The 129,177-nt window shown below is 47.8% G+C and overlaps 1 protein-coding gene and 2 long non-coding RNA genes across 5 annotated transcripts; 1 reads left to right on the top strand and 2 right to left on the bottom strand.

The window, feature by feature from the left end:
* Positions 1-9,699: 9,699 nt before the first annotated feature.
* On the bottom strand, positions 9,700-45,526 carry SYT13 (synaptotagmin 13). Of its 2 annotated transcripts, none has more exons than XM_066360522.1 (6): positions 45,189-45,526; positions 21,812-22,037; positions 18,712-18,846; positions 16,795-17,096; positions 13,072-13,201; positions 9,700-10,201 (listed from the first exon to the last, which is right to left on the bottom strand). In XM_066360522.1, exons 1-6 carry the CDS (start codon positions 45,369-45,371, stop codon positions 9,897-9,899), a joined length of 1,281 nt encoding a protein of 426 aa, XP_066216619.1. In that variant the 5' UTR covers positions 45,372-45,526; the 3' UTR covers positions 9,700-9,896. The 2 variants fall into 2 exon arrangements, with proteins under 2 accessions (XP_066216619.1, XP_066216620.1); XM_066360523.1 differs by lacking the exon at positions 45,189-45,526 and adding an exon at positions 22,135-22,255.
* Positions 45,527-47,333: 1,807 nt separating this feature from the next.
* Positions 47,334-60,577, bottom strand: LOC136388704 (uncharacterized). Of its 2 annotated transcripts, XR_010748201.1 has the most exons (4): positions 60,424-60,577; positions 53,991-54,154; positions 53,492-53,626; positions 47,334-49,718 (listed from the first exon to the last, which is right to left on the bottom strand). It is a non-coding gene; the product is annotated as an uncharacterized lncRNA (long non-coding RNA). The 2 variants fall into 2 exon arrangements; XR_010748202.1 differs by lacking the exon at positions 53,991-54,154.
* Positions 60,578-60,728: 151 nt separating this feature from the next.
* On the top strand, positions 60,729-79,050 carry LOC136388703 (uncharacterized). The gene is made up of 3 exons (XR_010748200.1): positions 60,729-60,812; positions 72,218-72,351; positions 78,734-79,050. It is a non-coding gene; the product is annotated as an uncharacterized lncRNA (long non-coding RNA).
* The last annotated feature ends 50,127 nt before the right edge of the window (positions 79,051-129,177 follow it).

Here is a 129,177-nt window from a genome sequence, read left to right as displayed (position 1 = left end):
CAGAAGCAGGGCTCTGGCCCCGCCCACTTTGCACAGCTGCTGCTGCTGGCTGTACTCAGGACAAGGCTCTTCCCTCTCCTGCACGGAGGCCCACTGACCCCTCACCTCACCGCCACCGTAACAGGCAGGTTTAGTTCACATACACTGTTCCGATTCTGTGACTCGAGGCAGAGGCTGAGCCGGAAGCCCCATGACGGAGGCCTGTGCAGCCCTGCTGACGGAGTCAGAAGCCCATTTTGCTTCCAGGTTTCTCTCTGTAGTTTCTTTCCCCCCGGAGGTGGGGTAGGAGGGGTTGATGGGGTTGCAGATGAAGAGAGACAGAGGACAGCTGTGTCCTCTGTTCTCCAGACCAGCTCTCCCATCACCGAGCTGCCTCTGACCCCCTGTCCCGCTCTTCCCCACCATCCTACCAACGGACCTCAGTCTCCTGCAGACCAAAGCCTGGACCTACAGTCCGGGGCGGGTCTGTTCTGCCAATGCCCACCTCCCCTCCCTCCAAGTCTGCCTGGGTCTCCTTGAGCCACAGCTAGCTGCCAATCGGGCTTTGGAATACCCTCCAGGGCCTGGCTCAAGAGAGGCCAGGCCAGGCCCGGCCCGAGCCTTCCTCTCGCTGCGGGCCATGGATCAGACCCACGGCCAGGGGATGGGCACCCCTGGGTAGCAGTCCCACAATGCACTGTACCTCAGAGAGAGAGCAGCCGCCACCGGGCAACAAGGGCACCAGACCCTCTGTCCGAGGGTGGCCGGCTACAGTACTGCTCACAAAAAGACAAGGGCCAGGCTGCCCTCAGCACCCCTCGGTCTTCACTTCGTCTCTCCGGAAGAGCCGGCAGTCTGATTCAGTCTTCTTCAGCCCCTGTCTCTCTCCTTCCCTCCACCCCCACGCTGCTGAACCATTTCATTTCAACCATAAAGGAAAAATAGAGTGGGGGTGGGGGGAAATACCTAGGAGTCTATTATCACATACGTATTAATGTGTTAATACTTTCTTTCTTAAAAAAAGGAAAAAAAAACCTTGATGTTATTATTTTGCAGACTACGCTTTATAGTACCTGTGTGACGGGACCTAGAACACTGGATACAAATAGAGCTATGTTGGTTTCTCAGAATATGTACGCAGAAACTTTCCTTTGTCATATTATCCTTGTAATGTAAGGAGATTGTTAATAAAAGCATTTAAATTTACTCACCAAGGTTGACTCTGCCTGCTTGCCTCTCCCCCAGGCCTGTGCTCAGGGCAGTTCAGAATGGGGTCCACCTCAAGGCCTTCGGGGTCAGGATGGGAGCCTGCACGCTACTGGGTTAGAAGGAACTAACTAGAGGAGCCCCCGAATGCATTTATCCCACAAGACTCTCTGAGGAAACTGCACAGATGCGTGGCAGATAAAAGGCTATGCTAATTCTCCTCCCACTGCCTGACTCTCTACCCACAGGCCAGGTCCCTCGGGCAGGGTGGGGTCTTTCCCCAGTGGTTTGCTAGTGGTGATAAGTGATGTCTTACCCCCCAAGTCGTTTTAGAAAGAAGACGGGCATAAATTTAATGAAGACACAGATGTGCGTTTTATTTTTCCTCCTGGATGCTAAATACCACCCCACCCCCGACTCTGCCAGGCCAGCTTCCTTTCCCTGGCCTTCCCTTGCCCCTTTCCGTAACCTCTGCCTTCTCAGTGCCTGCCACCTCCCTCCTAGCCCTGTCCTTGCAGCCCCCATAGTCGATCACTCAGAGGCTTCCTCTTGTGAACGCCACCCACACCTTGGTCCCCAGGGAATGTTCTGGCTCTCCTCTTTTCCCAGAGGAGAAGGAGCAGGGGAGGAAGGAGCAAGGGGCATAGCTGTCCCTGTCTAACCAGCCCCGGTGAACCAGGGAGCCCCACCCACATGCTGGCCGTCTGCACGTGACCCACGCTCACAGCCATATCTGGAAGGTGCTAGCGATTTCATCACAGGAAAGCTCCCCCACGGGCACATGGCAGGCTGATCTCCCAAAAGAAATCGGGGCTCACAGGATGTGGTCAGGGCCTGAGGGCTAGTCTGTGCCCTTCCCTCCCTTTTCTCCCAGCTGCTCTCTGCTTCCCTCTCCCAGGTTCAAAGAACAAGTTGAGTTCACTTTGGAGAGAAGACTTGGGAGAGGGGCTACTTCCTGAAGACCTGAAGGGGCTGCTATGTGACAATTTCTAGAGTGGTCTTTCGAAAACAAAAGCCCAGTCATGGCACCCTCTCGGCTTAAAACCCTGCAGTGGTTTCCCATTGTCCTTAGGCTTCAATTCAGAGTCGTGATCATGATGGTCAGCCTGTGTGACCCAGCTCCTGCCTGTCTTCCCGCCTCCTCTGTGACCTCTGCCCGCAGCCCTGGCCACGCCCTTTTCTGCCCCAGGGCCTCCCAGCACCCTGTGCTGTCTACCCCGGCCAGTGTCCCCTGCCATAGTTGCATGGTTGAGTTCACCTCACCTTTTAGGCATGTCAGCTAAAATGCCGCTTCTCAGAGAGGTCTCCTAACCACTCTCTAAATAGCCACCCTCAGGACACTGTTCATTGTTCTTCCTGCGATTTCCGTTCATACCACTGTCTCAATCATAACACTGTCTCAGTTTGCAACTGTCGTGTGTGTGTGTGTGTGTGTGTGTTTGTGTGTGTGTGTGGAGGAGTGTTCTATGTCTGGTCTTCCCCCTTTAGGTTGTTGTGCCCACAAGGAGAAACAGAGATTTTTTTTTAACACCACTGTGTGCAGTTTCTTTCACACAGTAGGCACTTAATGTCTAGTGAAGGGATGAAGGGAAATGACTGTAAGCAGCACCTGCCCCGCCCCAGCAGTGCTGTGTTGGTCAATGCAGATGTTCAGGATCTTCTGTTTAACTTGTCCCTGTCTTGGTTTGTTCATTTGATCGGAATGACCCTGCACCTGACCCTGGCTCCATCTGACCTTGACCCCACCCCTTCCCTATACAAAGCTGCAGGTTGCCCCTGGGGTGCTTCCTTGAGTTCTCCTCCCCTCCAACTTGCTCTGGTCCCTTGAATAATGCCCCCCCAAACCAAGCCAGGCAGGCACCCCCTCACTCCCCCAGGGAAGAACACTTTTCCAGCTTTTTCCAGCTCAGGGAGTCTCATCAGTGGTTCCAGGTAGCATTTTGAAGCTACTGCCTTTGCATCTATTATCTTTCCAAGAAAGACTTTTGGCCACTGGCTATATGTCAGAGCCTGCGCTTGAGGGTTGGAGCTATGCTGGATTCAACACAGCCCCCACCCCCCACTCTGCTGCTTACAGATGGTGCGATTGTGGACAAGTCGCTTATCTGAGTCTGTGTCTCCAATGCTGAGTACAGAGCGGCAGTTAATGCCTGCTGACTCTTTCTCATTATTATCATATTGTTGCCTCTCAGATCAAGATGAAGTGGGTACTAGGAAGCGACGGGGCTCCCTCCTTTCACCCAGAATTCCTGGGGCTGCCCTGAATGAGGGGTTGCCTGCGAATGGTAATACAGAGCCACTAACACCTATTTGGACGGCCGGCATGGACACCTCTGTCTGCATGGAGATCATCTTTTTCTTCTCAGCCTAGAGAGAGAGGCTCAGACACCATTTTCTGCTTCAACAGCTCATCTCACCTGGCCCAGGAGGGAAAAAGGACTGCATAGACGTTTTGTTGATTTGTTTTTGGCTGGAAAAACAAATTTCTCCTCGTTTGTCCCTGGTTTGTATCCTTGGGTTTCTGAAATAAGATTTCTGCTGTCACCTGCTTGCCCACGGGCTGCCCTGAAACACCAAGAAAGAGCGCTGGGAACCTGGGAAGGGAACCATGCTTCAGCTGGGGCTGTATTGAGAGGAGCCCACACCCGGCTGAGGATGAGCCTTCTCAGGGCCCTGATCACATGGTGGCCACCAGTAGACCTGTTTCCATGGCAATGTTTGGCTTCCAGCCTGCAACACTGGCTTCCTCCAACCTCCTCCCAGGTAGACACCTGCCTCCATCTTTTGCTTGGGGGAAGCAGCTGGTGGTCCCATCACAGACCATCTGTGCTGGTTCGCCTGCAGGAGTCGGAGGAGACGAGCATACGGGCAGTTCTCCAACACTCACACCAAGAAGATGCCCAGCCCCCTACATCCAGCCACAGCCCCACCCTGTAACTCTCTCCTTGCTAGGTGCCTGCCCTGGGCGGGAGACAGAACAGACGCCAGGGAGCCGAGCTCCTGCAATGGCAGTGCTTCCAACTGGCTCCTGAAAAATAGAAACTCTTGGGTGAAAAATCACCACCAGCCTCATTAGCAATTAAGAAAATGAGAAGAGGGCCCTGGCCAGTTGGCTCAGTGGTAGAGCGTTGGCCTGGCGTGCGGAAGTCCCGGGTTTGATTCCCAGTCAGGGCACACAGGAGAAGCGCCCATCTGCTTCTCCATCCCTCCCCCTCTCCTTCCTCTCTGTCTCTCTCTTCTCCTCCCGCAGCCGAGGCTCCACTGGAGCAAAGATGGCCCGGGCGCTGGGGATGGCTCTGTGGCCTCTGCCTCAGGCGCTAGAATGGCTCTGGTCGCAACAGAGAGACGCTCCGGATGGGCAGAGCATCGCCCCCTGGTAGGTGTGCCGGGTGGATCCCGGTCAGGGTGCATGCAGGAGTCTGACTGCCTCCCCGTTTCCAACTTCAGAAAAATACAAAAAAAAAAAAAAAAAAAAAAAGAAAGAAAGAAAGAAAATGAGAAGAGACTGACTCGAGCCTCAGGTGACGTTGCATATTGTCTGGGGGAGTGGGCGGCTCTCAGGAAGACTCTTGGAAGATGCCAGGGAGTAGTACCAACATGGGGCAGGGAGAGCAGGTACCCAAGAACATGGATTTAGTTTGTGTTATGCACGAGGTCGCAGGCTAAACTCTGTCTGAAAAGTGCATTGTGGTCAGCCTAGATTACAGAACCACAGAATATTAAAACTGAAATCTAGAAGTGACCTTAGTGATCATGTGGTTCAAATTTATTTTACAAATGCGGAAACTGACATCCAGAGACAAGTGACTTGCCCAGGACCAGAAGGCGGCCTGTGACAAAGCCGAGCTGAGTTGCAGGTTCTCAGCTCCTACATACGGTGCTCTAGACTTGGTTTATGTGCAGGAGTGGAGTTTATCTAAGACAATAATTCAGTGCAAAGCCTTGTATAAAGTGATTAATGAACTTTTCTTCCCTCACCCATTTTTATTTTATATAAATCCAGACTCTCAAATATTAGTTTTGGGTTCTGATGAGCTATATGCATAGTTACCTATGAAACATAGTTTATATAATATTTGGCTATGCAGAATAAAACCTAATTCTCCTACATTATTATAAAAATCCTGGTTGTCATTAAAATATAATGGGCATGTAATAGGAAATAAGAAATTATAAGCGCAGACTTGGAAAGCGAAGACATGTCAGGCTTCCTTTATGGATCCTTCATAAGAACCTTTGGTTTTAATTCCATGTGATCTGGCTAATTTACTGCTGGTCTTAAAATTTAGTCCCTGCCCTAGCTTAATGCCAGAGCCTCTTCCTCCAGACACCAGGGCTGTAGCAGCCACTGGCTACAAGTCCGCTGTGGGCTGTAGGTCCACTGTAGAGGACCTAGGTGACAGGCTTCCAGGAGTCCCCTTGTCCCTGCCCACCATCTGGAGTGCGGGGTACCACCAGTTGCCGCCCCGACTTTTCCAGAGGTCCTGTTTTTGGAGATATTAGAGAAAGAGGAGGAGTCTCTGGTTCCCAACTGATTTTTCTTCTCAACAGTGGAGTTCAAGTCCCCAGAGCACTTGCATCTTTCATCCTTATTTGTATGTAGCACCTTTGATTCAGTGCTCAAGCGAGACCATCAAGATGCATGCATGCACACAGAGCAATCTACAACCCAGCAATTCCACACACTCCTGATAGCTCAGCAGAACTTGCATACGTGCCCAAGGAGACATGCACAAGAATGTTCATAGCAGTTCTGTAACAGCAAGAAAAATAAAAAAATTAAATAAAAATTTTAAAAAAAAGGAAAGAAAGGAAAGGAAAGATCTAAATGTATATCAGCAATGGACTGGGATTGTGGTATATCCATACAATGGAATAGCACACTGCAACAAAAATTAAATGAACTGGAGCTATATGTGTCTGCATGGATAGAGCTCAAAATTTTCATGTGGAGCAAGATAGTGTGATAACATTTAAATAAAGTTTTAAAATGCAAAACGTTACTCTGTGGTGCCTAGGGTCTCCGTATAGATGCAGTAAAGGGAGAAAGGAATGCTTGGGGTGAGAAATCTCAAATTCAAGATGGTGGTCTCCTTGGGAAAAGGTCGAGGGAACTGCAACTGTATCTGTCAAGTTTTACAAAACTTGACAGCAGTTCATGACTGTTTATCAAATTATTGTTTCTGCATTTCATATGTCTAAAAGGTTAAGAAGAAAACACCAGGCAGTGAACACAGTTGGAAATTATTTATTTACTTCTGAAAGGTTTTTGCTCCAAAGTGTGACACCAGACATATGATGACCATGTCTCATGCGTCTTTTTGTGCTTCGGTTCATAGATGCAAACAAACACACACTTAGCACTGACAACAGGAAACACAGGAGGCAGAAACAAATCACATGGACGACATCTCTCTTTTCATTGTCCTCACCTCAATTTGGCTTAACCTATAGTCATTTGTGCCCCAGGGCTCCTCACCTCCCAAAGGAATTGCCCTCAAGGAACTGTCCTTCCACCTTGCTCTCTACATGGTGTTGTTGTTTGGTGTGATTTGTCACTCAGTCCACACCAAGAGTCATACCTCAAATTGAAATAGACAGATGCATGCAAGGCCTTGATCAATAGGCACTCAACAAATAGATACTGATTTGATGTGGGAAGTGGAGTCACAAATTAATGAGGATGGACTCCCAAATTCTTAACCACATCATCGTATCAGTGAAAGAACAGGATCACTGTGGGCAACAGTCTGAGATGGTTTCTTACTTTATGTTCACCTCTGCTTCATGCCCATCTTAGAAAACACTCCCTGGCAAAGGACAAGGTGTTTCTTTCAAAAAGATCAGATGGGCTCACACAGACCCAGTGACTAATCTGGTAAGAAATTGCCAATGTATCTGATACAAGATAAGCTGCTTCAAAGATCACTGAAGTTTTTTGATTTGGCGGTCTAATATCTTTGGGTAATGTAAAATTCACCAAGACGAACGCTGGATGAGAAAGCACAGTGATTATATTCTCTTCAATCATTAGTGACATTTACACAGGGAGCTACAAATTGTCATTAGGTGAATGGTCATACTCGATGTCATGGATTTCTAGGCCAACTGCGATTTCTAATGCCTTTACCATAGAGAAATCAGCTAGGACTCTGGTGTTTATGCCAGTTGCAGTGCCCTTTTCTGTCTACTCCCCTACCCACCCTTTCTCCATTAATTCATTCAACAAATATTTTATTGAGGGCCCAGGAGCCAGCTTTACTCTAGGTGCTCGGAACATACCAATGAACACAACAGACAAAAACCTATCTCATTTCAGTTCATGCCTGCTAAGAAGGTGACAGCTGACACCTGAGATGTTTTGTGGTGGCATCTGACTCTTATCAGGGGAAAACTGTAGTCTATAGATTCTGGAAAACTGAACCTCTGAGATTCAAAGGCATCCATCATGATGCCTCATAGTGGAATGACCATGGGTGGAGTTGATATTTCTGGGATCAGGGACCCTATCCAGCCCACCTCAAACACGCTTTGGTGTAAGGCAGGTGCATAGATTTATAAGAAAGTGGAATCATGTTTCCTGATCTTAACCCTAGAATCCAGCCTTTTCTAGATTGAAGCAGCAGATGTCACCGAGGAGACAGTACTGCTCAGCTTACATAAGGGATGTTTGTTCTCCTTCAGCCATGTCAATCAAAAAAGGGAGACCAGGACCAGAGTGACGGTGGGGGAGGCAGGGTTCCAAAACATGATATAGGAAATCACTAATAAATGCTTTGCCTAAATCAAACAAACAAAAAAATCTTGGCAGGAGGTGGCCACCTTAGTGATCAAGATTTCCAATCATTTGAAAGACTTTCTCATTAAGGAGAGATTGGGTATTTTTTTCTATTTATTCAGAGGGTGGGGTAGAAGTTGTTAATGCTTTTCTACTTTCTGTACAGAAGGGAAACATAATAACTAAGGGTGAAAAGGTCCCTGCTCAGATCCTCAGGGAGAGGCCAAGAGTCACTGGACTTGCCACAGGTTGAAGGCGAGCCCTTACCCACCGCATCTAGGAATTCTCTTTTAAATCAGGGCCGGGGTGACATCAGAAGGCCCAGAGTTCGGGTGTCAGTATAAAGGAGTCCAGATACAGAATTCATGGTTCTGGAAATGCCTAGGGATAGTTCTGGCACTTTACAGGCATTGTCAGCTGCCAACTTAAAGCTTACAGATGTCTGTGAAGGCCTCCGAGTTTGCCTTTAGCCAGGGAGCGCCTCCAGCATTTGAGTACTCTCACCTGTCACACACTCACACAGAGAGCTGCTGTGTTATTAGTCCTGCTTATCAGGTGGCCAACCGCAGAGCCCAGGAGTCCTGCTTCACGGGCAAATATTATATCCACTCCGCAAGGCTCATAGTTTCATTAATACTGTGGACAGCTATTTGGAATAATAAGGTAGAAATCTGAATCCTGGTTGCTGGTTATTTACTCGTTTTAGTGACAGGCCCTGAAAACTGAAGTGGGAGGCACACTTGTGAAAATCTTTGTTTCCTAACGTTGTCCTCCTCCACCGCCTCCATGTAGCCAGATGTCACAGACAAATTAATATGTGCCCCAAATGGAATTCTTCCTGGAGCTGCTAGAGGGATGGGCCTGTCTCAGAGGGTCACTTTGGTGATGCTGGCAGATGTGACAACTAGCGTGCAATGACTAACAGGGGGATCCCCCTGAACTTTGTCCAGGAAGGTCCCCCTAATAGAATAGATGCTGATTCTGAGATAAAACAACGAAGTCATTCAATAAAAAGTACAAATTCAATCCAAGAGCAAGATCTAAAAGGCACAAATAAAAATATTAAATACTAAAATAACTAAATTGGAAAAAAAACTAGAGGCTTCCACATTTCACACTGATGGTTGAGCTGTCCAGCATTGGAACTGACTGCCCTCGGGTGCTAGAGCCTCAACCAGGACTGTGGAAACCTGGCTGGAATGTTGTAGAAGGGATTTCTCCAAGTGCAGTGCTCCAACCTCTGCATCCAAACCACTGAGTGCTGGTTAAAGAGGCAGGCTCCTGGGATCTGGCTGGGAGCACCGGTTTGCACCGTCTACAGGTAGGTCTGGGAATCGCTAACGGTTTCTTCACACACTGAGGCCAAGAACTGCTGGGCTCGTGCTGCCTTGGGTTGGGAGCGTGACCTCCTGACGGCTGAGATTTCATCCCACCCGGACAATCCCTGATCCTGGGAGTTGATCCAGGATTCTTTTATTGTCTTCATTTTTGAGACGCTTGTTTTTTTTTTAAAGACCACATATTTTGCATCCATTATTCCCCAAATCCAGCTTTCTCTGCATCTGGACTGACCCCCTTCAAACCTGCACATGGGCTGTATTTGATAAGTGTCCCTTCAATGGCACAGATGAGCAAAATGCATTCCTCAGTGTGACCCAAATGTGCATGCCCCGCCCTGCCCCGCCCTGCCCCGCCCTGCCCCGCCCCGCCCCGCCCTGCCCCGCCCTGCCCCGCCCTGCCCCGCCCTGCCCCGCCCTGCTCATTTTTTAGAGATGAAGTGTGATGAGAGAGAAATAAGGTCCTGGCCTCTGCAAACACGTCTGTCTTCTGGGTGTCAGATGAGGATATGGCACACAAAGAGCAGGTCGCAGAGGGCCGCTGGGACCGAAGGGTCAGGGCTGTGCCCGAGACGGGTGGCGGCCCGGGAAGCTGCCTATGGGTGCAGCTGGTGCCACATGGCAATCTGCCGGCGCGGGTTTTTGAGCATCTCCTCCCAGTGGCTGCGCTCGGAGCCCGAGGCGTGCAAGCCCAGGCTGCAGTGGCCCAGCGGGCAGCTCCGCCCCTCCTGCTCCTGGCCCAGCACCTCCAGCTCCACGCTGGAGGCCCGCAGCAGGTCATCGGGCAGCTCGAACATGATCATCTCATTCCACACGGGGTTGATCTTGTGCTTGGCTCGCTTGGTCTGCTTCTTCTTCAGCTTCTGAGCTTGGTGCTTTAAGGTCACCTTGACAGAGACATCTGGGAAGGGACAGAGGAAAAAGAGAGACAGAGAGAAGGGTTAAGAGTGCGCCTCTGGGGTGTGGGAGGCCTGGGGTCATGCTCTCTTTTAGGGATGGAGAGCAAGGGTCTTTGGCTCCAGGTCTGCACAGAGACCCCTCGCTATGGACCTCCCCCTCTCCACCATGGACCACATATTAACTCCATAATTATTCACTCCCCCCACCCATATGCCAGACACTAGTCTAGACATTGGGATACAGCAAAAGTTCCTGCCTCATAGAATGTACACTCAAGTCTGGAGAACAGCCAATGGCATGCTATATAAGCTGCTCACTGGGCGGCCCATGATTGTGTCACGCTAGAGGACGGCCAGGGAACCACCCTTTGCCGTGAGCCTTTCCAAGTGCCTTTATGTCCTGCCATCAAGCCAGGCCCAGGACAATGGCTCAGACATCCTACAGCTTGATCTTAAATCCAGTCCAGAAAAGCTAAGCTTCCCGTGTCTTCACGCCCTTGTTTTCCCGTCCAAGCCTTTCTGTCTGTTATTAAGAGAGTAGGCCTCTGGCTGGCTGGGTGCATTCTTCTCCTCTCTCCTTCTGTAGATTCACATGAGGACCCCAACTACATGTGGAGGGAGAGGGCAGGCTGCCTGGGCCCTCCATGGGCACTGCACAGATAGAGCCGCCCCCCCCCCCAAGGAAATCCACCCCCCACAGGGAAACAGGTCACCAGACAAGCTTTCCCTTTCAGTACATCACCAGTCTCGGGGCTCAGATTAAGTGTTCATTATGGAGCTTCCCAAAGCTAATGTGAGAATAAGTGTTACTCAGTATTTATTGGTGTGATTATCACCCCCGGGTGGTTAGATTGTTATTTCAGCAGATATTTGGGAGACAAAGCATTATGCTGTGATTGTCCTGATAGCAGCTATAAAAATAAAGAGCAGGAGGCAAAGAATTGTCTGGAGAGAATGAGGGTAAGCATTGAATTCTGACCTTTGGCTCAGGAATCGGTCAACAGGGCCAACTCTTCTGACTTCATTCACCTAAGAGCTTTTGCACAAAGAGTCTGAGCACAGTGGCGATGTTTTATTTGTATCCGGCTATAAATATCCATTTATTTATATCCTACCATGAGCACTTGGCTCCGGGTCCAGGTACCATACGGCTAACCAGTGATGCTTTCCTGATCTGACAAACGAACCCATTTGGCCCCCAGACTTTGCGGCCTGGCCTGAGGAACCCAGAAGGCAATACCGAGGCTTCCAGAATGTTGAAGAGATGTTTATTTGGGTCTATGGGGCCCAGACACCTCAAGCTTTGGGCAGCCTGAGCCCGGGAACCCACACACCTTCTGCCATCACCCACACTCAGCTGGTGGAAGGGTGGCCGATTGGCAAAGGCGGAGGACAGAGGAGAGATCGGGGCGGGTGTGGGGAGCAGAGGGAGGGCTAGCTGGGCCCAGAGAGGGGGGAACCTGGCCTTCTCGACACCTGCCGTGAGGTGGGCCCGGCCAGGTCTGGGTGACAGGGCCTGAGCCAGGTTTCCTCGGAAGCCCAGATACTCCATGCCATGGCTCCAGCCTGACCCTGGGCTTCCTAGGACCCGGGGTAAGACTGGTTCTTCTCATGGGGGATCTCCAAGGTGGGGAGTCCCCGGTAGATAGGAGCTCATACCTTGGCCTCGATGGATGGGACTGGCCAAGGAGTAAATGGCCATGAACTTGAAGTGAGTGTGTCCTTGAAAATTAATTCGTGAGCTTGGGGTGGAGGATGCAGCTGAGGCTCACTCTACAAATGTACTCTTGTCCCAGCTCCCTGCTTACCTGTCCCCACCGTCTTCCAGGTGCCACCTCCTTCGGCACACATTCCCAGAGGCCAGAGGGGCCCTGGCTCTCTGCTGTCACCCCTCACTCACCCTTCCCCAGGAGCAGGAGCCCCTTGGACTGGTTCGAGTGCAGCCTCACTCACCCTTCCCCAGGAGCCCCTTGGACTGGTTCGAGTGCAGCCTCACTCCCCTTCCCCACGAGCCCCTTGGACTGGTTAGAGGAGTGCAGCCTCACTCCCCTTCCCCAGGAGCCCCTTGGACTGGTTAGAGTGCAGCCTCACTCCCCTTCCCCAGGAGCCCCTTGGACTGGTTCGAGTGCAGCCTCACTCCCCTTCCCCAGGAGCCCCTTGGACTGGTTAGAGGAGTGCAGCCTCACTCCCCTTCCCCAGGAGCCCCTTGGACTGGTTAGAGGGGTGCAGCCTCACTCCCCTTCCCCAGGAGCCCCTTGGACTGGTTAGAGGGGTGCAGCCTCACTCCCCTTCCCCAGGAGCCCCTTGGACTGGTTAGAGGGGTGCAGCCTCACTCCCCTTCCCCAGGAGCCCCTTGGACTGGTTAGAGGGGTGCAGCCTCACTCACCCTTCCCCAGGAGCCCCTTGGACTGGTTAGAGGAGTGCAGCCTCACTCCCCTTCCCCAGGAGCCCCTTGGACTGGTTCGAGTCCAACCTCACTCACCCTTCCCCAGGAGCTCCTTGGACTGGTTAGAGGAGTGCAGCCTCACTCCCCTTCCCCAGGAGCCCCTTGGACTGGTTAGAGGAGTGCAGCCTCACTCCCCTTCCCCAGGAGCCCCTTGGACTGGTTAGAGGGGTGCAGCCTCACTCACCCTTCCCCAGGAGCTCCTTGGACTGGTTAGAGGAGTGCAGCCTCACTCCCCTTCCCCAGGAGCCCCTTGGACTGGTTAGAGGAGTGCAGCCTCACTCCCCTTCCCCAGGAGCCCCTTGGACTGGTTAGAGGAGTGCAGCCTCACTCACCCTTCCCCAGGAGCCCCTTGGACTGGTTCGAGTGCAGCCTCACTCACCCTTCCCCAGGAGCCCCTTGGACTGGTTTGAGTCCAACCTCACTCACCCTTCCCCAGGAGCTCCTTGGACTGGTTAGAGTGCAGGTTCTTGGCCTTAATAAGCACCACCAGGAGGCGGTTGGCAGCCGGGAGGTAGCTGATGGAGAGGAGGACCTCTCCAGTTCCCGCAGAAGGCTCCTGAAACAGAAGGGAAAGGTAAGAGACGGCTTCCTTTGAGGGTGGCTTCTGCCCCATCGGCTAAAGCGGAGGCCAGGGTCACCCTGCTTGGACCCAGCAGGCATCCTAGAGACCGCTGACCCACAGTGCTGCTTTCTCCACCCTTGCAGCAGGGAGGAGGGCACAAAAGCATTATATGTGGCATCTGTTGTCGCGAGAGTTTGTTTCTTTTGCCACAAAATGTGATTTTCCAAATACTTTATATTCAAACCCAACATATAAAACAGATCAGAGAGACGCCACTCAGGTTGTGGCAGGGGCAGAGGTCCAGGACTCCCTCCTGCCCTTCGCTCCCCTCGCCCCAAGCTCCTGCCGACTCTTACAGAATGCTAGCGTTCTAGGGAACCCAGCTGGGGAACCACCGCATTGACCCATCCGGTTCCCGGAGCAGTGGGGAGCTGTGATTTATTACTCTGTTTGAAAAGATAATTCCTTCCAACCCCTACAGTGCTGAGAGAGTCAATAATGTCATGTACGAATGCTGAGCAGGGCCTTGCTTAGTCAATGGAATGTCCAACTATGTCAACAAAAAGCCAGGCACACAGTGTGAGGTAATAGAGCAGAGACTGTGGGCAGAAACTGTGTTCTGCGGAAGTGTGGGGGGGCCTCCGAGCGCCGTCCAACAAAAGAATCCCCACCTGCACCTTTACAGAGTGTCTCCAGGGAAATCCCTACAAGGAGTTGTTGGGAATTTCAACAAATCCACTGAGGGACAAAAATGACCCGAAGAGCCGCCACAGGAGGCAGACGTCTGGCACAGGACCAAGGGAGTGCTGGGAGAATAGGCTCTAGAACCAGACTCTCTGGGTCTGAGTTCCAATCCTACCAGTTATCAGCCACGTGACCTCGGGCAAGTTATTGAACTTTCTCAACCTTCTATTTCCTCACCTGTAAAACAGGAATAATGATGTCAACCAATGGGGTTATTAAAGTTGAATGAGTTAATATTTAATGGCTTAGAACAGTGCCTGTCACACTGTGGAACTGCTTGCTTTGTGACCATGGGTTATTAAGGAAGGACAATCACTCCTTCTTGAGATGAAGTGGAAACATTGTTTCTGGATGAATGGGGGCCAGTTGGGGCTTGAGCGTGAGGCTGGATGGAGGGAACAGCTGGTGGGCCCTCTGCCTGAGTCACACCTTTCGTCCAGGAGGAAGCGTCCTTCAATGTGACTGCAATGATTCAACTAGCTGTAGGTGACTAGTCATAGGATGAAATGATCTGGGAGCTTCCAGGTATAATTACAGACCTATCACACCAGGCCGTAAGCTCCACAGAGCCATCCCCAGCACCCGGCACGCACAGTAAATATTTGTGAGAAAGAAGGGTGAGACCTCCCATTTAATCTTGGCAACAACCCTAAGGACAATACTGATTTTATTACCATTTTAAGCGTAAGACATGCTCAGAAAGGGCACATCATGGCTTGAGGTCATGTAGCCAGCAAGCGGCAACACGGAGCCTTGAACAGAGGTCTGGTCGAACAGCAAAGCCCAAGTTGCAGGCCCGTTGCTCTCCAGTGTCTTTGGAGTCTGCTCAGACTCACTCCACAGCGAAGGAACCGATGCCCAGGGATTTGTCCGGGCACCCACAGGGGTGGCAGCAGACCCGGATGGGCACCAGCCTCCAGATTCAAGGGCACTTATTGGAGGTCTATGGTTGGCCTGGGCTGTAGCCACAGAGAGACCAGACTTGAGCACCCCACTGCCCCCTAGACCAGTGAAAGGAGCCTGGACCAGTCAGCCCGTTAAGGGCTCGTCACCTTCGTGTAGGCGGTGCCGAGAGTCCAGACAAGCCCAGCTGGCTGCACCAGAGCCGGAGGGTTCACAGCACCTGCCCTCTGCTCCTTTAAGTGCCTGCCGACCAAAATGCAGGCACACCATGGGAGATATCGCAAGCTCGGTTCCAGATCACTGCAGGGAAGTGAGTATTGCAATAAAGCGAGTCGTAATCTTTTTGCAGGTGGAAGGTCTTGCCTTCAATTCGTTAAACATGCAACATCTGCGGAGTACAATCAAACGAGGCATGCCTATAACCTTCTTTCTTTCTCCACCCTCTCCCTGATTTGTCCTGTCATCCCTCCCCCCATTCTTTCTCTTGAGCTTTCAATGAATCATTCAAGCTGCCCTTGGAGTGGGTCGCTGTACCGTGCCTGGTGACGCACATGCCACTTTTGGCTGAGTGTCTTCCGGTGAGAAGTGGGGCACCGCTGGCACCTTGGTTAACCCATTCTGGGCTGCAGGGACTGAAGGCTCCTGTTCATTTGGGCCCGAACCCTCCAGCTGGGACCAGGACTCTCTCCTGCCACATACATTGAGATCTACCTCCTACCTCCGACTCCAGGCTGCCCTCTGAGATAGCTCACATTTGTGGGAAACAGGCCAGCGGTCCAAGCGGATGTGAGAGTATATTTGTGCGATGGCAACAGTTACGTGTGTGATAATTACTAAGGTGGGTGAGCCACACAGGCAAGGCTTTGCCTTAACTGTTGCTCTGTCCCCAGCTCCTGGCATGGTGCCTGGCACATGGTAGACACCTGGCAAGGTATTTGTGGAATGAATAAATGATTTTCACTCCTGTAGGGGGAAAGATAGACGTGGGTTTAGGAACTGAGACGTCTGCCTATAGAGGCTGGCATTCAGCCCTGGGGTGCCCCCAAAGTCCCCAGAGCCCTAGGGGAGCCCCTCCATCTCTGGAGAAAGCTGGGTTACCGTATGAATAAACCCGAGTGCTAGTTCTCCTTCCCAGGGCCCCCACTGACGATTCCACACGAATCCCACACCACACACTAACTAGAGAATGTGCTTTGGAACAGCCTCGTTCCGGTTGAGAGTGGTTGTCAATGTTTATCAATTTTCTGAGCCTTGGAAAATAAAGAAAAAGAAGGCAAGAAAGGATTGGAGTAAAAAGGGGAGGAGGTGGGGAGTGAAAGTGTTCTACCCCCTCCTGCAGCGTCCAGCCGGAAAAGCGCCTGCTGATGGCGCCTCACAGTCAGGCACTCACATGGCTGGTGGCGAGGAGACAGCACGGATTTACAGCCAGACCAGCCTGGCCTGAGGGCAGAGCTTGCCGTGTCCCAGGTGGGCGACCCTGCACGGGCGACTGTACTGGTCTAAGCCTCACTCCCTTTGTCCACACCACCTGGTGCACATCTACATCGTGGTGCCTCGCACATAGTACGTAGGTGCGTAGGAATAAGACATGAATTTAAATGAGGATAATACTGCTAGCTCCAGAGCCAATGTACTCATGTGATGGCAGGGGAGGTCTTTGCGTGGCAAGCCAGAAGCAAACTAGACAGCAGGAATCCCAATCCCGGGCTATGGGTCTGCTCCAGCCCTCCACCCTGTTCAAGACTGCAGCCTTCCTTATGCATGCACACACATGTGCCTGTGCCTGTGCATGCACACACACACACACACACACACACACACACACACACACATCTCTGAGCAGGGAAGTTCTCTAAAGCCTGTCCGTGAGTGTTGGCCCTGTCCCGCCGTCCCATGCTCTGCTAACACACTGGACCTTTCCCAGAGAGAGGTAACCCTACCTTAGCTGACGTCTTCAGCTCCCCCCATTGGGCAGCCCCCAGAGGCACAGACACCCCATCCAGGCCCAGGCAAAGCTCCCCAGCCACACTGTGGCGGGAGAAGCGGTCACAGGTCCTCAGGGTCAGTGTCAGGGTGGCTGTGGGGAGCTCCTCCTCCGCCAGGGGGAGCACCAGGCCTTCCTCCCAGGCGGTGTGCAGCTCCCGCTTCTTCAGGGCCGTCTGGGCCTCCACCGAGCCTGTCCTGTTGGCCACGCTGCCTTGGACATAGCAGTCACAGCCTCCGTCGTAGTCACTGGTCACAGCTGCAGCCAAGGACAAAACGACACAGACAGGGAACTTCTTGAGAACCCAGGGAGAGGACAAACATGGCCCCGCTTTGAGCTGCAGCACCTGGCGTAAGGGTCATGACCTTGGGCGAGTGGAAAAACTCCAGAGCTGACCGTGGGTTTAGTAAGTGAGACGTCTGCCTATACAGGCTGGCATTCAGCCCTGTTGGGGGGTGCCACCCCAACAGAAGCACCTTGGCTTTGCAGAATCACCGTTCGGAAAGACATTGAGAGATGACTCTCTTATTGGAGGGGCCGATCTCAGCACATGCTGGTCCTCCTTGGAGAACAGGGACAAGACTTGGTGTGTCCCAGAGCCCTTCCCACCTCATGACTCACAGATTTCCCCAAGGTGTCAGAGCCCAGAAACTGCTGATGACTTTTATTAGTGTTGCTGCTGACATGGTAATTTAGATATTTAGCACACAACCACGATGTGACTCCCTGGGCCACTGCCTCATGGAGGTCATCTCGTATCCTGAACCTTGGTGTTCTCAGTGCTCCGCGATGCTGAAATGTGCACCTGTGGTGGTTTGACAACTGGTTCCTGAATGACAATGTGAGATGGTGTCGCTGGTGTTCCCCAGGAGGAGGCCTGAGGCCATGTGTCCTGATAGAAAGGACCCTCCACGGAGCTTCAAGGGAGTTAAGCAGAGTCCTGGCTCTGGCACCAATTGGTTGGAGTGACCTTAGACAAGTCACCTGGTGTTGCCAGAGCTCAATTTCCTAATTTGCAAAATGGGACCATGGTGAAGACCAAATGTAATAAAGTATATAAAAATCCTTTAAAAAAAAGTCTTTAAAAGTAAAAAGAAAAGACGCTCCCTCAAAAAAATTAAATAAAATACAAAAGTCCAGTTTATCCTACCCAGACTTTCCAGCTTCCAGGAGCCATGGCCGAGCCCATGACTGGCCCTGGTTCCTTTGCAAAGTCTTAGCTTTGTTGGCTGATGGTACCATGAATTGTCAGAGACAGCGAGACCAGGGGTAGTCTGACCCCCGCGGAAAGACTACCTGGTTCCAGGAATGCTGACCATTCAGAAACCCCTCTGGCCCGACACAGAGCCCTGTCCAGTGTCAGCGGCCACTGCGGTAGAGGTGACTGCCTAGTTACCAACACCTCATTTCCTCTTTTCTGCGGGGGGCGCTTGCTGGGCCGCATTTCCCGGCCTCATTTGCAGCCAGTGGCCATGTGACTGAATTCCAGACCACGGGATGTGATGTATACCATGTGTAAGTTGTTTATAAGGAGCAGTTGTGCCTCCTTCTCCCTGTTTGGTCCCTCCTCCACATGCAGGCTATAGATGACAAGGAAGTCTCAGAGGATTATGGAGCCACAGATGGAAGGAGCCTAGTCCCTGGATCATCATTTGGAGGAAAGATGTCTGCCCACCAGGAATCTCCACTTTGGACTGTGACATGAGAGAGAGAAGAAAACCCTGCATGTCCGATCATCACCGTGTCAGGGTCTGTTTGTTACGGAGTGCTAATCTAGCACCCATCTGCCAGCTGTGATACTCCCCTCCCAGGGCACAGCTCTTCCAGGGGACACAGACACATAGAAGTCCCTGGAAGTCACCTGAGAGCATACCTTCCAAGCGAGTCACAAACAGTTCTGCCTTCCGCTGGTCATACTCCAGGCAGTAGTGGAGCTTGGGGGCTTGGTTCCAGCTGGCAGCCTTCTCCGGGTTCCAGGTCTCCATGACACAGACATCCTCCACCACACCTGTTAAGAAGGTAAGGCTGTCACTGCCACCCACTCTGGGGTCCCGTTTTGCAGATCACACCTTTCCCAACTCTGCCATCTATGCCAAAACCCAAACCCAAAGCTTCCTAGGCAGGTGCAAAACCATGGTGGCAACACCTGCGGTCCTGGGCCTTACCTTTTAAGAGACCATCACTGCCCAGGGATCAAAACATGGGCTTTGATGTCAGATATGAGCTGTAACCTAATAGTTGTGTGACCTTGAACAATTTACTCTATTTCTTTGAACCTCAGTTTCCTCATCCGTACAATGGGAATGACCACAGTTCCTTCTTTCTAGAATTACTGTGAGCATTAAATAAGAGTGGGAAAAGTACTTAACCCGAGGCCTGGCCCACAGTGAACTTGCAGTAAGAAAGACTGTTCTAACCTGTGTGGTCTGGTCATCATGTTTCAGATAAACCATCCCCAACCCATCTCCAGCTCCCCCCCCCCCCAGAGCCCAGTCCCTGCTCCCCGGCAGTTCAGAGCTAGAGACAAATGTCAAAGAATGAGGCAGAGAAGATGCTGGGGACAAGGTCAGGGATAGCGGATTTTATTTTTGTGCATGTTCAATAAATACCTGCTGAATGAATGAATGAATGACCTTATCTTTAATTCAGAGGCTCCTAAAATCAGAAATACTTCTCATTCAGCCCCTCACTTGAACAGATGCCAAACATCTGGAAGACTTTCATTGTCCAAATATAATTCAAGAATTAAAGAAGCTAGCAGCTGCAGCAGACTCCACTTAAAGTAAATTGGAATTTAAAATTTTTTGATTTTCAGAACTAAATTAGAGGGCAGAAATATAAAGGAGCATTTCATTTCCACAATGGTTCATTATTGGGTTCTTGCAAGTAGTGAAAAATGTCCTCGATGCACCTAAACAAGGGACAGATTGCTGGGATGTGAGCAATGTGTAAAAAGAGAAGCACATGCACACAGGACCCGTGTGGCTTCCAAGGTCACCACAGGGACATCCGCAGCAAGGTCAGTGTCAGAAGGGACTGTTGGGCAACCAGAGCTCTTAGCCCTTAGGCCGCCTCAGCCTTCAAAATCAAACCAGGCCAAAGATGGCACCACGAATTGGGACTCCAAACTGCATACCTCAAACCAATGCAAAATAACTTTTTTTTTGCGCGCGCGCATTTTTCTGAAGCTGGAAACAGAGAGAGACAGTCAGACAGACTCCCGCATGCGCCCGACCGGGATCCACCTGGCACGCCCACCAGGGGGCGACGCTCTGCCCACCAGGGGGCGATGCTCTGCCCCTCCGGGGCGTCGCTCTGTTGCGACCAGAGCCACTCTAGTGCCTGGGGCAGAGGCCAAGGAGCCATCCCCAGCGCCCGGGCCATCTTTGCTCCAATGGAGCCTCGCTGCGGGAGGGGAAGAGAGAGACAGAGGAAGGAGAGGGGGAGGGGTGGAGAAGCAGATGGGTGCCTCTTCTGTGTGCCCTGGCCGGGAATTGAAGCCGGGACTTCTGCACACCAGGCCGACGCTCTACCACTGAGCCAGCCGGCCAGGGCCGCAAAATAATTTTTTTAAAAAAGGAACTTTGAGCTCTTCAAGAAGCTGCTGAGGACTGTTGCTTGTGGGAGCAGACCAAGTTCAACACGTCACAGGCACAGTGTGTGATGGATCAGGCATCATGTCCTGTGCTCCCTGACTTCTAGGTCAATGCTTGGTGAACCAACCAACTCTTGATAGACTTCTGTGGAATCACAACTTGGTTTTTGCCTTGTGGGATGACGAAAGGAATGAGGAAACGCAGGAAGGAGAAGACGAACTAATGTGTTCTGAATTCTTCAGAGTTCCAGACTCTGGCTCGCTCTCCTAGGTGGACAGTGTCCAGCCCTGGCTTCATCTAAGCTTTGAGACACCTGGGGCTCCCAAGAAAAGGGGGCCCTTCCTGATTATGATCATAATTAGCATCCCCAAGGGTCCTCAAGCAAACTGCTTCCCCCCCTAACCTTAAGCTCTCAAGTCTTCAGAATGTGTATTTTAAATCTATTTAAAATGTGAGCTGGCAAAACTGGAGGCTAAAGGCCAACCAGGATTCACTCATGCCATAGGCACTGTGTGAATTTGTTCTTGAAGAGATGCCAAGTTAATCACCGTGGCGCTGAGCCAGGTTGGAGGGGCCCTTGTTTACTGGCCGGAGTCGGGTACAGTTGAACCCAGGCCAGGACATGTGTCAGGAGTGGCGTCAGTGTCAAAGCCGGTTATGCTGTTTCTGCTTCCGCTATCCCCGCCTCCAGCCACACAGAACAAAATCCCAAACCACACAGTCCATTCTTCCAACTGTAGTTCTACCTCCTTGCAGAAGCCTGCATGCTCCTTTGGGTTATGGTCTCCGCATCACATATCTGCCCCAGTGCCCAGCACAGCACTGCCCACCTAAAGGAGCTGCATTCTTACTGCTGATGCAGATGAGAGCAGAAACAATAATAGTAGCTGTGTATTTTGATGACCTCCTACAATGCCTGGTCCTGAGCTAAGCACTTTACATGCATTATTTTATTTACATTTTACAACAACTTTACCAAGCAGGTAATAGTATGCGCCCATTTTATAGATGAGAAAACTGAGGCCCAAAGAAGCTAGCAACACGACCAAGGCCACACAACAAGTATATAAAAGGGCAGAGAATTTAACCCGACTCTGAACCCATAGTTTGAACCATGACTCTTTATCCCCACTCAATCGTTGTACACGTGACTTGAAAGGGACTCTGATTCTTAGTGAAAATCTAGGGGCCTCGGGGAGAAGCAATGTGGCAATATGTTAGCAAGAATACAGGACTGTAATCCTGAGGTCCTGTGCCCACCTGCTTGCCCAGTGTCAAATGCCACAGACACTGGGGCTGGCCATGTCCAGAATCTACAGACACCAATAAACTTCCTGAGTGTTGTTCACGGAAGAGTGAGGGGAAGGAGACCCCTACCATTCTGAGGAAGGATGAACAGTTCCTCTGTGACCTGCCTCTTGAGGCGGCTGTCATTCGGGGCCTGGGGGCTGGCCGATGCAGCGGGCTCCTCTGTGGTCTTCAGCGTGTAGTCTGTATAGTTGATGACCTCCGGGGCTGTCACAGCTGGCCTGGGTCCATAGATGTCTGGGAACTTGAGGAGGGCTCGGGGCTGGACGGGCTCCGTGGATTTTTTAACGTTGAACTGCAAATCAAGCACTGTGGTTAGTCTTTCAGTCTTCCAGAGGACCTCCTGTCACCCCCAACCCCACCCCCACAGAAGGGCATCATGATGACCCGACCTTTCACGGCAGACAGAGGGAGGGCTGGAGTTCCCCTCTGCTCTGAGGAGCATGACCTGGAAAGGCAAAATGTCATCCCCACATCCACTACTGGACAGGAAGCATGTGGCCCCATCCTGTGACTGAGTCAGTCTTGGGACACAGCTGAAGGTGTAGTCAGCAGGGTGAGAGACAGAAAGAAAATGTGTCACTGATGACGGTGTCATTAAAGCCACTGAATCAACCCAGCCCCAAATCTGTCCAACCTCTGCTCTTAAAGTTACATGAGTCATATTATTCTTACTGTTTAAGCTGGTTTGAATTGGAGTTTCTTTGTGACTTGCAGCCAAGAGTTCCCCAAATGAATGCACTGCATTTTTAACAGGCATCAGAGGAGAGCAGGACCCTGATGTAGGGAAATTCTGCCTAGAGTCAGATACCAAGCCCCAGCCCGTCTCCCCTCGGCATCCAGCCAAGGCCTCCGCACTTGCTGGTCATCCTTGCCCGGTGTTGTAAGATCCTAGGAGCAGTAACTGCCCTCAGTGGAGGGTGATTTATAGCCCTTGTCCGGGCTGTGAGCAGACTGATGACTGCTACATGAGCCTCTTCAGGTACCGAAAGCAGCCACTGATTACTGATCTTGTTCTCTGTTCAATTTTATTCATTGAGTTTCAAAACCCTTGTTCTACCACATCATTCAAATGCATCTGTGTTTCCATGTAAACAGCTTAAACTTCACTGCCCAAGAAGCAGAGAGGAGGTTTGGGAGTTGGGGGGTCGGGGGGGGGGAAGCTTGGGAAAGGATTATAGGTGAAGAACAAGAACTCCTGGGAGGGAGGAGGCGGGCAGGGCGGCAGACCCCTGCAGAAAGACCCGTGCTCACGCCTAACAGGGATATAGCGTGGCAGGACTTGCAAGGGGGGATTCTCTCTCTAAATGTTCCATGAACCCGGGGAAGAGAGCTTGGAAACAGACACAGGATGGGTCAGGGCAGGTTTCCAGACATTCGACAATTAGGGATGGCCAGCTGTATCTAGCACTGCAGGCACGGGGACAGGAGAAGCACCTGTGGGGGGTGCATCGGACCCTCCGATGTGTCTCCATGGGTCCGCCTGCCTCACGGGTCTCTGGGGCCTTGGAACACTTCTTCTCCCCCACCACGTCCTGTTCTGCATGGACTTCCACCAGCTTCAAGAGGGCACAGCCTCACTGCCACACCCCATGCTCCTACCCTGGGGCTTCTCAGCGGCTGCTGAGGAGTGAGACCCGCGGAGACACTGAGGCAACCCAGGGGTATTACGAGTTAAAACTCCATTGGGGCGGGGGTGGGGGGACTTGACCATTTCAAGCTGAAAGACAAACACTGCCCTCTTTCCCCTTCCTCCTCACTAGTCCTCCCAAGAGTGTCTTCAGCGGCCTTTTGGAAGATGACACCTCAAGATCCAGCAGTTGCCCTTGACACCAACTGGTGATCAGCTCAGTACTGTGACCTGTGGCCCTCCCCCCTCCCCTCCCTCCTGCACCCTGGGATAGCTCTTCCTGGTGCAGAGTGGCACGGAGGCCTCCGACAGGCTCAGCTGTCTCACGATCCGATCCGGGCTGAGACAGGTGGCATTGGGGCGGGCGTGGGGTGGGGACGGACAAACCTTCATTTGATGGACAAATATTTATTGAGCCTTACCACAGGCCAGGTCCTGTGCCAAATGTTAGGAACATAGAAGTGACAAGACAGGTGCTATCTCTCCCTACGAGGCTTCTGCTGGGAAGGGAAATGAATTATGTAATTAATGATCTGTAAACAAGCACTTAACCTTAACCTTACCAGAGATGTTAGGTGACCTCTTTGGTGACACAATTAATTTTTTCACCTAAGGACCGTTTATTGATTTGAGTTTTCAAACTGGGGCCTCCGTTTTAAAACATCACCGCACCCAGGAAGTCACAGGAAGGGAAGGCAGATTTGGCTCGAAAAGGAGACGGGGGGGGGGCTTTGCCCCTTGAACCTTAAAAAAGAGTAGGGGAGAGACTGACATAAAGTATTCAAATGATGCCAAACATGGGCCCCTGCAGCTGGGGTCTTCAGCTGAGCACGGGGAAGCCCCTCGGACGGGAGCTGGGCCAGGGAAGAAGCTCCCGCCACCTCTGTCCTTCTGCACTCTGCTGCTGATGAGTATACATACTAACGTGTGTACAAGACTTTGAAATACAGCCTGGTGGTCGGTGTTCAAGCTCTAAAGCAAGGTAGCTCGGTTGGAGTCCAATTAGTTGCTACATAATCTTGGGTTTGATTAGTCTCTCTGTGGCCCCAGTTTCTTCCTCTGTAAAATGAAGATGCTCTCTCCAGGGAACAAGAAGTCTTTTGCAGCAGTTGGGGATCTTTCTTGATATTTCCAGTTCTATCTTAAAATTCATGTGACTTTTTGCATTTGACTCCATATGATTGTTTTAGTATGAAACGTTTCCCTTGTTTTTTTTGTGACTTGGGATATTTCGCAGGACACTGGCCAGCACCGTGGCCACTCTGTTCTCCACCCTACCCCCACTCTCCCTTAGTGGAGAAGCAGGATTCTTTCTCCCTGGGTTGGCCAATATGCAGTAAGTCCAGCTAGAAGTTAATGGAGAAAAACAGTCATTTTGCCTTCAGGGAAAGACCAACTCCCAGAAACTGAAGCTGAGTCTGGGTGGGATTAGCCCTCTGTCCAAGTTTTCCTTCCAACTATATCAATAATGTCTAGAGGGAATTTGGGGTGCAGCCACAGAAGCTCTTAATCAACCCAAAGACTTGATTCCCTCTGCCCATCCTCTCTGTAGAGCATCCTCACTCATACCACAACGGCTTGAATCCTCACAGCCAGCAAGTCACTTGTTAACAGCCTTGTATCAGTCAGGGAAAGCCAATGCCATGTAACAAACAATCCCCAAACCTCAGTGCCTGAATACAATAAGAGCAGATTTCTCACAGTCTGAAGGGTCTGCGGGCTCTTCTTCAAACTTGGAGTGCCAGCCTCTTTTACCTTGTGGTTCTGCACACCTGTGCCCTGCATTGTTCCGATATAAACTCACTGAATCTTCATAAAAATCCTTATCAGGAAGTGCTACTATGATCAATCCCATTTTACAGATGAGGACCCATGGCCAGCTTGTAAGCAGTAGGGGCTTGATTCAAACCCAGGCTGGCTCACTTCAGAGCCCCGTGTTTATCCACTCTGTTGTGCTTTTAACCCCTTTACCCACCTCCTCACATTTCTAGTCATATTTCACTGCTCACCTGTGTTTTTGTACCTCTTAGACTGATGCCTGGGCCACTGCCTGGCTCAACACCTCTTTTATTTATTTATTTATTTATTTATTTATTTATTTATTTATTTTTAAGATTTTTAAATCCATTTTAGAGGAGAGAGAGAGGGAGAGAGAGAGAGAGAAGGGGGAGGAGCAGGAAGCATCAACTCCCATATGTGCCTTGACCGGGCAAGCCCAGGGTTTTGAACTGGTGACTCTCAGCATTCCAGATTGACGCTTTATCCACTACGCCACCACAGGTCAGGCCCAACACCTCTTATTCTGCTTCTGCAGGTCCTTCAACAGGGGAACAGGCTTGTAAGGGCTGATTCCCACATTTGATGTCATAAGTTTCACTTGAGGAAATGTAAAATTCAGGTTCCCAGAGCAACCCCTCAAGGGGTGTGATTCAGAGGTCCTAGGTGGAGCCTGAGGTATCCGCATGTCTAAGAAGCTCCCCCAGGGTGACCGTGATGTGGGCGCTCCCTGAGGCTAACCTGAGAGTGCCTGGTTTGGGGAGGGCCCCAGAAATCTAGGTCGAGCAGATGTAGAAACGTCCTCACGTCCTCGTGCATGGTGAGCTGCTCACAGGCACAGCGTCCCCCTCTCTCAGTCAAGTTCTCTCAGCTCCTCACAAGCACTCGCCTGGTAGACCTCCAGCTCCCGGGGAGCTGCTGGGACCACGGTCTCTGCTTCCTGGCTGCTTATCTGCCCATCCACAGGGTCAGGTCCCAGGGGGAGAGCATATTTCAAGCTGCAAAGTTGAAATTCGCTTTGAAGAAGCAGCTTATCTTCCGGTCCAGGCACCAAGCAGTGTTTCTATGGCAACCCAGCCACCACACCATCTTTTGTTATCCCTTTTAACACCTCCCCTTCTGTTTATTACAAGTCTGTGTCCCAATCCCTTCTCAAATCCCCTTCCCTGGGGACTCGCCTTCTGCTAGTCTCTCTGCCCTCTGTGGCTATTTTGAAATCTAAAAGGGCTAGTTTGTGGTTGACCCACCACACTCCTTGTCCCCCCACCTGGTACTTTGTGGGGGGTTAGCCCTGCTGTCAGCCAGGTAAATGCAGCACTCCCTACCAGGCAGGGATGAGACACGGCTGGGAATAAGAGCCGGGCCCAGTGCAAAGCTTTCTCTGCTGGTAGTCATTCATGGAATCTTTTGTTCAGCACTTATTAAATCTCTAAGATGCCGGCCAGCCGCAGAAACAACACTGCCCAATCATTTTCCGCACAGAGTGAGCATGGCTAGTGAGGTGGGGAGCATGAAACCAGTAGATTCAAAAAGGCAATCTCAGGTAGAAGTACCGTCAAGACAGAGACAGATGGGAATGGGGGAGGCGTTGGTAGGGAGAGTTGTGTCCACTAAGAATTTGAGGGCCAGGAAAGCCTTCTTAACCTCAGATTTGCAGGAAAAATCATATTTGGCATTAATCATGTGTCAGATACAGATATCACCATCTTACCCGGAGGGCTCCACTTAAACATCACAACCTCATGAGGGTGTGGTTACTGTTACCCCACTTTATGGAGAACCCTGAGGCACAGAGGACGTCCATTTGAAGTCACACAGTTAACTAGACACAGAGCTGGGATTTGAATCAGGCACGTGACTGTGGAGCCTGCACACTTTCCAGCTCACCCATGAACTTCCCTGCCTGACTGAGACCAAGGAACCAAAAATTCGATGATCTGTCTATTATCTTTCTAAGGTCTTAGGTAGATTAATGAAAAGCCTGCTGAGGCTTGGGGAAGATGTCTCTCTTCCATTCTCCTGCCCTGGCTATCCATTCATTTGTTCCATCAGTCATCATTCAACATTGAGAACCTTTAATGGGATGGGGGCCACGAAAGACACTAGTCACTGTCCTCACACCCCCTATGGGTGGACAGAGTGGGCAGAGGGGGGGTTAGTATAATAATCACTAAGATGAAGATCAGCAAAATAGATGTAGATTACATAGGAACACATTAAACTTTGCCTGGGGAGGGCTGCAGGGTAGGGCGTGTGTGCTGGGAGGAGAGTTTAAGGAAGATTCAGAGGCTCTGACTTTTGGTAGGGTGCCACGCCAAAGCCCAGGAAGCAGTTTGAAAGGTGGAGAGGTGGTAGAAGGCACTCTGGGCCCTGGCAGCGGTTTGACAGTCTGTAGTGTGTTCAGAGATCAGCAGGTACAACTAAAAGTTAAAGACTGTGAGAAGAGGAGGGAAAATGGGTATTGCCATTATCCCTACACTTCCGGAGGAAACAATTAAACAAACAAAACTTCGAGGAACGGAAAACCACAAAACGGCAAGATCCCGCCCAGAGATACACTTCTCATAGGTGATCCCTGCATTGGCTTCACCAGTTACGTCACAGAGGCAATATGGCTGCCCTCTCTTGACTACTCCCTATGTATCGGATACTCTTGGAAGTGCTACAAACTTTATCGTATTTAATCCTCACACAACCCTATCAATGAATACCTAATAATTTCTTATTCTATACCCCCATTTAAATAAATAAAAATTACCTAATTATTGTCTCTACAGAGGAGGAAATTAAGGCTCAGAGAGTTTAAAACTTGTCCAAGATCTTGCAGCTAATGAATGACAGCTCAGGGCCCTGAACTCAACTCATCTCAACACCAGTGCTGCTAACCACACACGTGGTCCCAGGGGCTACGTCTCTGGATACCAACCACAAACAGGTAAAGACAAAAATGTCCAGGTCATTGTTTTAGATCAGTGGGAATGTGCCACATCATTAGATTGGTGAACCCATCCAGTTGTCAGCGCTTTTTAATGAGCTGCCTGGATGTTTGGGCATAGCTTTGCTACGGTTCTCAGCTCTGAATCTGGGCTTGACATCCTTTGTGCAGAAATGCATTTCACTTGTGACGTGAGCCGAGAACATTAACATTATGTTATAACCTCATTAATTCTCATCACAAGCATTCTTTCAAAGTTAGGGTTTTTAAAGGTCACAGAAAACCCCTTTGATCAATAATCTGGGGCTCAAACACAGCCTTCACCTCATCTACCCCATCCTTACTTTACCATCTCCAGCCATCTTGACCGAGCAAAGCCTCCCGGGCTGACTTTAACATCCACATTTTCCACTTGCTCTCCTTGCCTCGCTGTATTGCTTTACTAGGAACTTAAATGTCTTTCTGTTCAATTGAATCCATAGATCTGAGGGAAATCTCAGTCCTGCATCATCAATAACTCTGTCAGATGGGAACACACATGTTTAATATTGGTCTCTGTGGTCTTAACCAACAGTGTTCATTTGAATACTTTCAACATTTTTTCTCAATTTCATACTTGTGGGGGGGGGTGCATTTTGTTTGTTTGTTTTTAATTTATTTTTTAGAGAGGAGAGAGAGAGAGAGAGAGAGAGAGAGAGAAGGGGGGAGGAGCAGGAAGCATCAACTCCCATATGTACTTTGACCAGGCAAGCCCAGGGCTTCAAACTGGCAACCTCAGCATTCCAGGTCGACACTTTTATCCACTGCACCACCATAGGTCAAGCAGGGGGCTGTGTTTTTTATGTGGAAAAGTCATTTTGGGACCAAAGGCTGAAATAGCTGATTATATGCCAGTTTCCTTCACACAGAATTCAGGATCTTCTTCAAGAGCCCGCTATAGGATTTTTTAATTCTATGATGCGTGGCTAATTGATGAAACCATTGACAAAAGCAACAATTTTTAACTTTGGTCTTATGCCAACATTTAATAAATACTAGCTAATGTACTGAAATGTATTAGTTTTTTACCCACTTAAAAACTGGTTAGGGCACATTCAGGGTTATTCTTATAACAATACTTCTTTTGCACGTTTGCATTCTGACAAGTTTTCCTTAATGGGAGAGAAAGGAGGTGATCACCGAAGAACACGCTGAGTGTGTGAACACCATCCTTTAAAGGCGATCACGGCAGAAAATAAGCCCAGAGAACCACTAACCGAACACATCCATCCACTTAGGTGCAGACATCAATTTCTAACCAGGCAGTTCAAAAACCAACCAGATAGGACAATGACTATTTTATTAGATTCTTCTTATATCTTGGTTTTATGCCGACATCCTCCAATTATGTAACCCTTCAGATTCCTAGCCAAACAGAAATTGGCACACACTGTTGCTAACTATGAATTCACCCACCCTATAGACCATGGAAGATACATAAAAAAGACCTTGTCTTCAGGAAGTCTACCATCCAATGATGGACACCATCCCATAAACCGGAACGATGCTACAACTTACGCTACAGCTCTCCCACCCTATGCCCATGGCAGACATGACTAATCGATTAATGCATTCTTTCCTGCTGTGCTCAGTTGTAGCCCGTTGAGCTTAGGGCTCCAGGAAGCCACGACCAATGAATAAGAACTGATAAGCAAGATATAAGCTATATGCTCTTCCTGATGCATACTTATAAAAAGATAAATAACTATAGAAGGCAGTCTTAAAAGGCCATATGTCTGGACTGTGTGCTACAGAAGACCTAAAAAGGAGCTTGTCATCCTCAGTGAGATCAGAGAAAGCTTCCTGGAGGAGGGGGTTCAGCCCAACATTCAAAGATAACTATGGATAAGAGAGGAGGAGATACCTCAAATGGAGAGAATGACAGCAACATGCATACAGGGAGCACACTGAGGGCATCGTGTGTCTGGCAAACCAGTCGTAGAGAAAGGTTGGAGAGGTTGGAGGAATGGACTTGCAAAGGAATGATGAGACCAGGCCAAGAATGGCCTCAAATGCCCAGCAGATTTTTAACTCTACCTTATAAACATCAGAGAGACCTGACAGTTCGGGAAAAGGAGAACAACATGAGCAAAACAGTATTTTTAGTAAATCAAACCAGCAGGTGCATGCAGGAGGGACTGAAGTAGAGGAAACTGGTGGTGAGCAGACCACCCAGACATGGTGGGAGTCACCCAGGTGAGAGGAAGCAAGGAACCAGGACAGGAAGTACCTGTCAACATGATCAAGGGAAAGCAGCAATGGCCGAGACTCCTCCAAGGAAGCTTTGACAGGGATTGCGGGGGGTGGTGGGGAGCGATGTGTAGGAGAGGCTGGAATAAGAGAGAGCTGCATCCAAAAAAAAAAAAAGAAGCACTTCCATGATCACCTCTCATGTCTCCTTTTCTGAAAAAGCATAATCTCTGAGCATCATTGAATGCCTACATTCAATGTCTGGTTAACAGACTGGGTCTTCTGGGTGACTTTTGTGAGCAGTCAGCAGGATTTCAGGGGACGGCCACGAAGGGCTGCTTCTAACAGTCTCCTCCCAGCTGTCCCTTTGGCAAACTCAAAGCCTGGTGAGTATCATCCCTAGATGTAGCTGCCCCTTCTTCTAAACTGATGCAAACCGATCGGAGTTCCCTTCTGCATCATATGAGTCAACATTCCAACAGTTTACAAATGTCACAAAAATGTGATTTGATCACAGAGCATCAGTAATATCAAAGTATTTGGTTCCAAGTTACTATAAATGTCAAATATTTTTCCTCAGCTCATTTCAAGCTTTTTTGACATGAGAATAATCACCGAAACATCTTATCAGCATGTGTGTCTGTTTGGCAAGCACTCATCAAAAGCTGCAAGATGTGTGGAGCAACACACAAGGGGCTGCACCGAATGGAAAAACAAAGGCGTTTTTGAACCTTCGAGCCTTGTGCAGAGACTGAGCTTTACCATTGTGGGCACTGACCTCACCAATTGGTATCCGTCTCTCTGATACACAGACTCTCCCTTTATTACTATTAATTATTAGGGTTTATAATAATAGCTAACATTGATTGAGCACCCTACCAAGATGAGTTTTGGAAGAGAAGATGGTACATTCAGAGTGGGTTATTGAAGGACGTTTCATAAAGCAGGGGGTTCAGTAAAACAACAGGAGCGGAGAGGACCCTGGAGCCAGGAGTCGCTGGGCACTGCTCGCACCCCTAGACCTGGCCGAAGAAGGGGTGGGTTTGGGGTAGAAAGTGGTTCTGCATGCAAAGGGCACTGCCTTACCTGGAGTATCTGATTTAATCCCCACAATAATTCAGTGACAATGACACAGTGAACAGATGGCCACACCAGAGGGCAGAAAGCTGAAGTCACTAGTTCTTCATCACAGCGCAAGAAGGGGGCAGATTGAAACTGGAACCCAAAGCCCAAGTGCACCATCTCTTCCATTCATCTCGGACACGAAGTCAAATCATTTTATAGTAGTTGTTTAATGACAAGTGAATCATTAATACTATTCAGTAATCCAATAATCATTTCCTGTACAGTCTTGCCACAGGCCGCCCATGGGAGTCATAGGAGCTTGGTTTCTTCCCAGTGGTGGCAGTAGCCAGAGCTGCCCCTTGTCCTTTGCTCCTGTGGAGGCCCAGGGCCCTGATGTGCCTCCACTGGGGACAATCTGTGCACTGTGGATGTTGCCTGGATTTCAGACCGTGGCCCAGGAAACTGAAAACACACCAGCGGTGTCAACCCAGCCTTCCAGATGCTAAGCGACCATGACAGCCAGGCTCGTGGCAAGCGCCCTCCCTGGGTCTCCTGTGGGCTTCAGAAGTCACAGCTTCAAGGAACCGCTACCTTAGAGTCTCGTGTTTTCCTAAAATAAAGAACCCAGAAACACTCTGTGGCATATGACTGCTGACTTAATTGGCTGATGACTCATCTTAATAATACCAACTGTGAGTCCATCAATTAATTGTTCTTTCCAGCACTGTACCCTCACTCCAATCACTACCTACCTTGTGCAGGAACTCAAGGATGGTCTGAGACTCTGACCTTGGTAGACGTGTTGTCCTCAGGGCACCCATGGCCACAGCCCCCTCCTCCCAGCTGGCTGACCGAGCTCTCCACAGTGGTTCTTCCCCTTGAAAAAGCCTTCAGGCCAGGGAGCCCTCCATTCTTTCTCCCCATTCTTTACTTTTCAACTTTCTTGAGTCCATTCCACGGTCCATCAACAACACCTCTGTAGAGTCTAAAGCCCCTGTGTCTCCCTATCCCTTCCCTAATGCTAAGTGGTGAACCCCAACATTGGGTGGACCCTGTTCCATTATGATCCTGCATCCAACAGTACTGCATAGTGGGAGAGTCACTCAACAGGGCAGATGGTTGCATGAGGAATCTATGGTCATCAACCCCAAATAGGCTCTCAGTCCCTCCTAGCAATCACTGCTTCCTTAACTCCTCCCTCAAGCTCACATTTGGCATTTCCCTGGCTCCTCAGACTTCTACAAAGAATAAAGGGAAGTCAAGAGAATCATGGTCATTTAGCATCTTGCTAACAGATGCTCCTTCGTCTGAATAGATGCTATGGCCCTTCTCTTCCCACCGTCACACTGCAGGAGGAGGGTCCCTTCCTCCCTCCGTCCAAGACCAGTTCTTCCATCTGAGTCTTACTCTTCATCCCCTTCATGGGAACCTTACACTAGTTGTTGTCCGTTTCCCTCTTTTTCTCTCTTGAATGTTCATCAATATGCTCAGTATTCCTTTGACTTCCTGTCCTACTCAGCCGCTGCCCTAACCCTCTCCACCACTCTGCAGCCACAGATCTCAGAAGAATTGCCTATGCCTGTCGCTGTCTTCATTTCCTCCCTGCCACCCACTCCATAACCCAAAGGGCCCCACAGCCCATTGAAGGTCATTATTAGTCTCCAAGGTCACCAATGAGCTTCATAGTCCAATCCCTATGGATTTTTGCCAGTCTCGTCTTACTTGACTTTTTTGGTGGGCTTCCCAGCTGATGATTCCCTTCCTCTTAAAAGGCTTTTTCAATATTATTATTATTATTTTCACATTTCATTCCCTTAGTTTTTCTCCCTTCTCCCCGGGCACTTCCTGCTGTTTCATTAAATGCGGGTGTCCATCAGGAACCTCGTCCCTCTCATTTGTCTCTCTTCCCGGGACAGATCTGTGCTGTCACCACAGATGACTACCTTGTGACATCCCCCGTGTACATCTCCAGGTCCCAAATATACATCACAGGCGTACTGTGAACCCTGGACCTGCTGAGCAACTGGCCCTACTGATACCTTCATGGAAATGGCTCAGAGATCCCTCACACTCTCCCTGCAGAAAAATGAACTAACTCATGATTTAAAATCTATGATCTAATCTTTTCTGAGTGTTCCCTGTTTCACTAATTGCTACCATCATCCAATTGTATAAGTGAAAACTCAGGCATCATCCCTAACTCTTCCCTCTTTTCAAAGCCCACACTCAACTCATAGGCAAAGCTAGTCAATTTGTTTCCTAAATATCTGTCCAAACCACTGCCACCATCATATACAATGCACATGATACATTAGTAGAGTATATATATATATAAAATACATACACATATAAATTTATAAGTATATAATGTTTTACAAAGAATTAACTATATATGTATAATGGGTGTATACACACAAATGGGTATAAACTCACAAATTTTTGCTGAAAGGAGTCTCCAAAAATGTTGAAGATCAGAGAATTAATCAATTATTATTTCTTGGGAGGCCCACTGAACTACTTTATACACCTACCATAGTTGTAGATTTATACTCATTTATGACTGTGTGAGAACACCTCGACCCCTAGAATATGAATTGCAGCACGTCAGGCATGCTGTCCGCCTGGTCACTGCAATGTCCTCAGGACTAATTCAGTGCCTTGCACATAGTAGGTGACCGAGAAGTAAGTTTCACATGAGTGAATATTCAAGAAGTGGAATGTTCGTGCTCCCCTCCCCACACTAACAGAAACCTTTCATTTTTCACGTCTGGGATACATTGAATGAACTCTCTTTCCTACATAGGGAACATACAGTCAAGTCATTGCTTTGGCAAAAGATAAATAAGGAAATGATTCAGAGGTACCTAAAATAAACTCTGATTAATAGGCAGGTGTTGAGTGTGCCCGGTGCTTCAAAAGTGTAGCCTTTAACGTTACCTTAGACTCTAAGGCTTAGAGAACCTTATTACGATCATCTCTGTTTTACTAATGAGAAAAGTGGGGTTCAGAATGGTCAAGGTCACTTAGCGAGAAAGAAGTGGAGGCTGAATTCAAGTTCAGGTTTGGGGTCTAAGTTTAATTTGTTTCCTATTATATCTCAGTAGCTTGATCATAAAATGGACATTTTTATTTTAAGAGGCAACTTCCTCTTTTGAGTAGTCTCAAAAAACAAGATTTGTATGACCTAGAACTAATTCTAGCAGATATCCAAAATCAAATTCAAGTCTACCATGCTGTGGATACGAATGGGTTACCTAATCTCGTGTTCATTTCTTCTTTTCTGGCTTTGTCTCTGCATGTTTTGTTTTGAGGCTCTCTACAAAGAATGACATCGTGTTGCCACTAAAGTATCTGTTCCACTTGCATAGTAAGAGACGGGCTCACCAGATGACGGGTTTGCAAGAAATGTGCCGAAAGCCCTCCAGATCATGCCGATATTTTCCTACGGAGTTTCGTCTTGCCTTATCATCACCGCTTTCACCTCAGGTCTCTCTGATAGCCTTTCCCTTTCTCCTGTGTGAAGTGACTTGCTGGAAATGAGAATGCATTTGAAGATGCTCTGGGTGCACTGGAGGGGGGGGGGGGTTGACACACACAACGAGCTTCGAGCTAACTGAAGTTATTCCACACGTGCAGCTCTGTCCAACTCTTCTAGTTGCCCAGCCAAGTACGCTTTTCCAAGTCAAATGTAGTCTTCAGGCATTATCTCACGGGCTTTGCATCTGAAGAGTTTTAAAACTATCTCCAGTATTAGCCAAGTGACGGGAGATTCAAAAGGAGGGGATTGGAGAGAAGGTGAAGCTGCCACGCCCTCCAGGCTTCGCTTGGTTCCCTGAGGTGCCGCTGGAGGCAGGCGCGGAGGTGCTTCAGTGAGCTCAGTCCTTCCCCTGCGCTCTCGTCCTTGAGACTTCTGTTCCGGCTGCAAGCAGAGGCGGTGGCCGCACGTCTCCCCTCCTCCCCACTCATCTACCTATCCATCCACTGACTCCTGCGGTCACTCAACATTCTCCTTCTCTTACTATCTGCCAAGCTCAGTTTTCCCATGAAGAAAAAGTATGTCTTGGACTTAATAAGTGGAGGGCAGGGAGTCAATGAAATATGTCAAAATACCTTGCAGCTGAAAGGTCTATGCCAGATGCACTAAAACTCAATTTCACAGAATTCCCATAGGATGCCCTTCTCCTTCTCCTTGTTCATATTCATATACACAACTATCCCTCATTATTTGACTCTTATCTGTTCATGGAAACATACTGGCTAGCAAATTTCAGACAGCATTCACTGTATTCTATTATTTTTAGTGGGGAAAAAATATAATACATCTCAAGTCCACCCCCAAGATCCCAATCAGCTTCTTAAAATATCACTATATCACCCTGAAATGCCATGTAAAAATATCCTGGGAATTTTTATAATATAAATCAATTAAAACACCTTTCACTGAATTAGCACTCAGGGAACTGCTTAGTGGGAAGGTTTGAGTGTGTGTGCAGAGAGCTGACACCAGAGGGGACAGGGCTCCTTCCAGCACAGTACTGGCCCGGTAATGCCAGTCCAGGAGAAAATGATGTTGAAGAGATAGTAAGTATCACCTCAATGGGACCCGGGAGTAGGTACCTGGGGGAAGCACATTGGGACCCATGAGGGGCTAAAGCTTAGGGAAAAAAGTGGGAAAGTCGACAGTGATACCACGCCGCATGTTTAAAGGATGAAGCAGCAGGAGCAAAGGTGCTAGGAGAACAGGGAAGCCGGGTCTGCCACCCACTCCACTCCTCTCCTGAGACTCATGAACAATGAGGTGTTTGCACGGGTGTGCCCACGTGGATTCACTGTAACGGGCATTCAACCAAAACAGAGAGCAAGTGTTCGTTAAAAACTGGCCAGATACCAATGAATATTTAAAAAATGAGAGTTTGGATTTTTTTTTTAAATTAAAAGCTTAGAAAACACCATCATGAGTTACCCCTTCACACCCATTAGGATGGCTATCATAAAAAAGGAGAAGAAAAATAACAACTGCTAGCAGGATGTGAAGAAACTGGAGCCCTCCTGCACGGCCAGGGGGATGTCCAATGGCTGTGCAGAAAGCAGTCCGGCAGGGCCTCCAACAGTTCAACAGAGTTACAATATAACCAGGCAGTTCCACTCCGGGGTGTATACTTTAATGAACTGAGAACAGGTAAACAAATACTTGGATAGGAACACACACAGCAGCACTGCCCACAATAACCAAAAGGTAGACTCACCCTGATGTCCATCAACTGATGAATGGACAAGCACAATGAGGTAGAGACACAGAATGGGATATCCTTCAGCTATAACAAGAAAATCCTAATACATACAATACTACAACAAGGGTGAATCTTGAAAACATTATACTAAGTAAAAAAAAAAGCCAGACACAAAAGGTTACATATTTTATAATTCCAATAATATGAAATGTCCAGAATAGGCCAAAAAAAAAAAAAAAAGACTGGAAACAGATTGAAGATGAAAGACAGAAACCAGAGGGGTGGCCGCCAGGGCCGGGGGAAGAGAGAGGAGACAGAGGAAGAGAAGAGGAAGAGAGTGTCTGCTTAGTGGGTATAGAGGTGTCTCTAGCGGAGGGGGGGTGCGGGGGGGGGACATGATTTAGCCTAGATGGAGGTGGTGGCGGCACACTGAATGCCACTGATTGTACACATTAAAATAGTTAATTTTATGTGCATTTTATAGTTAATTTTATGTGCATTTTACCCATCTTTTTTTTTTAAAAAAGCTTTGAAAATAATAATAACTTTAACATTATCAGCACATAGGTGAGTGCTCCCTCCTCTATTTGCATGTATGTGCCATTGAGTAGGCTCTGATTCCTGGCGAGCCCACGAATGAGTGATGTCCACACTGTCCTGTCCTCAACAGTCCTACCCAGCTCCTATAGACTTGTGTCTATGGCTTCTTTCATGGAGTCAAGCTCTCTCATATTTGGTCTCCTCTTTTCCTGTTGCCTTCTATTTTTTCCAACCTTACGGTCTTGTCCTAAGAATCCTGCCTTCTCATGATGTGCTTGAAGTATTAATGCCCCTCACACAGGCATTAATAAATTTTTGATAAATGAATGAATGAACTGATACACAGTCTACAATATCCTGCCTGCTCAGGCCCCTGACTACCTTCTCAGCCATACATTAAGCTTCCCCTGTTCTCTGCTCTTCAGATACATGGGCCTTTCCCTAGACACTCTTCAGTGTTAGTTTTTATCCTGCCACTGGACCTTTGCACGGACTCATTCCTCTCTCTAGAGTCCCTTACACTCCAGCCCACTGACCTGGTTAACTTCTCCTCCAACGCCTGCTCTAGCGTGGCCATCACTCTCTCTGGGAAGACATCCCCTGTCCCACCCCCATCTGGGTCAGTTCCGTCTTACTCTCTCAGAGCCCCAGAATTTTTCCTATCAGGTCATTTACCATTATCACACATCCTTCTACTAACTCAGGTCACCCCCACTATACCACAACTTTCATGAGGACTAAGAATGGGTTACTGTGTCATTGAGGAGGGGGCAGTTATCACTGTATTCCCCACCCCCGCCCCCGTCTCTGTGAAGCTATTCTCCTCCATCCTCCAAGCAGGGTTCCCCAAAGTTTGTTAGCAAGAAATAAGCTCCGTAGGTAGTGAATACAGTAACACTAAGGTAGAAGTAAGAGACGCACCGTTATTGGCTACTGGGAGAGTGTCGGTCAAATAGCGTGGACAGTCAGAGATCAGCACTATTTCCTGTGACCCTTCCTGCTGGTCTCAGACTCTAGATGGTCACCCATTCAGAGTCCAGCTCTTCATTTGTCTCCTCTGTCTCCTGGATCCGCTGTTTCCCCAGCTTCCTGGCTTCTCTCTTTCCTTCTGGCATTGCCTTGAGCCCCTCTGATGTCTCTTTCAGATGTCTCTTCCACTGCGGTCTGATGGCCTCTCTGTTCCTGCATGCATGCAGGTACTTGATGGTAACCTAGGTCAGTATCTGAAAATATGAACATTTCCCATGAAGCAGCAATGTTTTCTGGAGTTAACCAAGGGCGTTAGGTGAGCCATCAATCCCATGAAGAGAAGAGCCCTCTGCCTGAATTATCTACATGCTGTACCAGAGGAGAAACTCGGAAAGGAAAAAGATGTGACAGGTCTGAGACCTGCCACTAGAAAGGGACTGATGGACCCAGACATAGGGTCTCCGTTGTAAGTATTTCCAAGAGCCTTGTGTTTCCAGCCAGTGTGTGCTCATCTCCCTGAAATAATCTATGCTAATTTATTGATAAAATATTTATACTGTCTTCCATGTTGCTAAGCAACCGCTCAAACATGTCTACTGTGTAAATCTCTCTGGAGGGCCCTTGGCTGCACCCAGTGCCTGAAGCCTGGTGGACATAAGAGGCAGCAAAGCAATCCAAAGCTTTGGGAAAGGTTTCTGAAGCCCACGAGGATAAAATGAATATGGTTAAAGTGCCTAGAACAGTGCCTGGCACATATGAAGAACTCGGTACATGTTAGCTGAACCATCACTATAACTTATTAGACTATGGAAATGGCATCTGTTTTCTGTTTCTTTGTTTATACAAACAGGAGACAACCATCCAGGAGATCAGCTGAGAATTGAATCCTTTTAGGAATCCATGGAGGTCAGACCTTATAGCGGCCCAGAGCCAAATCAGTTCCAGGAGTGGTGTTAGGAATTCATGGAGCCTCCTGTGCTAACTGAGGTAGAGGGGAGACTTCCGCAGAGCAGCCAACCAGAACTGGAGAAAGTTCCGCTTTGGGCTGAAGGTGGGATGCCCATCCTTGGGGTTTCACACAGTCCTCGTACCTCCCCCATCGTGGTAGAACCACAACACGCTTCCTGACAATTGCTGGCTCCACTGTCTGTCTCCCCACTTAGCAGAAAGAACATATGCCTGTCTTTTCATTGCTGTATCCCAGTGCCTATCATTAACCCTTAATGCTCATTAATCTTTAATGAATGAACTTACTATTAGCTAATGAAATGCAGCATCTGGGCTCTGTTCCATCCTCACTCTGACAGGTATGAATTCACACCAGTGATCTGAATGGAAGAAGAGAACAGGCAGGAGGATGGACAGGGCCACACTGATGGTCTTGAGGCCCCAGTCCCAAGGGTGGCCACAGGAGTAGCAGCAGAAAGCCGGCCGGACCAGAGAGGTAGTATGCACCTGACCACAACAAGGAGGGCCACATCTCCTGATTATGGCCCTAAAGTCCTCCTGATAATAAAAATACTGGCTGACACTAAATTAAGGTTCACAATATTATGACACAATATGGAAATTTTTAACAAAAGCTTTACTAAAGTATAGCCCCCTTGAGAAAAGTACACAAATCATAAATATAGAGCTGGATACATTTGTTTTTCACAAAGTGAACACAATTGTGTAACCAGTACCCAAGGTAAGAAGCTGAACTTACAAACAAAAGCTCAGAAGCACTCCACCAGCCCGTCATTAGCTGCCCCCAACAATGACACCATAAACAAATTGGGCTTGATTTCAAATCTTGTGGAAATGGAAACTTAACAATATGCACTCTTTTGGCCTGACTAGTAGTGGTTCAGTAGATAGAGTGTTGACCTGGGACGCTGAGGTCCCAGGTTCAAAACCCTAAGGTTTCTGGCCTGAGTGTGGCCTCATCTGACTTGAGTGCAGGCTCACGAGCTTGAGCATGGGGTCACCAGCTTGAGCGTGGGATCATCAGCTTGACCCCATGGCCTCTGGCTTGAGCCCAAAGGTCACTGACTTGAAGCCCAAGGTCGCTGGTTTGAACCCAAGGTTGCTGGCTTGAGCAAGGGGTCACTGACTTGGCTTGAGCTCCCCCTACCCCCAATTAAGGCACATATGAGAAACAATCAGTGAACAACTAAAGTGTCTTTCCTCCCTTATTTGGTATGTCACAATATGGTGATGACTTAATTCAAACACATTGAGGAATTATCACGTGCCCAGTATCACACTAGATATTGTCAGGAATACAAGGAAAATGAAAGATATATTCCCCAGTTGGGAGGGAAAGACTCCACTGTACAGAGAACAGTGTTGAATACAAATCTAACACTTATTGATACTATCTAAAAAAACAACCTTAAAATCAATCTGTTAGTATTTGCTACAGTTTGAATGTTTGTGTAACCCAACCCCACCACCAAATTTATATGTTGAAATCTAACCTCCATGTGATGGGATTAGGAGGTGGGCCCTTTAGGAGGCAATTAGGTTATGAGGATGAAGTCCTCATAAACGGGATCAGTGCCCTCATGAAAGCAGCTCGAGAGAGCTCCCTTGCCCCTTCCGCTCTGTGAGGTTACAACAAAAATTCCAGAAAGCAGGCTCTCACCAGACACTTGATCTTAGAGCTCTCAGGGTCCAGAGCTGTGAAAAGTTTATTCTGCTGCTTATAAGCCGCCCAGTCCATGGTCTTGTGGTATAGCATCCCAAATGAACTAAGTCCATCAAAAGCAACTTGGTTTTTCTCTATTCTGCTGGAAGGAGGGGAGGACTTTTACAGTTTGGTAGTAAGCAGCAGTGGGGGGGGGGGGGGTGGAGGTTGATAGAAGAGGCCTAGGGACTGCTGAGGGGCCAAGCAGCCTGAATACAACCTTTGACCACATGTTAGCGTCAGTGTGACAGCACCAGGGTCACCCTGGGGTCTTCTGAGACACATTTGAGAAGATTCACTTAAGGGTACAAAAAGCTAGGCGTCATGCTGGGAGAAACAGTGGATGCTGAAACTGAAGCTTTCTGAAAAAAGGACCCCAGCTCCTGCTGAGTGAGGGGTGTCAAGGGCAAGGCATGGTGGGAAGGAGCAGTTCTCCCTGCTCGCTCTTTAGTGACTCAGGTCAGCCAAGATGAGGGCTTCCTCTGGACAGTCCCAGAAAGGCGTGAGTGCAGAGAAGCGAGGAAGGAAATGCAGGGAGACGGAACCAATGAGTCTGGCTGCCTTGCTAACAGATTCAGAAGCAGCAGAGAAGGGAAGGTGATCACACACACACACACACACACACACACACACACACACACACACACTGTTCTGCCTCTTTGCTCTGTCTCCTTGCTCAAGCTGACCCATCACATCACTGCATAATAACCAACTTCCAAGAAGAGCTGGGCTGAAAATAGTGAGGCGTTCTCAGGTGATCCTGCCAGACCAGACCGTGAGTGGGTGTCTAGTGAGACTGAATTCCTTGTGTGCCTCGACAGGATGCACGTGGGTGAGGATGGAGGACTTATCTAAGGAGGCAGAATCAAGGGTCCAGAATGTGTATTTCAGAAAAACAAAGAACTACTGAAGCCTGCTCCAGGCCTGCGAGGCAAAGTCTGGCCGAGGGTTTCCAGCATCTCCCATTTAGCAGAGAATTCCAGACCTTTTCGGTTCTCGGATTCCTTTAGCCATCTAGATAAGCCTATGAATGCTTCCTCCAAATGTTTGAAAAAGCTGAAAATAAAAGACATGAGACTACAAGGAACATCTAGTAACATCAATTTGTTAAATAGTTCTATGTGTACGTCCTTATTCATCCATTAAATAATAGGATCTAGCGGGAGATTTAATAAGTACCATGATTTAGAATTAGAGTTGAGCAGCCATGATATTGTGAAGTATCTGTAACAGCTGCAGTGTGCTCTGAAACTGTCTGTGATCTCCCTTGGGGACAAAGTCACTAACATTGTTAATGCTCCTGCGATACATTGTTTATATTCCCACTTATAGGAAATGCTAGCTTTCAGCTAGAGTTTAGTGAAAATAATGATGTAAGTTTTTCCTCTCCAAAACTGTGAGTCCTTTAAATTCTATCCAAAGACCCCTTGGGGTGGGAACAGGAGAAGGAAGGTCTATGGACCTCAGGTTAAGAATCCCTGGGAAAACCTCAAATTCTTTTCAAAATCATTATAAACTTCAACTTCATCCAACCGTTCCGGGCCAGAAATCAGATTTCCAGGCATAGTCTGCAATTCCAAGGAAATTTTCCAGCAACCACAACCAGTGACTTTTGGAGACACAGGCTGTCACCCTGTATCCTACAGACATCCCAGTTCTCAGTGACCGGTGACCAAAGGAATCTAGAACCTTGTTCCTAGCCCACATGCTATCTCTTCAAAGAACAGCACCAAAGAGCCTTCCCCAACTCTTCCCGCCCCTTGTCAACATGTGCGTGTCCACCACCCTGCTGTCCCTTGCCACCTCTAATATCACCTCCTTTATTTTCTTTGCAATGTCACTTGTATTGTCTTTTCTCTATTTACTCTAGCTGGATCATGGCCGAATCACTGTGAGTACAACGGTAGGCAAACCAACACTGAAATTTCAGCTTCACCACATTCACATCTGCGGATTCAGCCCCAGGTTGCCCAAATCCTGGTCACCGTGTGAGGAAAACAAGTGAAGGAATGTGGATGGACAGGTCTCACGTAACCACAGTCGTCTATTGTGCCCCTGCTGAGCTAGCACTGGGCAGCAAAGGCCGGTGCGTGCATGCGCACGTGAAGAAATCACTCAGACAATAATCCCACAGGACTGGACGCTGGGATACCTTTATTTGTCAACCATGTCCTGTTGGGCATCTACTGGCTTCCAGGTACTGAGTGGGTGCTGGACATAAATATACAAGTAAACAGATATGCAAGAAAACATCCAGTTCTCACAAGTGCTATAAAAGAATTTGGAAGAGACATATGGAATAGAGTACTGGGGAAGGGGTGTTTTGTTACATGTGGCACTAGGTAAAACCCTCCCTGAGAAGGTGAAATTTAAACAGAAAGAGACCTAAAGGATAAGATGGAGCCATCTGTGTGAAAAGCCAAAGAAAACGGGAGGGGTTGGTATCTTTAAGAGGGATCATGAATCCAGAGAGGAACTGGCCAGAGTTTGGCTGGAGAGGTAGCTGCTGGATCAAGCTGAAGGCATGGAGTGGAATGCTAATAGCATTCAGAATCAGACCAGCTTGGCTAGAATCTGCTTCTAAAACTTCTCTAGCTGTGTGACCTTGGGGAAGTCACTTACCCTCTCTGAGCCACAGCTTTTTATCTTTAACTTGGGATCAGCAAATATGTCCTTCATCGAATTGCTAAATGCATTACGTGTAAATCTCTTAGAAATGTGCCTAGTGAGTGCACAGTACCTGCCCTGTAAGGGTTTGCTATGGCTTGTTCCGCACTCAGTGAGAAGTTGTGGATGATTATAAGGTGGGAGAGGCAGGACCTGTTTGTCCTGAACAGATTATTGCCATTGTGTGGGTCACCAATACGACAAAGAGTTGGAAGAGACCCCAGGGCTCGTTCACACCAACACCTTCCCTAGTGGTTCTCTCTGGGAAGGGGACAGGACAGCGCCTGAAGAGCCACCATTTATAAAGGCAGAAGAGTAACTGTCCCTTAAGTGCACTGGGCTGGGGAGAAGATTGAGAGACAGCAGATCCTAAGTTCTAGAGAAGGGTACATCAACTCCTCCCCCACCCCTCAGTAGGGAGCTTGATACTCCATTTCCAGACAATTCCAGGCCCCATATCCTGCTGTCCAACTGGCTTCTATTCCTGCCAGTGTCAATGTCACTGTTCTTGGATTGTAAATGCCTCAAGGACAGCAGCCATTTCCTTCTCCCACTACACAGTGACTGACACAGGCTCCACGCAACTGAGCTTTTGAATAATTGATTGAAGAAGGAAAAGTGGATTTATAGCATTTTAATGCTACTCCCGGGACTCTCTAAGGAATCCAGAGGGCCTTGGGAAGTCCTTAAGTCATGCCCCTGCCCAGGGCCAGCCTTCCTCAAACACTCCAGCCAGACTCTCCTCCTCAGGTTCTCCAGAGGACATATTTCTCTCCCCACCTTGGGCATGCATCCTGGAGTTCACAGCCTATGCAGGGAGCTCCTTCCAAACCTCTTCCCAGGGCCCTTCTGCTGCTGTTTAATGGGGACTCCACCCACCATCCATTTCTTCCCCAAGGGGGCTCTGGAGAAAAACCAATTGCACAGCATAGGCTAAAAGCCGCGCTGTCTCCAGGGACATCTTCAGAGACATGTTGGGGGCGGCCACAGCAAGCCCCTCTGGCCGCGGGAGCTGAGGGCGGCTGGGAGGGGGCAGTCTCCTCAGTCCTCTCTCCATGCACCTGCCCCTGCCGACCCAGGCGCTCGCTGTCCAGCTGTCCCCTCTCCAGCTCCGGGTGCAGCAGCGCCTCCCTTCTGGTGTTGGGTAGATCTTCCCTACTCAGCTCTGTCAGTGCCTCCCCTACACCATCCCCTGACCCCTCCTTCCCCACCTCCTCTCCCCTGCCACTGCCCCCTCTCTCCTCCCCCCAATTCTGCAAGCATCTCCTTCTCCACGTTTCCGCTCCATCTCCCCAGCTCCCTCACAGCCCCTTTCCATATTCTCCTCGGGCCTCGGAGCCCACCAGCCGCCCCCCCACTCCTCCCAGCCCCCCACTCCTCCCAGCCCCCCCCACTCCCCTTCCAACCCCCCACACCCCACTCCCAGCACTAATTCCTTATCCAAGCCCCCTTCCCCATTCCCTCCCAAACCCTCCTCTTTAGCCTTCTCTATCCCCTTTCCTCTCCAGTCCCCCAAATCTCCCCTCGCCTGATGACAGCCCCCTCGCCGACCCCCACCCCGGCGCTCCGGGCCCCTCGGCGAGGTCCTCCCGCGCGTCCGCGGTCCCCGTTCCCCGCCACGCTCCTGGGTGCAAAGCAGAGCCGCGACGGCTCCCCCAGCCGCCCCGCGCTCCCGCCGCGGCAGTCTGGGGGACCCCACCTCTCCCGGGAGGCCGCGGCGCCGCCCCGCTCACCTGTTGGGCGGGCCCGAGCACTCCGGGCCTCGCCTTCTCCGGGTCGGGGTCCCGCTCCCTTTTCAGCAGCCCCTTCTTGGGGTGCATGTGCCGGCACAGGCAGGTGACCCCGCACAGCGCGAGGATGCTGGTGGCTGTGCCCAGCGTGGCGCCCAGCGCGATCACCGGCACCGACAGCACCATGGTGCCCGCCGCCCGCTCGGGGCTCGGTCCCGCTCGGCGCACGTCTCCCGGCCGGGCCCGCCGCCAGGCAGCTCCGGACTCCGGGCGCGCCCGCAGCTCTCCCGCCGCCGGAGGGGCAGGGAGGGGGGCGGCTGCGAGGACGTCAGAGGAGGGGCCGGGCCGAGCCGGCTGGGGCGCCCGCACTCGGCACCGCGACAACGAGCACCCCTCCCCGCCAGCACGTGACCGGACCCCCCACCCGGCAGGAGCCTGATCCTTCCAAGTGGTAGGAACCTTAGGGTGGTCTCAGCCCTTCCCGCAGGCTTTCTGTATGGAGACACTAGGCTCAAGGCGGGCAGGAGGCCACACTGTTGTAGGGGGCAAAGCAGGGCTCGAACCCACGTCTTGGCTCTTCCGGGTAGGTAGGGGTCACTTTACCACACTACTGACCCTTTGTTCACCCTCTCTGGCGGAGGAGGCTGTAACATTGGTTCCTCCAGGAGCTCTGCAAACACAAGCACAGAAAGCTGGAGATTTCCCATCTCCTGTACTTGAACCTGCCAGGTGCTCACTGTGGGGGGTGGGGTGGGGTGGGTAGAGGTGGCTGGTGGGATAGAGGAAATCGGGTGAGGCTGTACTGCGTCCTGGAGAAGATGGCAATGATTCCGTTTATACCTGCACCCCCTTCAGCATTGACCCGGTAGTTCACCTTCATTACCCATCCTCATGTCCATTTACTGATGAGAAAGCTGAGGCTCAGAGGGAATGTGGAGCCGCTAGACAAAGCTAGTCATCCTGAACCCAAATTCAGGCTTGCACGCTCAGGTCCACACCTACACTCAGGAAAAGGACTTAGAACAAAGGGTATCAAATACAGCAGCCAGGGGTCCACACTTGATTCAGAGGTGGGGCAGACAACAAAAGAAGCATGCTTAGAAGGGAAAGTACAATTGCAGGCATGAGGATTGTCTTAGATCAGACACCAGTGATGTTTGGTGTTTTTCTTTACGTGGAGTGTTCAGTTCAGCAATCGTTAGCGGTGAGTCAGCTGTGCTCTAGGCGTGCTGGGCATATGTGAGAAAGTGACTCTGTCCCCAACAGGGCTTTCAGTTTTCCACAACGCTGATGGCTCCCACATCTATGATGGCTCTAGCCAGACCTTTTCTGCTTAGCTGCAGAAGTGACCATCACCTGGTACCTCCTAGTGTTCAGTTACACCCCACCCCCACCTAATAAACCACTGCCTGTTAGAGGTGCTGACCTCCCACCCCCTCGCATGTTCAAAATACTCAAATGATTTTTGACTCTCTGAAACCTAACTATTTACTGAGAGCCTACTGTTGACTGGAAGCCTTACTATTCACATAAACAATCAGCACATATTTTGGGTTTTTTTTTTCTTTTTTCTTTTTCTGTATACAGAGAGAGAGAGAGAGAGAGAGAGAGAGAGAGAGAGAGAGAGAGGGAAAGATAAGAACAGACAGACAGGAATGGAGAGAGATGAGAAGCATCAGTCCTCAGTTTTTCATTGAGACACCTTAGTTGTTCATTGATTGCTTTCTCATATGTACCTTGACTGCGGGTCTTCAGCAGACTGAGTAACCCTGTGCTCAAGCCAGCAACCTTGGGTCTAAGCTGGTGAGCTTTTGCTCAAACCAGATGAGTCTGCGCTCAAGCTGGCGACCTCGGGGTCTCGAACCTGGGTCCTCCGCATCCCAGTCCGACGCTTTATTCACTGTGCCACTGCCTGGTCAGGCTCAATTAGCACATATTTTGTATATTATGTGCATTATGTACTACATACATTCTTACAATAAAATAAACTAGAGAAAATAAAATGTTAAGAAAATCGTAAGGAAGAGAAAATACATTTATTGAAAAAAAATACACATGTAAGTGGACCCACACAGTTCAAATTCATGTTATTCAAGGGGCCACTGTAATTTGTTTCTTCTCATGATTTTGTGGGCTGACTGGGTTCAGCTGGGTGGTTTTCCTGCTCAACATGATGTCTTATGGGACTGCAGTCCGCTGAGCTGGAACGTCTAAGATGGCGTACCACAGGGCAAGCAGTTGGTGCTGGCTGCCCACCGGAGCACAGTGGGCTGTCATCTGGTACACTCTGGCTCTCCCCCATGTGGCTGGACCGCCTCACAGCATGGCAGCCAGGTTCCAAATGGAAGAAAGCAGAAGCAGCAAGTTCTTTTGAGGCTTGTGTTCAAAATTCTAGAACATAATTTTTCTGGTCAAAGCAATAGTCTCCCTTTAGTCCTTTCCCTACAGAACATCTAAAAAGAATGTTTCTGAAATGCAGAGCTGATACTGTCATTCACCTGTGTAAAAGCCTTCAGAGATTCCCCAGAGATAAACCCAAGAACCTCCAGTTAGATCAAAGCCCTTCCTGATGGGGTCCCTGCTAATCCTTTCAGACTCCCTTCCCAACATGTCCTTGAGCCCCACCCACTCCAGGGACTAGAGTTTCATTCAGTGAGTTAGTATCTTTAGAGCCACCCATGGGTGCATGCAGCAGGCACTCAATAACTGCTGAAAGGGTGAATGACTCACATCATCATCTCATGCAAGACTTCCAGTAACTTGAAAGGAATCTCATTTGCTACATGAGCTCCATTTGATTAAATTGACTCTTCCAAATATTTATTTTGTGCCTTCTGTATGCTCAGCACATTTTCCTGTGGAGTTCCATTTGCTGCCAACCGTGGAGCCAAAGCCCCTTAGTCCCTGGTGGTAGACTTAGCATTCTCTCTCATAAGAGCTTCCCTGGGAGCTTTTCTTGGCTCCTGGGCCTGGCAATGAAAAATGTGCTGAGGGAATAAGAGGTTTAATTAACGCTGTCAGTTCAGAGCTCCCATACCTGAGCTGCTCCCCTGGGAGACCTCAATGCCATGTAGCAAGACAGGGTGGGGGTGAGGGGAAGGATGAAGAGCACTTTCATATCAGATATTGTCTGATGAGGATCAGACACCTGTCATGTGGTCCATTGTTACCATGGTTACTGGGATGACAGCGGCTGCAGTGCCCTTCATCTTTAACAGGAGGAGGACCCCAGCCCAAGAAGAACAGCTTGCCTTTTGCCTCCTTCACATACAGAGATCCCATGGTAGGGACAGGGCTAGGGGTAGACCTCAGGAGATTTGAAACCCAGTTAAGTCATCAGTATTCTAGGTCACCTTGGCTACACCTCATCAAAGATGCGACTTTGGCTTCTTGGTTATTAATATCCGGGCAGTAGCCTTTAATGGACAACTCTCTAAGAAAAGGCATTAAGGATGCCTTTGAAAAATGAGATTGTCTTTACTGACAAAGGTGGTTGACAAAGTCAGCTAAGTGGAACAGTTGAAACAGTCTAAGGATGAGGCTTAAAAATAACTGGAAATGCTGGGGCCGCCAGGCTGTCAAGGGCAGATGGAGCAGGGAGCTTGGGGGAACTTCTGGAAGGCTGAGGGCCTCTGAAGGGTCCCCAGCCTCTTGATAAAATGTCACCATTGGTATTTTGATCGATATTTTACTCGTTGGCTGAATAAATAATCTGAGTAACCATTCTAAATTACTGAGGTATTAGAATGCTCTTATCTGGGGAAAGTCTTTCAAATATAGAAGGTTCCCTTTTTAAGCAAACATTTATGGTATCTGCATATCGTTGTAGGGAGGAAGGAGGAATATATACAAGCAGAACAGAATTTTAACATAGGGAGGATTTCAGAGGGCACTTTGTGGAATCCTTTCATTTTACCGATAGGGAACGGAGGCCCAGAGAGATTGTGGCTGGCCAAAGGGTAGAAGGAATGAATGGTAGAGCTGGGAAGGTCTCGTAGGTCAGGGTAGACTATGGTCTGCCGCAGTAACAACCTCAATATCTCAGGGATTAACTCAATGAAAGTATTCTTGTTCCCGTCATAGTTTAAGGAGGATCAGGTGACTCATGGGGGCATCTCATCTCCAATCAGTGGCTCAGGAATCTGGGCTTTTCCTGTCTTGTGTCCCCCTCTGCTCCCCGCCATGCAGATGGAGAAGAGAGAGCACACTGCAGATCACTTGTGACATTTCAGAGGCCATGGCTGGAGACAGAGTACATAGTTTCTACCCCATCGCACTGGTCAGAATTTGGTAACATAACAAATCTAACAACAAAAGACACTGGAAAATCTCAAGGAGAACCGTGAGCAAAAGCAGTCTCTGCCACAGAAGCCAAAGCTTAGGACTCCTTGTCTGGTGCATGTTTCTCTCACTCATTTATTAATTCAACAAGTTCTTTGAGTTTCTACCATGAATAAGACACCGTGCTGAGTGATGAAGCAAAGACGGTGAGCAAAACTGGGCATGATCCATCTCATCATGCAGTTTACATTCCTATGAGAAAGATGGACAGTAATCATTCATCACATCAATACATATGAAATTACAACTGGGATACAAGCCAAGAAGAACAGGCTCAGGGTTGGCATTTGACTTGTTCTGACACCAAGGAAGTCTTCCAAGAGGAGGTAGCCATTGGACTGAGGTCGAAAAGAGTAACGCTAACTCAACAAAGAAGGAAGAAAGAGTGTTTCAGACGAAGAAACAGCGTGTGCAAGGACCCTGTGGTGGAACTACACGGTGGCATGGCAACAGCGGGAGGGTCAACCAGCTCTGTGCGGGGAAAGGGGGAGGGCAATTGATTTTAGTATTTGTTTTCTCTGGTGTAAATAAATTGACACCATGGTCAATTCTCAGCTACCAGCAAATTCCTGAATATTATTAACCAGTTGGCTCTGTGAGTTGGTGGGAGCCAGCTCCAGCACACAACTGGGAGAAACTCTGTGAGATGAGCCTGAAGGGAGAGGCAGGAGGCAAACCACAGGGCCTGTGGGCCATGATGGAAGGCCATTGGCTGTTTCTAGACAGGGTGCATGATATGATCAGATTTGTGTTTTGAAAAGACACCCCCCCCCCTCCGGCTGCAGTATTGAGAACAGATTCGAGAGGGACAATGGGGGCTCTGGTGAACTAGACTGGTCAGGGCAGGCATCCTGGAGGGGGATGCCAGGCTTCCCTTAGGACAGGCAGAGCCGTACGACAAGCTGAGATTGTTGATGGCATGAGGAGAAGGCAGGGGTGTTGGGCAAGTCACTTTCTTTTTCTGCTGACCCCCACTTTCCAGCTCTGCACTGTTACTATCTTATTTGATGCCTCTGTGATTCTCCAGTCTGGACCACTGTTAACTGGAGGCTCCCTAGGTCCTGGGCCTTGTCAAAGGCAGGATGTGCAGAAGGAAGCTGCCTGGGAGAAGGAGGTAGAAATCCTGGGCCCTCAGCAGAGCGAAGCAGACTCAGGAAAGCTGAGACACTGGCGGCAGGGCCAGCACCTCACAGGAGGCCCAGGAGTGAGGCCCCACCCAGGACTCCTGCCGCTGGCTCTGGGCCATTCTGGATCCACATCTTAAGGCAGAAAGGAGAAAGGGGTTGAGTCTAGGGCCCCTGATACAGAAGTGCAAGTCTGTAAAAAGTAGAAAAATATTCTCGAATTGGAGCAAACTCTATAGCATTGCTTATTGATGGCTGCTGGTCGCCACTTGCCCTGGTAGGTCATTTTCAATAACCCAGTAATCTTTCAATCCCTGACTCTATCTCATTCACTCTCAGCACAAGATGAAGCAACACATTCTGATTCTCAGTGACAGAGCACCTCAATTCCATCCAATTTCTCTTAGAGCTAGTCTAAAAGCTCCCTTTATTCCTAGGTTTCTGGACCATATGAGGATTATGGGACTTTGTCTGCAGGGTTTTACCTGCCAGGCTGGGAGGAAGATCAACACTTGTGCAGATGCAATGCTTAACTCTGTGTGTGTGTGTGTGTGTGTGTGTGTGTGTGTGTGTGTGTGTAGCGGGGAGGGGAAAGAATATAGATTCTTCTGAGTGAGAAGTGAAAAAAACTATTTCTGTTTCAGAAGTTTGAAAACAAGACATATGAAATTTTGTAGTTACACCCGAATTGTTCAAGGACCACGTGATGACGTGATCCTAGAAGTTCATGGATCACAGATAAGAAGTCTTTAGCGTAACCAAAAGAATATGTTCAAATCCATTGTCTTTATATGCATAAGGCTGCATGAGCCATTGGCAGGTAATCTTAATTTTTCTGAGCCTTAATTTCCTTATCTGTGAAATGGGGATAATCATCTCTACTTTATGGAGCTGCTATGAGGATGACATAAAGCGTCGTGTTGCATAAATAGTGAAAGGTGTTCAATAATGTTAATTTAAGAATTATAATGATCCCAGCCCTGGCCTTGTAGCTCAGTTGGTTAGAGCATAGTCCTGATACTCCAAGGTTGTGAGTTCAATCCCCAATCAAGGCACAAACAGGAATCAATCAATGAATACATGAATGAATAGAACAACAAGTTGACATCTTTCTCTCTCTCTCTCTTTCTCCCTTTTTCTCTCTAAGATAAAATTATAAAAAGAATTATAATGATCCCATTTGCTCCAAACCCTTCAATTTCTTAGTACAGCAGCATCGTCTAGTGAAAAAGTAAGTATCCGAATCCCGCAGGTACGTGTAGTTCCAGCTCTGTTGCATATTAGCTGAGAGATTCTAGATACATTAGTCAGCTTAACTTGTTGGGGCTTTTAGTTTCTTCATTTGTAAGAAAGGGTGTGCTTTACTATTTGTAAAGATGGCTGCAATTATCCCCTTCCAGTGCCCATATGCTTTGCAATGTTATAACTTTGCAAAGAAGTGGGAGTCTATTGTGTCACCCCTTAATCTGGCCTGGTCTTGTAATTTGATTTGGCTAATAGAATGAGGTGGAAGTGACATTTTACTAACTGTAAACCTAGGCCCGAAGAGACCTTACATGCTTCCACTCTCTGTAATGGAATCCTGCCCAAACACCATGTGGAGAGGGCCAGGCTGGCCTGATGGAGGACCAGAGATCACGTGGCCCATGGTCTCCATCACCCCAGCCCACAGCTACCCATTCCCAGAAGCAGAGCTGCATAGCTGACTGTCAGCGCATCACAGTCATGTGACTGAGCCCAGCCGAGAGTAGAACCCCCAAAAGGCCAACCGCAGAATTATGAACGAAGTCAAAATCATGAGTCATTGTAAACCACTACATTTTGGAATGTTGGGTCCACATGGAGAGCTCACTGACTGACGGATTTAAACGCATAACAATAGTGAGCCCGCACAGGATTGCTGCTAGTGTCTGTAGCGCACCTAGCATGGGGCCTGGTACACAACAAACGGCTTTGATTATTATTCTGAGTTCCCAAAGGCAGCCTTAGCAAGCATTTCCAGTAATGCCTGATGGGTATACCAGTTCATTAGTAACTGTATAAGAATATAAGAATCAATCTTAGGCCCTGCCGGTTGGCTCAGCGGTAGAGCGTCGGCCTGGCATGCAGGGGACCCGGGTTCGATTCCCGGCCAGGGCACATAGGAGAAGCGCCCATTTGCTTCTCCACCCACCCTCCTCCTTCCTCTCTGTCTCTCTCTTCCCCTCCCGCAGCCAAGGCTCCAATGGAGCAAAGATGGCCCAGGTGCTGGGGATGGCTCCTTGGCCTCTGCCCCAGGTGCTAGAGTGGCTCTGGTTGCGGCAGAGCGACGCCCCGGAGGGGCAGAGCATCGCCCCCTGGTGGGTAGAGCCTCGCCCCTGGTGGGCGTGCCGGGTGGATCTCGGTCGGGCACATGCGGGAGTCTGTCTGTCTCTCCCCGTTTCCAGCTTCAGAAAAATTCCAAAAAAAAAAAAAAAAAAAAAGAAAAAGAAAAAGAATCAATCTTGGGGACCCCAACGCCGAAGAAGAATACTGTAGTATCTCTCCGACCCAGTCTCCATGGAAGCAGCTTTCCAGACGGGCCCACGCTCTCCACTCCTGAGGACGTGCTGCAGATGCCCGCCCCCTGTGGAAGCCTCGTGGCCAGCAGGCCCCCCTCCAGTTGCTCTCAGCTCTTCTCCCTTCCAGTTAAGTTGTGTGCTCACTTAAGGCTAGTTGTGTATGTCTCCAAATCTCCTTACACCAGGAAATTTCATTATTGAGTTGTGTATTTTAATGAACTTATGTGTCAACCAATGAAACAGGATCACCATGGAGAGTTAGTTCTATAAAAACTAAGGTGAGGACTTTGGAAAGACCCACCAAGGTAATTTGCCGTTAGAACTTCTGTTGAAAATAGGTCTGAGCAAGTCATCTGTGAAGGGTTTGGAGAGAAACATGAAATTCTAGGATTCTTCCATCAGATTGCTAGGCAGGTGTCTCTGAGTTCTTCCTCCACTATAAAGAAAGCGAGACTGGGTGTCACAGATGACGCAGTGTGGTGTGTGTAGAAGGGACAACATTTGTGAAGTGCTTCCTACATGTCAGGCAGGGCTCTGAGCATTTTGTCTGGGCTGATGTGTTTAATAAACTTTAAGAAAGATGGAACAGAATTCTAGTCAGCAAGAGGTGGGCAAATAATGACAACTGTGATTTAGAGTAAAAGAAAATTCTTAAGGTGTGTGTGTCACTTTAAACTTTTTATTGAAATCTAGCACACAGATCAAAGGTACGACAAATCATAACTAGACCTAGTGGATTTTCACAGAGTGAACACACCTGTCTATCCAGCACCCAGATCAAGAAACAGAACAATACTCACACCCCAGAAATTCTCCATGCATTGTTTTCTAGGAGTCCGGGCTTTAACCAGAATGTTTGCATGGGCTGGGTAGCCCTGGTTTCCATAGCGTCAGACCGACCCGAGCGAGCTTCCCTGGTGATGCACCTCTAGAGCTGGGAAGTGGAGCCCCTTGTGTTGCCGCCCTGCAAACAGGAGAATGCTGCCACCTAGAGGATATAGGGGGAAATGGACCCTCCCCTCCACGTCTTTACTTCCAGCATCATGTTCTTGCTCCATGGGGCCTTCTCTGCTCACCTTATCTAAAATGACCCGCCCTCTGCCTTTCATTCCATCACTGTTTCCCTCTCTTGCCTTACTTTTAACATTACTTAATCGTTCGTATAATTTTCCTTACTTGATTTTTTTGTCCTGTTGGTGGCCTGAGATTCCTTTTTGGAATATAGGTCACCAGGAAGGCAGGAATATGGGTCTGTGTCATCCACTGATGTGTCCCCAGCCCTAGAACAGTGACTAGCACATAACAGCACCTCAGTAAGTATGTCGAGTGCACAGACAGGAGCCCTGACTCTGTCCATGGCCCTGCCTTGTGAAGGCCTTCACCCAGGCTTAAGGCTTTGCTGTACCCTCATGCAGCTTACGGGGGGTGCACAACAACCACTGGCACTGCTTAAACTGCTGCAAGGTTGGCGAGGGGGGAGAAGCTGTGGCTGGAACCCCTGCGCACCCTGGTCTGTGTCATAACGTGGGCTGGTAGCCATGCAAGCTGGAAAGTAGTTCTGTGCAGTGGTCACCAGAGCGTGGTGACACCAGCCTACCTGGAGTAAATCCGAGTCTTACCAGGGCACTGGTCAGATGGCTCGTGACAAAGGAGTTTAATCTTGGGGAAGCTCAGTGTTGCCATCCATCAATGGACAGAATTAATATAGTGGTATGAAGTGCTCAGCTGAATGCTAGTAGGTGGTAAGGGCTGGATTGTTGCAAATTACTACCATTCTTTTGAAATGATAGGGCTGAAAGGAAAACTAGAGATCAGAGGGTCCGAGAGAAGCATTTTTTACGGCTTTTATTGAAAAACATCTCCCTCTGGTCTTATGTGGAAATTTGACTTGTAAACAAAAGACAAGCTGCTCTGGTGGGAGGGGGAGTGGAGGAAAGAGTCACCCAGGGGTCCCCTCGTCACTAAGCCCCCCCATCCACCTCACACACTGTGCACCTCAAAGGAGCTTCAAAGCCACTCCTAAGCCTCCATGAAGCCACTGATGGTGGCTGACACCCTCATTTTAAAGTCAGGGACAATGAGGTCCAGGGAGGAGGAGGCCCTTGCCCAGGTCCCACCAAGGCTGGGACCAGCTGGGCTGAGCTCCCAGACCATCTCTCGGCTACCACTGAGGCATTTCACAGGCTTAGCTCTCGGCTGGTTAGTGAAGGCCCTCAGGAGTCCTCATGAGGGGGGTCTTCTTCCTCCTCACTCAAATCCTGGTGCACTTCCAGGTGGAGGAAGGGGAGTGGGGAGGTTTTAAAGGAGATAATAGCACACTGCAGAAGTCTCAGAGCCAAAGTCATGTTGGTGAATTTCAAGTGCTCTTTTAGGCAAAGCCAGGCCAAGCTGGTGTCACAGAGCAAAGACCCCAGAGGGGGTTTGGGAAATTACTGAGAGAACTGAATCGAATAATCTGTCAAAGTATTTTGAAGATCATAAGTGCCAGCTGAATGACAAGGTGTTGTCATCAATATTATAATTGCACTTTATATTTAATCATCAGGCTTGACAATGATTCTGATTAGGAGAAGAATTAACTCTATAAATAAAACACCATGAATAAAAATTTCAAAATGTCAGTTTCTGTGCCCCACCTCTAAAGAAGTTGATTAAAGTCACTGGTTCAGGTCTTAGCCACTTATTTTATAGTGTAGCTAGTTGCTTAACTTCTCTTAAGTTCAGTTTCCTCGTCTATAATATGGGGCAAGGACAGTTAACATTGGAGTTGTCATGTAAGGAATAAAAGAATGTTAATGGCAACAAAATAATGTCAGCCTTGGTTAGCTGGGTCCTGAGGGCAGACACTGGAACCCAGAGCTCGTCTGAAACCCTTCCTGTGGTGAGCCTCGTGTTAAATGTTTTGTTAGGGTTGTGTGTGTATATGTGTGGATGTGTGTCCCCTAGTTAGTGGTTCTCATCTGGGGATAATTTCGCCGTGCAGGGGACATTTGGCAATGTCTGTAGACTTTTTGGTTGACACAGTTGGGAGAGGGGAAGTTGCTACTAGCATCTACCTGGTAAAGGATGGAAATGCTGCTAATGACTGCACAGTGCCTCCATTCTCCAACAACAACTTACCCAGCCTCAAAGGTCAAGTGTGCTGAGGTTAAGAACCCTTGTTCTGGTTGGTATATGGCTCCATAGGGGCCGCGGCTGCTTCTGCTGTTCACTGCTGTATCCCAGACCACAGCAGAGTGCTGGGGCCACCATAAATACTGAATGAATGATTGAGAGGAATGAATGACAATCAAGGTTCTCAGAAGACAGAGATGTCTGTGGAGCTGGGTGAACATGTGTTTCGGCTACAGACCTGTTCCTTTTCCTGTGGAGTCACCAAACCCCGCAGAAAGGGCCCCAAGCCTGGGCGGGGTTAGGGGAGGTGGGTTAGGGAGCGCTCCTGGAGGCAGGGTCTCTCTGGGGGTGGGATCATGAATCCCAGGTTCAGGAAGTCTGCAGCGGGTACACCATTCCAGGAAAGCCACCAGAAAGCTCTTCTGCAGCAGCCATCAAGGGCAGAGACTCCCCTTGGTGTCCCCTGGAGGCAGGGGCCCCGGGAGCCCTCTTGACTACAGACGCCAGGCCGACCTCAGCCAGGTTATTTTGTCATCAGCACTCTGAGCTGTCCTGGAGGGGACTGTGGGTGGGGTTGGGGCTGCTTTGCAAAGCACTTGGGTCAGAGCCTCTACAATCTGCTGATTCAGCAGTTACTCTTTATATTTAAAAAAGTGATTACTTTCGGCCCTGGAAAGTGTACCTCCCAGCATTTCTGCAGTTTTGAGAAGGAGAGAATCTACATCAGCATACTCCAGCAAGCCTCTGACTGGGCCGGCTCCCTTTCCTGGAACCAAGCAGGCAGGGGCCTGGGGCCTCCCAGCCCCAGTGCCTTTCTTTTCTTATTCCTGACCCTCCCGCAGAGCTGTAAAACCCTGTACCCTTGCAGGTGCAAGGCAGACATGGGGGGTTGGCCCTGGAAACCACACTTCCACCAGCCTCCTCACAAGTCCATATCACAGCGGCTGATAGAAACCTTGCAAGTGAGGCCCAGATTATCGTTCAGCCAAGTCATGTCTGGGGGATTGTCATGCTGGCGTGGGGTCTCACAGGTGTGAGCTGGTACCTCTAGGCTTTGGGAAGTGCAAAATAAGCTTTGAGATCAAGATGTGCCCACAGTTGGAAAATGTTTAAAGTACTAAATTTAATTTTACTTGAATTTAACAGAAGGAAAAGAAATTGAGGCTATGCTCAATGAATTTTTGAACTTCAGATAAATGCACTTCTCTATAAGATATTAATTTTTAAAATTTTAAGATAAAAAATGAGAATGTGGAAAAATTAGTCATTATAGTTTTAATTAACTGCATGCTTTATTTGATGCAGAACAGATGAATGCCCTTCTAACAGAGAGGAGGAAATTAGCACCATTAATAATATTCCCACCTTCCTTCCCCTCCTCTGGATAGTAGAATTATTATTTACTTTGTCCAAGTTTATATAAAGCATTGACATTCTGTTCTGATCGCAGAAAACCTCTTGTGATAGCTGCTTACCAAGCACACAGTTGAACTATTGATGCATACACGCCCAGTCTCCTTTGTGATCTGACGGACCTGTGCTCTGGATGATGGCCCATGAGCAGAAGTGGTTTGTGACACTTAGCCTGGCTTGTGGAAACCACAGCGAGTTATCTCTCTCCTTCCCATCCCCTTGGCTGATGCATGAGAACCCAGCACACCTGGATGCTGGGCCTGAACACTATGGGGCCACAAGATGACATATTCCTGGACCCCTGAGTCACCAGCGATAGGGGGGCTACCTCCAATCAAGAAACAACTATTTCAGAATGTATGTGACCCAAAAATAAACTTCTATTGTGTTTGACTCCTTGTTTATCTTGGGTGTGTTTGTTAAGGTAGTTAACACGACCTTAACTAGTACCTTTGTTCTCTGATTAAATGCACCCCATAATCACTATAATATTTCCAGTGTGAGGTGTTTTAGTTTGTTTGCTTTTGATTGGTTGGTTGGTTGGTTTTATTCACAAGTAGATTCTTTCAGAAAAGCCCATAATAATAATAACTAATGGCTGAAATTTCTGAGCTCTTTTTGTGTAAGACATTGTGTAAATTATATGTATTAATTTATGTAACGTTTACAACAATCCTATAAAATATTAATGTCATCCCCATTGTACAGATGAGTAAACTGAGGCACAGAGCGGTTAGGTACAATCACATAGCTGATAAGTTCCAGAGCTGAATTCCACAAGTTCAGGCAGTCTGGCTCTGAGCTTATTTTTTTTCTCCTCTACATTAAACCTTTCAGAGGTCTTCTATTCCTTAAGTTCTTGTAGGGTTCATTGCCTTATTTTATGATGTACTGATTACTTATAATACTCTTTTATGTGGTACCAGATTCTCTGAATTTATATAATCCCTGAAATCTCTATTTTTCTACATCTACTTTTATAGCTGGAATCCTGGAACTTCCTTTAAGCTCTCTCACAGATCATGTGCCACACTTTTTTCTTTCTTTGTTTCATCCAAGAAATAGAACTTTATTTGATGGGGAACATCCTCAAGTAACTTCCTCAGAAATGTGTGTGGGAGACAAAAGTAAATCTGGCACTTGGCCTGGTTTGTGGCGACCACAGTGAGTTATCTCCCTCCTTCCCTTCCCATCCCATTGGCTGATGCATGAGAACCCAGCACACCTGGATGCAGATTTCATTCCCCTTGCTACAGTAGGCATTTGATCCAATGAGACTCAACTCTGGGGCTTCCACTGGAACCAAAGGGGAAAGGGACCTTTTCCTACTGGGATTAGTTGCTTTAAGAATTATTCAAATATGTACTTAACAGAGACCACCATGAGGACGGGGTCTGCCTGAGACATAAGTCCACAGAGGAAAGCAGGACCCAGAGAGGAAGGGAAACATCAGTCCTGGACTCAGCTATGCTTGGAGTGATTCCAGCCTTTGGTTGCAGGAGCCACCACATTTTCTTTTCTTTGTCTTATCCATTTTGAAAAATATTTCTATTACTTTCAATCAAAAGAGTCTAGAATATCGTAACTAACCAGTTACCTACTGACTCAACAAGTCTCTCCCCCTCTGGAACGTCAGTTTCTTTATCTATATGAATGTGATGATTTCTGCCTCCCCCCAGGGTGGTGATGAGAGAAAGTCAAGTGAGAGGCTGTGTGTGGCCACCCTTTAGAAAACTATAAAATTTTCTCTTTTTCTTTCTTTCCTTTTTTTTTTTTAAATTCATTGTAAGGGGGGAAAAAAGAGCTAATTCTTTCTTTCTTTGGGAAATAAAACCTAACTAACTACTAAACCTAACCAACCTGCCTCAGGCCTCCGGCCCTCACTGTGAGGAAGAAGGCTTGGGTTCCCTCCCGGAAGGTGGTAGAACTTTCTGACTTCATGTTTGTTCAGTGCTTTGGGCCTATGAAGGGCCATGGAGTCTCTAACTGAATTTAATTGTTACTGTTGTTTAGTGAGCCATTAAACCTGATTTCCTGCCTGCACCCCCAGCTATAAAATAACAGTTTGCTGCAGCCTGTAAACACCTCTTGGTCACCAGCCCCACTCCCTCCTGGTGCCTGTGGGGCTGGCTGGGTAATGACCATAAAGCCATCCCCCCAACCTGGTTCCTGTGACTCGCTCCCCCGCCCCCCCCCCCCGTTGTGGTCTTGACAAGCCTGGTTTTCCCACTGAGCCATGGCCAGAGTGGCAGCCTTGCCCTAAGGACGGGCCAGGGCTCTGCATAGGAGCCGGTAGTCTCAAGAGCTCAAGGGCTCAGTGTGCCTGGTTTGAAAGAAAAATATCAACCCCTCTCCTCCCTACACAAAGCTCAAGTGGGCTCATCTCAGGGCAAGGGGACAGCAGGAGCCACTGAGCCCCATAAAGCCTGTTGACTATGCTTGCTCAGACTGCACTGCTTGGCCTCACTCCACGAAGGCCCATTGGGATGAATGATCTCTGAAGTCTGGTCCTCATCTTTACCTTGTCTCTCAGAGCCCCTGCCTCCTGTGCCAGACCCTGGGGCTACATCCTCCCTGCACACATTCCCCTCTACCCTTCCATAGCATCCGGTGGACTTAATCCAATTTTGTGTTTTCCCACCAGGTGGGATGTGCTAGCTGTCTACCTCAAGAGAGAGTACTGTCCTGGGTGCTCTTGTGGCTTACCTGCCTTCTTCTGCTGGGCTGAGTGCACCTTCCGGGAATCCAGCTTGTCTTGTGCATCCCTACACCTCCAGGCACCTAACACAGTGCCAGACCCGGTCCAGGAGCTCAGCGCCTTTCCGAAGATGAAAGATGGAGAGACCAAAAAAGGACAAAGGAGGAGCAGAAGCAAGGAAGAGCCTGAGCCAGCTAGAACCCACTGGGTTGCTACAACAGACAGATGTCTTGGATATTGTTTATTTCCTGGCATATATTCTCTGGAGCTACAACAGAGAGGCAGTTTGGTGTGCAGTGGAGGGCACACTGACCGGCAGTCGGCTGTCTCTAGGTGACCTCAGCCAAGCCACTCTTTCCTTAGGGCCTCAGTTTAACACCTATAAAGGAGGAAGCTGGTGAGTTTCTCTCTTGAGTCTTCTTTGTCCAACATTGTTAGAATGAATAAAAGGTGGTCAATGAGAGTAATCTTTATTTGCTCACGTTTTGAGATTTTTTGTGGTGCTTTTGGTACGCAAACAAAATGACCTTTGATGTTAAGATAGTTAAATGTATTGTGTTCTTCTTTCGGGGCTTGCACGTGTTGTATTTTAAGAACACCTTTCTTACTCTGAAGTAATCAAGACATTCTCCTATATTTTATTCTTGAAGTTCTAAACTTTTTTTTTCACATATAAATCATTAATCTGCCTGGAATTAATGTATGTGTTTGGGTGGAAGTAGGGATCTAATTTTATTTATTTATTTTTATTAAGATAATCTATTAAGGCCCTAGTCGGTTGGCTCCGTGGTAGAGTGTCAGTCCAGCATGTGGATGTCCCAGGTTCGAGTCCCGGTCAGGGCACACAGGAGAAGTGCCCATCTGCTTCTCCACCCCTTCCCAGCTTGATTTTCTCTCTCTCTTTAGCTCTCTCTCTCTATTTCCTCCTCCTCCTCCTCCTCCTCCCCTCCTGCAGCCCAAGCTTGATTAGAGCAAGTTGGCCCCAGGTGCTGAGGATGGCTCCATGGCCTCCACCGCAGGTGCTAAAAAACCTGGGCTCCAGTTGCAATGGAGCAAGGGCCTTAGATGGGCAGAGCATTGCCCCCTAGCGGGCTTGTGGGGCGGATCCTGGTCGGGGCACATGGGGAGTCTGTCCCTGCCTCCCCTCCTCTCACTAAAAAAAAAAAAAAAGAATTAATTGGCCAAGCCCATCCTTTTCATATTGATTTGCAGTGCAGCCCTCTGGCAAGTTTCCGTGTGTGGAAGGAAATATAAAGCCTCCACGTACATTTCTGAGTTTGCTGCTCTGCCCTATTGATCTTTGTTTCTCTCCTTAAATCCACACACTATCTTAACTGTGTTGGCTTTGTTTGAACTGTTAACATCTGTCAGGACAAACTCCACTGACCTCAGAATTGCCTTGGTTATTCTTGCTCTTCCATATGTATTTTTAGGATCCATTTTTCAAGTACAATGAACAACCTTTTGAAGATTGTGATCGAAATTGAATTGAATTCAGAAATTAGTATGGAGGAAATTGACATATTTATGATGTCAAACCTTACCAGCAATGAATATAGCTTATCTCTTTGTTACTGTGGCATTCTTGAATGTTTTTTAATAATGTCTTATTGGTTGCAACATAAAGCAACGTGTAAATCTTTTGCTAAGATTTTTTTTTTGCTTACTTATTTTTTGTTGCTGTTATGAATGGAATCTTTTTAAAATTACTTTTTCTGGCTCTAGGGTGGTAGGATATAGAAATGCTTTTTATTTTGCTTATTGATCTCATATGCAACAATCATGGCCAGACTCTCAGTTCTAATAATCTGTCTGTAGATTCTCCTGGGTTTCTACATAGCTAATTTCATTTCTTCCTGTCACATCTTTATTTTATTATTTTTTCTTTTATTACAGTGTGACTCGACCTTCCAATTCAATATTAAGTGAAGATACAGCTAATGGATAGTCCACTCTGCCAATGGAATTTATCTTTAGGTTATAACCATAAAGAGTCTATTTTGATTTTCCATTCTTTGTTTTCTTTCTTTATGTTTTATTTTACACATTTTTTCTTATAATTAGTAGGTGTTACACTTATTTTCCTTAGAAAAAAGTCAAGCTTGTAGGAAAGTTAAAAAGATAACTCAATGAGTACCCACGTAGCTTCTCACCTAGACTCACCCCATGTTAACATTTTGCACACTGGTTCCCTGTCTGTGGATATATATATATATGCACTCACTTCCCATTTACTGAACCATTCAATAGTAAGCAGCAAGCATCATGGTATTCACCCCTAAAAACTTCAACAGTCATCACTATTACCACACTTAAGAATATCAATAATAATTCAATAACTTCATCCAACATAGAGCCCATACTCGAACTTCTCCAATTATCCTCAAAACATGTTATGTAGCTTTTTTTTAAAGTTTTTATTTTTATTTATTTATTACAGAGACAGAGAGAGAGAGTCAGAGAGAGGGATGGACAGGGACAGACAGACAGGAACGGAGAGATGAGAAGCATCAATCACTAGTTTTTCATTGCACACATTGCGACACCTTAGTTGTTCATTGATTGCTTTCTCATATGTGCCTTGACTGAGGGCCTTCAGCAGACTGAGTAACCCCTTACTGGAGCCAGCGATCTTGGGTCCAAGCTGGTGAGCTTTTGCTCAAACCAGATGAGCCTGCACTCAAGCTGGTGACCTCGGGGTCTCGAACCTGGGTCCTTGGCATCCCAGTCCGACGCTCTACCACTGTGCCACCGCCTGGCCAGGCTGTTGTGTAGCTTTTTAAGAAATCTGAAATATAATCAAGTTTCACTCCTGCATTTGGCCATCCTGTCTCTTTAGTCTCCCCCAGTCTGGAACAGTTTCCCCGTCCTCCTCAGTCCTGATTTGGTTGGTTTCCATGAGCATCATGTTGTGAACGTCATCAATGCTGTTGCTTGTAGTGAGAGTGCTCATCTATTCTTTCCTCAGTGTGGTAGTCCATAGTGTGTGAATTCTCTGCAATTTATTTACCTATTTTAATGGCAGGCATTTGGGTAATTTTCAGTATTTTGTTCTTATTAATAGTGTTGCTAATTATATCCATGTCTGTTGGTCAAACATATACATATTCCTAAGAAGGGAACTATGGTTCTTGGGATAGATAGGTGTTCAGCTCTAATAGATACTGCCAAACAATTTTCCAAAGGAGTTTTGCCAATTTATTCTCCCACTAATGATTTATACATGTTTGAGTCTCTTCAGTGGATATTGTCTTTTTAATTCTGGTCATTCCATTGGTTAAGTGAGTTATGTTTTCTTATTGTGATTTTATTTGCATTCCCTGATCACATTGAAGTGGACCACCTTCTCTCTCACATGTCTATGAATCAAGTTGGGAAAAATTGACATCTTTGCAATATTTGCATCTTTTTTCATTTATTTCAATAATATTCTGGTTTTCAATGGGAAGTTCTTGTATGCCTTTTATTAAATTTGTTCCTAGATATTTGCTGCTTTGTGGTACTTCTGTAATAGGTTTCACTTTAATATTTTTGTTTTCCATGTTGCTGGCACATAGAAATCTAATTGAGTTTTTATTTTGGCTTTGAATCCAGAGATCTTTAATATATCTATCTAGGTGGTCATATGTTTTTTTTTTCTTTTGATCTGTCAGTCTGGTGAATTACATTGACCAACTGTTAGATGTTAATAAAACCTTGCATAACTGGAGTCAACTTCTCTTGTCTATGATGTCTTGTCTTTTTTATATATTGCTGTATTTAACTTTTACTATTTTAAGATTTATATATCTATGTTTATGAAAAAAATTATCTGTAGTTGACTTTTTTTATAACATCCCTTTTAGGTTTGGTATCCAAGTTTTTCTGGTGTCATAAAATGAGTTGGGAAGTATCCCCTCTGATTCTATTATCTAAAAGAATGTACGTAAGATTGCTCTTATTTTTTTCTTCAATATATGAAAGAATTCTCCCATGAAGCCATTTGAGCTCAGAGTGTTCTTTCTGGAAATATTTTTAATAACAGATTCAATTTATTTAACAAATATAGAACAACTCAAGTTTTCTATTTGTTACTTTGGTCATTTGGAGTGTTTGTATTTTTACAATTTATTTATTTTTTTACATTTTATTTATTCATCTTTTTAGAGAGAGGAGACACAGAGAGAGAAAGGGACAGAGAGAGGAAAGAGATAGAAAGAACAGAGGGAGGAGCAGGAAGCATCAACTCCCATATGTGCCTTGACCAGGCAAGCCTGGGGTTTCGAACTGGCGACCTCAGCATTCCAGGTCGATGCTTTTACCCACTGCGCCACCACAGGTCATTGGAGTGTTTGTATTTTTAAAAGAAACTTGTATATTTTACCAAATTTTAAAGAATAGATGCAAATAAAATTGTTTATAATGTTTTCTTTATATATATAATTTTTTTTTGTATTTTTCCAAAGCTGGAAACGGGGGTGCAGTCAGACAGACTCCCGCATGCGCCTGACCAGAATCCACCCGGCATGCCCACCAGGGGGCGATGCTCTGCCCATCTTGGAGCGTCGCTCTGCTGCAATCAGAGCCATTCTAGTGCCTGAGGCAGAGGCCACAGAGCCATCCTCAGCCCCCGGGCCAACTTTGCTCCAGTGGAGCCTTGGCTGTGGGAGGGGAAGAGAGAGACAGAGAGGAAGGAGAGGAGGAGGGGTGGAGAAGCAGATGGGCGCCTCTCCTGTGTGCCCTGGCCGGGAATCAAACCCTGGACACCAGCCCGACGCTCTACCACTGAGCCAACCGGCCAGGGCCTCTTTATATATTTTTAAGGTATGTAAAATCTGTAATGGTGTCCTGCTTTTTTGCATCTGATATTAGTCATTTGTGTTTCTCCCTTTGTTCTTGGTCAGTTTTGCTTGGGCTTCATACATTGTATTATTCTTTTCAAAGAAACAATTTTAAGCTTGGCTGATTTTTCTCTACAGTGTGTTTACTTTCTAGTGCATTGATTTCTAATTTTGTCTTTATTATTTCCTTCCTATTTTCGAGTTTAATTAGCTTTTTGCCAATCTTATTGAGATAGGAGCTTCAAATATAAATTTTATTCTTATTTTGAATATATGTAGTGGAGGCTATAAATTTTCCTATAAGAATTTCTTTGGCTTTCCCTCACACATTTTATATGCCTTATCTTTATTTCCATGGTATTAATCAGGGTTCTTCAGAGTAACAGGACCAATAGAGTGTGTGTGTGTGTGTGTGTGTGTGTGTGTGAGAGAGAGAGAGAGAGAGAGAGAGAGAGAGAGAGAGAGAGAGAGAGAGATTTGTTTTAAAGAATTGGTTCATGTGATTATGGAGACCTAGGAAAGAGCTGATGATACAGTTCAAGTTGGAAAGCCATCTGCCAGCAGAAATCCATCTTGCTTGGGGAGGTCAGTCTTCGGTCTACTTAGCCCTTCAACTGATTGAATGAGGTACACCCACATTATGGAGGGAAATCTCAAAGTCCACCAACTCAAATGGAAATCTCATCCAAAGAAAACCTTTACAAAAAACATTCAGAATGATGTTAAGTCAAATATTTTGGCACCATGGCCCTGTGTGATGGGCTGTGCCTCCTTTTTCTAAGGATCTGTGAATATAAAAAAATTCTTCCCTCATCATAGTCATTTCTATGTCTCGGTGCCTTACCATACCTGATTAAAACAAATCCTGGGTACATTTTAAAACACCTGCCCATGTTGGCCTTCTCTTAGTGGTGGGCTTCTGCCAAGGACATGCTCTTTGTGACCTTCCAGCATGCTTCTTTTTTTCTGTCCATGAGAGGCCCCCTCCTGGGAGACTCTGCAACCAGGCAACTCAATCCCAACACCCAGGAGCTCCTGAAGATGCGAGTCACAAAGAGAGTGGATTTCCTGATTTGGGGGAAGAAAGAGAAAGGGTAAGACCACGTCCTGAAACACTGTGTTCAGATTCTAGACTGAATTCTGCAGCTATCCTAGAGGCACTTGCCGATGTGCTGGACAGCAGAGTCCCTCTGGAGGAACAAGGGTGAACCAGAGAAGCTCCATGTCCTCAACAGCCTCAAACCCCAAGACCTTGAGGGACCATTTGCAGCAGAAATGGCCCTGCTCACTGATGTCTCCTCTTTCTGTACAGCGAATCCCTGATGGCTTCTGTTCTGACTTCCAGTAGCAGCACCCCACTAGAATCTTCTTTGATACTTGCAGCCCAATTTCACACTAAAAGATCTTTAGCCCTAGCCTCTGCCCTACCTTAAGGCCCAGCTCCAATTCCAGCTTGGCTTTAGGCCCAAGGCCATCTTAGGGCCACCTTCAAGCCTCACTCTAACTCAGGGGTCCCCAAACTACAGCCCACGGGCCACATGCGGCCCCCTGAGGCCATTTATCCGGACCCCACCACACTTCCGGAAGGGGCACCTCTTTCATTGGTGGTCAGTGAGAGGAGCATAGTTCCCATTGAAATACTGGTCAGTTTGTTGATTTAAATTTACTTGTTCTTTATTTTAAATGTTATATTTGTTCCCGTTTTGTTTTTTTACTTTAAAATAAGATATGTGCAGTGTGCATAGGGATTTGTTCATAGGTTTTTTTTTTTATAGTCCGACCCTCCAATGGTCTGAGGGACAGTGAAGTGGCCCCCTGTGTAAAAAGTTTGGGGACCCCTGCTCTAACTCCTATGGCCATCTCCTTTATCCCAGATTCAGGGAAGTGGGGTAGACTTATCTGAGATTCCAGAATAAAGGACAGCCTCTCACTTGAACTGAAATGCAACACCTGCAATGGCACTGGCTGGAGAAGCAGCTGGAAAGTTTGTCGGGTTCACCTTCTATGGTCCTAAGAGCTCAGCAAACCCAGAATCCTCCCGTTCCCAGCCTCCCCCAGTGCTGCCTGGCCTCTGCCTGTGAAAGGTGTTTCTTCTACTCACCCAGAACATCATCCTCCACCCCCTCCAAGGGGAAAAGTTTCCAAGTGTCAGTTCCCTTAGAGAAAATCTCTTAGTTTCATACTAAGCACATGCCCTGAGGAAGGTGGTCTCTATTTCTCAGAATGAAGGATATTTCTTAAATATACAGTTGTTAGGAGAATGGCATCTTCTACCCCTGCCTTGTTTGGGATATAGACTTATAGTATTCCAGAAGCTTGGGCCTGGAGATGTTGGGGGCTTAACTTCAGCTCTTATGAGTGCTGCTTTGGCTTCTAAAATAGCCAAGGTCATGGAAGGAGCTTACCCTGGGTTTCTTCATTTGCACCTGATTATATGTCTTGTTTTTAAAATACTTTATTTTTTTCGTAATACAGTCATGGAAAAACAGACCAAAGGAAAAAAACTAATATAAAACCACCCATGGGCTTGTCAAAATGAGAAAATCGAGTAGACGCAACCCCAAGACTGGCTCAGCCAGTCTGTCCTCTCGGAAACTTTGTACAGCTGTAGGGGTGGGTAGGGTTGCACAAGAAAAAGATGAAGAACACTTTGTGGGTAATGATTAATTTAGGGTATGCAATACATCTTGGAATTCAATGTTCATAATACCAAGTTGACACAAAAGTTAATGAATTTATTTAACTTGGATGTAGTTTTGAAACCAATATGCTTTTGTTTCAAAGTCAAATCATTCCTCTACTGACATGAACCAGTCATGTCAATGTGGATGCATATATTAAAGGAAAGTATTTTTAAGTACTTGATTCAGTTATTGGAAAACTCTTCTTGCTGGTGAAATAAATGTAACAAAATTTACCATTTTAAAGTACACAGTTTAGTGGCATTAAGGACATTCACAACGTAGTACCACCATCACAACTACCTCGTTCCAGAACTTTTACTTTTCCCTAAGAGGTAGCCATACTCACTTCTGATTCCTCCCATCCCCCTTCACTCAGTATCAGACACCCACTAACCCGCCTTTTGTCTCTATGGGTTTTCCTATTCTGGATCTTTTATATAAATGAAATCATACAATCTGTGGCTTTTGGTGTTCAGCTTCTTTCACTTAGGTAATGTTTTTGAGGTTTATCCATGTTGTAGCTCTTATCTGTATTTCGTTCCTTTTTATGGCTAAGTAATTTTCCATGGAATGGATATTCTATATTTATTTTACCCAGTCACCAGTTGATGGTTACTTGGGTTGTTTCAACCTAATATGTAAGTAGTGCTGCTATGAAAGTTGTGTAGATTTTGTTTGAATATCTGTTACCAGTTCTTTTGGGTGTATTCTTAGGAGTGGGATTGCTGAGTCATAAGATAATTTTATGTTGAACTTATTGAGGAACCACTAAACTGTTTTCCACAGTGGTTGTGCCATTTTATAATCCAACTGCAATGCACTAGTGTTCTGATTCACCGTAGCCTCTCCAATACCTAGTATTTTCTGTTTTCTTGTTTTTAACTATGCTAGTGGGTGTGAAGTGGTTCTCATTATGGTTTTGATTTGCATTTCTCAGGTGACTGATGGCATTGTGCATCTTTTTCTGTGTTTATTGGCCTTTTGTATATCTCCTTTAGAGAAATGTCTGTTCAAGTCCTCTGCTCATTTCTTGGTTGGGTTATCCTTTTTTGTTGAGTTGTAAGAGTTCTGAATGCTGGATTTTCAGATATATAATTTGTAAATATTTTTCCCATTCTGGGGATTGTTTTTCTCACTCTCTTGATGTCTTTTGATGCACAAAAGTTTTTTAATTTCTATGAAGTTTAATTTATCTATTATTTTCTTTTGTTACTTGTTCTTTTGACGCCATATCCATGAAACCATTGCAAAGTCAAAAGTTATGAAGATGCTACTGCTATATTTTCTTCTAAGAGATATATAGTTTTAGGTCTTATAGTTAGGTTTGATCCTTTTTGGGTTTGTTTTGGTATATGATGTGAAGTAAGAGTTCAATTTTATTGTGTTGCATATGGATATCCAGTTGTGACAACACCATTTGTTGAAAAGAATATCCCCCCCCCCCATTAAATAGTCTTGGCACCCTTGTGGAAAATCAATTCACCACACATGTATTATTTTATTTCTAGGTTCAATTATATTCCATTACTCTATATATCTATCGTTTAGTTGGTATCTTTAAGTCTTTATTATTGTAGCTTTGTAGTGTTTTAAAATCAGAAAGTTTGAGTCTTCCAACTTTGTTCTGTTCAAAATTGATTGACTATTTTGGGGCCTTTGAAATTCCTTATGAATATTAGAATAAGTTCTTCCATTTTGATAATAAAAGCACTAGGGATTTTGATAGAAATTGATTGCACTGAATCTGTAGGTCACTTGGGATTGGTACCATTGAAAACAATAATAAGTCTTCCAATTCATGAATACAAACATCTTTCCATTTATTTAAATCTTCTTCAATAGCTTTCAACAATGTTTTTTTTATTTTCTATACACAAGTTTTTCCTCCCAAAAAATCAAAGAGGAGGGACTCTCTTTAATTTTAATTACGTGAGGCCAACATTATCTTGACAGCAAAGCCAGACAAAGACATTACAAGGAAAGAAAGTACAGGTCAATATAGATGCAAAAATTCTCAACAAAATAGTAGCAAACTGAACAGAGTAGCATATTGAAAGGACTATACAACATAACCAAAGGGGATTTACCCTCACAATTCAAGGATGGTTCAACACATGACAATCAATTAATATAATACTCCACATTATGAAGTAATGTGAAAATCCACAGCTAACATCACATACAATGGTGAAAGACTAAGAGCTTTCTCCTTCAGATGAGGTACAAGACAAGGATGCCCAGTTTATGCCTGCTATTCAATATTGCACTAGAACAGGGGTCCCCAAACTTTTTACACAGGGGGCCAGTTCACTGTCCCTTAGACCGTTGGAGAGCTGGACTATAAAAAAAACTATGAATAAATCCCTATGCACACTGCACATAACTTATTTTAAAGTAAAAAAAACAAAACGGGAACAAATACAATATTTAAAATAAAGAACAAGTAAATTTAAATCAACAAACTGACCAGTATTTCAATGGGAACTATGGGCCTCCTTTTGGCTAATGAGATGGTCAATGTGTTCCTCTCACTGACCACCAATGAAAGAGGTGCCCCTTCCGGAAGTGCGGTGGGGGCCGGATAAATGGCCTCAGGGGGCCGCATGCAGCCCGCGGGCCATAGTTTGGGGACCCCTGCACTAGAAATTCTAGCCAGAGTGATTCTGCAATAAAAAGAAATAAAAGGCATCCAAATTAGAAAGGTGGAAGTAAGACTAGCTTTATTAGTAGCGAGTATTCATTTATGTGGGTTTTTTTGCTTTGTGTTTGAAAGATCATTTTACCAGCTGTAGAATTCTGGTTGACAGTTGTTTATTCTTAGCATTTTCAAGATGCTATACTACTGTCTTCTACTTCAATTAGGGTTATAGACAGGTTAGATGTCAGTGTAATGGCCTTTCCTGGGTAAAGATCTTCATTCTCCCCCATTGTTGTAAGATGTTCAATTTGTGTTTGGCATTCTGCAGGTTCACTGCCAGAGATCTAAGGGGTGGCCGTGAGGGAGATCTGTGTTTCTCAACTTTCAGAGAAAATAATCATACAAGGGCAAGTGAACCATTTTCCAAAAAAAGGGAATAACCACAGCCATTCTGTACTCATGGAACAAAAGAGAGTTGTTAAAATGATACTTGCTATTTCACTCAAGATTCTCGCTTCGGCCAGGTGAGCAAACAACTTCCTCTAAAATGAAGATCTGTTGAGGATGAGGTTGGCCTCAGGGGCTTGAGGGTCCTGGAAACTGGTATAGTAAGGAGAGGGGTGTGGGCTTTCCTCTCCATTGTACAGTTTTGTGCAGAGCTGGGAAATACTGGATAAATGTTTTCCCTTCCACCCCCCCCCCCCCGTTCATTTGAGAGAGAGAGAAGCATCAACTCATTGTTCCAGTCAGTTGTTCCACTTAGTTGCGCACTCATTGGTTGCTTCTCATACGTGCCCTGACCCCGATTGAATCTGCAACCTCAGCGTGCCGGGAGGACACTCTATCCACTAAGCAACCCGGCCAGGGCCCTGGATAAATGTTCTTCATCACAGGGTAACCACCCAGCTCCGACAGTCTAGGGACAATGGCATTGAGTAGTGATGCCATGATGTGAATGAATGAATGACACTTCTGGCAAGGTCCTCAACCACTAGTTCTATTTTTAGGAAACCTCTTAAGGGTACAAATAGTGTCCCATAACAGACATGAAATATTACTCTTCTGATGTTACCTCCAGTCCTCAAATTGGTTCTGGGACAGAAGGAGCTTTCAGGGCCGAAGACCCAGCCCTCTCAGCTGGCAGACGCCTCCTCTGTACTTTCTGTGTCCTGTGAGGGCGCCCCTTCCGCTTCATCTCCATCCTGGACTCAGACAGGTCCAACTCAAGAGCTCGGGTCCTTCTACTGTCCGGAACTGAATCAGTCACCCCCAAATTGCTTCCATCCCCCATTACTCTTTGTTCTGGTAGTGGTGGTAATAACAATAGGTGCCCTTTACCACGTTTAGCACAACACTGGGTGCCTAAGGCATATTTCCTGCTATGATCCCCTTCTGACAGCTGAGAACACAGAGGCTCTGAGTAGTCACATGGCCCATAAAGGCCGGAACCCTGTAGCTGTCCATTCTCTTCCCACCACAACGCAGCAGAGTCGGGCTCCTGGACTCCCCTCCCTGGGCCGCCCCTCCCTCCTCAGGCCCAAGCATTCTTTTTTGTTCTATTCTTCCTTCAGCCAGATGCATCCCTGACACTTGTACACACCCCACCTGTCTCAGCCACAGAACTGACTCTCGCAGTGAAAGTAGTCTCGTTTCTTTTCAGAGAAAGACGACCTTGACCTTTCAACTTGATGCCCCCGCGTTACCCGTTGAGGCCGAGCTGGCTTTGGCCTGAGACCAAACAAGATGAGGACCCATCAAGCCTGCCTTTGCCACCGTGTCTCCCCATCGTGCCGGGTGCGCTGTTCTGTAACTCGCTCTGCTCAGCCTCTGACCAGTGGTCACCTTGAGCTTAATTTTAGTGAAGCAAAATGCAGACTTTGCCACAACTGGTGGTTTCTGCAAAAAGCCTGTTTAGAACTAGGGAAATCTCGAAGCTGAAGCAAGTTTGGTCATGTTGGGAAAAGCAGTGTGGCAAGTCGGGCGCCAGCCCAGAGGCCTGAGGGAGAGGGTGGCCCATCTTTCCACACTTGGGTTTCTGTTCTCATGTCAAACAAGTCTTCACAACTAGTTTAAATTCAGACACAACCTCTAGATGCACGACAGTAACAGTGCCTAGCAACTGAGCACTTACAACGTCCCCGGCTCCGTGCTGATCACGTTACATTCATTCGTTATTTGCTTGTAGTGGGATCAATGATGCCCCCAAAAGACTTGCCCAAGTCCTAGTCCCTGGAGATGAACTGTGAATATGACCGATTCAGGGGGGAAAAATCTTTGCCAATGTAATTCAGGTGGGAGAGGGGGGTGAAGGGTCTCCAGAGCATCCTGGATTGTCCAGGTGAGCCCTGTATAAAGATACCAAGAGTCCTTATAAAATACAAACAGGAAAGAGACACCTGGTGGAACGCATGCAAAGATGAGGCAGAAATTGGGGTGATGCAGCTGCAAGCCAAGGAACACCTGGAACCACCAGAGGCTGCTAGCAGCCTGCACTGCCTCTGCCTGGCCAGACTGCTAGAATGCAAAATAAATCGGCGTTCCTACCCCATTTTGCAGATGGGGGAAATGAGGCAACTGCGGAGGCATTTTCTGGGAAAAAACTTGGATGGTACATTTTCACTTACAAGCCGTTCCTGTGCATGTTATTTTGCAACACACTCACAGCCAGCTGGAATGGTAGTTGTCAGGGTGCCCCTGTCCCAGATGCAAACGTCGAATGGTAGCTCTTGCAGGGTAGGGCCTGTTCACAGCTGCTGCCTTGAGCCAGCCCTGGGCCTGGCTGAGAGTAGCTCAGAGAGGCGTGATCACATGCCCAAGGTCACACATCCTGCCTCTGTGGGACCAGGGGCTCAAGTCTGGGTTTTCTAACTCCAAATGCTGTGTTTTTGTCCTGTTGAGCAAATGCTAAGCTCTGTTGTGCAGATTATAAGAGTGAATGAGAGGAGGGCAGGGAGACACGGTGAGCACTGGAGAAACTGTTGATGGCAGCTTTGGGATGGTGGGGCTGTGCCCTGAGGGTTGGAAGAGTTTAAGCAGGTGGAGAGGAGGCAGAAGAGATGAACTGGCTGGCTCCTGTGTACTGTTGCTGGGTCCCCGGGGCAGGATGGAGGCTGGAAACCAAGCAGGGGAGGAGACCCAGATCTGCTCTGCCCCTTCCTTCCTATTTAACACCTCCCACAACTGTCACCACCACAGGCCTGAGCTGTCAGGGACATGCCCTGCAGTTCCAGGACCTTCTTCATTCATCAGGAGTTAGAAGGTAACTCTACAGGGTCGTTGTGTTACTGGGGTAGTTTCCACCAGTGCACACAAGTCCATACATTTTCCAGGGGCCCTGGGATGTCAGCTCAGTTTCGAGAGCCAGACACTGACTCCTTCCGGCTCGGAGGCAGTGGTCAGGAGCATGAGGTATCTCGCCTCTGGTTCTCAGGAGGATGTCTTTATGGTCAGAGAGCTATATGTTCTCGTGAGGGCTATTTTTGAAAGGGGACAGTTGTTGATGCAAGTTTGGGGACTCATCTTCCTGGGGTTTGATAATCTCTTTCTAGAAAACTTTCCCGTTCTATTGCTTAACTTCTACTTTCACCCTCCCCACCCATATCCAAGAGCCGACAGTGAAAGAATACTTTCCTGTAAGACAAGGGGACGAGGACATTGTGGCCAGGGTCCTGGCCAGGAGACAGGACCTCAGAATTCTAGTCTTTGTTCTGCCTTTGTTTGGGATAGTGAGAACCAGCCTGAGTCCTAGAGTCAGACAGACCCTGAGTCAAATCCCAGCTAAGCCCCTTCTGGGTTTTATAGCCTTGGCCAAGTGGCTTAACACTACTGAGGCTATACAATAGGGGCAATAATAGTGTGCAGGTCATAGATTTGTGGTGGTGATGCAGTGAGATGATGTACCTAAAGCAGCGCTTGGTGCCTAGTGCGTATGTATCATTATCCTATCATCGAGCGGTCACCTCTCCTTCCTTCTGATCATTTAGTTAGTTCCATTACTTCTCATTGCCCATGTGCTTCATTCACTAGACTAGCAGCTCCATGCTAGCAGGGACCACGTTTTCCCCGCCCACTGTTGTACCTCTGCCACCTGTGCACTGATTGTGTAGTAATATGTGCAACCCACTTGAATAGTGAGTATTCAAGTAATATTTTTTTGACAATGATTCCTGAACCTTCTGTCATTCCAACTTTTTCCAACAGAAAAACGAGGATGTTGCAATAAAGGCTGAAACATATTCTTCCCCAAGTTTCCCATAAACTTGTGAATGAATTAAATTTAACCAGAGAGACAAAGCAATGAGCCACTTCGTAAACATGGCCTCTTGCTGCTTTCTAGTGGCCAACGTGATGAATGGCGCCTCAGCCTTTCTCCTAGTCTGTTTCCAGCTCTGCACAGAACCAGTAATAAGCAGTTCACTTTAGCAGAATAAAACTTTAGAAAGAAAAAGAAATGTCTTTATGTGCTCTTCCAGGGTTTCCCTGCATGCCTTCAGTGGCCAGAGGAAAGGGGTCATGTCTTGTTCATCAGGGTACACCTAGCACTGAGCCCTGGAGCTTGGGAAGAGGTGAGATGTGGCAGGGAGGGCTGGGTGGGACTCACGCCCATGTACTCCTGGGGTGAACTTGGGCATGGTGCAGCACTCTGAGAGCCTCCATTTCCACATCGGTAAAATGGACATACTGATGTCTACCTCACACTTGTAAGATTAAATAATGCAAAGGAACTGGCATGTACTAGGTCTTCAATAGAAGTTAGTGCCTCCTTAGCTCTAGATATATTTTGTGTGAATGAAATGCAATCACATACATGCAGGAGAATGTCTCAGCATAGAAGAATCATAAATGGTGTGCAAATGAGCAGGAAGCAGCATTGTAACCTGAAAAGAATCCTGGCTTTGGAGTCAAGATCTTTGGGATCTAAATGTATTAACCCTGACACAACTTAGCTGTGTGTCACCTCTCTGGACCTCAGCTTTGCTATCTGAGAAATGGAAGGTTAGATAACAAAATTACCTAGAAGACCCTTGGCATCCAGTAGCTGAAAACCCAAGGACAGTGACAATTCAAGAGCCACCTCTGGCTTGCCTCCTGTTCTCGTGCAGCCCTATGGTCTAAGAACAAAGCATACAGATTAAATAGATAAAAAATTTTAAAATTTCTTCTTAATATTTCCTGACATGAGAAAATTATACAGAAATTCAAATTTTAGTGCCCATAAAAGGCTCTACTGGACCCCAGCCACGCTCGTCCATTTATGTATTGTCTGTGACTGCTTTCATGCCAGTCACAGAGATGAGTGTCTGGGCTTGGAAAGCTGAAAATATTTGCTTTCTAACCTTTTACAGAAAAAGTTTGCTGATCTCTGACTGAACTGATAAAAATCTTTAATTATCTCACCTAAGAAGCTCAAAATGACAGGGCTCTGGGTCTATATCCTTGCAGTTTCTTGGCCTTTCTTCCTGGTCACAAGATGGCAGCCTCAGTTCCACAAGTCACCATCTGCATTTATGACAGGAAGTGCCCTGGCCTGTTGGCTCAGCGGTAGAGCGTCGGCCTGGTGTGCAGGAGCCCCGGGTTCGATTCCTGGCCGGGGCACACAGGAGAAGCGCCCATCTGCTTCTCCACCCTTCCCCCTCTCCTTCCTCTCTGTCTCTCTCTTCCCCTCCTGCAGCCAGGGCTCCATTGGAGCAAAGATGGCCCAGGCGCTGAGGATGGCTCTGTGGCCTCTGACTCAGGTGCTAGAATGGCTCTGGATGCAACAGAACAACACCCCAGATGGGCAGAGCATTGCCCGTGGTGAGCATGCCGGGTGGATCCCGGTTGGGCGCATGCAGGAGTCTGTCTGACTACCTCCCCATTTCCAGCTTCGGAAAAATGAAAAAAAAAAAAAAAAAGAAGACAGGAAGTAAGGAGCAGGGAAGACAGACTTTCTCCTGACATGGTGCTTTTATCCAGGTGGAAAAGATTTCCCAGACATCCTACAGGAAGATTGCCCTATCCATTGGCCAGAGTTAGATCACATGACAAACCCCAGACCAATCAATGAGATGGGATCAAACTGACCACCTTAACCCAATGGGGCTGCTATGGACCCAGCTTTCCTGAAGATGAAGGTATATGAGCCATTTATACAAACAAAACCAGGGTTCTGTTAGCAGAGAAAAAAGGAGGCACAGGGCATTGTGTCCCCCAGATCACTAAGGCCCCTTGCACGACTAGCATCTCTAGTTTTCAGATGCATGATCCATTTTAGAACTTAAACTTAAATGCTCCTTTTTACTTGAATCCACTCATTGGAACTCAGGATGTATTTGCGAGTGATTTCTTTCATTGAGAATGTTTTTTATCTTCCCTACTGTGAGTTTTGCTTGATTTGAGGTATTGCTGTTAATGATGGTCTCAATGTCAGTCCTTACTTTGGGCCCTGCCTCTGCCTCCATCTATGTGTGAGAAGGATGAAGAGTAGACAGGAGACAGGAGAACTTCCCAGGCCTCTGTCACAGCCAAGCCTGCTCATGGCTGAGTCAAGACAGATTAAGAGTCCAGGATATTTAAACTGAAGTTCTGCTTGGCCTCTGAGAGAAGGGGCCGCCACTCACTAGAATTAGAAGAAGAGGAAAGATAACTTCAAGAATGGGAACAATTTTGTAAGTGAGTCGAAAAACAATATCATAAGCACTTCAATCTGAAATCATAGCCTCCTTGTTGCCAGAAAGATAAAGAGTTTTGTTGCAGACACAACGGAAAATATCATAAAAATGGAAGGGAAGCCAGAAGAACTCACACAGTAAATAATAAATGGGTCAGAGGTCCCAAGAGATTAACAAAATCCTAATATACATCCTCTATCGAGAAAGTGGATGGTGACTTAGAGAGAAAATGCAGAAGAGATGGCAGGCTACAGTGCTCCTGAGATGGAGGAACATCCTTGAATTATGACATCTTCTTGATTTGGGGTGGGTTTTCTGATGGAGGATGCTTTTTGAACATTCTGTACCCAGGTCTTTTATAGGCTAGAAACAAGGAGACAAACTCAGGTTCCTGCAAGTAGAAGTGGAGCTTGTTCCCAACCAGCAAGATTCAAAGAGAATCAAAACATGTCATTCCTCTGCACCTCAGTTTCTTCATCTAAACTATGAAAAGGTTAGTACTCATGTGACTGACTCAGCACCTATACTGATTCCTTTCTGGACCACCTTCCTGCACTGTCAAAGCCAGAATGCTGGAAGCCCAATTCCTCAGACTCCTTTGCAGCTAGGGTGCAGGCACGTGGTCTGGTTTCCACTGATCCACCGCACTCACTCAGGACTCAGATGTGGAAGTGAGCAATGCAAGAGGTGACCGCAGGCTAGGAGGCCGGAAAACACAGAGGCAGAGGTGTTGAATCTTCTGAGGAAAGGGGGAGAATTTTGCACAGTTTCAAACACCGTGGATGTTGATTGGCAAGTGTTAACAGAAGAGTCTTACTGTGAGTGGAGGGATTTTTAGAGCTACGTCAACCCCAGGGTTGCCCAGTATTGTCCTGAGTAGCATTCAAGCTTGATTCTTTGGTTTTGTTACAGTGTCCATAAGTTACCTAATAAATAACTTTAATAGACGTCTTTTAGCGTGAATTTGCTAATCTGGATTCTGTTGTCTGCAACTAAAGACCCTGACCTAGACCACATGCACAATGTTAGAGCAGTGCCTGGCACGTGGCAAATCCTCATCATACATTAGCTAACATTCTGAGTGACTTGAATATTCTATGAAGAGAATGACGTGCTCTTCCCTTGTTGAGCAAGCATCCATTTTAGATGCCATCGATTTCTCGCCAGAGGAACTGAACCCTCACCTCTCTCCCCTGGGAGTGGAAACTTAATCTTGCTAATCGAAGTAAACAATCAAACTCAGGTTTTCTCAAACTCAATCAGTCACAGCTTCTTCCCTGTCCTTTCTGACATGCTCTCTTAGCATCAGTGGCCGGGCGGCGGGCAGTGCACCAATTTCTCCAAATTTGTTTGTATCTGATTTCAGCGTCTAGGCTGATCAGCCGTTTATTCTAACTACGATAAAGAAAAGCAGGGCAGGGCAGAGAACTCCTCGCTCGCCCTTCTTTTGATCACTCTAAATGTAAAGCGCTTAGCAAAGTTCTGGCAATAATAATCATAATTTTTTTTTTATTATTAACACGCAGGAACCAGGCAGGCTACGGCGGAAGATGCAAGTTGGGAGGGAACTGATTTACACCGGCTGCCAAGCTGTCTCAAATAACCGACAGGAGAGGAGCAAGCAGAGCGAGTGTGTAAGTCTCGCTGTTTCTCTTCACTTGTCATACCATTGTAGTCAGAGTGAAAACTTAGCAGGGAAAAGAACAGACGTCTGCCCGTGTCCTTCTAGATTTACGTTCTTCTCACTTATTGGAAAAGGAAAAGAATAAGACCTGATGTAGAATGCATAAAGAAAATGAAAAGGCAAAAAGTATCAGGGGAAAAATCAGACTGGCAGCTCTGTGGAAATTTAAAAATGCAAAGAACAAGGTGCCTGTTTCAATGATCTGACATCCCTGTGCTGGAATTGATTGCTGCTGTTGGGAGGAGGAAAAGGGATGAGAAAAATCAGCAGTGCGTCATCCTCAAAGCCTTGGAGGGAAATTCAGCCACAAGCACAAACTGAGCCTGTGGGGAGGGCTGCATAGTGGAGAATATGGGAACCTGCCTTTGGAGGGAAAGAAAGGCTGGCAAGCATTCATGCATGTAGGGTTGATGTCCCTGTAATAACAATGAACCACCTCTAGGGGGCGATCGAGTCCCTTCACCGGGAAGATATGGCTACAGGGCAGGTGGGCCAAGTGAAACGCTCTAGGCTGGACCCACACAGAGGATGGAGAGCAGACCAGCAACCCCTAAGAAGGACAGCTCAGACGGCCCCAGCAGTGCTCTCTCCACTCACAGGGACTTGAGCAAGGCCTTCTGGAGGGAAAGAACAAGCCATGAAAGCGTAATCACACAAAAGTAAAAGAAGATGGCCTGTGGAGACAGACTTTGACACACTTTGACTCAAAGACTTTAGAAGTCAGTCATTGTTGTCATTGTTTCCCGGGAGAATTGCTTTTCTGGGAATAACAAGCCATTAAGGAGGGAATGGAGATGATGCCCTAAATCGGGGGTAGGCCAGCTTTTCTGGCCTACCACTAGTAACTAGTTTCGGTTTGTAGACCTGGCTGTTGCACACTGTCGCAACTGTGCTGCTATAGTGTGAAATTAGTAGACAGTGAGTCAACACATGAGCGTGTCTGTGTTCCAATAAAAGCTTTTTATGGATGCTAAAATTGGAATTTCACTGTCAAGAGAATGAAAAGACAAGCCACAGACCGGGGGTGGGGCAAGAATATTTGCAAATACATCTGATGGAGGAATTGGTATTCAGAATATGTAAAAAGCTCTTAAAAATTCAACAATAGGAAACAGACAATTCAATTAAAAAATGAACAAAACATTTGGACAGGCACCTCACCACCAAAGAAGATAACAGATGTAAGGTAAGCATAGGTTAAGATGCTCAGCATCGTATGTCATCAGGGAATTTCACATCTGAACAACAAGACACAACCATACACCTGCTAGAAATGGCTAAACTTCAAAAAGCTGACAACACCAAATACTGGGAAGGATGCGGAGCAACAGGAGCTCTTGATGATTGCTGATGGGAATGCAAAGTGGCACAAGTCACTTCGGAAGAGTTCAACAATTTCTAACAAAACTGAACATACTCTTACCATTTGGTCCAGCAAATGCATTCCCTGGTATTTAGCCAAATGAGTTGAAAATTTATGACCACAATAAACCTGTACACAAATATTTATGGCAACCTTATTCATAATTGCACAAACTTGGAAACAACCAATATGTTCTTCAGTAGGTGAGTGAATGAACAAGCAGCGGTTCATCCAGAAAATGGAATATTATTCAGTGATAAAAAGAGATGAGCTAAAAAAAAATCATGCAAATGCATGAAGAAAACTTGCATGCATATTACTAAGTGAGTGAAGCCAATCTGAAAAGGCTCCCTATGGCCCCATCGCAACTATGTGACATTCTAGAAAAGGCAAAACAAGGGAGACATAAAAGGATCAGTGGATGTCAGTGATTTGGGGGAAAGGAGACAGGAGTGAATAGATGGAGCCTGTCACTCAGGCAAAGCATTTTTAAGTCAGTGCAACTACTTTGTACAACACTAAACGGCAGATGCATGTCATTAGACAGTTTTCAAATCCCATAGAATGTATACTACCACGAGTGAAGCCTAATATAAATTATAGTTTTTAGTGAATAATTAAGTATCAACATTGCTTTATCCATAATAACAAATGTACTTCAGTAATGCAAAATAATAATAATAAGAGAAACTAGAGCAATGGTTGAAGGGGATATATGGAAACTCTACAGTCTGCTCGCTTTTTTTTTTTTTTGTAAACTTAAAACTGATCCAAAAAAGGTAAAGTCTATTTTAAAAAGAAGAAGAATTGAATCTCATGTAATTTTTATGTGTCAAAAATACTATTCTTCTTTTGATTATTCTCCAACCATTCAAAAATGTAAAAGCCCTTTTTAGCTTGTGGGGCATACAGAAATAGGTCATGGATGGATTTGGCTCGCAGAAGGTATTTTGCCCACTCCTGCCCTATATAACCATATAGATGAAGGTAGACCTCCCCTGAGAACTTCAGGATAGACGGAGGGCAGGGGAGGGGCTGCCTCTCGACAACCTACTTTATGCCTGTTCTTTCTTCCACGGTCACAGCCAACCTGCAGGCTGCAGGCTGGGAGTGCTTCCCTCACACTCACACAGGGGTGTTGCTGAATCAGAGTGGCCTCGAGAGGCCAGGAGTAGAACGGGTGTGAGCAGGGTTTCCAGAGCCAGGTTGCCTGGGTTGCAGCTCCAGCTCTGCCACTTGCTGCCTCTGTAGCCTCACGCTGGTGACTTAATCTCCCTGTGCAGTATTTGCACATCTGTAGACCTCAGAGGACGGTGATACAATCCATTACATGGAGTTGTTGTGAAGACCATATGGGCTAAACATGTGTTATAGTATCTCTAGCCCTGACATAGGTCCTGGTACATTGCTGCTGCTCAACTATTTTTGGAAGGAAAGGAGAAAGAAAGAGAAGAAGGAACTGGATAAGTCAGCTATTTCTCCCACAGCGCTGCATAACAACCACCCCAAAACTCAGTGGCTTAAAACGAAAATCCTCTATTCTCATACTCATGGTCAGTGGGTCATCTGTAAGTCAGCTGGGCTGGGCTGGACTCCAGGTTCTAGTTTGTTTGGGTTGCAGGTTGGGTTCAGATCAGTTCCATCTTACTTAGTTACTTAATGTGGGTGGTCTACACTACATGTCTCACCTTGGTGCCTGGGTGAATGGATGGTGGCCACTTGGGGCATGTCTCCTTGTGACAATCACTGGAGCCAAAAGAAGACAGCCCCAATGCACAAACACAGTTCAAGAATGTGATCATGCCATGTCCATTAATTAGTGTCGTGTCATATCCATGGACCAAAGCAAGTCTGTGTGGGTGTGGCCAGGCCCAAAGTCATGTTGCCCTGTAGGTGATGGAGTGCCATGATTTCATATTCCAGAGTTGGTGTCTGTGTGCACTTCATGCTCAGAGTGCTGACGGTTCAGGGACTCTTTCATCTTGGATTCTGCCTAGTGGACGTTTCCTAAGGGCAGCATCGGACACCAAGGTGCCACACCTGTGGCAGGAGGAAGAGCAAACTCGGGCTTGTCTGACCAGTGTTGAGCTGGCTGTTCCATCATTTGCACTGAGAAAGAAGAAGGCTGAGGCTTTCTGGAGCCAGGAAATGAAGCTAGGGGCAGGGCCAGGTGAGAGAGGACAGAGGGTCACAGCAGAGCAGAGTGGCTTCATGAGCACGGACTGTCCAGCAGAGCGCGTCCTTCCTGCATAGCCTGCCGCCCTGCAGCCACCCATGGGGAGACTCTCCCGTTTATTTTTCACTAAAAATTACTTGTATGGGATGTCCTGATTTCAAAAGCATCACCCAGTCTCTGGAGAAAAGTTAGAAAATTCAGGTAAGCAAAGCAAAGGAAAGAAAATAAGAATACACCCTATGATAACCATTCTTTACAATTGCTCAGTAAATATCCGGCTTTTTTCCTGCAAGTGCACTATATTCATAAATTCATTTGCAAAAATTCAATCATATACCACATCCTCACTATTACCTCCCCCTCCACACACACATGGCAATATATAATTAATGTCCTTTCATGTCAATAATCTACAATCTCATTCTTAATGGCTACATAACATCCCACTGTATGGGCATACAGGGACCTTAATTTATCTACCCCTTGCTACTGGATCTTTAGACAGTTTCCCAATTTTCATTATTAAACAACGGTGATGAAAATCCTTTGTAGGTTAATATTTACCCACATCCTCATTTAGCTACCTAAGTTGGTTTTCGAAAGGTGGAATTACTTAATCAAATTATATGCACATTTTTAAGGCTTTGATGTATATTGCTTAACTAGTGTCAGGAAAGTAGTAGTAAATTATACCTCGGGGAATGGATCCTTAGGGGGACCCTGCTAATCTTTACATGTAGGGTCTAGAACAAAGCTTTGCACCTAGCAGGAGCTTAATGAATGTGCCTAGATTGTAATTGGAGCATCATTAATCCAGGCTCCTCTGAGCATGCTCTCTGCAGGTTGGCTGCTGTCTTCTCTTAGCTCTCCAAGGCAAGGCATAGAATGGCTCATAAAAACAGGGGAAAGGCAAGAGATCACAAAAAGGAAGAGAGACAATATCTCAGAGGAGCGTGCCATTTAACAGCGTCCTCAGTCATTACCAAGCCCTTTCAATGAAGTACAGCCGTTAATGATCCGGTTATGAACGTAACTATTCCAATATAAATTAGAGTCTGCATTATTCAAAATAGGCCAATGTAACAACTATGCCAGGCAAAAAGCATGGACATGGAAGTAGCAGGGCTCAGAGGTTAAAGATCCTATGGTAAAGAGCTATTGCAATATCCAACCTCAGAGTAGACATGATGGAGTCACCCACAACAATACACGCTTTCATTTGCATACCCAATGTCACCAGCCTACAGATGGCACTCCACGAAAGTGTGGGTGCAAAGATAAAGGAACCCTAGATACAATCTGAGCTCACCCCTTGAGTTTTGATTTCTATTTTCTAGGCTCATTTTTTTATAAATCCTCGGACTAGAGGGCTTGGTTCATTTTAACAGAAGAAAATAATCACTGAAAAACAGAAGGAGGTTTGGTTTAGCCTTAGAATGATTTCTGTGTTAAGCCTCACAAATGAAAGTCACAGTAAACTGGATTTATACAGCCCTGACATCAAAGAAAGGAGAATGAAGAAGAAAAATGTATTAAAACATGCAGAAATAATCTTTCTATAAAACCTGACATTTACAAACATAACTCAAAGAAATACCTTAGAATTAATCTGTGGATTACAGCAATTTGAACTGTATGGAGAAAATACAGGAATGAAGAGGTGGAAAACAAATAAAATGAAATGTATTGACGTTCCCAAGTCTCTTTTCATTTAAAAGCAAATATTTTCAAAGAACACAAGGTTCAGTTATTAACAATTCATTTTTTTTTACAAGCTACCGTCAATTTTGATCATACACAATAATATGAAAAATCCTCCTTAGGATTACCTGCACACAATTGCAAAAAAAATATTATAAGATTATATGACAGTCTCAAAACTGAATTACTAATGTGTGCACCCAGCAGCAGATGAAATTGAGGGAGAAGAAGGGATGATTAAGTTTTTAATTTCCCCACAAGGACTTGATATAAATTTCAATTCACTTACATACTGCTTTTTAAAGAATTATTAAAGAAAACAACTTCATGGTTTGAAAATATGAAGGTAGTGAAAAATTATTTTTCTGATTGTCATTTAGACACTGGGTGAGTTTTTCAAGTCACTCAGAGCTTCAGTGTAAACTGGGAAATGACGATGACACCTCCCAGTAGGATTAATGTGAATACTTCAACAGATGATGAATTTTTTTTTTCCTTGTGGGAGAGACAGAGAGAGTCAGAGAGAGGGACAGATAGGAACAGACAGACAGGAAGGGAGAGAGATGAGAAACATCAATTCTTCATTGCAGTTTCTCAGTTGTTCATTGATTGATTTCTCATATGTGCCTTGACTGGAGGACTATAGCAGACCGAGTAACCCCCTGCTCGAGCCAGCGACCTTGGGCTCAAGCTGGTGAGCCTTGCTCAAACCAGATGAACCTGTGCTCAAGCTGACGACCTCGGGATCTTGAACCCGGGTCTTCTACATCCCAGTCCAATGCTCTATCACTGCACCACTACCTGGTCAGGCAACAGATGATGGAATTTGAGTACTGGGCACATAGTAAGGAATCCTTAAAAAATAGCAGGTTTTATTGACATGGGCATGGCAAAAATTATTCTCAAAGCATCTAGTAAAGATCATCAAAAATCTAATATAATACACTTTTTAAAACTTGGCCCTTTTTTTAGTTATTTGATGTCTATAGTGCAACCAGTAATAAGTTCTGCTTGGAGTGTTTTAAGGTAGAAGGCATCAATAAATAGCAATAGCCCCTGGCTGGTTGGCTTAGCGGTAGAGCGTCAATCTGGCGTGTGGAAGTCCTGGGTTCAATTCCTGACCAGGGCACATAGGAGAGGCGCCTATCTGCTTCTCCACCCTTCCCCCTCTCCTTTCTCTCTATCTCTCTCTTCCCCTCCTGCAGCCAAGGTTCCATTGGAGCACTGTTGGCCCGGGCACTGAGGATGGCTCCATAGCTTCTGCTAGAATGGCTCTGGTTGCAATGGAGCAATGACCCAGATGGGCAAAGCATCGCCCCCTAGTGGGCATGCTGGGTTGATCCCGGTCGGGCACATGCAGGAGTCTGTCTGACTGCCTCCCCTCTTTTCACTTCAGAAAAAATAAAAAATAAAAAAATAACAATAATATTTATTGAGCACTTACATTGTGCCAGATGCATTATATTATAACACACTTCACAGCAACCTTATTGGGTAGGTACTATTACTTATTTTTGTTTACCAGTGAAATAACTGAAATCTAGAGAAGTTAAGCATGTTTGTTTTTTGTTTGTTTGTTTTTTTACAGAGACAGAGAGAGAGTCAGAGAGAGAGATATATAGGGACAGAAAGACAGGAACAGAGAGAGATGAGAAGCATTAATCATTAGCTTTTCGTTGTGACATCTTAGTTGTTCATTGATTGCTTTCTCATATGTGCCTTGACCATGCGCCTTCAGCAGACCGAGTAACCCCTTGCTTGAGCCAGCGACCCTGGGTCCAAGCTGGTGAGCTTTGCTCAGACCAGATGAGCCCGTGCTCAAGCTGGCAACCTTGGGGTCTCAAACCTGGGTCCTCTGCATCCCAGTCCTACACTCTATCCACTGCACCACCGCCTGGTCAGACAAGTTAAGCAGTTTTTCTAAATGGCTAAAAGCAGCAGAGGGGTTGAGAATATGAGGTCTGGAACCAGGTTGCCTCAGTTTCCCCACTGAAGGGAACTAGGATGGGTACTGTATTGGGGTTTTCCAGAGAAACAGAACCAGTAAGATATATATTCTATATGTACATCACATGTGTGTATGTATATGTATGTATATATACATAGAGAGAGGGTTCGAGAGTTCAATTTTCTTTTAGGGAATTGGCTCTTACAATTGTGAAGGCTGGGAAATGCAAAATTTGCAGAAATTCCATCAGAAGTTGATATTTCAGACTTGAGTCAAAAGGTAGCCTAGAGCCTGGCCTGTGGTGGCGCAGTGGGATAAAAGTGTTGGCCTGGAACGCTGAGGTCGCTGGTTCGATGCCCCAGGCTTGCCTGGTCAAGGCACGTATGGGAGTTGATGCTTCCTACTCCTCCCCCTTTCTCTCTCCCTCTGTGTCTTCTCTCCAGAATGAATAAAGAAAGTTAAAAGAAAATAACCTTTTTTAAAAAAAAGTAGCCTAAAGAACTCCTTCTTTTGGGGACTTTTTTTTTTAAGACCTTCATCTGATTAGATGTAGACCACCCATATTCTGGAGGGTAATCTGTTTTCATCAGTCCACTGATATAAATGTTCACCATATCTAAAAAATACCTTCACAGCAACATCTCTGCTGGTATTTGAACAAGCAACTGGACATTATAGTCACACATAAAATGAATCACTACACAGAGTAGGAATATCACCTTCAAAGGTTTGGGAAGGATTAAATGAGAGAACCCATGTATAGTACCCGGGGCGCCTTAAGTCTTGGTGTCATTAGTTCTTATGGACAGAACCTGGCATGGAGGAGCAGTCCAGAGATGTTAGCTCTTGTCACTAAGTGACGGAATCATACTGGAACTTAGGTCATTTGCCCCCAGTGCTCATTGTGCTGTCCACTATGATAACCACCAGACAGATATGGCCACTAAGCACTTGTGAGTACTGTGACTAAAATGAAATTGAAAAACTAAAACAAAGGCAAATTTTAAATATTAAAATGACCTGAGTTCCAGAATATTTTGGATTAAATAAAATATACCACCATAAATAAGTTAATTTCATTTTATTTATTTATTTATTTATTTATTTATTTATTTACTTACTTACTTAAATGAGGCTACTAGGAAAATTTAAATTTCCCATGTGGCTTGCATTATATTTTTATTTAAAAATGCTGCTCAATACATTGTGCTTTCTAGCGACACAAAGGCCTCTCCTGGGTACACAAGGCCTTCACCGCAGCCGCTAAGCAGAACAATGTGTCTTAATTTCAGTGAGGCTGCCCAAACTCTTCCTCAAAATATCTTAACAGTACACTAACCACAAAGGAAAAAAAAAGGACTTTCTTTGAAAGAAAGTACTTTGGTTCATTAAAAGACACTGTGAAGAAACTGAAAGGCAAAACCATAGATTATATACCTGAGGAAGGAATATTTTTATACACCCAGGACTTATAGTAAATTGTTGCAAATCCGTAAGAAATAGGACTACAGCTCAATTAAAAAAATGTGTGTGAAAGATTTGAACAGGCATTTAAAAGGTGTGTGTGTGGGGGGGGGGGTGGCGGGGGGAGGGGGTGTCCAAAGGACCAGTAAACACATGAAATGCAAATTGAATGATAGCGGCTAAAATGGAGGGGACAGAAGCCAAACGCTGACAAAGACATGGAACTGAATTCACCCATACTGCTGATGGGGCACAATTTAGTACAAGCACATTGGGAGTCTTTTATCTTATCTGTATTTTCTAATTTTCCTACCAAAAGCAAGTACGCTTCCCTCTCTCACCAAAAAAAAAAAAAAAAAAGGCAGTAAAATTGATCTTTAACTTACAAAAAGCTAGCATTTCAAAATATATAAAATAATGAGGCAGAGAGAAGAGGGCCGGGGGTGGCCATGCTGGAAGGAACCGTCAGCGGTTAATTGAGCCGCAGGGAGATGGAGAGCAGGCAGGGCCGCAAACACCACCAGCTCCACAAATGACAAAACACAGCGCTCATCTGTTTAAAGCACACCCCGTGGGCTCCTGGGAAACTGCAGGGCGTTCTTTGAGGCCAGGAACCGGAGGGGCCCTGCCAGGGGCTTTGGCGAAAGCAGTGGGAGTCTGCTGGGAGGGTTCCTTTCACATTAAGCCATAAAATCATTTTCTTTGGAAAGAATGTGTCTGTAACAAACGCCCCCACAGAATTAGACTAGATCACGGAGGATCAGATATTTACAAAGCTTCGCTCAGGCCTTTGATACCATGCTTTGCCCTAAATCTAAGAGTTATTCTTGTCAGGCATCTGTTTTTTGAAGTTCCTCGGCATGTTAAGCGGTGCATGCGGCCCTGCTGTAGCTCTTGATCAGGGAAATGAAAACATGATTATCCTTAACATAGAACTCGAGACCCTGGGATGAGCTTCCTGTCTGCCTGCAAAACCAGCTGCTTCCAAGCTCCTCCACTTCATGGCTCGGCCCTTCTGCTGAAATACAAGCCCGAGGATTTTTATCCTGGGGTTCACAGACCCGTAACAGGTTCATGGTGGGGGTTCAGGGGATCTGTGGATTCAGATGGGGAATAATATCTTTATGTTCATTTTCTTGCCTCAAACTGAAATTTAGTTTTTCAGTTTGGAAAGTAGCAACAAACCATAGAAATATTATCAGTCCCTATGGTCATCAATAGAAATTAGGTCTTTTCATAGCATATTGTAGTGTTTGCAGATATGTTGAAATAAAGTCAACACATGCTCCTTCAAAATTGGTTATTAAATCCACTGCTAGAATTGTTATGTAAGGCATTATTAATAAAGAAGCATACCTATGTATTACTCTCACAATTTAAATGATCACTTTGATAACAGTCTTTCAATAGAACTGGAATCTTATGTACAGAAAGAATTTAAAAATATTCTGAAGGGCCCAGAGGTTTCACCAGATTGCCAAAAGGCTCCGTGGCTTGAGAGAGATCAAGCATGTCTATCAGGATAGGGATAAACAGACTGGTTAGGGTGCAGGGACTGGGCTTTGATTCTGGCACAGCACAGGTGAATACGGCAAGGAGAGCCCTGCCCAGCCTGAGTGCCAGGCCACCGGAAGTCCAGAGGAACAAACAGCCTGGAAGGGCACTCTCAGGGCAGTACCAGGAAACGGAACCCAGGGAGCCCCCAAGGGGAAGCTCCCTGCCCTTTAGAGGGCCTGTGATCACTTCTTGAAGCTTTGACTCTGACTTGGGTCACACCTGGTTCAATCCTGGCTTCATCACTCAACTTAACCTCATCATGGTGAACTTCAGTTTGTCCACCTGTAGAATGGTAATAATAATACTTGCCAGCACATTTTGTTAAATAATTGGTTCATAAACATAATGTTGAACAAAGAAAGCAGGTTACAGAATGCTACTCCATTTAGGAAAAATGTGAAGGGGCGCACAACAAGGTTATATGATATTTATAAAGACTTACATAGTAAAATAGAAAATCATACGTGTGAATGATAAGCATCAAATTCAATTCCTAGTCCAGTCATGTTTCACTTTCCGTTCTGAGACATGCATAATCGCATCACTGTGTGAGCATCGCAGAGTGCACTTACACAAACCTAGATGATATAGCCTACTCCACACTTACGCTAGATGGTATACCACCATAGTCTGTGTGGTCTGTCATTGACCAAAACGTTGTTACGTGGTGCATGACTCTATTTACAGCTGAGAAATGGAGAGAAATCAATCTGAGAGGTATCCAGGTGAGATGGAAAATCTGCAACAAATACATATGTCAGAGGTTCAGATTGGATAAAGCTCAGCAGTGGGTTCTTTCTTAAGCTTTATTTAAGTGACCTATAATAAAAGGAACATTTAGAAATGTAATGTATGACTTGTAAGTTTTGACATATGTATGCGCTAATGAAACCATGGTTTCACAATCAAGATGATATATCCATCACCCCCAAAAGGTTCCTCACGCCCCATTATAATCTCCATCCTGCCTTCCCCACCTTCCATTCCCAGGTGGTCACTGATCTGATTTCTGTCACTATTGATTAGTTTTCTAGAACTTTATATAATTGGAATCATATATTATGCACTCTTTTCAGAGGGGTCTGTATCCCTTAGCATTTCTGGGTCACTGGCCCCTTCACCTCCAAGTCCGGGATAGAGGATGACAAAGAGAACTTGCCACCCTGCTGCTCTTTGGGTCCCAACATTTCTAGTCACTGTGTCTTCTCTCCACCTTTCAGCCTTCTTACGTTTGTTTTGTATGTAATGTCTAAAGTTTTTAGTTGTACTTTGTGGGAGAAAAAGGATAAAGTAACTCGACTCCATCTTCCTGAAAGCAGAATGCTTAATGCATTTTTTTTTTAATTTTTATTTTTCTGAAGTGAGAAGTGGGGAGGCAGAGAGACACACTCCTGTATGCGCCCGATTGGGACCCACCCAGCAAGCCCACTAGGGGATGATGCTCTGTCCATTTGGGGCATTGCTCTGTTGCTACTGGAGCCATTCTAGCACCTGAGGTGGAGGCCATGGAGCCATCCTCAGTGCCCGGACCAACAGTTCTCCAATGGAGTCTTGGCTGTGGGAGGGGAAGAGAGAGACAGAGGAAGGAGAGGGGGAGGGGTGGAGAAGCAGATGGGTGCTTCTCCTGTGTGCCCTGGCTGGAAATCGAACCCAGCCAAGGCCTGATGCATTTTTAAAAGCTGACTTCTGGGCCCTAGCTGGTTAGCTCAGTCAGTTAAAGTGATATCCCTAAATAGGTTCAATCCCTTTCAGGGAACATATAGGAAGCAGCAAATAAATGCCTCTTTCTTTCTCTCTTCCTTCCTCTCTTTGTCTAAAATCAATCAATCCAATAAAATAAAAGATGGCCTCTGATTCCACTTACACACACATACAAAAAAAAACATTTCCTTGTGAAACAGGGGTTGCATCCCAGTGTCCTTCAAAAGAAATGGAAAACAAGTTTTCAGTGGGAAGCAAGACGATCAGTAAGGTTTAGACATCCCAATCTGCCTGCCAAGACATTACAGCAGAGGCAAAGAGCTACCTCTGTTTTCTAGAAATGCCTCAATAAATGAGATAATGTCAACACTGGTGATCTCATCCCCTTCCCGTACAGACCTCCCTTGTCTGGGATCTACATGGCTAAAACATGCTTGTTCCCTGCCTTCTCCCCAAGTGCAATAACTAAGCACACCTCCTCCTCTGTCCACAAACTTCTCAGAGACTCCATTACTGCTGCAGACCAGCGCGGTTAGTAATTGTCCAGGTCCTGAGTGAGAATGGTGCAGAATGAAGAAATAAACTCAGAGAGAAAAAGGATGGGATCAGGAGGTCTCTGCACCGCCCATAGTTTGCAAGACCGAGTCTCCACCCTGAAACCACTTTATTTATAGGGCAGAGCAAAGTCATTAGAACATCAAAGATATCTCTGATACAAAGTCACATTTCCAAGGCAACCCAAGAATTCTCCCAAGTGCAGAAAACCCTCCACCTTGCGTAACATCTTAACTTCACAAAACAAAAGATAAAAAGAAAATTGCCACCAGTCTCTCTGAAGGACATGGGGGATGGGACCAGTAGAAACGATCCAGCCTCACAGCTCACATGGAGGTGTGGGGAAGAACTCAACCCTCAGCAGCTTAACCAAGCGAGTGAGGTGGCGGGCTGGGCAGAGACTGTCAGCTTACTGCCAGCCCCCGACACCTCTGTCCCCCCATAATCTAAACCGCAAGGACTCTGTCAGCTTGCAGTCTCCAACACATTCCCCTCCTTCAATAAACGGACCTCCTTCTTCCAGGCAGAATAAACACCATGAGACAGGAAGTACCTCAACTTCTAGCACCCAAATTCCACTACTCCTGTCTGCTAGGGACACTTAGTGTGACTTAAAGAAGTACCCTTCCCTCAAGCCTCCTTACTGCCGTATTCCAGGAAATAGTCATGATGACTGTTCAAAATTAAGATGATACTTCCGTCAGTTCATACCTTTTGGATTTTTGAAATGCACAACCCGCTCAATGGCACTGATACCACAAACCTACCTGCCCCGACCCCATCTTCCTTTCCCAGGGTTACCACTGGAGGTCAGCCCCTCCACCTGTGCTCTGTGTACCCTCCTTCCTCCTGTCCGGCTCCTTAAGACTTGTTCCCATAAACTACTCTAGGGCATGGGTCAACTTGGTCATGAGGTGACGAACACCCAAAATCCCTGGCTCCGGCTCATCAATATTTAAACAAGCGTATGTCTTTCCATTCTTAAAAAAAGAATTATTGTTAAGAAATATTAACATCCTCCTTCTAGTATCCTTCTAATTTCTTCATAGGCAACTTCTTGGAAGGCCTGTTAATGCTCATTGGTCTCCATATTCTCACCACCACCCTCACACTTTCTTACATCAACCCACACTGGCCTCCTCCCACTCTGCCAATGACCTTCTCTAGCTAATGGCAACACCTGCTTAGTCATCATGCCTTTTCTCAGCCTTCATCTCACTAATTTCTCAGGAACACTGGCCCAATTGATTACCCTTCCTTAAAGCACTTTTCCTTTGCCTCCTGAGATACCATGTTCTCCTGGGTCTTTTCTTAAGGTTAGTTGCTCTTCTTTCTCTCCTTTAAGTGGAGAAGCTCTTGAGGCCATCCTAAGCCTCTTTTTCCAAGTGGTACTCTCCCCACCAGACAATCTGCTCCATTCCCATCTCCATGCATAAATCTGTTATGACAAGGGTCTCAAACTTGTTTTCTATTTGTTTCCATTTAACATTCTTGCTCAATGTTAAAAAGTAGCACAGTATTTTGCAGCTGCCACCTAATGAGCTGATAAGAACTTAACCAGATGAATATAGCCAACCTCAAAGAAGAAATTAACATGTAATTGACCAAAAAGTGTATCTAAGCAATGGATAAGCCTCCATTCTTGGGGAGGATAGAGTTTTGGATATGAATCTTCTGTCTCCTTTGCTTGCTGTAAGTAAATAAAGCTACCTTAGACAACCATGTCTCATTCTTGAATAGACCATCCCAAGTGGCAAACCTCTTGAATTCGGTAACAAATATAAGATGTGCACTTTCAGCTGAGGCCCCTCACCTCAGAGTTCCAAATTGGCACATCCTTGCTGAGCTTCCCCACTAAAGGATCCCACAGGCTCATCATGTCTAAAAACAAAAATTCCTACAAATTTGTTGCTCCTCCTGTGTTCCCTTTCAGTGTGTGGTACCCCAACATTCACCTGTCAGTCATCCAATTCTGCACATTCCACACACTCAATCCATCACTGCCTACCTCCCTGCTATCTCTTTTTATTTTTTTCTGAAGTGAGGAGCGGGAAGGCAGAGAGACAGACTCCTGTATGTACCTGACCGGGATCCACCTGGCATGCCCACCAGGAGGCGATGCTCTGCCCATCTGGGGCGTTGCTAGTTGCAACCAGAGCCATTCTAGCGCCTGAGGAGGAGGCCATGGAGCCCGGGGCCAACTTTGCTCCTATGGAGCCTTGGCTGCAGGAGCGGAAGAGAGAGATGGAGAGAAATGAGAGAGGGAAGGGTGGAGAAGGAGATGGGCACTTCTCCTGTGTGCCGTGGTCGGGAATCAAACCCCAGACGTCCACTCACCAAGCCGACACTCTACCATTGAGCCAACCGGCCAGGGCCTCCCAGCTATCTCTTGCCATTCACCATGCTGCTCCCTACACCAAATAACGAAAGTTGAGTGAGCTTGGGAAGATGATGCCAAACCAACTGCATCCACGTGCTTTGTGGACCTGGGTGCTTCAAATCACAGCGGACTCTGCGTGGTTGATCCTTCAGTGTCCATGGCTAGGAGGTTTGACTGTAAGAAGGGAAAGTGCCCTGTGGGTCCTGTTCAATGGGTTCTGGCGCACAGCACAGTGATTGGCACCTAGTGAGGTCAATAAATACCCCTTAGAACGACAGAACGAGAGAAGACAGATCACCGCCATGTCAGCGGTACATCTGGAGCTGTCTCAAAGCTGCAATCCCTATCTGCCACACACAACATGGCGGCGACCTGGACCCGCGTCCGACTCCCGTTTCCGGTACAAAGCCGGGTCACTTCCTCTCCGGTTGCCCTGGAGCTCTTTGAAAGCTAAGCATGTAAGGAGTTCACTGCTCTTTTTCTCTTCCCTGTTCTTGCTTCCGCTGCGGCGCAACCTGACCGAGCAGCTCCGAATCTCCATTTGCAGCGGCATGTCCGTGAGAGGGATGCCGGGGGGAAGGGCCGTCCGAGTGTGGGGGTGTCTGAGGGGAGGGAAAAAGTGGGGAGGTGGCTGGGACGTAGGTCAAATAAGTTTGTGTTGAAAACCCACCCACAACTGGTTCTTATTGGGCTGTTAGAAGTGGCAGATACAATGTGTGGGCACAGACAATGATCTTAGAAGCCAGCTCTTCATCGTCATGAAGTATAAATATGTGTGTGCACAGGCCTCAGCAGCCTGAAAACCATTTTCTTTTTCTTTAAAGTTTATTCATTGAGTGTGCCTAGCCACCACCTACATGGGCCTTTCCTCCCGATGCTGAGCCCATGTCCAGCATGAGAAGGCGTCTTTATTGGTTTTCACAGATGGCAAGCACATTCTTCACTTTCTCATCCTTTTAAAATTTATTGAAATAGCTCTGAAAACCCAAGTGCGGGCAGCACTATTAATGCGGCTGAAAAAGTTACAGGAGTACAGAGCCATTGGCTTCTTTTTTAAAATGAAGATCTCTTTTACTTAAAGGAACTTAGGGATTTGTGCATCTTAAGAGGTGCTGTGGGACTTAAAGCCACATACATTTAGCTGTAGATGATAATAAGAAAGATGGTCAATAAATGACTATCCCAGCTCACAGACCTAGTGAGCAGCCTTGGCATTGGAACAGGTGGAGAAGTCTGCCCTTCCTCAAACCAGTCCTCACATCCCCACGTTCAGTTTTACTTAGTTATCTGGCCTGATCTTAATTATTTATTTATTTATTTATTTATTTATTTACTTATTTATTTATTGCAGGATGCAGCAGAAGTCCCCAGGTAGCGAAGAAGTTCATGGGATCTTCTTCTTATTGGTACAGCTTTCACTATTGTTTGCATTGTAGTGAGAGGCAAGGGTGGGCAGACTTTTCTCAAGTGCCTTGTTTAACTACACAGAACACTGCAACTTGACTTTGGAAAGTTAAGAGAAACGGGGTTGAATAATTGGTGAGTGTAACATAAGAAGGACGTTTTGTTTGATTACAGGAACATAGCTTTTGTGCTAATAAAATGCTTTAAAAATTAGTGTGTGGATTTTAGTAATTAGATTATTATTTTAATTACCAATTGATTAATAACAAACAGACCCTATTCAGTCATTTATCTGAATGAAAAGTTCTGCTAAATTGTACTTGTGGGCCTTGATTAAGGCTAATGGGGGAAAGAGATTAAGATGAAAATCGTGGAATTAAATTCTTAATTAGTTTGCACCTTGAACAATTGCTTGGTGTGACACAGTGACTGATTGGCTACTTATGCCTGATCAGGAAGGATATGGCTCAACTACCAAACCTCGGAAATGTTTTACAAAAGACTGAGTATTTTATTCAGTTATCTTTCTCTTTATTTTTGCTTAACAAGGAATTGAAAAAGGAAAGCAATGTCTGGAATCTTAGAGTCCTTTTTCTGGTGATACATGTAAAATACGAGATGGAGGCTTCAGTTCGTTCTTTAATAAATGTCTCAAACTCAGCATGTCTAAAATAAAACTCTCCATTTTCTGCCCCCCCTCCTCTCCCAGTGTTCCTTATTTCAACCAGTAGTATCACCACACATCAGTGTGCTCAAGACAGAAACCCAGGAACAATCTTGACTCCCTCTTCCTCTCATTGCCCACAGCTTATGCATCAATGAGCTCTATTAAGATTTTCTTCTGAAACAAATCCAAAATCCACCTACTGTTCTCCTCTCTACCACCCTAACCCAAGAACCATCACTTTTTACCACGTTAACCACAACCCCTCTTAAATCTGTTCTTTCTGCTTCTAATCTTATGTCTCATTTCCACCACCCCTAGTCCATTCTCTATATAACAGCCAAAATATTTGTTTCAGCCATAATTCAGATTCTGTAACTCTTCTATCTAGAACCACTGATTGTCTTCTCACACCAATTACTGAGCCCTACAAGACCCAGTGTGATCTGGGACCACTCTCTTCCCTTCCACTTACTGTGACCTGCCACACTGTCTTCAGTCTGCCAAGATTGGACCTGCCTAGGGTCCTTACACTGGTAATTCCCTTGGCCTGGCACTCTGTTCCCCCCAGTGTTTGTATGGCTAGATCTCTTGTTTTGGTCTAAATTTAAGTGCTACCTTCTCAAATAGGCCTTTTCTTCACCACCCAACCTAACTAGCTTCTTATTTCTCCCTCCCACCTCATCCTGATCCAGTGTTGTCACAACCTTCCTTATTACTACTATCTCCTTGTATCTTTCTTTTTTTGTTTGCTTGTGTATTGACTGTCTCCCCCTACTAATATGTAATCTCCATGAACAGTAAAGATCCTGTCTTTCCTGTGGGTTACTGTGTTCCCCCCCCCCGCCCCCGGCCCCAAATTGTCTCCAATACGTGAATAGATAAATGCATGACTGAATGAATTCTTCTTGGCCCCAAGGCTCCTACCACTCAGCTCAGGTACACTGAAACAGGACAGCTGGGAAGGATCAGGGGACCAAATGCCACATAGAGTGGACCCTAAAACATGACATGTGTACAGGACACAGGATAGAGAGAGGCAAGAGCAATATGGGGAGGGGCGAGGCAACAGTGAAGGAAGTGGAAATGAGATAGTGCAACTCAACATACATTCTAGAAAGCCTCCACCTCGCACAGCGTGGGCCTGCACACACATACACAGTCCGGCCGGAAGTGTAGTGGGTCTCAACATTTGCTCTGTACCCAAGTCTTACCGAATACCTTCCTGGTGGCGATGCTTAAGCTTTAGTGTCAAGAGAGTCTGATTCAGAGGTTGAGGTGGGAGCCACATGTCTGCTGCTTATGATCCTTGTGAGCTGGCCTCTTCATGGTTAGGACAATAGGCTGCAGTCAATACGGGCAGCTTGGTGGAGGCAGCATGGCGTCCTGCAGCGGTTCTGTTGAATCAGCCCATGGGGTGAGGCTGAGAAACTCCCTCTGTGAGCTCCTGTTTTCCTCAAATATCAAGTGAAAGCCTTGTTGTGTCACTTGAAAACTCCAGCTTAACTGAAATTTGGCATGTGGGGTCTCCTTTCTGAGGAGCCAGGGGCTTACTTTAAGAATACCTTGAACCTGAGGCTACATCCCAGTTCTGCGATTCCACTTAAATGACATCGTTTGTCTAAGAAGCACTTTACCATATTATGCCATTTAATGCTTATATTGATGACTGATGACAGTGTCAAGGGCAGATTATGCTGCTGTGAGACCGTGCCGAAGTGGTCCAGACTTACTTTATTCTTGGTTGGATTTGAGGGGGTCAGGATGAAGGAGAGAAAACACACCGTTGGTGGTCAGGTTTCATAGAACTGGCGCTTAGACTACAATCCTTTCCTAAACCTTCCTCGCCTCCAGTTGGTCAGTCGGATTCCTGGAATTAGCCTCCTCCCTCTGTTTGCCCCTCCCCTCAATGTTTAAAAAAAATGGCAGCTCTAATCCAGGGTCCCACACTGTATTTAGTTTTCATATCTCCTTAGATGCCTCTAGTCTGTGGCAGTTCCTTGCTATTTCCTTGTCTTTCATGACCTTGCCACTTCTGAAGAGTCTTACTCAGTTGTTTTGTAGACTGTCCCTCACTATGGATTTGTCGGATGTTTTTTCAAGATTAGACCGGGGTTTTGAAGTTTCTGCAAGAAAACCACAGAAGTGATGTGTCTTCCTCAGTGTACTATTTTAGGGGGTACATAATTCCAGTATGTTTTAGCACTAGTGATGTTGAGCTTGATCATTTGCTGAAGGTGCTGTCTGCCAGGATTTTTTTTTTACTGTCAAGTGAAGAATTCCATTGATAATGAATATATATTTAGGGGAGAGGCTGTGATACTCCCTCCATGTTATTTGTAACCAGATTTGCCTTTGGCGTGTGTGTTGGGATGGCGGTGGGGGTGGGCAGTGTGTTTTGTTCCATGTGCTCCCCAAGAACAGATGAGAGCTTGCTGCACAGAGTTTGAGCTAGAAGAAACCTTGGCCACTATAAGAAATGGTGGCTACATCTTGATATCCATAGAGGAAAATGTGATGTAGCTTGTTTATATTGTGGAGGGTGGCGTGTACATTGTTGATTGAATGGAATTCATTTTATCCATGAGTTCATTCAGTGAATGTTTATCATTAAGGGCTAACTTCCCCCCCCCCCTTTTTTCTTTTTTTGTATTTTTCTGAAGTGAGAAGCGAGGAGGCAGTCAGACAGACTCCCGCATGTGCCCGACCAGGATCCATCTGGCACGCCCACCAGGGGCGATGCTCTGCCCATCTGGGGCATTGTTCCATTGGGCCAGAGCCATTCTAGCGCCTGAGGAGGAGGCCATGGAGCTGTTCTCAGCACCTGGGCCAACTGCTCCAATGGAGCCTTAGCTGCAGGAGGGGAAGAGAGATAAAGAGGAAGGAGAGGGGGGAGGGGTGGAGAAGCAGATGGGCGCCTCTCCTGTGTGCCCTGGCCGGGAATCAAACCCAGGACTTTTACATGCCAGGCCGATGCTCTACTGCTGAGCCAACCAGCCAGGGCCAAGGGCTAACATTTTTTGAGTGTCTACAATTTTCCAGGCACAGTATTAGGCTCCATCTATTATCTCAGTTCATTCACAGAACACTTTGAAGTAGGTATGAGTGCCCATTTGATAGATAAGGATTCTGAGGCTTAAGGAAATAAGTGGCTCAAAGGCAAGTGGCAGAACTGGGACTTGAACCAGGCCTGTCTAACTCAAAGATGTGCAACTCCCATGGCACCAAGTTTGCTCCCCTGCTACATGCCAAGCACTGTGATTGGTGTTGAGGAGACAGGAGAAGAAGACACCCATTCCGTAAGAGACATTACAGCACAGGAGGCCTTTGAAAGAGGCACAGATGTCCTGGGGAGGAACCGTTACTCAAGGGTTTGGTCCTGTTTTTCTCAGCAGCAAGTTCCTTGCCTTGAGATTCACTGGACTGGCTCTTCTCAGGTCTTTACTGAGTCAGGGCGGATTTGCCGGGCTGCCCTAAGCTATAACGCGTTAGCCAGGGAAGGGATAACATCAGTGGCATGCTTGCTCTGCTTGTGGATGGCCATTATTTATCTCAGCCACCCTGTAAAGTGGGCATATTCTCTCCAGTTAGCTCACGAGGAGCCCAAGGCCCAAAGAGGCTAAGTAACATACCCAGGGCCACCAGCTAGGAAACTGCTACCCTGGAGTTGCATCCCAGGCCCAACTGGTTCCGAAGCCAGTGCCCAGTCTTCAGTGGCTCTTGCTATGCCAGGGGTGCAGACTCGGCATCCTCACCGCTGACAGGTCAGGGGTACAGACCCGGCATCCTCACTGCTGACAGGTCAGGGGTACAGACCCGGCATCCTCACTGCTGACAGGTCAGGGGTACAGACCCGGCATCCTCACCACCAACGGGGCCAGGGGTGCAGACCCGGCATCCTCACCGCTGACAGGTCAGGGGTACAGACTCGGCATCCTCACTGCTGACAGGTCAGGGGTACAGGTCCAGCATCCTCGTCATTGACGGGGCCAGGGGTGCAGACCCGGCATCCTCACCACCAACGGGGCCAGGGGTGCAGACCCGGCATCCTCACCACCAACGGGGCCAGGGGTGCAGACCCGGCATCCTCACCGCTGACAGGTCAGGGGTACAGGTCCAGCATCCTCACTGCTGACAGGTCAGGGGTGCAGACCCAGCATCCTCACCGCCAAGGGGGCCAAGGGTACAGACCCGGCATCCTCACCACAGACAGGACTGCGTACTATTATCTTCTCGTCTCTGATCTGAGAGGCTGTGCGTGTTTACATTGTGCCTGATGGAAACTGACAGCAGCTCATTTGTAGCAAGTGTTGTATTTTTTATTTTGTTGTTATCAAACCAAAGGATCATTGTACAGCTTTTGCTTCTGTGAACCACCTCCCCAAACACAGTCAATCCATGTCAACAGAAGGAAAGTGGAAAGTGGTGACTGAATCATTTGCGACATAAAATGCTACTGTATAAACAAGCGTGCTTCCCTAAGATATAGGGCGTATGGCTAGTCACGTCTCTGCCCCCTGGCTTTCGCTGAGGGAGTTTCGTTCCTCCTCGAGTCAGTGCTTAATAAATAGCATGTGAAGCTGCTGCTAATAGTCTTGTGGCCTTCATATCACAGGGCATTTGCTGAACTATCCAGTGAAGGAGAGAACAGAAAAGGTCTGTCATTCTCCTGTCTCTTTCATTTTGACATCTTCCTAGATGTTCTCAGATCATTGCTCTCTCTATACTGTGCTGGTTTTGAAAATGCGACAGTGAGTTGGGGTTGCCACACTCAGTGGTTGGAAAAGGCAACCTAATTTTTAGCAGGCCTAGGGGTCAGGATGGGGACATCAGAGGGCAATCTGGTTTATTAAAATTACTCCACTTTGTCCCTACTGTATGTGACGAGCTTCACTGGGGCTCTTGACTCTGCTACCATTGTTCTGCTAGAGGCAGCGAGGAAGACTGGCCCAGTGAGATTAGCAGAGCGAAGAAGAATGGAGTGCAAGGAATTGAAAGATATTACTGTCCTCCTGTCTTATTTTGGACTCCCCCAGACTAGATCCAGAGTCAAGGATTCGAATGTAGGTAATATATTTGGAAGGTGCAAGAACTGGGGAGAATTAGCTAGAAAGGGGGAAAGGCCGGTAAGGATGCATTATGGGGCTGTAGCGTAATCCCCTTGCTGAGCCCTGTGGGGCAGTGGTGTGAGCACACAGGCCAGAATCACGGAACCTTCCCCATCCCACCCGGGGCAGGGCGGGAGCTGGGACGTTTATGTATTCCTTACCTTCTTCCTGTGGGATGGAGGGCTGCTTCCCTGCGCTGTGCTGCGCACACAGTGGTTTCTGCCCCTCCAGAGGGATCTCAGGCTGAGAAATGCAGGTGCTGGCAGGGGGAGTGGACCAGTGCACACTGATGTGGTCAGGACCGAAGGGTGTGGGCTGGTACCGACAGCAGCTACTATGTCCCCTTAACACAGTACAGGGCATCCCCTCCGTCCCCAGTGGTCCCCATGTCATTAAACAGCACCACCATTTATTCAGCTTCTCAAGCCAAAGACCTTGAAAGGGTCCTTGACAATGTTTTGCTCTTGCCTCACATTTAGTCTGTTCCCAACTCCTGTGACCTCTAGCTTCAAAATAGGTCTTAAACCCTCCTATTTCTCACCGTCATCTTACACGGGCTTTCTGCAGCAGCTCCCTAGCCCCAGTTCTTACTTATATTCTCACCCCCCACACGGGAGCTAGAGTAATCTTTCTATGTTTCTTAATTCCCTGTTTCAAAACCAGTGGCCTTTTATTATGCCTTAAAGAAAGCCTGAAGTCTTGACCACATCTGAAAAGGTTCTGCGTGTCTAGGTCGTGGCTATATCCCTGACTGCAGTTTCCACTCACTCTCCTTCCTGCTCACAGTGCTCCAGCCTGATTGGCTTTCCTGCTACATCCCCACCTCAGGACCTTTGCACTTGTTCTTTTAGCATAGAACACTAGATAATCACGTCACTCAGTTGCAGAACACAACTCAATATTCATGTCTCTGTTTGAATGTGACTTCCTCAGGGAAGACCTTTCTTAGTACTCTATTTAGGTAAGAGATTTGTCATTTCCCTTCCCTTAGTCTTTTATTTGTTTTGTCCATAGCAGTGGTTGTGACCTGGCTGATCGTAGTTTTATGTTTTTATTTGTTGCCTAATTCTTCACTAGAATGTCAGTTCATTGATGGGAGAACGTTGAGTCACTACGTTACCTTCAGCTTCTAGAATAGCACCAACACGTAGTGGGTATTCAATAAATAATTTGTGAACGAGTGGACAAGCAACTGTATACTGGTTCTGCCAAACGTGCCCATCAGTCAAGAACTTTCAGAACAGAACAGAAATTGCAAACCGTAGTCTGAGAACCACCTGGCTGCATCCTCTCCCTGAGCTGTCCCTAGTGAAGAGCACGTGATCTCAGCAGACTCAGCTAAAGGTCCTGGGGTTACTTTCAATACCTTCTTTCTTGACACCCTTTGTAAATCTCAACTTCTTCATTGTTCTTTTTGTTTGCTTTCCTGAGAACAGTAAAGGGAAAATCAAGGTAACAAATGTGCTACAAGTCATATAAGACAGTGGACACAAAGTGTAGTCTTGTTTTTAATAAACTAGAATGAGAGGTTGGGCATCTCCCCAAGGGCCTGGCACATAGTAAGTACACACTGAATGTTGAGTGAATTAACAGTGTCATCTACGTGGTGTTACTAAGTTTTCTTTGTGTGCTTGTTCCTCTGCAGGAGGCAGTACATTATATGACCCGCACTCTCACAGATGACAAAAAGGGAGGGCGTTTCTTCATCACTGCCCCCAACCCAGAAAATCTTAGCTTTATCCACGCCCATCTCTTCTCCTGACTATCAACCCATGATCCTAAACTAGAAGAGTCATTTCTATCTTCCGTGTATGGCTTAAGACGAACTCACTCTATTATAAAAGTCCCCCCAGGCTCATTTTCAAGAAGGTATGAACTACAGAAAAGTAAAAGCAAAGAGGAAGAGATGTAATTCGTGGGTCTTTCACCGGAGAAAACTGCTGCTGGTATATTTCCTTCCAGTACTGCCTGTGAATATTTTTACATAGTTTTAATATACAATTTTATATCTCTCTTTTTAACTTAACATCATAACATGAGCATTTATTCTTAATACTCCGCATTCTGATCGTGTCTCTTTAAACAGGTACTATTATATACCCAGTTGTAGCTTATTTTCAGTTTTTCAAAATCGTAAGTTATGCTGGGATAAACATGCTTTTATGTGTGTCTGCTGGCTTGGCTGGTTATTTCTTTAACATGGAATCCTAGGAATAGAATGACTAATTCTAAAGGATGCGAACTCTTAATACGTTCTGTGAGATTTCATTTTGATTTCTAAAATTGTCCGAATGTGACTTCCATAAAAGAGCTCTAGAAAAGCAGATTGCTGGAAGAATTTCCTTCCCGTTTTGAAACATTTCAGACCCAGAGGGTTTTGGCATTCAGTTTAAATGAGCCCAGAAACTCCTGTAGCCTGCCTCCACTTCAGGCCTCGACCCTGCCTGATAAAATGCAGCAACAGCATTATAAAAAATCTTTCTTTGGTAAACACTGGGTTTTTTTTGTGTGTCCTCAAGAATTGTTTGTGTAAGTCTTCCTAGCGGGTATTGGGTTTCTGCCTAGAATTGTGTGTTGTGTTTTTATATGCCTGTTTGTGCCATCGTGAGGGTTTATAGTTATATGTTTGTTTTTGTTTTTGTTTTTGTTTTTTCTTTGCCCAAAGGAAGTCCAGATTCCAGGGCAGTGAAACCTGCTTTTATAAATCTGAGGCCTGCCTGAAAGCCCCCTAGGCAGGGACTGCTCTTAGGAACATCATGTGAGTGAGAAGTTCTCTCCCCTAAGCTAGGCCGGCCTGGAAAGGGCTTTACCAAAGATACATAGTTTATAAACGGAGAGAAACCTTGCTTTCAGAGATGTAAGAGGGCGGGCACGCTCTGCTGGCTCGGTACCCGGAAGAGCGAAGCGGCAGAGGGTGACGGCTGGCAGCGTGGCGGTGCAGCCACACTGCGCAATCTCATGCCAGCAAAATTCCAAAAGTGTGAGTCCAACTTCTGTGTATTGACCTGAAGACATGTCCATGCTATTGAGTTCATTATAAATAGCAAGTTGTAAAGAAACACACAATGGTTTCATCCCATATCTGTAGAAATGGCAAAAAGAGAAAATTGGGTTTGGGGGATTTTTGACATCTCCCAGAAGGAGCGTGTGGAAAGACCGCGTCAGACTGTTGCTTCCGCTGGTTCACTCTGGAATGAGGAATTGCATTAGAGAGGAATGAGGAAGTCTTTGCTTTATACAACTCTATTGAGTAACAGGTTGCCATGAGCGTGTGTTATTTCTGTAACTGGAAAAAAAACAAAGGAAAACAGCTTCTGGAAAAGAAAAGTCTGGAATGATCCAGACAGAGTTAGGAGTTGCCATCTTTCCTCCTGAGGGCTTGCGAGCGGGTGGCCAGGAGCAGAGAGAAGGACAGCCTTGAAAAGCTCCAGAGTGGAAAGGACTGATTCAGCTTCAGCATCGAGTGCATTTTGTAGGCTGCGGGGCAGGCCCCGGGCCTTGCAGGTGACACAGTGCCCAAGGTTCTCCCTAATCTTCTTGCCTCCGGAGCGAAGACGAGGGCTGTGTGTACAGAGCCGTGGCTCAGAAGCTACACGACTTTCAAACACGGTTTGTTTTATATTCTGTTTGTGAGTCGGGGTGTGTTTACAATGGAAGAATGATTTAGATGATGACGAGTCCACTGGAAATATAAAAGGATAATTGAATCTCAAAGTCTATTAAAAGACCGCTGTCTTACATCTTGTGGGATGGCATTTTATTCCAGAGGCCAACTTGGCTGTTTCTTCTAGTCCTTTCCTCCTTTTCTTCATTATCTTTCAAAACTTAGGTTTTTCCTCCCCTAACCAGAAGTTGCAAAAATAAAAGCCTCTGTGGACAGTCAGGACGCCTGAGAGGAGTGTGTGGGGGAGGTGGCATGGCGGGGCTGTTCAGCAGGGGACTCTGGGAGTTGGCCACTAACTGTGTGACCTTCAGCGAGTGTCTGACCCCCTCTAAGCCTCCGTTTCCTAACCTGTAAAGCATGATGACGTTTACTTCTTCGCTGTTATGAAGATGACGTAAGAAGGTACGCAACACGGTGCCTGGCCCTCTGCAGCAAGTGCCTGATCTGCTGTCATCAGCAGAATGGTTGTCGCCCCCAGTTCTGCCACCAACTTGCTCCTCGGGCAGATCAGCTCATTTCTGTGGTCCCTTGTTTCTCCTGTGCCAACAGAAGTCTTGACAATTAATAACACCAGTGAAGCCTTCAAAGGTATGATAACAAAAGCAGTTGAATAACAGCAACAATAATCAAAATAACCCTATTTTTTTTTTTTGTATTTTTCTGAAGCTGGAAATGGGGAGAGACAGTCAGACAGACTCCTGCATGCGCCCGACCGGGATCCACCCGGCACTCCCACCAGGGGTGACGCTCTGCCCAACAGGAGGCGATGCTCTGCCCCTCCGGGGCGTTGCTCTGTTGCGACCAGAGCCACTCTAGCACCTGGGGCAGAGGCCAAGGAGCCATCCCCAGCGCCCGGGCCATCTTTGCTCCAATGGAGCCTTGGCTGCGGGAGGGGAAGAGAGAGACAGAGAGGAAGGAGAGGGGGAGGGGTGGAGAAGCAGATGGGCGTTTCTCCTGTGTGCCCTGGCCGGGAATCGAACCCGGGACCCCTGCACACCAGGCCGACGATAACCCAATTTAAACCCAATTCCTGTATAGAAGGATGATGTCATTTCACTGGGGCCCACTCTCCCCAGTAAGTGGCCCTTTCTCTCCAAAGAGCCTGGAACCTGCTGCTCAGGGTTGCTGAAACTGGTCTCATTCTGTGGTCTGACCCGCTGACGGCCTGTGTTCAGACCTATCTGAAATCTGGCCAGGGTTCTGGCAGAGTCACGCAACACGGGCGGGCAAATCGAAAGGTTGTTTTGCTTTTAAGCAAATAACATCACACGTGTTGCTATCAAGAAAACGAAAGCATTCACAGTGGCCCCAGCATCCAGCTTCCCTCTGCGGCCTTTTGAAATGATTTTGTGACCAGAGAATGGCAGGAGACAAAGGTCTTTCTATCTGATGCGCTCACCGGGCTGGTGTTGGATCGTGGGCGGCCTGTCTCCCTCTCTCCACAGTGCCACATGGATTGTGCCTGCTGTGTTTGTCCCCTCTCTTTGAGTAGGACAAGGCAGGCAGGCAGGCAGGCAGGCAGAGGGATATATTTCAGCTGCCCTTGACTCTGTTTATAATCACCAACATGAAAGGAAGGGAAAGAGATGGAGTTTATAGGACTGGCTCTTTGTGTAGCCTAATTTATCTCTCTCAGGCAGCAGTGGGCTGAGTGAGTTCCTTTTTTGTTTCCAATGTGGGAAACTGAAATATGAATCTATGTTGATGAGAGAATAAAGGAATTGAAAGAGGCATAAATCTTATCTTCTCACAACCCTAGCAGATCAGCTGCTTGTGAAGAAGGGGATTATACTTCTGTAATTAACTGCTTTGCAGCTCCTGGTGGTGGCTCCGAGCTGAATAATAGCACCCAGCAAAGTTGGATAAAAGGCGGGCGGGCGGGTGGGTGCAGCGGCGGATCATGAACAATGGTCTCAGGACTTGACAGCCTTTCCCAGTGCCTGGCTCTCAGAAAGTCAAGCCAAGAGAGCTTTGTCCCCTGTCTATCAACATTCACAGCAGAGAAAATTAAATTCCAGTAGAAAGCTCAGAGAGACCTGTTCCTCTACCTGCCAGCAGGTGCCTTGAAAGACCAGGCCAGGTTTGGAGCCCCTTTGTGTTCCAGCCAGAGCCCAGGACCTGTTAGGTGCTTATGAAATGCTGTTTGAGGTGACTGCCAATTACCAGCTGTGAGATCCTGGGAACGTTGCCTTATTTCTCTGGCTTTCAGCGTTAGAGTCCACAAAATGCAGAGGGGTCTTGTATAAATCTTGTGAGGAAGAAGTCAGATGGTGAGGATAAACAGACTGCTTATCACGGTGCCTGGCACATGGCAGGTGATCAATAAACGATAGCTATTATTATTACATTGTGGGGTAGAAATTGATGGCGAACCCGTGGCCATTGAATAGTGTTCTGGAGGCACACTTTGCCCAGGCACAGCATGCATGTTAGTGCAGGGAAGCCTTGTGACATCCGGATTGGGCCAGCAGGTTCTTCCCCCATTTCCTGGATGACAAAACAGGCTCCGAGTGGACCAGCGACCTGTCAAGGTAAGGTGCAGTAACAGACCCTGGAATCCAGGTCTTCTGTGCCCTGTCCCTGACCCTCCCCTTCTCCCCTCAGTACCAGGCTCACAGGCACTCAGCCTGTTTCCCTACCTCTGTCCATCATTCTGCAGATGTCCCCACCACAGGATCAAACCTTAAGGCCATCTTTACTTCCCTTTTCCCTCCCTGGTGCGTGTTGGTGTCACCGAGTACAAGAGATTCTTTTGAGGAGCTTCCAGAACTCACTCCTTCTCGACCCCACTGCGCTCGTGCTGGCCCAGAACCTCGTCTCAGGTCAGCCAGGCCTCCTGCCGCGTGCGAGATCCTGAGTGGTGTACCAGGGCAGGCGCTCCCTCTCTTACCCCCGGTGCCAGCTGAGCAGCCCAGCCCCGCTTTCCCGTCCTTCCCCACGAGGGAGCAGCAGCTACTACACACTGCATAGGAAGACGGGCCCACTTTCCTCTCCTGGCATTCCTGGGTCCCTTCGGCTGACCCGCCCAAGTCATCTCTTCATGAACAATGGTCAGCTCCCCTGCTCCAGCTGAGCTTACCTCAGTGTCCCTCAGGGAGGCACCCTTCTCTCCCTTCTCCCTCAGCCATGGCTCAATTGATTCGAGCACATTGTCCCCAGGCACTGAGGGTGGCTCTGTGGAGTCTCTGCCTCAGGCACTAAAAATAGCTTGGATGCGAGCATGACCCCAGATGGGCAGAGCATTGGTCCCAGACAGGGGTTGCCGGGTGGATCCCTGTCAGGGCGCACACAGGAATCTGTCTATCTTCCATCCTCTCACTTGGAAAAGAAAAAAAAGAAGGAAATAAAAAAAAAAAAAAGATGAACCAAAACAGGAAGGCACCAAACACAGAGCCTGGCGCATAGTGCTCAACAAAGGGGCCAGGACGGTGCTGTTGGACCACAGCGACAAGCAGGGCTTTGGGTGATGCATTTATTTTTGTTTGTTTGTTTTGGGTTTGTTTGTTTTTTTTGCCTTCCAGTGGGCCCTTTCTCCTCCTCCCAGGAGCTCACCAGCTGGCCCAGGAGAGCTGTTTGTGCACCCCTGGTCACCAGGATGTTTGAAACCTTTCCCTTGTCCAGAATGATCTTCTGGTTCTGTCATCATCTGTGAGCCCTTTCCAGCCTGAGCACAACGGGGGCTAGTGTCCCAGGTCTGGTAAGGTTCGCTGGCAGAGCCCGTGTTTGGGAGCGAGAACTGTGTGTAGGTAGAAGCAGATGCTGGAAACAGCTGCTGGCTCCCCTGGCCCGGTAAACAGTCAGTAAGCCCTGCCACTCTGGGCTCTGCAGGGGCAGAGGCAGGCCCCACTCACTGGGGCTCTTGGGGAAAGGAAAGGCCATCTTTTCAGGGAGTGTGCTAGCCTTCTCGTGCCGGGTCTAGAGGCAGGGGAAGTTAGAGCCCCACCCCTTCTCTCTGGGCTCCTAGGTGTTTGAGGACTCAACAGGTCCTTTCTGCCATTTAATATCTATGGAACTTTAAAAGTCAATTGTTCAACCTGTCTGGATGGGCCAATCAGCAAAGGCAACTCCAACATGTTCCACTGTGCCATTCCTCTTGAGTGGTGGTTACCAATTACTTGAGTGGTACTGATTAAAAATTCAAGTTCTGGCCCTGGCCGGTTGGCTCAGTGATAGAGTATCAGCCTAGCATGTGGATGTTCTGGGTTCAATTCCTGGTTAGAAGCACGCATCTGCTTCTCCACCCCTCCCCCTCTTGCTTCTCTCTCCCTCTCTGTCTTCCCCTCCTGTAGCCATTGCTCAATTGGAGCAAGTTGGCCCGGTACACAGAAGATGGCTCCATGGCCTCCACTTCAGGAGCTAAGAAGAGCTCCGTTGCTGAGCAACGGAGCAACTCCCCAGATGGACAGAGCATCGCCTCCTCATGGGCTTGCTGGGTGGATCCCCATCAGGGCGCATGGTGCAGTTTGTCTCTGCCTCCCCTCCTCTCACCGAATTAAAAAAATAAAATTCAGGTTCTTGGGCCCCACCTCAAACTCACTGAGAGAGAATCTGCCTCCAGAACCTGCATTTTAATGAACTCTTCAGGCGATTCTGGCATGGGCATCTAGGAACTACACCTTCAGAACCACTGTCTGAGGTCCAACATGGTCCCTGGGGAACCAGGAGAAGAAGGTAGTCAGGAGGAAAGAGCCGACTGGCAATGCCAACACACCACCTGTTCACATGCACATCTGTGGGTATGTTTTTTGACTTTGGCTTGGAAGCAGCTGCTCTTAGATGTATGTCTCCTTTATATAATAGAATATAAAGGATATAAAGAGTAATGCTCCACCCCCTAGACTTGATACCTCATATCCAACTCATCCATCTATCCATCATCCATCATCCATCTCACTTTCTGAGTACCTACCTGCGCCTGGCTCTGGCTGAGTTTTGGAGACACAGGGAATAATAAGGTCTGGTTCCTGGCTAGAGTTTCCCACCTAGACACATCGACACACAAATAAATCATCCTAATATCGAGGGTCCTTCCACTGAGCAATGCCTCAAATAGCTGTAGGGTGACACAAAGCAGAAATGATGGATTCCACTAGCCTGGGGAAGGGTCAGAGAAGGCCGTGAAAGACATCAATTGTGAGTGTGGTGTGAAGAGTCAGTAGGAGTTTACCAGACGGTGAGGGCGAGTGCGAAGGTACATAGGAAGGTAGGTGAATCCTGTGAACAAAGTTCCTTCACATCCACTGTGAGAGCTGAGGCCTCTCCTCGGGCCCTGTGGAGCCTTCATTCTGATGCTCATCTGCAGATGTAGCCTCTAAACTTGGCCCCATCTCCCAGCATTTCTGAGTGAAAAGGAACCACTCCTTGGTGTATGGTACAGGCTCATGGTGGCCGTCTCTTACACAGTAAAGTTATTGTGGAATTAACAAGTAAACAACTATCCAAGTCGAAAGGCACACGATGCTTCAAGAGCCTGGTCCTAGCTCTGCTTGCAACTCACTATGCAACTGTGGACTGGTCCCTGAGTCTCAACTTCCACACCGCTAAGATGGAAGATTGGTCTTCCAGCTCTGCCAGTATCTGCCTGGAGCACAGCCCTAGCACTGTGGCTGAAATACACTTGTTAACAATGACCTTTCTCTCCACCCCAAGCTTGTCTGTTGGAGCACATCAGCACACATCATCTCACAGATTTAGTGGATTTCCTTTGAGCCCCCACCGTGTTACCTGCAACCCAGAAGGGGCCCGTCACAGATAACATGCAAGGTAGAAGTTAGCCTGAAGGTGGCGCTGTGGCTCCAATTTCTGAGCTGCTCTCTGGAGCTGGCCTCTGTTTTCAGAGTATCTGTGGAAACCAGCAGTGTGGATGGCAGGTTCTGTTCCTTCTGGGGGCCTTGCTTATTTGCAGGAAAACAGCCAGGCCTGCCCACCTCCTGGGCCCCTTCACACATCTTCAGAGCTCTTTGTTTCCTTTTGGGTCCTTTCTTCTGGAGAGGAGGCGGAGGAGGGCAAAAGCCTGCTGTGAATGACACCTTGTGGGAGCAGGGGTCTGTCCCCACGTTTCCCTGGAGCCTTGTGTTCTGGTGCTTATTACAGACAAGGAGCCCTCAGCATGAAATGATGTGTCGTGTTTGGGTCACAGCCTCCTTGAGTGCGCACCCCCCACTGTGGACTCCACACCCTGGTGGTTCACTTGATATTTTGAAAGTGCTCTATACTCTTCCTGCCGCCTTCTCTCCTTTCGTTTGGGTTCGGTTTTTAGCTGAGCCATCTAATAAAGAGGCCAGGGGGAGAGAGTGACAGGGGACAAGAAGAAGAAATGAGGAAAGTGCTAACATTTATTAAGTGGCCACTGGGTGCCAAGCTCTCCCACAATAGCCAGCCCAGCAATTTAGACTTTCCTTCAGCGGCATAACCCTTCCCTCCATCCAAAATCACAGGCCAGACCCACCCACAGACAGCAGCCACCGGGGAGCTGGTGGGGATGGGTGGGTGCCTGGGGCCTATAGCCCACCCAGACCTCACTCCCTCCCACCAGCCCCTTTGCTGCTTCCGTGAAACTGGGCTCTGAAGCTCTGTGCTTGTTAACCTGTATATAACTCTATTAACCCGTTTTTCTAATATAAAAACTGAAGCCCAGGGAGGCTTGGTGACTGTAGAGAGCCAGGCTGTGCCCAACTCCAAAGCCCCCAACCCTGCCGGGGGACAGTGGGTGCTCTGCTTCCTAAGGAGGGCAGGAAGGGGCTCTGAGGATGGGGCCCGATACACATGGAGACAGTTGGTGCTGGAGATCCGGTTAACTGCCAGCAGAGGAGGAACCCAGAGAGGACAGAACTGTGGAAGATGAGAAACACACAGGGAGTGGGTTCTGCACCGCTAGGGAAATGATCCTTCAGCCCCCAGGCAGCCTCCCAGTTGGCTGATTTCATATGACACCAGCCAGCCACGTGCTAGAGATTCAGACGTGAGCTTTCCAGGCCAAGATTAGATTCTGTTTTGTTCCAAGACAGCCAGGATTTGAGGCTGTAAAATGCGAGCTGGGTCTCAGTTCCTCTTTGCAGGTGGAAGGGAGATTGTGGAAGAGCAGCTCCTGTAAGGCAAGATGCTTATAAAAGAACAAAAAGAGGAAGTCACTTGTTTGCCTGGAATTTTTTGGTTTCCTTGGAATCTCGTGATGAGCCTGGATTTGGAGTCAGAAATACTTGTGTCCAAAGATGATTGCTACTGGTTCAACCTGACTTCCCTGAATCTCAGGTGCCTCCTTTGTAAACTGGCATCACAAACAGTCCCTATGTCACTGGGCTGCTGTAAGGATTAAGCAAGCTCTTGTGTGTAGACATGTTAAGCCTGGGGTTTGCAAAGTAAACAGTGGTTCTCTCTCGGCTCTCCTGACTTTTGTCAAAGCCCGTTGAATTTATGGCGTGTGCTAAATGGGTGTGCTTCCATGGGGCACTTAACAGATGGGTTATCACTTCCTATGTGGTCAACTGAGTGAGTCACTCACTTTTTCATCTCAATATGTGAGACGTGGCCCTGGCCGGTTAGCTCAGTCGGTTAAGAGCATCGTCCTGAAACAAGGTTGTGGCCAGTCAGGGCACACATGGGAAGCAACCAATGAATGCACGACTGAGTGGAACAACAAATGAATGCTTACCCCTCCACACTTCGTTCCCTGCCCCCTCTATCAATTAAAAAAAAAAATTAAGCCCTGGCCAGATAGCTCAGTTGTTGGAATGTCGCCCCGGAACATAGAGGTCACCAGCTCGATTCCCCCATCAAGGCACATACAGGAGCAGCTTGATGTTCCTGTCTCTCTCTCCTAACTTATCTCAAAAGTTAATAAATAAATAAAAATGAAAAACTACATATGTGAGATGTGACACACTGATCTTCAGTATTGTAAACTTAGAGTCTCAGAGAGCTCAGTATGATGGACTCCAACTCTTTCATTTTAGAGATAGGGTAAGGGACTTCTCTATGTCCACCCACTGGGCTAGTGGCCGGGCTGGGACTGGAACCCACATCTGCTGACTCCCCAGCTCATTGCTTTGTCACCCCAGGTAAGAAGGAAGGACCACGGGACGTTGTCTTGGTCCCTTCTGTGAGAAGGATGGAGTGAGATGTTCACCAAGGGAGGCCCACTCTGCCCCATGAACCCACCATGTGACAGTTATGTGTGGGGGGTGGATCATGGGACTGAGCTCTCAGGAGCCAGGGCCAGTTCTGTCATCACCCAGAGTCAGAGGTGGAGCAGGCTCCTCCCACAGCCACCAGCGTCTGAGGGGACTGTTCAGCTTGGAGTGGATCCTGTCCCTGGCTCTTAGCAGCTGACACAGGAAATTGCTCTCTTGAAGCCTGTTTCCTTATCTGAGAACTGAGGATAAAAGTATGCACTTCATTGGTTGTGAAAATTAAATAAGTTTATAATGATAATAACAATAATAATAGCCAACATTAATGAACATGTACTATGTGCCAGGTTGGGTTCTCAACTCTTTATCTGTGTTTGCCCATTTAATCTCCATAACAACTTATGTTTTATTGCTGAGGAGACAGGCTCAGAATGGTCAAGCAGAGCCCAATGACCTGAAACTGGAGAGCACAGTGCCAGATTTTGAGCCCAGTAGACTGGCTCTGGTGTCCCACCTTTTTCCACTCTGCCCTTTGGCCTCTTGATTTAGGGAAAAACCTGTGCTTAGCACGTAGGTGCTTCACAAATGTCCCTTTCCTTCTGGCTCCTCTTTCCTACCTTCCTCACCCATCCCCTTCTCACCCCAACTGTAGGTTTTAGGAACAGTGAGCTGTAGTGTCTCAGACTCCTGAAGTCCCCTGACTGACTATTACACCTTGAATCGTTTTTCTTTTCTGTTTTGTTGTTGGTTTTGTATTTATTTATTTATTTATTTATTTATTCATTCTTTAATCAGAAGCACGACTGAATTGCCAACAAGGCAAACCTTTCCACCCTGTGCTCACGGGCGCCAGGTGAGTCTTTGTGCTCAGCTGAGCTCCTGGGCCGGTCGGCCATGGTGCCCGACTGGCTGGCTTCTGAGGGCCCGTGTGCGCGCTGAACCCCCCACCTGCAGGCCAGCCTTCTGACTGACCGATGGGGACCAGTTTGGGAGAAAAATACACCTTCTAGTTTGTGAGTTTCTGGCGACACTTGTTCAAGTTCCTGGTTACCGTAGAGATGTTGTCAACACATCTGAATGTTCTTCTCAGCACAGAGGGGCTGAGGCAGCCGCAGGGAAGGCTCAGCCACCCGGTCTTCCTGAGCCCCGACTCCCCTGAGGCTCTGGTTTCCTTCGAGCTACTTGCAGGCTTTGAGCTCACAGAGAATAAAATGAGGACATAGGAAAGAGCGACTGTTTAAGTCAGTCCGAACAGCCCGGAGAATAAAGGCAAGTCGGAACAATGGAGAATCAGGCCAAGCTAGTTAAAATGTCCAAACGTATTTCTTTTCGCAGTAGCCCCAAGGAAAGACAGTCTGCCCTGGGGACCTGGCTCCCCCACTGGTATGGTTGAGGGCAAGGTCAGAGTCGTCAGCGGGCTGGGTGCTGTGGTCGGGTCTCAGGTCTGCTTTTGAGCCTGCAGTGCCCGCGTTTGCAGTACCCGCGTCTGCGGTGTGTTCACACTCGCCGTTGCCAGAGCCCCAGGCTGCCTCCCGTCCGCCCCGTCCCTGTTAGTGGAAACCCCACCCAGGCCGAAGGGCCCCTCTCCAATGCCACCACTTCCCCAAAGGATCCCCCCTCTCTCCCTTGTATCTCTCCTTATCATCTCCTCTCTCACCACCTTCCACCTGGCTCCACGGCTGCTCACATACGCCTTCATCCAGAGATACTCATCCAGCCGTAATTACATGGAAGGCCCGGAGCTAGTCACTGGCACTCGGAAAGATACAACTTCGGTTCCTTAAGCGCTCACATGCTCGTAGTCTAGCAGAGACGGACAAGTCAACGCAAAATTTAAACACAGGGTAGAGAAATGTGCAGACTGCCTTGGATGCCAAGAGGCCATGTGGCATCTTCCTGCGGTGGGGGGTAAAGGGGGCGGGGGTGGGCATCCGGGCACACTTCCCAGAGGTGACGATGTCTGGTACATGTCTGAAAGGATGAGTTCCACCAAAGAGCAAGGGGAATAGGAAGATGGAGTAATTTAGGGTGGTGGGAGAGCATGGGCAAGTCCAGGGAGGTGTGGGAGAGCGGGTGTCGGGGTGGGCGCGCTGAGGATCTTAGATGGCTGGGGTGGAGGCTGGAGTGGGGGACGGTGGCGGGAGGTGGGACCGGGCAACCGGGTACCTGTCAGATCGCAGAGGGTCTGGTGGGCGCTGCCTAGCGGTTGGGGCTTCCCGCTGCAGGCGGTGGAGAACCACCGAGAAGTAAGTGTTCAGGAGGCCCGGGAGCTGACTGGGTCTGCATTTAAAGAGACGACTTGGACTGCTGAATGAAAAATGGATGGTTGGGAGGCAAGAAGTGAAGCAGGGAGAGTAGGCAAAAGGCAGTAGCAAAGGCCCAGGTGAGAGGTGGCGGCGGGGACGAGGTGGGAGAAGCAGAGAGGTGAGAAGCAGAAGGAAGGGGGGTCTGCTGAGGAGGCGTGGGTGGCGCCGTTGATGGGGCGGGTCCAGGATGGCTCCCGGGATTGCGGCCCCACCGGCCAAGGAGGAGGATCAGGTCTGGGGGGGAGGAAAGTTTGGGACATGCTGATCAGGGGTTCCGGGGGTACCCCAGGCGCATCTGCTTGCTCTTCCCTCCTCTATCCCCACTCCCAGGCCCAGCCTCTGAAGATCCTCCTCAGACCAACCACCTGAAACCTATGCGAGGGGTAGCCTGAAGTTCGGCTACCCCAACTTCAGTGACCCCGAGGTGCCAGAGATGTTAGAAAAATGTCGCCAGAGAGGTGCACCTCTGAAGGCCTTCGAGTTAGACCCTGATGTGCCATGACTCCCAGGGCTGTTTGTATGTTGAAATCCAGGAGGAAAAAGAAAGAAAAGATGGAATGCCAGGATAATTAGGAGGTGGCTTCAGCAAGAATCCTTCTCCGGGGCATGCAGACACACTCGCAGGGGTTGGTGGGCCAGCCAGGCCTCGGGCCCTTCCTCTGTGTCCTTTGCTGTCAGCCCTGGCCCGGCTCCGCAGCCTTCAGTAATGCACCCCACACCCCGTCTCCCGCTGACCACCTCCATGTGGAGTCCGCACCACCAGCCGCCAGAGCCTGGGAAAGTTCTTTATCCTTCCTGCGCCTACTTCCTGATGCATAAGATGGCAAGATTACACACTTTCCAGTCCCCTGCGCCCCCTTTTTTTCCTTCTTCCTTGGTGGTTCAGAACAAGGGCTTTGAAATCAGGCAGATATGGGTATGAATTTCAGTTCCACCACCTTCTACCTGTATAAGTTACTTTACTGGTACCTTAGTTTCCTCATGCGCAAAGTGGGCATAGTAATAATACCTGCTGTATTTGTTAGCGTCTCTGTATTCAATGAGATGATGCGTGAGGAGCTCCTAGCTCGGCGCCTGGCGCTCAGTAGATGCTCAAAGGCTGTGAAGGTCACGGTCCTCATGCCATCAAGGTGACCCTCCTTCCCCTCTTCCTGTTACTCCTTGCAAATACTCTCATTGCGATGGTTATGCTGTTCTGAGCTGCCAGCTGTAAGTCTGCAGGGCAGAGGGTGGGACTGAGTGACCCCTGCCACCCTCCCCCCAGGATTTTTTGGTTCAGAAATCTGGGTTCTCAAAGGTTTCAGAACATTCTCTGTAAACATTTCCCACCTTGGCTCTCGTGGTGATTAGGGAACTGGCCTCTGTGGGTCTCTGTCACTGTTTGGTTGGCCCAGGTTCCCTGGAAGCTCCCTCCCTCACCCCTCACCCTCTGCATCCCCTCCTGTGACCAGACAGGTTCCGGCCTGTGCTCGCAATCAGCTGCGCAGCCCACCCGCTGCTCCCCAATTACTGCACTGGGTTTCTGCCGTGGCTCGTTCTGCGTTGTCCGAGAATGTTCTGAGGAGCTTCGTGTACATCTCCGCACCTGCCAGTGCCCGTGTTTCTGAAGCTGACATCAGAGCAGAGGGGAATGGCTTTGGCAGAATGAGCTTCCACATTCTCTGAGCCTCCTTCCTGCCTGGAGGTTCCTGGTGCCCACAGAACTCAGCTCCGTGTGATTCCTCTATCGATCCCCTTGGTCCATCTCCCTGTGTGTTAGTCATGGTTCTTCAGAGCAACATAACCAACAGTGTGTGTGTGTGTGTGTGTGTGTGTGAGAGAGAGAGAGAGAGAGAGAGAGAGAGAGAGAGAGAGAGAGAGAGATGGGTTTATTTAAAGGAGTTGGCTCACACATTATGGAGGCTGGCAAGTCCAAAATCTGTAGGGTAGGCCCGTAGGCTGGAGAGACTCAGAAAGGAGCCCATGGTTTACTTCAAGTTCAAAGGCCATCTGTGACATAATTCCCTCTTGCTTGGAGGAGGCCAGGTTTTTGTTCTATTAAGGCCTTCAACTGATTAGATGAGGCTCACCCATGTTATGCAAGGCATTCTGCTCAAACTCCACAAATTTAAATGTTAACATACTCTGAAAATACCTTCACAGAAACATTCAGAATGATGTTTTACTACATACTTGGGCACCATGCCCAGCCCAGTTGACACATGAAATTAACCATCACATCCTGTTATTGACAAACATAGCAGAGAACTATCCCAGGCCTCGAGTACACTTCTTCTCCCCACTTCATATCCCAGGCCGGATAATATTGAGACTTGGTTCCTGCTTCCCCAGAGGATCGGGATAAAATGGGACCGACCAGTAGGTATAACCTCTGCCTCTAGGCTCAAGGCCTCTGGGGCTGCAGCAGTCAGGCCCGGGGCTAAGGGGCTGAGTGGGAGGCACTGGCATCTCTCTAATGGGGCTTGGGGGAAGGCACTGATGGACATTGCTGCCCCAGACCTCACAGAGTTTTGAGCTTGGTTGTATTCTAGAATCACCTTAAAGTGCAGATTTTCAGGCCCCACTATCAAAGGAAATTCCTGATTTACAATATCAGGGCATCTGAATTTCTAGCGAGTAATTCATATATAGCCATAGACAGTTTCAGAATGAGAGTGGAGCTCTGAGTGTCTCCTGAGGCCATCCACATTATCTCTCAAGGGGAAGGTGCTGGTCCAGCCCATAATTCCATGCTGACTCACCTTTGTGCTATCTCACCTGAATGACGCCTGTGATGGAGGCCCGACTCCCTCTGGGGGAGCCCCTGGGTTAAGAGGAGAGATTGAAGTTGGCCTTCCCATACCTTCTAGCTGCTGGTCCTTGCCCCAGCTCTTAGAGACAGAGGGACCTGTGTAATTGCTCCTCCACTAGAGAGCCTTTGAGGTGTTGATGGCAGTTCCTGTGTCTTCTCTGAGCTAAAAGTCTCCAGCCCCCCTCAACCAGACGATGTCTGTAGGTCAAGTATGAGGTTCCCAGAGCGAACTCTGCTCAGATTGCTGTTTGTCTCCTACAAGGGCTAGCAGAACAATTACCTCCCTTCTTCTGGACACTCCACCCCTATTAATGTGGCCTCTGGCCTCTGGTATTAGCCTCATCACACTGTGGAGGGAATCCTCCAAGTCTGAGCTCCCAGCCTGGATTCGTCTTCTCCTCCCTCTTGCTGTAACTTCCCCCTCTGAGAAGAGAAGCTTCTTTAAGGGCCGAGGGACTCCAGAGCTTTCTCTTCCAAGTTGAAAAACACAGACTATAAGATGGTCTCCAGTCACCTGAGAAAGCAGGGTTTGCGGCCCTTTGGGATCAGCCCTCTCTGAGGTCAAGGCCTGACCCACAGTCTGGTGCCTTTCACGGAGGAGATCTCATAATGTAATAGAAAGCGCATAGCCTTTGGCTCAAGTGGGCTTGGGTTCAAACAAGCTCCCTGAGATAAGGGAGGACCAACGCTCCTCAGCACTCAGTCCGAGTCACCCCTCGTTCATCCGCCGGCTCCTCCCCTGTTGGAAAGCACCCGGACGCGGAGATGGGAAGTAAAGGGTCTTTCACCTCAAGATGCTGGCAGGCCAGCAGGATGGACAGACAAGTAAACAAGTGACCACTCCAAGCCGATTAGAGCGGTCCTAGAACGGAACACACAAAGTGCAGGGAGCACAGAGCGGGAAGCGGCCGCGCGGCCGGAAGGGAAGGATGGGCGGCGGTCAGGAAAGCTAGCGAGAGCAATCACTGGGGCTCGGGCCTGCAGGAGGGGTGGGAGTCTGCCTGGCGGACAAGGGAGGAGGGGGCATTCCAGGCCAAGGGCACAGCACAGGCAAAGAGATTGTAAAGACAGATCAGTTTGGTGACCTGGGAGTTCAGCAAGGCTTGAGAAAGTGGCTGGAAGACCAGAGTGGGAAGCAAGGAGACCGTTTGGGATTCGACTGCGGTTCTCCAGGCTGGAGGCCGTGGGGACACACACAGGACAGAGGTGCCTCAACCCACAGTAGGCAACCTGGGGACACGAAGAGCAGCCAGATGTGGACCCTCCTCTCCATGGGCTGACCAGCCAGCCAGCCAGCCATTCACGCATCAAGTATTAACTGAGCACCTCTACTGCGCCAGACGCTGTGTTAAGCAGGGCACTTTCTCCCAGAGCCTGTACCCCAATATATTGGTTTCCTAAGACTGCTATAAGAAAGTGATGGATGGACTGATGGATTCAAACAACAGAAATGTATTCTCTCAGAGTTGTAGAGGCTGAACGTCTGAAATCAGGGTGTCACCGGGACCGTACTTCCCCTGAGACTCTGGGTAGGATCCCCCTTGCTTCTTTCCAGTTTCTGGTGGAGGCCGTTAATCCTGGACCTTCCTTGGCTTATAGCTGCGTCACTCTGTTCTCTGCCTCTCTAGTCACACGGCGTTCTCCCTGTGTGTTTATTGCTACGTCTCTCCTTATAGAGATTCTAGTCATATTGGATTAAGGCCTACCCTAACTGAGTATGACCTTTCTCTTAACTAATTGCATCTGCAAAACCCAATTTCCAAATAAGGTCACCATCACAGGAAACAGGGGTTAGGATTTCAACATATCCTTTTGAGAGGGGACACAATTCAACCCACACACACCAAGTAACCACGATTAGAGGAGTCAAGGACAGGCTGTGGGAATACAGACTAAAGAGAGCTCTTGCCAAGAGGGGGCATCCAGGGTGGTTTCCTGGAGGAGGTGGCCTTTCAACTGTACATCAATGGGTGGGATTTAGACCTGCAGCTATGGAGAAGGAAAAGCATCGCAGGCCAAGGGCAGCGCCCGTGTGAAAGCACAGAGCGGGGAATTGCGGGACGGTGATTATGTCACCCCATTTATAACCGGTACTTAGGACGTCCTGTCTCGCCCTCTGCCTGCCTGCCCCCTGCATCTTGTGCAGCCCAAACTCACTCCAGCTCCATCCCATCTTGCTCTTGGGTTGGCTGAGGAGGTCTTGAGTAGAACTGCTGCCTGGGGTTATTGTGACACCCCTATTGGTACCCAAACCTGGATTTGTTTTTCCTGAGCTGCAGTTTAAAAAAAACAAAACAAACAAACAAACAAAAAGAAGCATAAGCTCTGTATTTATCAAGCAGCAAACCAGTAGGAAATTATAACCCTTGAAAATAAATATGTGTCTAATTATAGGAGAGCACAGTTTACTTTTGCTGCACTGTCAGGATTTCCCCTGCAAGCCGCATTTACAGATAATGTTCTGAAGCCCCCCCAAATCTCACTGGGCATTCACCTGAAAACACCATCTCTGCCAGCTCTGGGCAGGAAGTCAGGCTGTGCTGAAACTCCCCAGCCGCTTGAAAGGGGTCTGGGTCCCTGGGTTCTCCTTTTAGAGCCAGAGACCTGGCCCCTTATTAGATCCCCCCGCCGCGGAGCCACATGCCCCCACCCGACCCCAGGCGGCCTGGCCTGCCCTGCCCAGAGGTCTTTGCCCAGGACGACCTTCTGTGGTTGGCAGTTGTCTACCTTACAGAAAAGCCAGAAGTCCCAGAGAGCAGAACTGAGCCATCTGGGGGCGGAGCTAACGCTGGTGCCCAGGTCAGGCAGGGTACTCCCTCCATGTCTGTGTTCCCTCAAGTCCACAAACAGTGAACACAGTGTCGTGTCCCTACGCACCATAAAGGAGCAAACAACATGAGCAAAGTCCACAAAATGCCAAGTGGAGCATGGGTATATATTAGCGCAAATGCGTGGTAAATACTATTTATAGACTCCATGCAATTACCACCTACCAGGTGGGTCCTAGAATTAGTTAATTCTAATTTATTCTAGCAAGTACTTATTAAGCACCTATTATGTGCTAAGTACTGCTATTTGCTGACTCACTTCCTCACCTGCTTCAAGTCTTTACTAGAATGGCACCCCCTCATGGGGCCTCCCCACCCCACTCTGCTTGCCCACCCTCCCTTACTCTGCTTGACTTTCCCTTTGCACTTAACGCCTTCTAGTGCAGTGGTCCCCAACCCCCAGGCCGCGGACCGGTACCGGTCCGTGGGCCATGTGGTCCTGGTCCGCAGAGAAAGAATAAATAACTTACATTATTTCCATTTTATTTATATTTAAGTCTGAACGATGTTTTATTTTTTAAAAATGACCAGATTCCCTCTGTTACATCCGTCTAAGACTCACTCTTGACACTTGTCTTGGTCATGTGATACATTTATCCGTCCCACCCTAAAGGCTGGTCTGTGAAAATATTTTCTGACATTAAACCTGTCTGTGGCCCAAAAAAGGTTGGGGACCGGCCCTGGCCGGTTGGCTCAGTAGTAGAGCGTCGGCCTGGTGTGCAGAAGTCCCGGGTTCGATTCCCGGCCAGGGCACACAGGAGAAGCGCTCATTTGCTTCTCTGCCCCTCCCCCTCTCCTTCCTCTCTGTCTCTCTCTTCCCCTCCCGCAGCCAAGGCTCCATTGGAGCAAAGATGGCCTGGGCGCTGGGGATGGCTCCAAGGCGCCATTGGAGCAAAGATGGCCTGAGCGCTGGGGATGGCTCCTTGGCCTCTGCCCCAGGCGCTAGAGTGGCTCTGGTCGTGGCAGAGCAATGCCCCGGAGGGGCAGAGAATCGCCCCCTGGTGGGCAGAGCGTCGCCCCCTGGTGGGCGTGCTGGGTGGATCCCGGTCGGGAGCATGCGGGAGTCTGTCTGACTGTCTCTCCCCATTTCCAGCTTCAGAAAAATACAAAAAAAAGAGAAAGGTTGGAGACCGCTGATCTAGTGTACTGTTTTTAGCTTCTATCTACTGGTTTTGTCTGTTCCCCTAAGCCGAAGATGAGCTCCATAAGAAAGTCCTCTCTCACCCCCTGCCTGCCTGTGGGGAAGGGCACTGTCCGGGGCTTGCTTACTACTGTGGCCCCCTAGGACAGGGCTGAGCAGGTGCTCAGTTAGTTTTGGTTGACTTGAACTAAAGTCATTGTTTTTGGAGAGGAAAAAATCCAGGTTAAACTCCCACTCCTCACTAGCTGTGTGACGGTGGGTTTGTGACTTAGCCTCTCTGAACCTCACTCCCATTCTGTAAAGTGGAGCATCCATGGGGATCCAGGCAGTGTGGCGCCCGGTGGGCCCGGAAGAGAGGCTGGCACAAGACACATCTCAATAGGTGGTCGGTAGGCTGCTGAGGGTCAGGTCTGGAATGGGAATCCCGTGGTGGGTAGAGGCCTCAGGGGCCAGGGAAGCCCGGGTTTGAATTCTGGTGCTGTCACTTCTAGCTTTGTGACCTTAAGCAGATCACTTAGTCTCTCTGAGCTCAATTCCTATTTGTAAAATGGGCTCAAACAGCACACGACTCACCTCAGAGAGTCCCTGTGACGTGGTATGAGGCTGTGGCTCTAAGCAGGGCACAGTGTCTGGCACAGAACAGGCATCCGGGGCTCATTGGTTCTTCTTTCCCCGCCTCCCATGCAGGTGAAGGAAGCTGGAGCGGGCACTGCCAGGGCCCAGAGGCTCGGGCAGGGGAACCAGCAGGGGCAGGGCCTTGGTAAAGCAGAGAGCCACTGGGCTCTCTTCCTCAGGCCGTTCATCCTTCTGTCTCCTCTCCCCCACTTACCCAGTCTGGGCCTGCAGGGTGCTCCCTGAGGATGTTCCCGCCTGCCCACACCTCCCCTGTCAGCCCTGTGGCAACTTCCCCACAGCCTGCGCTCCCAGGAGGCCCCATCTCTCTGCTCACTTTGGCATTAATGGGCCCAACAAAATGAGATGATGGCTCCCCCCAGGGCCCACAGCAAGTGCCAGGGGAAGTCTCCTAGAAAATAGATGGCTCCCCCAAGACTGGAGGTGGGCGTATGGCCTTCCAGGGGACTGTGGAGGCTTCACTCCTTTGAGCAAAGGAGGGTGGGGAGGGGCTGCTGCTCCGAGCTGCAGCTGCCAATCAAAGATGGGGGGGGGGGCTTGTGCTGGGCAGGAACAAGAGCTGGGTGGTAGCCATGGCAACCTTTTCTGACTCTTCAAAACTGGAGATGCCCCTCTTATCATCGGTGTCTAGATGAGGCCCAGGAATGGCCAGTGGAGCCAAGGTCAGCCACTGCCTCGGTCTCTCTTACCTTATGGGGGTGCCTTTCTTGAGGGCTGTTCTGACCACGCCCCCACTCTCACAGAGTCAGGGTGAGGCCTGGTGCCTGCACACGGGGCCCTGCAGCAGCACGGGAGCAGTGCCACTGCACAGGCCGTGTGAGCACTGGAGACAATTACAGTCCTGAAGGCGGCACTTCCACCCCCGGCAGGGACATGTCACTTGCCACATGGACCTACCTCTGGCTTCCCCGTGGCAGCTGCTTGGTGGGTGTCCCAGAGCAAGCCCACTCTGGACACGATGTGTTCCAGAGTTCCAGGGCCCTCTTAGTCTGGGCGACGGCAGGAAGGAACAGAGGCCAGGACAGTAGATGCACATGGGGCAGATCTGACGGGGGAGACACAAGCTTCACATCTGCCTGCCACGCTGGGCGGCCCCGAGCACTAGGATCGCCCTGGGTTGCAGCAGGTGACTGTGTAGTGTGCTCCTCGGCTGGGCCCTCTGCCTGCACTCTCCCCCGTCCTGTCGTGAGCATTACGCCCGTTCTCCAGCCAGTGGAAGGAGAAGGCTTAGTGAGGTCCTGTCACATGCCAAAGGCACACCCAAGCAGCAGAGCTGTATGAAAAGTCAACTCAGCCACCCTCCAAAGCCCGTTTTACAGATGAAGAAACCAAGGGCAAGGAAGGCCAGAGCCGACCAGCTGGTAAATATCAGAGCTCTCAGGCTCGGAGGCCAAGAGCCTTAATCTGGGCTCTGTGAACTTCTGTGGGAGAAAAATCCAACTTTATATTCACTCACCTCTAACTAAAATTGAGCGTTTCTTTCAAGTGTGAATGTGAACAGCACACTACAGTTATTTAGCGGCACCTGTGACTTTGTCACCAATCGAAATCACAGATATTTCCATGTCACCCCACCGCTGTGGCAGATATCCTGAAATACCGCTTGTGATCACCACTCCTTTGGAATTACAGCAGTTATTAGACCTGCCTTTGGGTCTTGTAATTTTACATATTAGTAAGAAGCACATGTACATTGCTATAGCTCAGTTTAAGTTGTTTCGATAACTGTTTTTTTTTTTTTAACGTACTTGGCTTGTTTTATAATCGTGCACATTTTATGCATTTAAACACATTGTTCTGAGAAAGAGGTCACAGTCTTTCACAAACAGAAAAGGTAGGACACCCGGCCCTGAAGCCTGTGCCCCTAACCCGCTGATGCACCTGTCTCCCAGGTGCGCGGCCATGTAAGCTGTTCCCGGAAGCAGAACGGTAACCTTGGACGAGCCTGGGGGCTGGGCACGTGTGGGAGAGACTACCCCTCTCCCTAGCTGACTCTCACCCACCGCCTTCCATCCCTCGGCCATGCAGGAGTTAAAATGCCAATTTCTCTGGAGGGCCCCCTCTTGCTTTTTACAACCAAGTCAGGTTTGCACCAATTTTCAGGCACCAATTATGGTCCAGCTCTCTTGGACCAATTAAAATGTGCAGGTGCAATAATGTCGACATCAACAGTCTGGGGTTATCTCGGCAGATATTTTTCATGAAATATTTATCAGAGACGCTGGGAATTTAACCCCTTCAACGGCAGTGCCTCCTCTTTCCGGCAGACTCCCAACCTGTGCAGTGAGAGCCAGCAGAGGGTGAGGCGGAGAGGTGCACAGTGCTGCAGGGATTGGGGGGCGGTGCTGGGGCCGAGAAAGCACAGGAGGGGGAGCGAAGGGAATAGGACTTCTTTGAAGGTCTTTAAGGAAAAAAAATAATAAATTTGTGGAGTTAGACTAATCAGGAGGCTGGCGTTCTGGAAAGAGCCCTGTGGGTTTTAGGAGACCCAGATTTTAGTCCAGACTCTGTTGTGCACTTAATGTTTGACAAGCAAGCCTGTTGATTGGACTCTCTGGGCCTTAGTGCTGTCGTTTGCAAAAGGGAAGAAATACCTGCCCACCTCGCATGGCCCCGTGGGAATTAAGTGGCAGAGTGAATGCGAGAGGCTTTGGAAATGCTTTGGTCCTGCCCACAGGAAAGTTCCCTGAAAGGGTTCTGGCTCCAGGCAGAAGAGCCAGCTCCTCAGTGTCCGGGACTGGATGCCCATCAGAAGGACAGCCCTGCACCTTGCACTGTGCTTGGCACTGAGTAAGCACTGAGTATGTGTTTGTTGAATGAATAAGTGACCAGACTTGAGCACTTTCTAGCTTTATGACTAGCTGTTATTTGTCACTTTCAGTCTCTTCACCTATGACAGGGGTTCTTGGTCTCTACCCCTCAGGGCTCCCAAGAATGAATGAAGACACTGGTTCTTTGTGAAACAAAAGACTCCCCCTGCTTATAAGGGCATTGTCTGTGAAGGTGGGCAGGCTTCCTTGGGACCTTTGGGACCCTCCCCTGGTGGGTCTCATAAAACCAGAAGAGACAGACTCCACGGTGGCTGAAGGCAGTAATAGCCCCAGTTTATCATACCTCCCTGTATCCTGGCCTTTGGGTAGTTTCCTCCACACCGACAGTGGCTTGGCCTTGTCACCTGCTTTGGCCAATGGAACAGTAGCAAACCTGATGCAAACAGAGTTTGAAAATCACTTGTTCCTTTGCACATCCCTCTTGCTTTAGTCACAAAAATGTGTTCAGGCTAGCTTGCTGAAAGGATCCAAGAGACTTGAGGAAGAGTCATGGCGTCCCAGACCAGCCCACAGCCAAGAGCAGCAGAGCCATCTCCGCACTTACACCTCACCATAGAGAACAGGAGAATCCTTCTTTAACGCTACAGATTGTGAGGAATAACAAATGGCTATTGATTTAAGCCAGTAATTTTTTTGGAACTGTTTGTTATGCAGCAATAACTGACTGATACAGAGCTTATATCTGCCACATAGCCTCTTTGATCATTGTCTTCTCCTTGCAGAAACAGAACAACACCTGGTGTCCTCCTCCCTGCTGGTCACCAGTGCTGCTGCCAAAACAGAGAAGCAAGTTGCTTAGTGGTGTAGGGTATGACCTCCAGAGTCAGACAGTCCTGGGATCACATCCCAGCTATGCAACTGCAGAGACACCTTCAGGACTCTGCAAGGGGAGGGTGTAGCGCCTCACCCAGGGATTCCAGAGCTGAGCCCAGCATCTCCAAGGCTCAGAGTGGTCCCTGGGACAAATTACTAAGCGAGTCACTTCATCACTCTGTGCCCCAATATCTGCCTCTGCAAAGGCATTCTTCCTTTGTCATACGGTTGTGGTGAGGATTAGAAAAATATTGGATGTCAAGTGCACGGCACAGAAGGAGTGCTCGTAATGACATTTTTATTGTTTATTTGTGGTGACTGATGAGCAATCCTTCCCCCAGAAAGCCTGTTTCTGTCCATCAGCCCAGATTGCTGGCAGCCTTTGCCAGGACACCTCCCCAGCAGAGGGAGGCAAGCTGGAATCGGAGCCATGTGCATTGGACTGGTGCAGTTTTCACAAACACTGCGATTTTTGCTGAGCAAGGTCTGCCAATAACGTAGGAACAAACAACACACGGGTTTTAACTACCACCAAAGTATGTTCACACCTCTGCTCTTATTTGACAGACTCTCTAGGGTCCCAGGAGATGGTCAGGCCAGGGACTGAGCAGCCCCATTTTGTAGATGAAGACACTGAGGATCAGAGAAATTCCCTAACTGTGAGAGCTAGGATTTGCTCCCAGGTTGTCTGGTGTCAAAGGAGACCTACCTGCTGTCCCAGGTCACTCAACCTGTCCCCCAGGGACAAGTCTTGGTCTTGAAGATGCTGGACCAAACTCTGGATTCTCTGGGTGAATGGCTACCCTGTCCCCTTCCAGAGTGCTGAAGGTGCCTCTGTGAGAATATGAGTTTATACCCCGAGGGGCCATCTCTTTCTCTCCCTGGGCCAGTGGAATAGTTTGGGAATTGTGGTGGGAGATTCTTTTAGTATTTAGCAGAATTTTAAAGTGACAAGCAATTAAGCAGGGCACTCCCTTCACACTGGCTGTCCCCCTGACCTAGGTAAGCTATCAGTAATAGGGCTGGCCCCACAGAGGTCCCTGCCTTGTGCCTGGAACTACGACACTAGCAAAGCCTGGTTAGGGATGCAGCCGCCAACTCCCTGACTTCCCTTTCAGGAATCTTTCCAAGAAAGTTACTTTCAGAGTTTGCAAAGGAGGCTGGAAGGTTGTTATGGCTTCACGAAGGTCCAAAACACAATTTAAAAACAAAAGCAAAAACACAGTGCGGCAATAATATTGAAGAACACTGTGGGAAAGAACTGCCCATAAAACAGCTTTTATGTTGGCCAATTCTCTTCCAGGGTAGGTAGACTATTAAATAGGTGTCGCCAGAATGAATGTACCATTTTGCCGTCTGCTCTATCCCTCACTGTCCTATCATAAGCATTTTCCTTGTTGCAGCACGCTAAATGATGGTGTCTCCACCGGCAGGCTTTTAGAGTCACGAGAAAGTGATAGTTACAAAGACCAGACTGTTTCTTGGAATGCAATGATGAGGCGGCACCCTCTATCATTCTGTGGTTTGTAAAAATTGCAAACTGGCTCCCAGGCCTCAGCTGGCTCCTGGGACTGCCTGCCTGAGGGCAGAGGAAGGTGCAGATTACCTCTAGCTTGTCCAGGAAACCTTGGGGACAGGCATAGTGTGTGTCCACCCTAGACCCATAGAAAGGTTCTTCATCCAGCCCTTCCTTGCTAATTGCTAATTGTAGTGTTGCTACTGCTTCCAGTTTTTATCTCTGAGTTGTCATCTGCTAGAGCCTAAGGGCCTGGGAGGCAGGAGTCTCAATTCCTAAGACACTGCCACTTTCCTCCTATGGTATTTATTGTCTGCCAAGAAAATGGGCACAGGGATGGGGTGGTGATAACCAGGGGAAACAGTGTCAGATAAGCACTTTGAGATCTTCAGATCAAGGTTAGGATCCCAGGTCCCTCACTGACAGGCTTGCTCTTGCGCTCTTGACCTGGACTTACACATAAATCATCTCACAGATCCCCATAGCTGCCTCGAGGATGATCATCATCATCATTTCTGTTTTGGAAGTTGAAGAAATGGGCACACATTAAGTAGCTGCTTCAAATATGATACAGTAAAAGAGAGGGAGAGAAACCAGGCGCTGAGTTGAGCCTCTGCCACCTCCTATCTCTCTGACCTTGGGAAGTTCGGCAACCTCTCTGAGCTTGCACGTCCTCACTGTACCAGATCCTTGCAAATGCTCGATAGATTCTAATCACTCATCCCTTCCCGGGTGCTGTGAGCAGCAATGCTCAGTGAAGGCGCTGTTCACACTCTGGGTGGGGAGCGGCCCTGCTGGTCTGAGTCACTAGGGAGCAACTTGCCTAGGTGGGCCCACCCCAGCCCGTGGCTGTCAGGGTGGGCCTCCCTCCGAGGGTTCCTCCCGCAGCCTCCACCTCCCTCCGTCTCTCAACAAGCCAGTCCCACCGTGGCCGTGAAGAACAAGCCAGTCCCACTGTGGCCGTGAAGAACAAGCCAGTCCCGCCGTGGCCGTGAAGAACAAGCCAGTCCCGCCGTGGCCGTGAAGAACAAGCCAGTCCCGCCGTGGCCGTGAAGAACAGGCCAGTCCCGCCGTGGCCGTGAAGAACAAGCCAGTCCCGCCGTGGCCGTGAAGAACAGGCCAGTCCCGCCGTGGCCGTGAAGAACAGGCCAGTCCCGCCGTGGCCGTGAAGAACAAGCCAGTCCCGCCGTGGCCGTGAAGAACAGGCCAGTCCCGCCGTGGCCGTGAAGAACAGGCCAGTCCCGCCGTGGCCGTGAAGAACAGGCCAGTCCCGCCGTGGCCGTGAAGAACAGGCCAGTCCCGCCGTGGCCGTGAAGAACAAGCCAGTCCCGCCGTGGCTGTGAAGAACAAGCCTACCTTCCGGCCTCAGTCCCTCGGGTTACTGCGCCCGCCAGCCTCAGCAGACTCCCCATCCACATTCTCATTCCCCTCAAAACGGGATCTCGGCTGCGAGTCTACCCTCAGCCCTTCACTGCTGAGAGAGCCGGACCGGAGGCAGGGAGGCCACCAGGAGGCTCGACGAGGGCAAAGGCCCTGTGATGGAGATGAGGGGGCAGGTCGAGTGTGATCAAGGGACAGAACCCACAGGGCTGCAATGAGGACGGGAGGCAGGG

The sequence above is a fragment of the Saccopteryx leptura genome, chromosome 1 (genome assembly GCF_036850995.1).
Source record: "Saccopteryx leptura isolate mSacLep1 chromosome 1, mSacLep1_pri_phased_curated, whole genome shotgun sequence".
Classification (NCBI taxonomy): Eukaryota; Metazoa; Chordata; class Mammalia; order Chiroptera; family Emballonuridae; genus Saccopteryx; species Saccopteryx leptura.
The sequence above is the reverse complement of the archived record's forward strand: the minus strand, read 5'-3'. Positions and strand labels throughout refer to the sequence as shown.

Coding starts and splice junctions, on each gene's coding strand:
- SYT13 (XM_066360522.1), bottom strand. CDS start 45,371: ATGGTGCTGTCGGTGCCGGTGATCGCGCTGGGCGCCACGCTGGGCACA. Junction 18,847..21,811: donor GTTCATCCTTCCTCAGAATG/GTAGGGGTCTCC, acceptor CCTTCTTAACAG/GTGTGGTGGAGGATGTCTGT. Junction 17,097..18,711: donor GTTTGTGACTCGCTTGGAAG/GTATGCTCTCAG, acceptor CCTTGGCTGCAG/CTGTGACCAGTGACTACGAC.